This window comes from Sinohyriopsis cumingii, chromosome 6 (assembly GCF_028554795.1).
Source record: "Sinohyriopsis cumingii isolate HCF-2022 chromosome 6, ASM2855479v2, whole genome shotgun sequence".
Lineage (NCBI taxonomy): Eukaryota > Metazoa > Mollusca > Bivalvia > Unionida > Unionidae > Sinohyriopsis > Sinohyriopsis cumingii.
In genome coordinates, this window is record NC_142966.1 from 70,912,779 (window position 1) to 71,056,957 (window position 144,179).

The 144,179-nt window shown below is 33.4% G+C and overlaps 1 protein-coding gene across 1 annotated transcript; it reads left to right on the plus strand.

Moving 5' to 3' along the window:
* Positions 1-1,834: 1,834 nt before the first annotated feature.
* Positions 1,835-112,023, plus strand: LOC149797170 (uncharacterized). Its single transcript, XM_089960726.1, has 17 exons — positions 1,835-2,031; positions 11,994-12,167; positions 16,430-17,073; positions 22,920-23,144; positions 28,089-28,139; positions 38,261-38,346; positions 40,368-40,449; positions 41,349-41,615; positions 49,785-50,420; positions 53,289-53,395; positions 56,345-56,599; positions 65,417-65,538; positions 72,644-72,807; positions 79,219-79,340; positions 88,620-89,192; positions 108,472-108,493; positions 111,863-112,023. The coding sequence occupies exons 3-17, from the start codon at positions 16,455-16,457 to the stop codon at positions 112,021-112,023; spliced, it is 3,492 nt and encodes a 1,163-aa protein (XP_089816852.1). The 5' UTR covers positions 1,835-2,031; positions 11,994-12,167; positions 16,430-16,454.
* Positions 112,024-144,179: the final 32,156 nt, after the last annotated feature.

The following is a 144,179-nucleotide window of genomic DNA, read 5'->3' on the forward strand; positions in this document are numbered from 1 at the left end:
AGCAGTACCTGCTGTCACGACTGCATTGTCTTGAACCATGTAACAGAAAAGTGAGACCAACAGTTTGAGTAAAATTCAATAAATAATTTATTTCTGTAAATTGCAAAGTAACAATGTAAGAGAAACCCAGAGTATTGCGAATTAAATCCAAATAATCTTCAATGACACAAGTCCAAAAGTATAGAATGAATGAATTCTAAAAATCTTGAATGTCCAGATATACCACAATGATATAATTTGGAATGTGTTTGAATGAGCCCTCAGTAATCCAAAAGAAGTGTTTTAGTTCAAAAAGTCAATGAACACTTTGTAATTCCAGTGAATAATTTATATTATTGTTCTTAAATTATATATGAACACAACTTTAAACTTGGATCATATATATTCCCAAAGACAGATATGAAAGAGGATTCAAGTAATAACTGTGTACCAAATTCCTTATTTGTACAGATTGTCATCTGACCTATGATGCCTCAGATATTTATGGAAAACTAATTATTTCTAATGGAAAAACTCAATAACTTGTTGTCAAGGTAAGGCCTTGAACTTAAATTTCATTAAACATCTTGTTTACTTCTTAGAATCATTACAAATTAGGTAGGCACAACCTTCAATGATGACAAAAATTAGCAAGCAACATAAAGTAAATATACATAACATTAAAACATTTATTCACACAGATTTAGTAAAGAATTCAATGTAGATCTTTAGAATTTAGATTTTTAGATTTCTCATACAAGTGTTTGTTATCAAAAGTTCTTCAATGCAAATAAAATAATATTGCTCTTTGTATATAAACAGATTCAGAATATATTCTGTAATGGATTTAAGAAATGTAAATACAGCACCCTTTGGTTCTGGCTTGCTCATCATACTGCTTTTTGTCATATTAAAGATCATAAAAGGGTTTTTAAAACATTTCAGAAATATTGCACCTAAGGATTCTGACTTTAAGTATAATGTACAGCTCTTTGTCATAATAAAGTCGTTTACTTTGAATTTGTTTTCCTTTAGTATCCTAGAATCATTACCTATCATACAAGAGAGAGAGAGAGAGAGGCATAGAGAGAGAGAGACAGAGAATAACATTATAGTGCCAAGATTAGGTATCTATCATACCAGTTGATAAAGATGAAAAGGGTATCCTTTGAAGAGAAAGGCATTGTGTAATATTTCATTTCAATTCAGTAGGAGGCTCCATTTGTTGTAAAAATGCTACATTTAGAAAATAACAGTATGTATACATTTTAGATGTTTACAGACTGATAAACCTAGAATTTATGAAGGAACATCTTAATGACACCTCAGTTCACTCAGCTGTATGTGAGGGAACCCAGGACATATAATATAGTGTTAGTCATGTGACCTTGCAATTTCTGACAGTCATAATTGGTGACTAGTGAGCATTTTATAGTGTTTTATAGTATATTTGCCATAGCTGCATTACACAATTTAAATTGAACACTGCCAGGCAGGCACATCTCTCTTTCTCTCTCTCTCTCTCTCTCTCTCTCTCTCTCTCTCTCTATATATATATATATATATATATATATATATATATATATAGATGTGTAATATTTACAGAAAGACATGAACAGAGATTACTAAAAGATTCCAAACTGTTGAGCTTGGGGACCATCACTGACATTATTATTATTATTATTATTATTATTATTATCAGTAAACATGTACAGTTGTGTCAGATTGTGATACTCATAAAATGCTCAGACTAGCATGCTTATGGCCACTACAGGCCTTCATACCTTTTGTTAGAATCCAGTCTTTACAGTTTTCATGACTGCCTAAAATGTCTTTTATTTGTTAACAGGATGTATCTCAAAGTTTAAACAAAACTGACTTCTTGGGTCACTCAGAGGATGATTAATCAGTGTCTGTGACATTTTTGTTGCTGCTATAACACAGCTACTTATTCCCACCATCCAGCAAGAATTACTATAAGGATGAAAACTGCCTCACTTTCAAACCATCATATTAACATCTTTAAGTTGGGCTGAGTGTGACTGGATTTAGGTGAGTACAAGCTAGATATGAAATGCATAGACATCTATTCATATGATATGCCTTTCTCTAAACAATGCTTTGCTTATCAAATTTGCACATGACTAGGGTGGTTATACTGATATGCTCTAGTGACCATTTAAGGCAGAGAGAAACCAGTGTTGATTAGGAAACATCTGACTGTTAAATGTAGAAGGTATATAACCGTTACAGAAAGGACATTTATACAGGAAATTTGCTGGGAGAAATTAGATTGGCCCTTGTGATTGGGTGGCTGCTATGAACAAGTGACCATTAGGACAGGTTTGACTGTGTTGATTACACCTAAATCAGTTTGCTTTACTTTGCATTGTACATGTGTATACATGTCTTGGAAATCAGGCTTAGAGAGGTATAGAGTTCCAGTACAGTGTTACCCCACTATAACACGGTAGTTGGGAGCCATAGAACCTGACCGCGTTATAGACCGAACCGTGTTATAAACAACCAGTCAGATAGTTGAAGAAAATGATGCATGTACCCCCAAAAAATTGCGAGGTGTGTGTGTGTAGATAATAAATGTGGGCGGTAAAATACATGCTTCATTGGCACGGTTACCATCTTAAATTGATGCATATTAAATTAGAAATACACCTTTAGTGAAAACAGAGAAGACATATATAATAGTTTACTTTATTTAGAGAACCACGAATTGGTACATATACGTGAATACTGTTTATATATACATGTCTAATGTATAGCATGAATAGAGTATTAACACCATGTACTCACCCACGAACCTCATCATATACATTGAATCCACAATACTAGTGATTCCATCGAAAATATGCACACTGAGACAGCTTTAGAATATTCAATAATTTTGTCACAGGTCATATTGGTCTGAATTCAGTGAAAAAACATAGCACAATCACATAATGAATAATGAAGTACATTTACTTTTCAGTACATCCCAAGTCGGTAAAAGTTAGTTTGCATTTTAAGCCACCACTGGTAGCATTCATAAGCATAAACTTTTCCCTACAAAAAGGAAACTTTCACAGCACAGTTAACGTGTTCCAGACATGTTGGAAAATGCAAAAATCATCATATTCCATCACTTTTTTCAAAGTTTGGTACTGACTTCCTTTGAAGAAAAGTTCTTGTTTTTATTGAAAGATTGTAGTCGGCTTTCTTTGATGAAGGGTGCATGCGTTATTGAAGTCACCGCTAAAGGACAGCTTAGGAGAACCAAACAAATGCCCATTTCACATTGTGGCGGCAACATCAAATAATTGTATTGCATGATTGAGACTGATTTTTTTTCTCCATTTGCTGAGTACATTTTCATTACAATCGGTGCTTCAAAGGTATTCTGTTTCCTTTGAAATTTCAGCAAACAATTTTATCTGGGTACATTTTAAGAACGGAATAGGCCATCGTTTGGACTATTCTAGGTACTGTCCCTCCATGCCTATTGAATAAACCAGTAAGTAAAATGTATTTTTTTTGTTTTTTACATTTGTGGCAGCAGCATAATGCTGCCATCCATGCATGCATCTGAAAATTAACAAAGGGTCAATGGACGATAGAAATGCAGGTATTCTGGTCTGATGACAGGGATTATTACAGAAAAGTGTTTTGAAGGTTTAATTCTGAGTGAAAAGAATAGGAATTTTATTTACTATCCACATACAAATGTCAGTCTTTGCAAATATATTAATTACTAGTGAGCGGCCGAAATTCCGATGAAAGATAGATTACGAGGTAATGCCCATTCCAGTTGATCTCCATTATCAGAAATGTCAACAACAAAAAAGCGGATATTTCACAACATACAGTACTCATGCTGGATGTCAAGATAAGCAGATTATGATATAACAATGCACAGTTTAGATGGTTTGTCAATATGGACAAAGAATTTGTTTATGTAACAATAGATAATTTTCAGCGCATTTATATCCAGTTTGTGGCTTCCTTTCTTGGAGCCTCTTAATTTCTGCACTCCAAACCAATGGTTGTATATAAAAGTTCAAACAGCCAAAAATTGCCACATGGTATATTTTGCTGCCAATAAGGAAAAACAATCCAAATTTGTGACATTGGCGAAGACCTATGCAATCCCAGAATAAACTTTGTATGTGTTATTTTTTGTGCTTTTTAGAAGAAAAAACTACTTTTTTGTGTACGAGAAAAATACATATAAAATTCAAGGAGCCATGCCACGATCGTCTTGTATTATTCATACGCGATCTCTTCCCCAAAATGATAATAAACTTATGTTTTTTTCTTCGTACTTTTAAGAAAGAATTTTTTTTTTTGTGTGTACAAGAAAAATACATGTATGTAAAATTTCGGGAGCCACACCATGACCGTGCTATATCCAAATTCATGTTATAACGGAGCGCGCTATAGTGGGGTCAAACTGTATATGGTGCATATGGAGATTTTACCTCTATCATGCCTCATGTACCTAAACCTGAATTGACTCTGAAAGAAAGAATAATGCTTAAAATGGTATTTCCATTATCTCCAATAACGTCATTGTATCAAGAGTATAATATTTTGACATTGTTCAGTAGGGCCTAAGAGATGTGCATAAGGTTCAGTTTACCTGAGAGAAGTATATTTGTAGTTTGTGTTTATCTTGTCTTGAATTTTAGCCACTTGTATATAGCCTTTTCTTCTCACTATTATAGGATAGCTTAGGATATTCATTTAAATAATAATAATAATGAGGACTTTGTGTAGTGCCTAATCTTTAGAAGCTCTATGCACTTTACAACATTAGACGACACCTATAACATAAAAAACCCATATATAATGATAATATTAAAAAAAAAAAATACCGTGAAATTAGAAATCATAAAAAACATGCTGAGAATATTTAAGGTAGGAAACATTATTAGGTCTTTAAGTTTGTTCTTGCAGTCGAAATAAGTGAGTTTTAAGAGCACTCTTGAATGGGATCATTGTGTCTTTGTGTCTAAGTTCAGTGGGTAATTCATTCCATGTTGCTGGGCCCTGTTATGCAAAAGAATGTTGTCCATATGACTTCGTTTTAGTAGTGGGAATAATGAGTATATGACTGTCAGAAGAGGAGCATAAGTATCTTGCTGGTGTGTACACATGGGTCAGGTCAGATAGGTATGTTGGACTGGAATCCATCAGTGAAACGTAGCACAGAGAACAAATTTTGTGTTTGGTTCTGGATTGAATGGATAGCCAGTGTAGGGTACAGAGCAGCGGAGAGGTGTGCTCTGATCATGGTACTCTAAGTATGATCGGCGCAGCTGTGTTTTGGACTTTCTGAAGTTTCTGAAGTAGATATTGAGATGAACTAGACAGAATTGAGTTACATTAGTCCAGTCTTGAAAGTACTAATGAACATACAGGTGTTTTAGTGGCATCAACTGAAAGATATTTGCGAATGGAGCTGATGCGTCTCACCTCAAGATATGCAGCCTTGCATATGCTGATGACATGTTGGTGCAACGTGAGAGTACTGTCCAGAGTGACACTTAGGTTTCACACTGACTGTGTGAATTTAATGTTGGTGTTACTGATATTTATTGTTTGAGGTAAAGGATGTGACTGAGAAAGTCTTTGTATTGTGATCAGAATGGTCTCAGTTTTGTCATCATTCATCTGCAGCTTGTTACATGTCATCCATGATGTCATCAGAAGTGCACCTCTCTACACCTTGGATGTAGTATCAACTTCAGTTGGGTGGCTAGATTTGTATATTTGGATGTCATCAACATACAATTGGTGAGACACTGGATGATGATCTATGACACTTGAAAGTGGCTGATTGTATAGAATGAAGAGAACAGGTCCAAGAACAGACCCCTGTGGAACACCACAACATAGATCAACTGGCCTGGGGTGTATTCCCTTTGCAGATACAATTTGTGTCCTGTTGACCAAGTAGGACTTGAACCATAGTAAGGCTGTATCATGAATGCCAAATACATGCTGGAGACCATGAAGTAATATATCATGGTCTATTGTGTCAAATGCTGCAGACAAATCAAGGAGGGTGAGGACTGTAATCTTTCCACTATCCAAAGTAGAGAGAATGTCATTAACTACTTTTAGAAGCGTAGTTCAGTACTGTGGCAAGGGCGATATGCAGATTGTACATCGCTAAAAAGACTGTTTGAATTCAGATGAGATACAAGCTGGGATAGAACAACCTTTTCTAAGATTTTTGATATGAATGGGAGATTAGAAACTGGGCGGTAGTTCTTTAAATCGTTATGGTCGAGTGTTAGTTTCTTCAGCAGAGGCTTTACAATGGCAGTTTTGACAAATGATGGGAATTCCCTGGATGAGAGAGAAGTATTAATAACATCAGTTAGTGAAGGCAATACTAGATCTAAGCACTCAGGCAGCAGTGATGTTGGAATTGGATCAAGTTCACATGACTTTGGTGCACTCTTCTTCACAGTTGTATGTACTAAATCCATAGAGACAGGTTCAAATACTGCTAATGGTTGCTGGTGAAATTCTGTATCCCAAATGTAGGGTGACGATGAGTCAATTGAAATTGTGTTGTCAAGCTTATCTCTAATGGTTTGTACTTTGTTACAGAAGAAATTTGCAAACAGGTCTGGAAGGTCAACTAGGTAGTTGGAAGTGGTGTACATTTGTTCTTTGACATTAGCTTGTTAGTAACACCACATTCACAGCCATTTGATCTCAGTATTATATCATGGCTTAGGTTATCTCATTTTAAATATCACAGTGACAACCATTTGATTTCACTATTATATCATGGCCTAGGTTATCACATTTTAAATACCACACTGACATCCATTTGATCTCCCTATTATATCATGGCCTAGGTTATCACATTTTAAATATCACACTGACTGCCATTTGATCTCACTATCATATCATGGTCTAGGTTATCACGTTTTAAATACCAGACTGAATATCAATTGCTTGTCTTTTTAATCTTTCAAACTGGTTTCTATTTCACTCCATTCCTGACTAACATTGGTTTTGCCTATAATGCACGGTATTATTAATAATAGTTCCTTTTCAAAGAAAACACAACTTTAATATAAGAGAACTCCTAATTTGTATTGCTTTATTTTATGTACCAGCATCAGATATAAACTTGAAATGTGCAGGCTTGATTTGTGCCAGTATTGCTTAAGTCATGAAAATATGGGTGCTAATGTGTTGTGCAAATAGTAATATCAATCACCACAATGGAAACATGATTTTAAAATATATCTAGAGAACTTCATTACACATTGTAATAGGGGAGATAACCTCTGCACTCGGATTCAAGCAGTTTTTCTCTTTGTGTTTGCAAAGGTGGCGCTGTACAGTTTTGTATTTTGCATGGGTTAGAATTTTAAATAAAAAGAATTTCCTCAGCCTTCCTCACTGGTTATACTGGCTATTTAAAAATAATATTGTATATGTTAGGTATAATTGAAAGAACCTTTAATTCCCTTAATTTTGGTGTATGATTGATGTGTGTAATAAATATGGGTTATAGAGTATAAAGCTTGGCCTTACTCGTGATGTGCACCTTTCAAAAAAGTGCTAGCTCCACTTGGTCATTTTCACTTCCTGAACTTTAGAGGTAAATTGTATAAGAAAGAGCCAATAACTTTTGTTACATTTTATATATTTGGTAAGTCATTCATTGCACTTTCAGAAACTAGTATTGTCTAGTCTGGCAAAATTCATTTTCCCTATTTTAACAGCTGCTATGGATAGTGTACTTTAGACTATTTCAGGCTGATTTTTCAGTACAAGGGAGCAGTCATTTTAGTTAGTAGTGTGCTTAGATCATGTACAATTTCCAAAAGTACAATATCCAAAGAAATATCATCCACATTACATTAATGTAGCATAGAGGTATGCCAACATTCTCTCCATTGGGCATGTTGTAAATGCAAACAACTTCACCTTACTTATGTCACTCTCTCAAAAGTACATATTAACTGGTGAGCGCCCCCTAAGAAAGAACCCAACACATTTGGGGGGTTTAAAAAGTTAAAGGTCAAGGTCACTGAGACTAAATGAAGAAAAATGGTTCCTGCACAAAAAGTGTTTTCCACCATTTGTGGTTATGAAACTTTGTTGCTGGTTTGCACAGTGGGTAAGGAAAAAGCCTGTCATTGCCAGAGTGAAATTGAAAAATGTCAAGCTTACAGTAATGGTTTCCATACAATACCATTGGTTCTAAAATATATACTTATTAAACTTTGTGAATGGCAATGCACTCGGGTTAGGGAGGAATTGTTCCCATTATGGGGTTAAAAATTCAAAGGCCAAGGTCACTGTGACTCAAAGGGGACAACTGGTTTCTGCAAAATCACATTAATTAGAAATTACAGACTTGTACCCAGCTTTATGGATGACTTTCACTTGGAGTAAGGGTGATGGATATTTATTCTGGACAGTCAAAAGTTATGGTCATTGTGACTAAAGAAGAAAAGTTTTCTATGCAGAAATTTAAGTTCTCTACATAGAGAACAACTCTAAGATAGCAATAAGAATGAAGACCACTCACCCAAAAGCTACGTAGAACCATATAATCAAGTCCAAACTCAGATTTAGGACAAAATTAAAGTAAGTAAAAGATTTAATTTTGAGTGAAAATTGCAATATAATGCAAATAGCAATATTTAGATGTTATTTAATACATTATAGGACATAAACAGAGAATAATTAATTTGATATTAGACATAATTAACCATAACATAATTAGTTTGGCCCATAGTTGGAACAAATCAAGATTTAAACAAAGAAATTTAATAAATAAGATGTTGAGTTAAATCCAATTTTTGTTGTTTTAATGAAATTCAATGAATATAAGAATAAATTTAGATTTTTATTTATTAGCATGATATATAAATAGTTTATAATGATATATATTAAAGTAATTAAACCGCAAGATTGAGACAATCACTTCAATTAAGTTAAAACATTGACTTGGGGACTGGTAACCAGGGCATAGCGTGTTGGTAAGTTCGACAAACTCCTCATGTTCCATACCTTAGAAGACAGTGTTGCTGGCATAAATGAAGCAGGCTATTTCATGCTGGCTGGTGTCTGCATCAAAAAGTTGTCAGTGCCAGGACCATGCATAAGCAACTACTATGATGTTGACTGAATTGGAGAAGCCTTACACTTTCTTGATATTATGTAAGTAACAGAAGTGACTGGTTTCTCAGTAACATGGATGGATTCCATGTCACTGCTGCTCTGTGTCTGGTTACAGACATGATAGTGCTCTTTATACACAGATATTCCCAGTAATTCTTTATCAGATGTCCTACATATCACATGACACCCATTTGTTCCAGGAGTCAGACATAATCTTGTTTTCTTCCAATCATTGCATAGACAATAATATAGAGATTTACAGATTCCGGGATCTAAAAATCAGTCAAGGCTTTTTTCTTAATGGTACCTGATGAAATGAACCTGCTGCTCATATATGCTGCATCTGCGGCTGCACGTATATTGCATGCATGCGGCGCCAGCCCTATAGTTAATACTGGAATTGTTATTTTAAAACCTAACTTTGAAGAAAAATGAAGTGACAAACTGAAATCCACAACTATCTTGTAGTTGGAATTGAAAAAAGCCTCTCATACTATACTTAGTCTTTTGAAGCCAACAACATATATAGAACTAAATGTTATTGTCTCAAATACACAGTTAACTATTAAAATTAACTGAACACAGTCTATCATCATACATGTGTTTATTTAGATACTGGATATACATTTTAGAATGTTTTAATAATTTAATGTTCAAGTATGCTGTTACAATTAGTTGATCAGATCCAACATGTATTTGTATTGACTCTCATTTTAAATATGAGACATTCTGATGCTAATTACATACAAGGTATACTGGTGTGCAAATCTGTGTAGTTTATCATCATATACAGAAAAAAGTAATTAAAAAAGAAAAAACTCATTTGGAAGACTTTTTTGATTATCTTTTCCAAATGATTTATATTATGACTTAAATCAGTGATTTAAATCATCCGGTTTTTAATCAAACAACCATTTTTGTCCTGATTTCCTAAGTTTCCAAAACATCAGTTCGGACTGTTGTGCACTCGAAAGAAACTTTATTGACCATGTGTCAGATTTATATTTTGAGGGGCTTTGGAAATCTTTAAATACATTTTACTCAGCAATTTTTTTTGTGAGGATTGTTTGCAGCAGTGATTATTCATAACAGTAATGAATGCTAGACAAGATGTAACAAAATACAAAATGCTATAAAATCTTTTGAGATCATGTTACTTCCACCCCTTACAACCAAGAAAAGAAAATCATATGTATGGGTTTAACTACATGGAAATACATGTTTCCCAAAGGGACTATGTTTTTTGCAAGGTTTTATCTAGTATCATTGTTTTACAATTCTTTATACTTTAATTATTAAAGCTTTACTTTTAATTGACACCACATATCCATTATTGTGTAGATGTGCTGTTAACCCTTTTTCTTTTAATACTAATACTACTTCTACAACACTAAGTAGGAATCCATAAATGGCCTTGAGAAAAATTTCCAAAATGAAATCATGGAGATAAAGTTGAAATTTTATGGTGGCCTTGTGATTTTTTAAAAATATTGTAACAGAAAAATTATGCAGTTACCATTAAAATTTATTAATGTCTGGTCTGTAACACTTTGTAGATTTCCTGTAAAGAAATACATGTAAAGGAATCATAAAGCTTTATTCATAACTTTTTATTAGCTGCACTGGTCTTGGAACAGAAGAGCTTATGAGATGGTCTGTCTTCTCTCGTCCATTGTCAGTCATTCATCTGTTAGCTGTTCCATATGGGATGGTCATATCAATATTGGGCTTTTTACTGAGAGGCTTATAATGGTGTCTAGTTTGGCTCAGACCGCAATTATTTTCCTTCTTTATTGAGTATATCCATTCATTATCATACATTTGTTACTGTAACTGATAGGTCATTGTAACTTCCTGTACATACTAACTCATCTTAGTACATGAAATTCTGAATTCTTCTCTGGTTAAGTGACTCATGTTTGTGTATTTTTAAAATAGTAAGCAGACTGAATCAAGGGAAGTAACCAGAAGATGCTTGACTGACATGAAAATAAATTACATTTTATATCATCACAATCTTCTTTGCAGAGCAGGCAGATTTAACAGTCTATACAGTTTCATAAACTTTGAAATCCACTCTTCTATTATTAATATAACCTGGATCATTTCACAAGTCATATGTGAAACACATTTGAACTTGGTACTCAGGTTTTTGATTTGGTCAACCATGAGGAGAGCTAATTGTTGTCTGAGGCCAGTTAGACAAATGAAAATGGTACCAATCTGATGTCTAATATAGCTGCTACAGCAGGCATCTTGAAAATCTTGTTATTGCCACACCTGAGTTGAATATTAATTTGACAGAGGGGTTTCAACAGAATACTTTCTTATGATGTCTTGTGGGCCGTAATTGAAAATGGTGATCATCCACATTCAGTATGGCCACCATAGCAACCATTTTGACAGTTTCACTACGATGTCTGCAGTGTGGCAGTTTATAGTGATGTCTAGCACTGGGGCATCATGTTGCAGATATGTAGCATGATGTCCCTCCCAGTCACATTATCCTGACACCAGTCCGACCAGTCCTAACACTAACTTCCTAATGCTGAGCGCCATGCAAGGCAACTGTTAGTCCCATTTTATAAGTCTTTGGTATGACTTGGCTGGGTTTGAACCTGCAACCTCCCACATCTAAGGCAGATGCTCTGACCACGAACCACTAGGTCACCAGTGAGGTCGGTCATTACTTAAATGTATTTGTGTAGAGTAAAACATATACCAGTTTACTGAATGATTATATTTTTGTTTTACTGAAAATTATATTTTGTTTGAAATATTTGGCTTTACCTTATGAGTAATGAATGTAAAGCATGACATCTATTTTTAATAATGGCTACTATTTATTCTTGTGCAAGACATGGCAGTTGATGTCAGCAAAACTTCTCCATGATGACAGTTCCAGAATGCAGCCATGGCCCAGTTTGCTGATGGGCTAATGTCATTGAAGATGTGGCAGCATGGAAAAAGATGTAATGGAATTAGGGAGTAAATCAAGCATTCCTCCGTTACCTCTCACAGGAGATTCACTGGTCAGTACATCCACAGTAGGTCATTAAAATGATATGCATTTGTGATTGATAAGCATGTGTATTTAAAATTTTATTTTCAAATATCTAGAATTAATTTATATTGCTCAGTAGTTAGATAAACACAATACTATTTCAAATACATATTTTATTTTCATTAATATTGTTCTAAACCAGAGAGAGTTTATTTCTGTTTCCTTTGCAAATTTATTTTTATTTCTTTTGTTGGTACGATATACTGGTATTCTGTAACCCAAGTCAGTTTTCTTATCAATCATGTCAAAAAGTTATTCATGAAGTATTCAGCCTTCATTATTGACAACTGATTCTGTGCATAGCAGTAAAGCTAGACCATTAAAATAATGTTCATTTGTAATTAATAAGCATGTGTATTTAAAGTTATTTTGTTTAGCACTGAGATAAATACAACTACATGTACTATTTCAAATATAAGTTTTTTTTATATTTGCTTTGATCTATACTATATAGAGAATCATTCAGTTTTCTAAGCATAAGTGAAATTCTTTTTGACTTTTATTGCGCATATGACATATTCAGTAATGCTAGTCGGTTACCACTTCCAGATTATCTTTCACTCTGAGGCCAACACATTATAAACTTTGCATTTGGAAGAATCAAGTTAAAGCCAGTTTCCATTTAGGTTATTTTAGACTGATTGGTAAACATGCTTTTCATTTCTTTCATCAACTTTAATTTTGGACAAAAGATTAAATACCCAAATGAGTCTAGTACTTTTGTTCAGTTTGGGGTTTCAGCTGTACTGGTAAAAAGACCACAAGAGTTTGTGAAATAATTTTTGGTTATCATAATCTGTTGCTCATGTGTCAGTTAGAACAAGTTTGTTATCATAAATCCTCCTAACCTGCTAGGAGGATATCTATGAAACTTTAGACACACATTCATCACATAATTTAGTATGTCCTAAATGAAAATCATGCTTGTTGGACATCCATTATGGCTGCAGCATCAGTCTTCTTGAAAATCTTTTTATTGCTACTTTTGAATGGATGGTCATATCAATATGAGTTGTTGATGAAAAGATTTATGATGAAGTATAGTTTGTCTTACATAAAAGTGGTGCAAATCTGACCTTGACTATGGCCACCATGGCAGCTATCTTGAAAATGTTGGTATTACTACTTATGAACAGAAAGTCATGCTGACATGGAGTTTTCACCAGAAGACTTCTTATAAAGTCTAGTGGTTCTAAATCAAAATGGTGCCAATCTGGTGTCTGATGGGGTCTTCACAGTGGCTGTCTTACAGTTTGTTCACAGGAGCTATCTTCAGATTTTTGTTATAGTTCTCCTCCTGAATAAAACGTCCTGTTCACATGGGCTTTCACTAGAAGACTTTTTATAATTTCTAGTTTGTTGTACATAAAAATGGTTTTCTCAGACATCTAGTATGACTCTTCTTCCACCATGAAAATCTTTTGTATTTGTTATGAGTGTCAGTGTTCTACAAATATGTAACAGAAAAGAGTGAAAAGCAACAACCTTTGTAAAATTCAACAAATAATTTATTTTCCCTAGAATACAAAGTGAAAATGAAAAATATGAACTTATGGTACTGCAAATTAAATCTCAAATTAATTATAGAATTACAGACACAAGTCCTAATAATTTAAAGTTCTGAATAAACTTTAGTAGAAATCCAAATTAAGTACAGTGCTGAAGATGCTGATATGCCTCTGTTGGCCTATTATGTGTTGTCTTAACAGTCTTTTGTTGAAACACAGTAAAATAATTCCTGGTTTGAATTCGCTATAAATCCCAGTGAATGTCTCTGAGAATGTTATTTTTGTATGAGTACTCTGAAAAAATAATCACGGAATTAAACAATTTGAAGAAGCAAATTCCAGCCCAAAAGAACTTCTGGACACAATAATAATATAAATTGATTCTGATAGATCTTGAACAGTGACAAGATTATATAGTCCTCTGCTTGACGTCAGGTCACAATTAACATTTTCTATAATGAACCCAGTGCCTAATGGAAAATAACTTTCTAGAAAGTTCAGGAAATTCTTGGATAAAAAATTAGTGAAGAATATTTGGCTTTAGAGTCATTATAACGAACCTTTTAAGTCTTGTTTGTGATATGTGTTATAAAATGCTGTGAGAATATAGAAATTATATTGCAAACGTATTTCAGAACATACTCTTATACTATAATTGGTTATAAGTCTGTGTTTGGGTGTAATTGGGTAAAAAGATGCACCAGAAGATTTAACTTGCACTGAATGAAATACATCTTTTGCATTTAATGGAATCATTCACATGTGACTGCACTAACATTCAGTAATGTCTCTAAAATGCAAATACAAAGTCTCAGAAATGATGTTTTGAAGATAATTACAATAATAACATGGTGGTAGTTTGCTTTGATGTGAGCAACATTAAATAAGAACATGTTTTGTAGATGCAGAACAGAGGGGTACTGGCACAATTTTTGGACTAAATTACTCCTTTACAAAAAGCCAGTTTCAAGGGTTTATTCAGTTATATTGTCCAGATTTATGTGATGGATCAATGATATACTCAGTCTATATTCAGAATTTTGACACATTATTTCTTTAATGAACATATGACAATTACATGAATGTATGCTGGTTATGGGCCTGATATATTTATAAATATTAATCTAATTAGTTTCTTTTTAAATAGATTACAGCACTTTCTAGAATTACTTATATCACTGAAAAATGGTAAATCTAAACTAGTTCATGAAACAAAGTCAATAAAGCAGCGATGGACATATAGCTAAAATGTGATCTGAAGAATAAGATTTGGTAAAGGTGACCAATAATGCAAAATATGAATTTAATATATTTAGCGATAAACAAGAATATAAGTGATGCTAAGTGCAATATGCACTTTGCAAGTACTGCACACTGTAGTACACGCCTTCCTTTAAGCTCAAAGTTACCAGTGAATTATGAAGTCTTTATTTCCCATTACTTTAGTTCATATTGGAGAAATCAGAAAATGTGTGTGTGCAAAATAGCAACATAAAACAATCATAAGTAGTTCATAACTGTTTATAGACATGGTAATTGAATAAGAGATGGTGACTACTGTGTGATGTCTCGTGATCTTGCCTATTGTATCTGTTTATATGGATAAGGTATGGGACACTGAAGGTGTTGTAATTAGGACATTCATATAAGTCTTGGCATATGAAAAATACCAATATCTGTCCCAAATCTTACTGTCATTAAGGTACTCGTCCAAAACAGAAAGTCATATCAAGGTGGTATTTTCAGTGAAGATCTCTTATAATGTCTTGTTGGTCTCTAAATTAGAATGGTGCTGCTGATCTAACCTTCAGTATGGCGGCCATAGTGGCCATTAAAAAATATCTTGTTATCACTACTCCTTTTTAATGGAGTAATTTTCAGATGGCATTTTCAACAGAAGAGTTCTTATAGGGTCTAGTTGGTCATAAATGAAGCTTATGCACATTGAACCGCATTATGACTGTCTCTACATTGCCTACTAGATGGATGGTCATATCAACATGTGGTTTACACGGCTGTGCTTCTTATAATACCTAGTTGGTCCTAAATAGAAATGGTGCTAATCCAGTATAACTGCCGTAATGGCTTTCTTAAAATTATGCAGTTGCTACTTCCCCTGAATGAATGATTATATTCAGGAATGGGGATCTCACCAAAAGATTGCTAAAAATGCCAACTTGGTCCCAAATGAAAATGGTACCAGTTTGTCATCCATTATGTTCACCACAGCAGCTAATTTGAAATTCTTGTTATTACTGAGGGATATCAGATGGTTTCAACATTCAGCAGTTAAAAGGAAGAAACTCTTTTCAACATGTAGTACATCAGCCCCGTTGAGGAACTCTTTCTTGTACCTCAGATATGATATATTTTCTGCATAACTTCTACATGATACAAACATGTCCATCAATACTTATTCAGTTTATATTTGAGCTACTTCATCTTTCTTCACTGTTTTCACTTGATCGACATAAAAATTTCATTTTTCTGAACTCACTGCACATATTATGTGCAGAACACTTGCAGCATGCTGAAAATGATTTCACACTATGAAAAGGAATACATATATTTATTTTTTGTCATAATAATTTTTTGTGAAGAATCCATTTACAATACATACGTTAGATGACAGCTTCATCCATACAGGTTTCTACATACTATATACAATGCATATGGAGGTGGTTAATCGTAAATTGCAATATTTCTTTGTTTCATATGACAGGTAGGACAATACCAGTAAATGAACCATGGCAAGTTTTTGTGGTAGCCCTTATCCATCCTGCCAGGAGACAACAAACTTTGCACGCATTTGTCGAATAGTGGTTGATGTGTTAAGAGACATTCTCTGGCAGGTGCTAACACATGAAATTCCTCCAGCTGATCTGCCGAAAAAAGTTCACACAAATCAAAACCAATTGGGAAATCTTGATGTGAAGATAAAGACATGGTTGTGTGGCATATTGCCTTCTTCTCATGAGATTCCCAAATCTGAAAAGTTTGATGTCTCCTCACTGTACACACTAATAAGGAACCTTTGTAGTAAGGTCCCAGCTCCCAGCAATAAATGGGGAAAACCCCCACCACCTGGTGGAACAACACTGGGTGATGACATAGAGAGAGTAAGAGAGTTCAGGAACACTCTTTATGGCCATGCTACCAAAGCTAAAATAAACACTAAAGATTTTAACAAGGAATGGATAAGTATTAGGAATGTTGTCAAGAGATTTGATGTGTACTTCAGTTCCAGTTGTAAAGGCATGAAATGTGACTTTGACAGGGAGATTGTTCACATTCTTACATGCAGTATGGACAAAAGCCTCCAGGATGCTTACATGGAGAAAGTAAAAGAAATCACAATGTTATCAGGTAAGTGCATACTTTAAAGCCTGATTAAATGGAGCTTTTCAGGCAACAAGATGTGAAAACTTTGCAAACATCCTATATACATGTATTCATATGTTTTAAAAGAGGAAGCCCAGGATGGAAATATAAAGTTTTAAGTTTCTTGAGATGTACAGAGTTTGATTTTAAATGTTTGGGTATGAAACCATCCAATTCTTCTTAACAAATTTAATCCAGTATTTACATTTGTTATAAGCGTATGGCAAAATATAAAATTGCTTAAAAATAATCCTTAATGTCAAATACATAATAAAAATGTGATGCTCTAATTCTGAAAATGTTGATCCATAATTATATTGCCATGACATCAGTTTCAGAGTGTCATGAGTTTTGGTATGGACATTTGATTTTGTTGATATCACATGATAACATGTAACCGATGATGTAGCTGTAAGACGTTTTCTTGACAGTAATGTCACTTATCTCTGCCTACATTGGATTTTGTTTTCTCTATAGAAGCTTATTAATAAAATAATTATCAATTTTGCTTGTGAATTTAATGACCTTTCCTTTTTCTTTCTTTCCTTGTTTCCAGTTTTGAATTTAAAAAAAAGTAATCTAAGATATTAAAATCAAAATATTTTTTTAAACAGATAAATATTTATATTTTGGTACATTAACAATAACGTAATTTTAGAAACAAAACAATATTAAACTTTTATAACTGTGTCATAATACATTACATGCAGTTTGCATGATTTTCAGAATGAAAACTACATTGTTTTTATGACCAAGAAACATTAACAAAAACATAGTACATAGATTTTAAAGCAAAGAAAATATTGATTCATATTAAGATTATTTATTGTTATTTTCTGCCATTGTTGCTATTTCTTGTGATAGTACATTTCTTTTCTCATCTCCACAATGGCTGTGAGTTGTGCAGTGATCAACTGCTCTGAAACAGATGACGTTATAAACAAGGAAAGCAAAACGTGGTACTTATAAATAAACTGTCATGGAACAAATGTCTGCTTCCATGAAAAGTTTTAAGTTTTTAATTTTAGTACAGGTGTAATGATGATTCAGAGTGTATGTGAACTTTTAATAAAACTTACATTGTTTACGAATTATTCTGTAATTTCTTCTTAAGGACTCCAAAACCAATACCATGAGGATTATTATAGAGTTATTGTGAGGATTTTTAAGTGTTCAGAGTTCAAGTCTGCACTCAAAAAATTGGGAACTATTTTTTTATTCATATATCATTTAATTAGTTATTTTGCTTTGATTCTTAGAACCAAATCAGATTACTTTTTAAAGGATCATAGGGTGGGTTTTAGTTATTGTAACTGGAAGAAGTAGTAGAAGTGAAAGCAAAACAGAACCTTCAAGAAAGTGAAAGAATGGAATTGCAATTTGTCACAATTGATTCAGCTTTCTTTTCTGTTTGATATTTTGTGAACCTTTTATCTTGCCAAAATCATAAACGTAGATAAAATTTGTAAATACCTTATGTAATTTTTAAACGCAAGCATCAGTATCAAGGTATATATGAAAAGGTTCAACAGTATATTAATTGCCTGCCATTTTAAGGGAGATAATGTATTTGAAACAAAACTTCTTTACACTTATCAGATTGATGGGTTCTAAAATTTCTTGTGGCAAATATTGGTCCACTTGTAAGGCAATATAATTGATTGACTGAGTTATACAAAAAGTATTCCAAAGACTTTATTGTAGGTTTATCAAAACTATTTAAATAAACAAATCATATTATAACTCTCTACTTTGAAAAAAATGCAAACTTTTATTTATGCATCATTTACTGAACTACAGTCATTTTACTCCATATTTTCATAGAACAGAATTTGACAACTTTACAAAGGGTCTGTGGTAGGTTTTAGTTGTATTTAAGAAAAAAGTAGTAGTAAAAGCAAAATAAAATCTATAAAGATACATACTAGGAAAGAATGAAATTGCAGTGTGAGTTCGTTCATTCAGCATTTTTCCATTTAATACTTTGCTGATATTTCTCTTGCTGAAATCTTGTAGAAAATATTTAAGAAAACAAATTTAAACGAAATCTGAGAAAATCACAAAAGGATGCTGTTAGCTCACAACATTAGTAGCTGAAAATTGTGAGACAAAGATACAAGAAAGAAAGGTAACTTTAAGCAAACAGCAAATACATATAGGGCCAAACCTGTGGTAATGGTCACCTTTACTCAGCAGTCATCTGTTTGCAATGGCTATTCTAATTCCCCTCTCCCCACCCCAGCAAAGTCCCTATACAGATGTCCTGTATGTAACAGTCACCTGCCTTCTATTGTTTTGAGTTAGATGTTTCCTAATGAAGCACTGGTTTCAACATACCTTAAACAGGCACTAGTACACATCTGCAGTGATCACTCAGTCTATACAGACAATATTTGCTTGATGAGGAAGTATTGTTGATAAAAGAATATCTTGTGAATTGATGAGCAAACATTTTTAATCTCACTTTTCTATGTCCTCCAGTCATGTTGACAGTGTATCTCAAATGTTTCAGTATGTTAGATTCAAAAGCAATGCAGTTTTATCATCAGGGTAGAGGGCGGAAGGAATTTGTTTGTTGAATGTTAGGAAACGTAGTTCTGTTATTGCAGCAGAAATAAGGTCCCATAGTCATGAAACTCCTCAAGTCCACACTCACATTCAAATCTGAGTTGTTCACTAATCTAAGATGAGGAAACCACTCAACTCAACCTGAGTATTTCACTCAAATATATGAGATAGTGTCTTACCTAACTTAAGGAATAAACTTAAAAATGGCATACACACATCGCCTTCGTAGACACTGGAGATTGGGTCTAAAAAGAATGATGGAAAGTCTAACATTAGGTTATGTGGATGATTTAGAATGCTTCCAAAGATTTAGATTTAGAAAGCACACAATTTAATTTTGGTATCAATTTTGGAATGTTCTTTTCATCATTAACTAACCATTCCAAATCAGTTATACTGCAAGGTCAGGTGCTCAGCGCCCTTAGACACTTTGTAAGTGGAGAACATAATTATGTGGCTAATCAGGGACAGCATGGGGTTAGCTGACAATGAGCTGTGTTGTAATCAGTGTTGCAAGGGCCATAGCATCTCTGGCTTGACAGTACATACAGTTTCCAAGTGATGATGAACTGGCAGTAGAAAAGTGGCAAAAGCATCCCTGGAGAAACAGGACCAATGTTAAGTGTGAGATGAGTGGTAACAGTACTTCATTGGAAGTCAGATGAACCAGATCAGAATACTTCAGAGGCATTTACAACAATAGAACTTGAAATGGTGCTATGCAGCATCAAATCAGGCAAAGCAGCTTTTATGACAACATCCTGCCTGAGTTCCTGAAGCATCATGGCCCAAAGGAAAATAATGGCTTGCTGCTTTTTACATATGGGTTGTTAGGGAAAAGTGCATGTCGGCTTTGTGGCACCAGGCAGAGATTATTGTGATACCAAAGCCTGGCAAAGATCCCAACAGTGCGGCGAGTTATCGGCCGATCTCCTTGCTTTCAGTCTGTTTTCAGGTACTGGAGTGCCTGATTCTCCAAAGAATTGGTCCTGACTTGGAGAATATCATAACTATTGAGCAGGCAGGCTTCAGGCATGGCCATAGCACTTGCGATCAAGTCCTTGTCCTGACTACATTTGTTGAAAATGGATTTCAGAGGAACCTTAAAAATGGAGTTGTTTTTCTGGATCTAACAGCAGCATATGACACTGGATAGTTGAAACTATTAAACTGATCCTTCGCAACAGGTGCTTCAGATGCATGTCAGAGAGAGGTGCAGCTTGTGGAGGCGTCAGACTAATGGACTCCTACAAGGATATGTTCTTTTGCCAAGTTCATTTGATGTCTATATCAATGACTTACCTGTAACGCCATTGTGCAAGTTCCTGTATGCAGATGACATTGCTCTTGGGACCCAAAGTCGCTTGAGGGGGTATTGAACATGGACCTGGAGGATATGATGGATTTCTTTAAGAAATGGCATCTACAGCCATGCGTAACAAAGACATTCTCCAGCGTCTTCCACCTTAACAATGCAAATGCAAACTGTAAGCTTTGCATCCTCCTCAGTGGGCAGCAAATAAAACACAACCTGACACTAACATACCTTGGTGTGACTCTGGAAAGATCACTGACATTCTACAACCACCTGAAGAAAACTGCAGCAAAACTTAGCACTAAAAACAACCTATTCTGCAAACTGGCAGGCTCAACCTGGGGTGCTAGTACTCAGACACTCAAGACATCACTGGCCCTCTGTTATTTCAAGATGCCCAATCTGGTTAGGTCCTTTGCTGGAGCATATGACAGCTATTTCAGCATGGAATGTTTAGTGGTCTTCACCAGATGTTGTAAACCACTCTCTCATAATTGGGCCATCTGTCTGCCCTCCTGGTTTCAACTTTCCATGTCATCTGTTGATCACACTGAACTGCTTTTGGACAGGACAGGACATGGTTGATGTGCAGTCAATCTTGTCAGATGGGACCAGGCCACCAACTCTTCCTGATGTTGTGGAGCTATTCAGATCATGTCACACATTGTGAACAACTGTCCACTGACAAAGTTCCCCATTGGACTGCAGGCTGTGCACGCTGCAGATGATGATGTTGTTAAATGGCTGAGCATGCAATGCACAAGATAATAATAATAATGGTAAAACAACAATTCTACAAAATAGCTTGTGAGTACACATCCTTAGAAATTGCTTTGCTACATTTATGTTAGTGACCTCTCCTACTCTAAAATAAACAATTACATTATGATATGCAAGACAATAACTCTGTAAACAGAATGGTGGAATGAATTTACTGTGTGAGTGTGACCAGTACAGTTTGATATTTTCATCTATTTGCCTGTGAATTAAAGGAAATTCTCTGAAGAAAATGTTCATATTTGAGAAGGGATAGAATTGCATCCTTGTTCATAAGGGTTAGGAGTCATTCAGTATTTAAAACATTTCTGTAAGGCAGGCAAAGTCTAGGTTCATTGGTAAACAAAAAATACCCATCTGTGTCTTCTTTTGATTTCCTATTCATTACAGACTTCTCACATAAACTGACTGTCTTTTGATCTCAATGAGTTTAACAACTGGCTAATCCAGATATTATTGGCTGTTCCAAGCCCTACATGTAAAAGTTGACCAACAAAAGAGTCAGTCCTTTGCTATGCAGTCATGTAATTTGTTAATCAGTAATGAAATTATTGTTTTGCCATTGTGTACAAAACAAAGATCAGTGATTATTTTAAGTTAGTGATGATGTCATTTATAAGATGGATTAAAGTGAGCAGGATGCAATAATCATGTGTGGATCATAAATTTAGGAGAGAACAACATATATTACACATATTTTGTAATTTTGTTGAATTGTGCATAATAATAATAATAATAGTGATAATGATATTCAGCGCATGGTATTTATTAAGAAGCCAAGTTTAAAAATGAATCTGCATATAAAGGTCACCCTTGCCTTTTTCCATGTGTGGTTGCTATTGACAGGTTTCTTTGTTATGTATATGCATACATACATTTAGACAAATGTCATTATGGATGGATGGAATGATAAATAAATGTAGTTTTAATTCTTATTCATATCCTTCCATCAGTGTATCTAAATGTTAGTCTAGCTGCCTGGATGCTTTCCATAACCATAATGCTTAAACCATGTATTGGGCATTCTGAATTGTCATTTAATTTGTTTCTGCAGATAGATAAAATGTGGCTTTCTAAAATTCCTTATTTGATGGCACAACACCTTAAAATTAAAGGTTGCAACTATTCAAGTCATTGAGAAGTCTGTAAATAATACTTTTGTTTTCCTCAGATGATTTGGGAAAGGTAAAACAGCAAGTTGGCAATGTAAAACAGCAAGTCGATGATGCACAACACCAGGTTGGAGTTTTAGAAAAGGAAGTTGACAAAGTAAAACAGGAAGTTGGTGATGCAAAAAAGGAAGTTGGCAGTCTAAGACAGGAAATTGGCAGTGTGAAGCAGCATGTTGGCAATGTAACACAAAGTCTTCAAAATGAAGTTGATGTTGTTAAAAAAGGTAAGAGTTTTATATTAGCTACTCAGCATTTTAATGAGCAATATAATATTTATGCATACACCCATGACAAATATACCTTCTTAAAGTTAGCAAGCTTAACTGGCATTTAAAATTTTTTGGTTGGTTTTGTTGATGGATGCATCATTACATGAATTAAGCTTTTTTAAATGACACACCTAATTTGAAGTCCATTTATCTGATTATATTACATATGTTCTTTCTTCAGTCATGACTCTGTCCGCCTCGATGCGGGAGGTTGTGGATTCGATCTTCGGCCGAGTCATACCAAAGACTTACAAAAATGGTACTAACAGCTGCCTCACTTGGCGCTCAGCATTAAGAGGTTGGTGTTAGGACTGGTCGGCCCGGTGTCAGGATAATGTGACTGGGTGGGACATCATGCTACATGTCTGCGGCATGATGCCCCAGACATCACTATAAACTGCCACATTGCAGACATCGTAGTGATATGACTTAAAGCTACGTTAAAAATCCAAATCACATCACATCAGTCATGACTCATCCAAAAATCTGTCCAGAGATGTCCTTTTCTAGATTAAGTTTTTCTGACTGTTTGTTCATTCATCTGTCTAACTGTATGTCCCTTCCTACCTGTCAGCTTTATTTCACATCAGATCTTATTCAAAGTTTCATTGGATTGTTTTGAAATTTTCTAGAATGAAGTCATGCAAATTATGTATGCCTGTGCTTTACATGGTAACATAGTTACTTATTCCAATATACCAGGTACTGAATAAGCTGTTACCCTTGTCATTTTTTCCCATGCAACCAATAGCATGGCACAGGCTTACATAATTGACTTCCATCCTTTTTATCTGATAGGCTTCAGATTTTGCAGATATCTTTCATAATGATTCTTATTGTTTGATAAAAATACACACATTTTTAACTTTGTTTATTACTAAACATATGGCTCACTTCTGTAACAGATTTACAAGCATTACACACATAATGAAGCATGTTGTGGCAAGAGGGAAAAACTGCATCCCTTTTTTAAGACACACACACACACACACATATATATATATATATATATATATATATATATATATATATATATATATATATATATATATATATATACCTTCAATAGAACACAATGAAATATTTAAAATCTTGAAATAAATGCATCTCTTTTGTTAGAGATGCTGCATCCCTTTTTGAAGGGATATTATAAAATTCCTCAATAGAAATTCTTTCTTAATGTATAAAATCATTAAAGCAAATAAATGCATCTCTTTTGTGATTAGTTACAACCACACTGCCACAAACTTACAACTGATCATTTGAATGCATCAGAATCTTTTGAGCATCTCAAAGGCATATTTCAAGAAGTTTCTGTGGTTGCCTACAGAAAAATTCAAACTTTGAGGACCATCAGTGCATGTAAGGGCGTTTGGAGACAGTGGATGCTGGCACATTTAGATATAAAGACTAGCACTTCCTAATACAACCATATGCCTGAGACCAAATTGTTCCAATGTTTGCCCTGTATGAGTTATCTTTACTGTCATCAAGGTAGAATGCTGAACTAAAAATCTAATTTATCTGCTGACGTGCATTGTCTGTGCCATGCAATATATTGACTTCAGAGATTAATGAATAACCACAAGAGTCACTTTCACGGTAAAATCAATGCAAGACTCGCTAACCACTATAACTCCAATGGACATTCAGCATAGTCCCGCGTGATATTACCAGCTGAGTTTAATCTGGAAGGACTGATATGGAATGTACACTTACAAATCAGTAACTCATATTGCAACTGAAGGGTTGGTCACAATGAATGTATAACCTTCCAAATATAGTGTAGTAAATATTTGAGTCAGGCATCAATTTGTGACCTGTATTTATAACATTTTGACAAATTTTACACATTTAAAAAGATCCTTGTCATTTTCCATGTTTTTAGAAATAGTAATAATAATAATATTATTATTATTATTATTATTATTATTATTATTATTATTATTATTATTATTTATTTTCAGTATTGATGCAACAGTCATTTGGTACATGTAGTAGTTTCTGTCTTAGATGGCATTGTTTCTCAGTGTGCATGGTTTCTGTCCTTTGTCACTTGACCAGGAATTCTGAAAAATCAATTAGGTTCTCCATATGGAAAACTCTAATTTATGCAGATTATTTTTTATAATGATTTGATGTATCTGTGCTAATACCGATGATACACATGTACACATTATTTTTTAAGATGGAACATAGATTCAAACTTTGCAATGGTTAGTGTTTAATATGAATGCACTTACCAATTCTGCATATCTGTTTTCATTGTATTCATATGAGAGCTTGTAAAATTGTGTCATGTGTGGCTGGAATATAGGTCTTGATTTGAAACATGAACAACATCTTGTATCAAAATTTATTTCTTTGTGAAAAATTTGAATTATGGTATTTAAAAAAAAAAACAATTTGGGCATAAATCCATGCTAAAATACCCACCATGCATGACAAACAATTTTTCATTTGTTTGTCCTGCATACTGGAAAATAACCCAAGAAAAATCCCCCAGAATAGCATTCACCCTTCTACAGTTATAAAATAATAAACCTGTTTCATTTTCCCACTTCTTTTATCAGGCCATGAGGCCAAGTGAAGTTACGAAATTCCCCTGTCAGTATTGTCCATCAACAACTGTTTGTTACCTATCAGGAATTCGTATTTCTCATCTGATTTCGGTAAAACTTGGAACAGAGGTTATTATCTTAAAAATCTCAGAAATGTTTGATAAGGAACGAGTTCAGTGCATATTAATGAGGCTGTCTTGCTATCTTACACTGGATTAGTTAATCATATTATGGTGGGAAGGTGGTAATATTTTTGATACAATATCATTCAAGCATAAGATCTTGAATGAGCTCTTCAGTGGGTGAAATCCACATATACTAATAAGGTGATCTTCCATATAATTGGTAGAGCTTGTTACCCCTGTCATGGTCATATTTTAGATTTGATTTTGATCAAGCTTGAATAATATTGGTGAGTATCTTAAAGGTCTTGGGTGTTATTGATAATAACTGAGATCCTTATATATTAATGATGTAATCTTGCATCTGATTGGCTGAGCTTGTTAATTTTATGGGAGTTGCAATATGGGTTTATATCATCGGGATCTTAAGTGATTATGAAAGGAATTGGGATCAATGCACAATAATGAGTTGATCTTGCATCTGATTGATTGAGCTTGCTGCCTCTTCCTGAAACCATATTTTTGACCTGTTGGGTTTATTATCATTGAACTTGTGGATGACTTCAGTTATAAGCAAGAGAACAGTACATATTATTTATGTCTATATTTAATGAGACTTTTAGTAGGATATAGAAAAATAGGTCAGTTCTCCATTAGATAAAGTTTGGAAGATGGTGCTCTTACAATACTACTTCAGGCTGATTCTCAGCTGTAGCAGGTGAGTTATATTAAGTCAACTTGGGTCAAATAATTTTAACATTGTCTATAGTTATAAGTTGTATAATCATGTACTCAACTGTAAATTATTGTAAATGCTCTGTTATTCAACTTGTGAGCAGATTTATTGACTGAGTTACACCCAAGTTTTAGTTTTGCAGCAAGTATCTTAGGAAATGACTTATTAAAACAAAGAAAGTCATAAAAGGAGACCATTAAACTTGAAACATTAGAATATGTACCTGGAAATGTTGAGATCTAGCAACATCAAAGTTAGGTCAGCTCAAACAAAAGCATATAATATAAATACACCTCAAGCAAAAGGCAGATACATGTATATGCTTATGTACATTTAGATGAAAGGACTGTTTGATTCATGCATAACTTTACCATGCTATAATTTTTGGTGCATATAGCAGTTTCTTGTCATTGATGGCATATTTCTCTAAATGCACATGGCTTTAAATGTGTCCTGTATCTTGAGCCTTAAAAAGGGCCAAAAAACAGTTTAGTTCTCCATGGAACACATTTTGTGTGGTTGATCCCATCTTTGATTATTGTTGCTAAACATTTGTCATTGGGATATCAACACAAAATAAAAATGTTGTTTACATATTTTGACCTTGTTTTTCATCTTAATTTTTCATTATTCAATTTTGTGTTGATTACCCCTTTCATTTAGTAATGCAGATGGTCAAAATGTTGGGAATCATACATTTTACTTTGCTGATATGATCTTTTTTTTAAACACACACATATGTATGTGTACATATAAATGTAGAGATGGTATATTGGAATATTAGGTAGTTTTCTTTGCAGACATTCCTTTTTTTCTTCATTGTCATTGAAGAAACACAAATTCAAACTTTGGAAATTAGGCATATAAGTAAGGAAGCATTTACAAGCTTAAATAATTTTCTTCTGTGTCTTTCTCATGCCCTTGTCATCATATTGTCATAAAAATTTGTAAATGAAGGCATTTATTGTTGGGATATAGGCATTTAATGAAAAGGAAGGTGGATATATTAGAAATCTGCATTTACTCATCTGCACATATTTGTTCCATTTTTTCTCAAAATTGTTTTATTTATTATTTTCGATTTTACTTTTTTAATATGATGGTGCACTTTTTCTTGTGGTGCATAATCATACAAGTCAAATCCAATGGCATTTTCCATTGGGTTACCTTTATTTTTTACAGTGTTACTTTCTCTGTGGAATGAGGAAGAGCTGGTGGGCCATCTGTTGCAGAGAACACCATACATTTCAAACCAGTCTTTCATGTGAATAACCAGAGATACAATATCAGACTTGTTTAGGACACCTTATTCCCTTTGCATATGACTAGTTAGGTATAGATCTTTTGCACTCATATTACAGTCAGACAGACAGTAAGATTTTAAATAAATTTTTGTAGACTTTCTTGGTGTTTTTCTTTCTTTAAGGAAATCCATGTGGAAAATGTCACAGATTTTGAGGAATGAATCTTTCTATTCCAGATATTGCTCAAATTAAAGAAACTCTTCAGAAGCCTGATGTCCAAGAGAAAGGTAACATTTATAGACAAGGTATTCAATGATTAATAAATCAATAAAATATAATTGTATGATTTGTTTCCATCACTCATTTGAGGAGAGCAGTTCCAGTGCTATAAAGCTCATTGCTAGTGAAATTGATACATAAATTTTGATTTGTAGACTTTTTTATTTGATGATGTTAACCCTTTTCATACTAAAACCCACTCAGACAGGCAGTTTAATAGAACTAAAAATTTGTTCAGTCATTAGTATATGAGAACGAGAGAATGCAGTGACATAGGTGATTTTGGCTATTAGTTATTAAAATAATTTTTCAAAGTTATATAGTATTTTAAAGCATATAATTTTTTTTAAAGTCATATATTTTTTCCTTGAAAAATTTAAGATGTAAAAAGTTTAGTTGAAAGTTAAGTGAATCAAAAGGCATGCTTTACACTTGTTTTATTATTCAGGTTTTCTGACTCTGCAATATTTATTTTTCCACTTCCATATAAGTGTATGAAATGGGGTGGGGGTGGGAAGATATAGTGAATTTAAAAACAAAATACATCAAGAGTGTTGATGTTTATTACAATTTTATTAAATTTACTTACATAAGAATTGGAAGTAAGCAGAACAGATCCTTACTGGAAATTCAACAAGGCTGTTTATTTCTTTCACTATTTTTATTGTATAATAAATTCTAATGTAAAAACATTATGGTTTATTTCCAGGAATGTAGTAAAATTGCATATCATGCATACTTGGTTGGAATGGATTCAACATATTAAATTCCTGGTAGACACAATTCACAACAAATGTAATGGTTACATGATAGTTTTGAAAGATATCCTGAAAGATCATTTTAATGAGTACCATATTTGCCAGACTATAAATTGATACAGAGTTTAAGTCGAATCAGCAAATTTTTTGTCAAATTTTCCATCTTTCATCCATATATAGGTTGATGCGAGTATAAGACAAGGCAAGATCAATACCTCATATTATCTTTGTTCCACACAGCATCGCAAATTGTATCCTATCTGTAACTCATTAATCTTTCTGGTCAGGATCATTAAATGTAACTGAAAGTACATGTACCTAATTGGTTTCACACAAAGTATTTTAAATGTATTGTGTACTTTTAGCTACCTATAATGATGCAGACCTGAAAATTTGGTGAGTTACAGATAGGATTTAAAAAAACTTGCGATGCTGTGTGGAATTAAACAATAATAACTTCCAGTTTCATAAATCTTAAAAGTATCACTTTATGCAATTTTAGATTACCATCAATAAGGAAATGGCATCATTAATGTTAAAATGCTTTTTCCACAGTTTTTTGGGGAAGAGAGAAACAGAAAGATGGATGCATATGTATTCCATAACATTTTTCCTCTTGCATTTCATGATCAAAATTAAATATGGTCCGATATATGAGAGAGAGAGATTTCAACTTTTTGTCGGTTTTTTTTTTGGGGGGGGGGTATTTTGTTTTTTAAGTTATTGCCCCCATTTACTGAAGCTTTTGTCAAAAATGGAAAACATTGATAAATGATACAGTAAATGTAAACTATGAAAATACATACCATATTCCTTCAGGGTTTAAATATTCACAATAGTTACATCCATATAGACTCCATTTAGGTTGAATCCCAATAATGATCATTTTGCATGTTGTCTATGCTATTCTTTGCAAGCATAATGACCTCTCCATTCCCAACAAATAAGATTCTTTAGAAAGTGCATATACACTTCCTGTACTTAGGTAGCAATTGATTTTTGATCTTTGCTCATGCTATATGATACTCTAAATTGCTGTCATTTCCATCGGGAAGTTTTAAAGATGTCACTGGCTGAGAAATTCACATGGGTAAGCACACCTGGCATTTCCTTTCATTATATGGTTAGGTATTCATAGTACCCATGGGTAGCCTCATGTCCCTATTGGTAGCCTCGCTTATCTGATCTGGTCTGCTAAATCTTGACCTAAAACAGGTGTTAGCTTGGAATGACTGAAAGCAGCTTTATCATATAATTAGCATGTAAATACCCCTATGAAGCCATGTGATTCTTGTATAATCGAAGTGACAACAAAACACTAGATGGAATTGCTTAGTAAACCTAGTGGTACTAATTGGTAATGGAATATGGCAGTGCACTTGTATATGAGTAAGATCCGTCATCAGGTAAGTGAAAAATACAATACAGATTTACAATCATGAAGACATATCTCTTTCTCTGTCAGTCTGTTTGTCTGTCTGTCTGTCTCTCTCAGTGGGGCATAAGTTTTCTTTGATCATTAGGTGCAAGAAGAAAATTGTGATGGAATATGTCTTTGTCATGGTTATTCATCTTCTAATTTGTAAATTCTAATGCACATATATGTAATCAAATTTAAACAACGTATATTATAAACAATGTACATTAATGGTGCATGATGCTTTAGCACAATTAATCTGATGTATGTTAATTGTTAATACTAATGATTATGTAATTGTTTAAAATATTTAATGTGGGATCCTATATTTTTACACACACGATCTCTATCCCAATATGAAATATTTTTTACACATTATTTTTCATACTTTTAGAGAATTATTTTCCATATGAAAATTACAATAAAGTGATTCGGATGACATACTCCATATATAAGTTGATTTGGAGTATAAGACGAAGATAAGATTTTCTGATAAAAAAGTATCATCTTATATGCCGGAAAATATGGTACATTGTATTCTAGTATAGAGAAAGATATTCAAAAAGATCATTTTAAGCTTATTTAGATGATTGCAGTGCCCTTGTCTCTTGAGGTTCAAAATTTCCTTGTCAGCAAGTGACTTAGAGGCCCAGGTTAACTGAGTGGTTAAAAGCACTTGCATTTAGCGATCGCTGCCATCTCACTACTGTGTTTGAGTATCGGGCTCTAAGTCAGTGTATGTATGTGAGAAAGTTTGCCATTATCTTCCTTTGGCTGTTTTTTTCTTAAGTTTTCTAAGGTTCACCCTCCTCCATGTAAATTTACCACCATTTATAGCCTATCAGGTGCTGAAAAATGGTGTTAAACCCAAAGCAACAAGAAAACAACAGATAAGTGACTTGTGTAGAAGTTAGTTCAACTTTGTTTTCTTCATTATTACATTTACATAAATATTGCTTCCGGGTTCTGAATGTTAAAGTGATCACTGCTACAAAATAAGTTGCTTGCTGAGAAACCGTTATTTCATTATTGCTAAACCCATTATTGTAATGTACACAAGACCTAAATCAAGATCTGTAAGAAAGAAAAGTACATTATGTAATTGAAGCATATTAGATAACATTTAAATTGTAATGACACAATGTTGATGATTATAATTATATGTAACCAGCATACTGAATATAAATTTTTTAATAAGACCATGTGTTTGGAGATTTTGATTCATGATGATAACACAGATACTTGGAGTGGTTATTTGACGAGTCATTCTTCCAAATTAGTTTCAGCTTGAAAATGGTTTAAACTGTATTCTGTAATATTAAAGACCTTTGTGAATTTTTTTATACTTAGCAAATAACCCAATACAGTGTTTCCTTCCTTATTTGATGTAATATTGGAAAAGTGCTAGCAGACTTAATTACATTACATCTAATTGAAGACAACTGTATCTAGTGAAACATGAAAAAGACTGGAAAATATATAAATTATGAATAAAAACTGGGCATTCCAGTAAGAATTATTCACGGTGGCCCAGAAGTATATAGAAAATCATATAAAGTTTAACAATATGAAGAATAAAAAAACTGATGTCCTTAGAAAAATAAATATTTTTTGGCTTCATCTACAGACCTGCCAACTCTTACGATTTTTTTGTAAGTCATACGAAAATTACACTTAACATACAGACTTACTGCATAAAAGCAAAAATTATGGAAAAATGATCATTGCCGAAAAATCTGGAAAGTTTGTTTGGATATAGGTTTCATATTAGAAGTAGTGAAATTGGTTAGGGAACCAGATTAACTTTACAGCAGCACTTCAGATGCTTTAAACTGCACCTATTTGTTCATGCAAAGCATCTGCATGATCAAATTGTTGATCATAGAAATTTTTAAAAACTGGAATCCAGCAAGTGATGCATGTTTAAGGGGGCAGGCACCAGTTTTTATGTACAAATTTAATGCTGCAATCAACGACCTAGTATTAATAATCATATAAAATCAAATTCACAAGTGAGGTAAAAAAAGTCCATATTTTTGAATACCTATAGTAAAACAAAGCATAAGAATATTATCTACCTGACCAAAGAAGTCAGTGGCAGTTCATAGCAGAAAAAGTTACGCAAACCAATCCCAAATTTCTACCTGCATTTTCATGTCTGAAGGTCATTTTTGACACCATGTGATTCTCTCAGTGCAAACACAAGCCCTTTTCCAGTATGACAATTCTGCAAAACAGTGTGTACTAAACAGGCTGATGCAACTGAAAGTAGTTGTCATCCAAACCGTTTTTGAGATATTCTACTTGCCCCAAATCCATGTGTTTTCTGCTGTGGGAGGCTAGCTTTTCTTCCTAGCTGATTGTGGTATTTCACTATCAACATACTGCAGTTCAATTTCAAGAACAACACAAGCCTGAAACATCTAGTTCACAAATATATCCATGTCTTTAAATAGTAAACAATAATAACTGAAAAGGTCACACCATTGCCTTACGTTAAGAAATTTGCCGGTGGCCAATTTACGAAACTGGACCCTGCCAACAAGAGAAAAGCGTTAATAATCAACACAGAAAAATAAAAAGGAAGATTCAGATTTTTTTGAATAAAATCTGAAAGGGACACAACTATGGTTATGGGACATCACTTGCCAATTTGAGTATGACTCATGGCAGGAAATATGATTGCCGTCGTCTTGTGAAATGGAAAAAGAATTTCAAAGAATTACGTCAAATTGAGAGACAGCAACAAGCCATTGAGCTGCATAGGGCTTGGAACTAAAATTTGTGCAACTGAATTAGTGGTAAATAAAGTCTACGCGTATTTTAAGAACCTTTCAGTTGAACATAATGTTTATTGTTGCTGCACATTCTGAATACTGAACTTTTAATTACATATTCCAGCTTTACAATAGCAGTTTATGAAATTTTATTACACCTTACTGAAAATTGGTCAAACTTACGGAAAAAAAATAAACTGCCTTACTGAGACAGACTAGTCAGGGTTGGCAGGTCTGCATCTAATGCGTCTGGAGATAGATTATGACATAGGTCCCAGCTTTTGAATTAAGAAAATATGAATGAAAATATTTGTGCATCTCAGTGGCCTTTGTTTTCAGATGAAAGAAAATACGTTACATTACAATAAAAGTAATTTTTCCACCTTTGTTTTAGTTAAAACACTGTGCAGACATTAAATTATTGAACACACTCAGAATTTTATTAATGTATGGTGTCTTGTTCTTTTTAGAGACTTTAGTGCAGTCACTAAATGTAATGTTTTATTAGTTAACAACCTCAGAACAAAAAGTGATTGTGAGAAGCAAATAAAGTTCATTTATATGATATCATTTAATTTGCATCAGGATGTAAAACAACAGAAACAATAAAACTTGCACTCAGAGTAAGGGAAGTAACTCATGCCTGTCTTCTGCTACAATGAAAATGGTCCTTTACCAGTTTTCATAGCATGCTAAAACCTTCACCATGGAAATACATAACTTAGAAGGGTTGAACTGTCCATATAGTTCACAAAAACTAAGTGTAAATTATAAAATCTAGCACTTTTAAGCATACAGTTACATAATTTACACAGTACAACTTTTCAAAATAAAGTTTTTAACTAGCAAAATCTCATTGTTTTTAAATGGGTTCATTTAATTGGTGTGGAAAATATCTTTGAAGCAGTATTTATATTTTCTTAAGACAGCATAAATCAAAAGATAGATTACCATGTTTACTTTGGTTATGTGTAGTGTTTTGCTTCTATCATGTTGTTGAAAATAAAGTTTTAATATATAGTGCCTCCAATCTGTCAGTAATAACAAGATGTTCACAATATGTATTTCAGATGCAGTCATAGATCAAAATTATTCATATATCTGATTGTATTCCATCCTTTGTTTGTTCATAATATTATGAGAATAAATTATACATTTCTTAATACAAAACTGCCATTTGATGACATGAGACTATCACCTCTCCATATAAATGAATGTTTGGTTCTCTGAATGGAGATTGTTTTCAATTAAAGAATTTTCAGTTTTAAAGTGACAGCTAACTTCACCATATTATTCAGTTGTGGCTTTCTCTGGCACCACTAGTATAAAACAAAAATCAATTTAGTTAGACTCAAAATTATGAAAAAACTGTTTTATCTTATTTTAAAGATAACATTTAAATACAACATGCATATTTGCTAGTTACAGTACAGCTCATGTGATTTTTTAAAACCCCATGCATTGTGGTGGGGGACTTAATCCCCTCTACTTTTGCTCCATGATAATGCTCCATGATGGAGTGATAAATACTTACAACTCCATGGAGGGGCTGGTCAGCATTACTGACCGACATTTGAACAGCCAGTGAATGAAGACCATCCATGGAAAGAGAGATGTCATGAGTGATTTACAATCATATACCATTTAAGAATCAAGTGATCTTTTTTTTATGATCATGTATTTGGACAATACAAAATAATCTGAAAGGTCTTGTATATTCAGTACATTTAGCAATGGTTATATGTTTATGATTTTACTTTATTCAAAGAAATCTGACATTATGCACAGACTTGATAGGACACCTTGATGTGCTTTTTAACAGTGTAAATTTATCATAATGTTTAAGCATGAAAATAATTGAGGTGTAAACAATTAATTTCCAGATGACAGCTAATTATACAAGAAAAAAGACCTTCCCAGAATAAACTGAATTTATACAGATGTGAGAAACATAATGACCCAGTCACGAGGCTGAATATAAATGTACACAACTTTGAACTAGTTCAATTCTGACTACTTGTGTACTGTAAAGTTCTGTTTAATTTTGTGGGGCTTTATTATTCTTACTGACCAGGTTACTTTTTGTTGTTTCATTCTTCACAAGATACTTTTGTTTCAAGTAAGGAAAATAATGGCATGGTGTATTGTTTTTGCTGCAAATCAGTGCAAGATTAATGATTGCAAGCATTTATCACTGCTCCCCCCCATTTAGAAAAAATTAAATTGCCTCTCTCTAATAAAGACTTGACTTCAGCAGATGTTCTGCAGGAAACAAACTGTTAGCATCAGCAGATGTGTGATGTCAGTATCAGCTTGGGGAAGATACATTTAAATCATGTAAAGCCATCTGACTTGGTGTGTTGTGTGTATTTAACAGCTAAAATTATGGTCCTGTCATTAAAATGGAAGTTTGATAATTATTCGTAATTTGCCTGACCTCAACATATTGTTGAAATAAATAATAATGTGGGCAATTTAGGGCATTCTGCATGGATGTCTCCACATGTATCCTATTATTTGCTTGTTTTTCTAAGAGGAAAATATAAAACAAACTTTTTATCAGAAATAGAAAATATAATCATATTGAAAATGATGCGTCATTTGCCTACTTATACAAAGATCTGATTCCTATAATTATTTTGATGCAGATATTTCTTATGTTACTTGTTTAGTCTCGCATAAACAGTAACACAAGAAAGAGCGAAAACAACAAGCTTTGAAAAAATAATTTATTTCCCTGGAAAAATTCTGTAAAAATGAAAAAATATGAACTTACGGGTTTTAAGAATCAAATCCAAAAATGATCCAAGAATAATCCATGAATAAAATTTTAGTAGTCCTAATAACAAAATGTTCTAATGATTTCAAGTCCCGATGAAGAATCCAAGATGGAAGACGATGACATATGCTGTAATCTGTAGTGCTGAAGTCTACAGTTCCTTGTAGAAACAAGAAATATCACCCTGGTTTTGGAAATCTGAATAAAGATTTTATAAGAGCTGTCGTTGTTCAAGAATTTCACATGAGCACATATTTTCCAGGAAAAAAAGAATTAATCCTTTTTGAATCCAAGTAATTTGAAATAACTTTAAACAGCACAACATTCAACTTCCAGTGTAAGAGCCCAACTACTACTGAAAATATCTCTCCAAAACAAAGGTTAAATCGTATTCTAAAGTGCAAAAAGGGCGTCACATGATTATGTTCCAAAACCTCGTCAAAATTATGTACTTGTTAAAGATCACGTACACCCAGTGTGGCCCTGATGAAAACCAATCATTTTACTGTAAGAAATAAAAAATTTTAAAAATTGTTTACATCTTAAACATGTAGTCCCATCATGTCCTTGACAACAACCAATCTTTTTAAAATAAAAATAGAACTTATTTACATGGTTGCTACTAATTTTGAATCAAGATCAGGATCTAGATCAACACCAGGTGTTTGCAAAATGAACAGTCAAGGTCAAACTATTTTCTGAAAAAGGTATCATCTCTAGCAAATAAATTTACATTACAATAGCTTGTAATGAAAAATAAAAAAAATTAAAACTGACAAACAAACAATTAAATTGAAATAAATATATATTAGATTAGATATAATTAAATCAAATATACATAACATATTGAAGCCTGTGGTTTCATGTTTATGAAGGTTGTAGCATTTAGCTATTGAGAAGAAGAAAAAAAACAAACAAAAAAAATGTGCAATCTTAGTTGTTTGAATAGTATTTAATATATTTTTGTATTTGGTTTAATCCTTTGCAGCTAGTTACTGTGGTTGAGTGTTTAAAGTGTGTGACACACACATACACACATGCACGTGACTTTGGAACATGAGGTCATTAATTTGTGCCCACTGGCAGGAATATTCATTCTTTCTTTTCCCTCCATGACAGTATGTCTTGAGTATGATATTTTCTTACAATTTTTGAACTTTTCCAAATTTAAATTTTGCAGATTTATAATTGGTCCAGTTTTGTTATTTTAATTCTGAAATTGCCTAAAAATATCAGCATGTCATGCATCAAAAATTTTAAATTTAGTTGACATTAATAAACAGTTTTGCTTTATTTTTAAACTAACATTGGTTAAATATTCTTCTAAACATCAGAATCATGTAAAACTTTCCCAACACAAACATCTTTTTGGCTTGGTGTGATGTGTTTGCTAACTACAGAAAACATGGCAGACTCATCCACGACCTCCATCATCTGAGGTGGATGCTCTAACCACTTAGGCCACTGAAGAGGTCACCTTAGGAAGAGTTTTTGTTTTTGTATGTTCATGCAGCATCTGTGAGAGTTATGGTTTCTAGTTTTAATTACCACTCTATGCAAATTGCTACCACAAGAGATAATGATGCAGAGAAATTGGTGCTTTTCGCTCTCTTCATGAACCTCTTAAGAGTATGCTTGCATGGGTCATACAACATAAACCACACCCAATATATAGAGACCATGTCCTCTCTACTGTGGTCATCCATGATGACTCCATGAGAAAGCATGGTGTACAGTGATTATTCTCAGGAAGCCACCACAGCAACTCCATCTGGATAAGTGGAGAGATGATGGAGTTTTTTTTCTTTCTTAATCCTCTTCACTCTGTCTTCACAGCAACCATGAAGTGTTGGGGTTTGAAAAATTGTGTGAGCTGTACTGTTCATTTATTATTGTCACCCTAAAGTATTTTAATGCTAAGTATAAAAGAAATGAGAACAGGCAAATGGACAATAGTTCTCTACCTTCTTAGCATGAATTTAAATTCTGTTTTGTGAAAACAGTTGTTGTTGTTGTAGGGTTTAACACCATTTTTCAGCACAAGATAGGCCACGCATGGTGGCAAGTATAAATGGTGGAGAAAGAACCTGGGAAAACCCCAGAAAGAACCATTGACCCACGAGAAGCTACTGGCAAGCTTTCTCACTTACCCACATTGGTCAAACCCAAGACTCGAACCCATGCAGATGGAGGTGAGATGGTAGTGATCTGTAAGTGAGCATAACATTGGGGTTGGGTGGAGTGTGATGGGGTGGGTGGGGTCAGTGATAAACTTGAAGACAATAATGATTTTAATATAGGGTTGGAATATTCATTGCAATATATTCTATTATTATATTGTGTTTGGTTCTCTGAATGAAGATTGTTTGTATAGAGGATCTTATTTTCTTTGTAAAAGATTTGCAGACTGAAGGATTAATATCAGCAAGTGGTGGAGGCAATCAACCTGTCAGTCAGAATGAGAGTTCTTTGCAGTCATTTCAGGTAATTGTCAGTTATTATTTTGCCAGGCAGACATGCTTTTTCTTTCTCAAATAACCAAGTAATCATCTTGATATCTAGTCAAGATAAAATTATGAATTTATTTATTTTTAAATATCACAGATTCTTGATTGGAAGGGAATGTAATCCATTGGTATTTTAATATTTTTAAATCAGCCAAGATTAGCTACTGTGATGTGTCATTATTGAAGTCCTCTACTTGCATGGACACGATATAGCCTTCATAATCCTTCTAATTCACAAAACACAAAAAAAACATCTTAAGGAAGGTTACATATTGAAATGTCATGTATGTTTACAGACTGGGGTTTTAATTTTCAAAGCAGTCACCAAATTTGCCCCAATACGCTTTTGTCTACAAGACTGCAGATATTTAGATTAGAGGAACATATTAGTGTTTGGGAGTGACATTACTTTGTAACTAGCAGAACTGAAAACCTTGAAATTTTGGATAACTTATTTTCATTTTAATTGTACTAAATTTCCATGTGCACTGTTGTCTGTGGCAAATTTACTATCCCTAGTGTTGATATTGCAGTTGCAATGACCATTTTCTAAAGCAGATTCCTTATTGTATGTCTTAATTAGAAGTAAAGTGCATAGATCGTTTCCTTTAAATGGAAATATATGATAAGTTTGGATATTTTTTTCAGTAATGATACTGTACAGAATGAGAATTGTGAAGTAGATAAAAAGGGCTTCCCAATGATAAACATTTGAGAATTGCACTATTACATTTTTATTAGAGATATTAGAACAAATTGTATTGGGAAGATGTATCATGGTATTATATCTGGATGAAAAACGTATCCCCTTATGCAGTCTTTTCTTCCTTTATCTATAAAAGAAAAATTCTTGCTACATATGAGAAACTCTTTCTTAAAGATTTGGATTAATGTCCACTATTTCAGCAGAATTGCACAGATATGCAGACGTAGATTGGATGAACACTATCTGAGTAGATTTTGCTCATCATCAAGAGAGTTTATGCATCTCTCACAGAAAGGGACTTAACCTTTCATTAGGATTAAAACTCATGAAGTCAGGGCTATTGCTACTTATTGGACATGTTTTGATCACCCATCTTTAGTCAATATCATGAAGACTGCAGTTTTTGAAGGTACACAACCATCTCTTTTTAACTTGAGTAATTTACAAACCAGAGCCAAGGTCCTGGTCCTATAGTCACTGCTCAATTATGGACCCTGACTACTGCAGCTGCAATATAAGCAGCTGAGTCACTGGGCTACAATGTGAGTAATTTGTCCACATTTTACTCCTTTACAATTCATTAGCCAGCCTCCTTGCTAACAAATTCAGCTTAATAATAGTGACATGTAATGCAGTATTGACATTAAAATATAGTTTTCTCATGGAGTATTTATATGTAATACCTACCTATCACTTTGCCCTCGTCCAACCCTCATTTGATGTCCTTCACTAGCTAAATGTCCAAAGAATGAGGATATGCTATAGTGTACCTCAGCCTGAAGACATAGGTCACACAGGGTCTGTGCACATGTTCTAGGAAATTTCTAGGATTCTGGGGTTGGTGTATCCAGTATGGATGAGATAATTTCACTGTGGAAAGGTAAAGCTTAATAATGACAGGTAAGTGCTACATCATTAAAAATATATTTAAAATTTGTTTTACTCACCCCAAAAAGTACATAATGCTGTACAGTTTTAGTTTTTGTTATATACAGATCTTCTCCTCTAATTACCATAGTGGTACATATGTCATGCATGAATGTTTAAATCCAATTTTATTTGAATAATGCATCCCACTTGTCTTACAAGTGTTAGGGAGCAGTTTATAATTTTCAGTGCAGTTAAGGCTTAGAACCTGGCATATTTGAGTGAGAAACATAATATGCCCAACATGTCTCACTGCATAACCCACAGATTAGTAAATATGTAGCCTGACAGTTTCTGATGTTGATAGGTAGCAGTCTATACTTTCAAGGTCCGAAATTCAGTGCAGTCTTTTGCATTTTGTTTAGATGGGACAACATAAATCACCTGTCAAGACAGAAGAATCTCCAGCTCCAGAGGCCTATAATGATCCTGAAGCTGACAAACAAGGTAAGTTTAGTCACCTTAGAAACAGATGCAAACTATTCTTTATTTTTCTACAAGTCAGAGTTGTGTATATTTATTCCATATTTTCTTTCTTTTCATATATTTTCATTAAATATCAAATGACAGTGTAATGTTTTGTAAGTATGTTCGTAATTATTTACCAAAAACAAATATTACATAAAATATAGATTCTGTAAGTTTTAGAAATTTGTATTAACAGTAGTTTAAGTATGTCAGAGAGAAAAAGCTATCTAAGCAATGCCAAGTTCATTAGTCCTGTGATCCATTTTAGTAGGATTACAAAAATGATATAAAATACCCGATGTTTGAGCATTTGTAACCATTGCAAACTGTGGACTATTAATAACACACTTTTACCAGATAATACCTGTTTTATGTGCATATACCATTTATAAAAAATTGTTTTATTTATCCTAGTAAGTGAAATTATTTATTAATTGAATTGCTGATATAATAATCAACTTAATTTGGGCTTGAGTGGTTTGGGTTTTGAGTGCAACCTAGTGAGTTTTACTCGTTATATAATTTATCAAAGGTTTATCTCTAACAAAAGATTGGACATTAGAGCTAGTAGCTTAAAGCTCAAGAGTTTATTCAAGTACTCATTACTCTCTTTCAATAATGTGCCACATTTCATGGTATTGTTTGGATTAATATAATAGTTGACATTTGTTGAGTTCAAGTGCTCTGCTTTTTCAGTGTAACCTAATAATAACCTAATAAACAAAGTGACATGGGGGGGTTGCAGTTTGTTGAGCTTTATATTCTTGTTGAAAATTCTCAAAAATAATTTTAATGAGGTAGAATTAGCTAGGAGCCACAATACCTACAGGTGTATTATGTACAGTGTATATATGTTGTCAATCAAGATTTTATTTCAGAACCAGTTATTCCAGTGGAGATCCTGCGAATGGATGAAGGATCCATTCAAATGTTCAAAGAAGCTTTGAAAGATCGAACAGTGAAGGTCTACAATATCAGGGTCATGATTATAGGGAAATATGGAGTCGGAAAAACAACTTTGTGTAAGCGACTTTTGGGGGATGATGTAAACATTTCCGAGAGAAAAAGCACCGAAGGTATTGATGTGCACATCCATCGTTGCAGAGTTTCCCTGGCAAATTATGAATGGTTAAAACAAGATAAAGGTTGGTCTAAATTTTTAACAGCAGCTAACTTTAGATACCATAACAATGGTCAGTATAGTTTTTACCTGGCAGTTTGTGCACTCACTAACATAGATGTTATTAGTTGACCATTTGCACTCAGTCTTCTGATGACACTATTATATAGTTCTTTTATAATATAGATTTGTTTCGTTCTTTTTTCATTTCAGTTTATTTGTAGACTACCACCATGATCAAATATTCTTTCAAATACTTCAGGACAATAAAAAACACAACAAAGTAAAAAATATATACTTGTTTTTTTATAGTTCCTGTGTCACAAATCATAAAGCATTTACAAATGATGTAACAAAAACACCTACCTGATTAATGCCTCTTACAGACATGATTTTGTCAGCAGTAGGACAAAAATTCCTACCATTTTGAAAGGTCATCTGCCACATATACTTTTTACATGAAATCTACCACTTTTGAAAAATAAAAGAATTTTTAAAAATTAAAAAAAAAACAAGCAACAGAATTTATATGCATTCTATCTGCACATTACAGAAACCATTGGAAACCAGTCTACTGGGTAACTGGAAATAGTATACTAGTGCAGTGATGAATGGTTTATTAACAGACTTCAGAAGGCTAACATGTGTACACAACAAGCTGTTAATTGATTACCTAATTGTTGTAAATTGGAGAGTTTAAGGTCAAATGAAGAATGTTTTATGAAGTGCTATTTGCAGTAGATATATCCAAGTTGATCCATGCTGGTTTGCAAATATTCGAATAAAACTCAGCTGACCTTTGAAAGAGCTGAGATAAAATAAGAGATACTAGTCAAAATATGATTTTGGCAGAAACACTTGAATTAGTATTTCAAGGTTTTGCATTGATTAATTGTTATTATATTGTTCAGAATGTTTTAAAAGAATATTTAAGGGCAACTTCTATTTATTTTGTTTAGTAGTTCATTTCAGAATGCCAAAACACGTGCTTTATCTCTAAAAAAAACCAAACATTATCTCAGAAATATTAGATTCAAGAATGCATATGAAGTTCAACTCAGGAACTTCCTCTTCAGGGTGAACTTAGCTTGCAGCATTATTGGAAAGCAGTGAGCAACCTTCAAAATTCAGCCATATTAAAGCAAAATTCTTTGTAGAGTTTGGTTGTTTGTCATTAACACTTCCCATGCTGATACAGAAAGTACATTCTCTGTTCTTCACAAGGGGCACAGTGATTGAAAGGGAAATCTGGACCAGAGAACTATTAACACATTAACCCCTGGAGGTTTTTGTCATTTTCACCTGAAAATCAAGTACTAATAATGCTTTTTGAAAGCTATTTCTGAATAGATCCAAAAACACCCAATCCTATGTGATCTTTCAATAACATACTGTCTGGTTGTGTTAGAAACATCATTTTTCATTGGCTATTTGGCTCTTGCATGAGCAGAAGGGTAAAAGTTACAGTTCTTTTTTTTTTGTTGCTAAACAGAGCCATTATTTTTGTATCGAGACGACTCTTTATTCCAAATTCCCATCTTATCAAACTTTTTGCAAAGGTTAATCTGTCTGTTTGCAGTTCATATTGGTTTGCCTTAGAGTTGAGACCAAAAAGCCTAAAATCCAGACACAAAATCGGATTCTGACTAGGGGCAAATTTTGGGTAGAAAAAAATCGGGTCCCAAAAGTGAGGTTTTTCCCTCTGTATTTTGTAGTGCAACTAGATATTCCAGATTATTTGGTATCATTGTAGAGCTACATCTGTCTACCTTTCTACAATACCACCCATTTTAGTGTATCATGCATGACCATGACTTTACAGAGCTCAGCAGTAGGCTACTACCTCCTGCCATGTTAACTTGTTGCTAGGGGTTAATGTGTTAAGAAGGATTTTAATTTTTTTTTACAAATCATCATGGAATGGCTAAATTTGTAATTTATGTGCATTGTTGATCTAAAATGATTAAATACGCAAGGAATATTCAAATTTGGTGACATCATCAAAATGCACCGTTTAACACATTGACCCCTGTCATTTTCGCCTGAAAATCAAGTAGGAAACACATTTTGAAAGCTATTTCTGAATAGATCCAAAAACACCAAATCCTAGGCGATCTTTTATTGACATACTGCCTAGTTGTGTTAGAAACATCGTTTTTCATTGGCTATTTGGCTCGTGCATGAGCAGAAGGGTAAAAGTTTTTTTTTTTCTTCTCTTTTTTTTGTTGCTAAACGGAGCCATTATTTTTGTACCAAGACCACTCTTTATTCCAAATGCACATCTTATCCAACTTTTTGCAAAGTTTCGTCTGTCTGTTTGCAGTTCATCCCGGTTTGCCTTAGATCTGAGACCCAAAAGTCTAAAATCCAGACACAAAATCGGATTCCAACCACAGGCGAATTTTGGGTAGAAAAAAATCAGGTCCCAAAAATGAGGTTTTTTCCCTCTGTATTTTGTAGTGCAACTAGATATTCCAGATTATTTGGTATCATTGTAGAGCTACATCTGTCTACCTTTCTATAATACCACCGACTTTTTGGTATATCATGCATGACCATGACGTTACAGAGCTTGGCAGTAGGCTACTACCTCCCGCCACGTTAACTTGTCGCTAGGAGTTAATGTGTTAAGAGCCAGTTAGGTGTGAAGCTTAAGAATCACAGTGAAAGTCATTAGTGATTACTAGTCAGTACTTTGTGAAGGAAACTAAAAGTGCTTGTAGATTTTGTTGTTTTAAATCTTTGCTGTGAACTATGAGATACACATCTCTTTCATTTATATTTAATTGACAGTACACTGACTGGTATTCATTCATTATTGTTGTAACATTTTCTAATAGAATCTGATTCTTGTTTAAATGTTGCTGTTTTATTATAGAATGAAGAGAATTCTTATTATGTTCCAAAAACCACTTCTTTTTTTCAGTCTCTTTAAAATGCAAAGAAAAACCTACTGATTTAGAATCTAATCTGCCTGGTTCTGTCAAAAGTATGCTGTCATATTCATGATTAATTCAAGATACTGATAGTTTTGTCAGCCACTCCTTTTTACCTTTATGCTAGAACCGATATGTATCATGTTTATCCATCATCTAGACAGTAACTTTTGCTGATTAATATTCATGTTTCTCCAAATTTGATTTTCTTATGAAATATGGATAATCACCTTCATACATTATGTAATCACAACCTGTTTGACAAAAGTAGAAATATATATGTTTGTATGCGATTGAAAATTAATTCAATAGAGGTTTACTTATTTGGGCTTTAATGAAAAGTGATTATGGTTGCAAATGTTAATGTGTTAAACTGTGAAGTTTAATACATTAAATCTGAATTATTGTGTGGTATTAAATAACACATCTTGTGAAAGTGAATGCATTAAATATGGTATGTTAATTTTCAACTTATATATATACTGCAGTCACAAAATTTGTATGCAGGACAAACATATACCCCAACTAATAACAGGAATCGGATATGTATGAGGACAATAATATTAACATTCCTGATGCCTATGACGATTTTTTTTTTTTATGATTTACCATAATGTTTACACTTATCAGCGTGCCATTGCCCAGTGTGACTACAAAACTAGAGTCAGCTGGTATTTTTTGAACATGGTTGTTCTTCAGCTGTTAATACGAAGAAGAAAAACAAACACATCTGACATATGCAATTCTGTTACTTACCCCACCAATTTTGCCCACACAAACTTGCCTTGTTTCTCCAGTTGCAAAGACAGTCAACATATAACAGATGGATATTGATAAGTATTTCTATCCCAGACAGATGATACATGGAAAAGAACTATGTAACAGTTTTAATTCTAAGCGAGGGTGTTCTTAAACACATAGCTGCAAAAAGTGCAGGGCCAAAACACATGGGGTGGCGATTTGTCCAAAGAACGCATTCCAAAACATTTCCAGCAGCAGTACTTGCAATGTCAATACCACACATACGCTTGTACCTGGGAAGACTAAAATAGTCTGGCATGCTTTGAGAGAACTATGGCTTCACTGATGAATTTCATCAGATTAAAGGTTCCCACAGCTCCAAGCAAGACCCTTGGTCTTTGTATAGTTTTAAAATATTTGTGAATCATACTGGACTCAGATCATATATAATCATGTTTACCACAGGATAAAGTGGCTCACATTGCAGACTACATTAAACACTTTTTTGACTATGCATCGTCTGCAAGCAAAAACTGCTCTAGTCGCTAGACCACCTAAATCTCCCTACCTGTGTTATTTTGGCAGGCCATGCATTTATGTCTTACCTAATCCAACTACAACATACAGTCAAGGAGTGCCATCAATACATACACTTAGATGCAATCTGCAGAGAGGAACTACATATATGGCACAAGTTTGTGGATACATGGAATAGATTTCTACCTTCCATGATAAACAGTCAACAGCATTGGATGACATGAATTTATTCATGGATGCTTCATGCACAGTAGGTTTTGGAGTTTATTTCAAAACTGATTTGCAGCCACTTGGTCCACAGATCCAAAAATGCTTTTCGTGTTGAAGAATGACTTCTCTATGGCATTCTGGTAGTGTATCCAATCATGGTTGCAGCTATTTTTTTGGTGTAATACGGATGGGTAAACGCAGAGTGTTCATATGTGATAGCATGACCATCATAAATAAACTTGTGAAGGGGAGACAGAAGTACATGCATATAATGGAGTTAGTGCATAGACTGACATGTTGTGCAGTATCTTGCAAGTTTAACTTTTCTGCCAGACACATTACTGGAGCTAAAAACAATGCAGACGATGCTTTAACCCACTGTCAATTTAAGACCTTTCATGTGTTGGCTATGGATGCAGATCTACTAGCCTGTACATACCCCACACCATTGGAAGTCTTACAGATTTGGACCAATAAGTAGAAACTTAATGAAATCAGTCTTTGAGTCCTTCTATACATGCTGCATACAATTACACTGGATTCAGTATTTTTAGGACCTTCATGCTTATGTGTGGCTTCGCTTCAAATATGCAATTTCTACTGTCTATTGCAGAAGACACATTATTTTACTTAGTTACACACTACATTAGAATCCTCATCTTGAATCATTAGGTTGTGCTGTGTCTTTCTCAGCATTGAAGGATTTGATGCATTGGATGAGGTGCTCATCTTGCCAACCATATGCCCCCCCCCCACTTCATTACTGTAAGAGGTGAAGCATTATCAGTAGTTGTTTTTCTTAAGCACATGCAACTTATCTTCCATACGATGGGACTTGACATATCCCAGTATGGTGGCTATTCATTCCATTAGGTGCTGCACCATCAGCAACTAGTGGTTGGCTGGAATATCTTATGAACAAAGGACTGGGTTGATATTCATCATATTGTTAGACCAGATACATTGAAACACCTCTGAATGCCATCTGGATGCTGTATTGAGCTATAATTTTGGAGTTTAAATTCATATCTCTCTCAGTGGAATGGTTCATTTCTTATTCCCTGTCACAATGTCCATCCTATTCCGTGTATAAAGTAGGAATTCTGTGATCTTCCTCTACTTGTTCTTGGATGTTACCATTTCACTCATTGTCATGTGTGCTGCAATTACCCAATTCAGCATGAATTGGCTTGATTAATGAAATTACAAGGTTCAATAATAAAGTTCACTGATATTCACCAGTAATATTTCCTTTTCTGTTATGGCCTGCATGACCTGTTCAGCATACCAGTTGTGGAAATAAAATGGTGATTCCACTGTCTTTCAGTTTGGTTAGCAGGGAGAGCGAAACCGGTTCTTTATTTTACTATGCATGATCATAGGTGTAAGTTCTCCATCTTGTGGCAGAAATTCCATCTTTAGAATATCCCTACACCATGCAGATCCATTGAGTGCTTTGGAGGGTAGGGGGTTAAAGTGGTTGGAAAGTGTTTAGTAGGAAAAATATAAATGCTTAGGGGTACTAAATTTTAAACTTTTGATTTACTGTAACTTTGTGCAAGCAAATGAAAGATTTCCTGTGGTGTTCTGTTCACTTAGTATTTCTAGAATATGTTCTGCTGAATCACAAAGTTAATACTTTATGCCATAATTCAGTGATCACATCGGAAACACAATAACTCAATCATTATATTCCATTTTTTTTCAATTCGTACATTTGCCTAATAAGAATGATAACTGATGGAGGGCACTCAATTATTTGAATGAGACAGCTTGGCTGATTCTACACCTCCATGTATATCAATCTTCCATAGTTTTCTCTATCTGACCCTTTTTGCTTCACAGACATTTTAAAAAAAATAATTTTTTGCATTATCTTGGCTGAGATTGAAACTTTGCCCATGCTACATTTGCAGACAATAACTGCATTCATTTTTTTCTTTCTATCCAATTCAGTAAAGTCAAAGGAAAGGTTTTATTCTAAGCACTAAGCTAGGTGTGACACACTTTGTTACACTTGGCTACTCTTCCATTCAAACTATCAGTTCTAGCAACTTTAGCTTTCTTCTGAATCTCATTACAGTCTTCGTCAATTTACCGTTTAACCACAAAAAACAGCATTTTCTTTAAGTCTCAATGTATTTTGATTTTGAAATTACATTGCACTACTTATCCAGCTACATTTTTCAATGGAAATGAACACAAGAATGAACGATCAAGTTGTACTTTGACGTGCTCTTATAACGACCACATGTACATCACTGGGCCTTTCTGCCTCTGAATTCAGTCATTGTAAATATCAGCACATTTTCCCACCACTCGGCAGCTAGTCAGAGTATTTGAACTTTCCACCCAGGTATTGCGCTATGCTGTTTTGATGTACTCTTATAAATATAACATGCACATATAGGGATCTTTCAGGCACTGAATACTGTCATTGTAAATATCAGCACAGCTAAAATGATCAATTGATCAACATAATTTCCCACTCAGCAGGTAGCTGAAGCAGGACTGGCAAGCCTTTGAATTTGCCATTCAGCTATTGCATGGATACAGAGGACTCCTTTGTACGTGCTTTTCTTTGTCCCAGATAAAACAGTTGCATTCAAATATACATGATTAAAGAGACCTCTGTATAAACTGTGAGTGTTCTGGAAGCAAACTTGTGACAGAAATCATGATCATTTTATTGTGTCTTAGCTGTTTGTATAAGGTGTGGTAAACAAAATTATTAATTCCCATTTTCAGTTTAGTCTATGGAATCATTAACTGATGTATTCAAATATAATTTGAGAGGAATCATTTATTTAATAATTACTCATTTGAATTTTGGACAAACACACTACTTTGGGATTGTTGTGAATTCATTCAAAGACATTCTGGGTTATATCATTGTGATACATCTAGACTATTAGTACATCAGCTCATTCAAGATTATCAGTATAACAACACATCCAAGACTATTGGGATTCATCCCAAGTGTTTCATAATTTTGGACTTGTGATAGAACATTTAGGATTATTTGTGATCTAATTCACAATACTGCAAGTTCCTTCTAAATTTTCACTTTGCATCATTTATTGATTTTAATACACTTGTTGGTTTTGCTTCTTTCTGTTACTTACTTTAAGATGATATAGTCATACATGTGTTCAGGTTTCATCAGTGAGCAAACTGCATGTAACATGTTTTGTAAAATGTTGAAATAATGTTATATTTCAGTTGTGTTATTCATGTAACATAACAGAATGATTAATATGCTTGTTACAAAGCACATTGTAAAAAGGTTATTGTCTGAGTATTACAAAATATGGGACCCTTGTTCATGTGACATAAAATGCTTTGAAAATTCATGCATCCTCTGTCACAGTATATTTCAGTACATGGTTTAACTTCATAACCTGTACATAGTCAACTTTTAATAAATTAAATACACATGTTCTTCCACATACTTCCACTTGCTTAGATTGCAACATTACAAGAATAACAGGAATCTCCATGTGAATGGTGTGTGTATATATATATATATATATATATATATATATATATATATATATATATATATATAACAATGTAATCAAAATTATTTGCAAATTGTTTTACTAATGTTAGAAAGTTTTTTAGTGACTTTCTGAAGGTTTATGTTGATTGGTTTCTTCTTGTATGAAAATACTGAATAAGTTTTTCTAGTCACATTTAAGGCAATGAGATTATTTCTTAAATGCCACATTGCTCAAAATCCACTTTACCATTCATTTTCCATTTTCCAGATGCAGAAGTAACTGATAAACTGCAACTCTATTGCAAGCTTCTAAATGATCAAAGCCAGGGACCTGAAATTGGTGATGAGCAGGCAGGAAATAGCAAGGTCATGGATCAAATGGAGCCAGCTCTTAACATAAAGGAAAATGTCACTCACCATATAGAGTCATCAAATTTAGGAAAAGATCGAAAGATAGTCGCATCTTCTGCATCCAAACCATCACAGCTATCTCATGTGGCCCAGAGTAACAATGAGGATAATGAAGGTTTAAAGGCAAGCAGTAATGTCGTGCCAGGGGATAAAAAAAATAGCTTCAGTAACATGTCAAAGGAAGATTTCCTTCAAATGCTGGAAGAAAGTGTAAGAAATGCTGATAAGAGTGACAGTAAGGATACAGTCAAGAATATACTTCAGTTTCTAAATGAAAATTCTGACAAACTAGTAAGAAGTAGAGAAGAATATTCACCATTGGCAATGTGGGATTTTGCCGGTCAGTATGTGTACTACACTACACACCAAACTTTTCTGACACAACGGGCAATTTACTTGTTGGTTTTAGACCTCACTCAACAAGTCACAGATCAGGTGAAGGATGATGACTGTTTCTTTGATATTGAGGGGAAAAAGGAGTGTCAAGTTCATGGTAAGTTTAACTCTAATCTTCATAGCTGTGTTGCTCATCTCCATAACAAAAGGATGGAACAGCATCTATAGTAATTGCCTACCAACATACTAGTTTCTCCTCCCCCATGTGATAAACATAAAATATATAAAAACTGCACAAACCTTAGTCATTTCATTCATTAATTTATAATTTCTTACCTGAATGTCACCAAGGGTCCCTAACACTGGCATCTTTTTTGCATTTCAAACCAAATGGAAGTTTTCAGGGTAAACAATGAGCCTCCTTGATGTCCTTTCCTCTTTTCTAGAGAAAGTACATTCTCAGGGACAAATAGAAGGTAAAATCTGTCATCTGCATCCAATATTTGCAATGTTCAGTTTTGATATTTCTCAAAACTCAAAGAACAAAATTAAAAGGTTAAGAGGCGTGGCTCTTATATACATGGGTTCCACAGGATGTAATGCCCCAACTTATGGCAATTTGTTTAATTATTCAGCACTTATTGAAAACAATGAACAAAATAGGTCCTGTTGTCTGAAAAAAGTATAAAACTCGTCTTGCAAATATTTTGGCCATTTTAGTAAAACTCCCATTTACTGTAAAATGAATACAAGTTAACATTGTTAGGGACCTTCTGTTTGAAGTTATAAATTGATGAATGAAATCAAGTTTTCTGCATTTTCTTTTCATTTCTAACATCAGTTGAAGAGTACTAGGTAAATCCTATAGACAGTGTATTTGAGAGACATGGGAACCAACTCAATAGCAAAGCGGAAGCTAACACTAAGTTTCACATATGCCTCATGGATGTATATATACACATATACATACATTATATTCCTCATGTCACAGTTTAAATAGCTAAGGGAACGTACAAGCAACTTTCATTAGGTTAGTGTAGTAGGCAGTACAAAGCAAAAGAGAACTACTATTGTCCTGAGTTGGTAACTACTAAAGCTGGGAATTTAATATTAATAATAATAATAATACCAAGAGAATATGATTTTATTGTATGTGATGTTAGTAGTTTGTTTAAATTAATACTTGGTCCAATATTTCATCACCCATTGTAGTTTATTTTACAATGTAAATTGTATCTGATAAATTCATAGAATTGGCAGGCAATTCAGTAACTTATTTCACGTAAGGAAGAGTGTAAGGGATACATATTATTCCTATTGAAAATTAAGTAGACACTAGTTTACCTTTTCAAACTCCACCGACCTTTTATAATTAACCTTTTTTCATTACTTAGGTGAAGCATTTACATGGAAAGAAACCCACAGCTTTGACTGTATTTATGTTCTCAGCTTTTATAATCAGTCATACAGGATGAAACAGCTGTGACTGTTATGCCTATATATTATCAATCAGTTTTAATGCATTGAGGTTAATATGGTACTTTTTTATTCAGTCAATAATTGTTAAATACAAATGCAGTGAAAAATGACTTGACTGAACATGTGTTAACAGTGTAGATTTGTTTTTGAAATTGTAAATATTGAATAAAGTTTGATAAAAGGAACAAGGTAGATATCTGTAATGTTTCTTATCAGGGGACTCTGATATTAAACTAAATTTTGTGCCAGGGACTGCTACTGTCCTTTGCCACAGAATGGCCAGGTATTGCAGTACCTCAGCCATCAACCCACTTCTCATCTCATGTCAAGTAATTTAAACATAAATATTAAAAATATAAATACAAATGTATGGGAGAGCAATTACCATCTTCTCTGAGCTAGGCAAATTTAACTTGGTTGACTGTGATTGTCCAGTAGTTGATGAGACGTCATATTTTTTAATCAGCTCATCAGAGTGAATTACCATATTGATTGACAGTGAAGGATGAAATTGATATATACACTTAAATTTGGTTTCCGAGTTGAATACACTCATCAGTCTTTACATATTAGAATCAAAGATTTCAGTGAGCTCTGGGTTGCCAAGTGGTTTAAAGAGCTTGCATTTACAGATCACTGACATCTCACCTCAGATCACTTGGGTTCAAGTCATGGACTTGGCCTATGTGGGTTATCAAGAAAGATTGCCAGTAGCTTCCCATGGTTTGGTGTTCTTCACTGTTTTTTTCCAGCTTCCTTCACCAGTTATTCTTGCTTCCTTGTATAGCCTATCATTTGCTGCAGAATAGCATTAAACCCAAAACAATAACCAACATCAAACATTTCAATTGTTTTATATTTTGTTCATCTAGTTTGAACATATTTTATCTACGTAAAGTAATATATTTGCAAAATTATAGAAAACAAGTTCACAAGATGTCATACAAATTCCCTTCCATTAAACACAAGAATATCACACGGTGAGTAGAATACAGTAATTTAAATGGAAGATTCCATTTGAATAGATGGTAAAGGATAAAGGAAAGTTGTGATAAAACGACTCAGGGGATAATTGTGGCAAAGGTTGCAATTTAAACTGACAGACACAAAAACTTGGACATCTTGACATGACTTAAAATGCTAAAATGCTGACACAAAAGCATTAGGATAATTAAAGGAAAATTGCTGAAATAAATAATTAGAGGCTAAGATATGTAAAAAGTCTGATAGATGAAATGTTACAAGGAGCAACCCTAGTTTGCTGTAATTCATTTTCTTTTGGGTGACTTTGAGAAATTTATGGTGAAAAAAATGCACTGAGGTTGATTTTCTTGTATTTTGATTGTAGGCACTAAGCAATTTGCTCAATACAGTCTACAATACTAGTAGCTCGATTTTATGTAGAGACCTGGTTTTTGACTTTGCACATGCATATTTCATTTGCAGTTAATAAAATATGTGAATATAAGCATGGTCATCTCTTTGGATTGGTACGACTTATATTGCTCAAACCATGGTGTCACCTGAAGCTTTCTTTTCCTTTCAGATCTAGTGGAGATTTGGTTGAACTCTGTACATTCCTGTGCATCAACCCTTGAATCATGCAGTCCTCCTGTGATTCTAGTGGGAACACACAAGGATAAGATTGAGCAGGTAAATTTAAGTGGGATTCGTCACTGTTTCATTGTTTCAAAGTGAATGTGTCTGGTCTGAGAAAATATTATTCTTTCTGAATAGTAGGTTGGAATAAAAATTCACAGTGAACATATCATATGAGTATGAATCCTTGTATCTCAAAGACATTGTAATTGATAAAAATAGGGGAGTGAACCAGTGGACAACAAAACCTGTATAAAAAATAAAAGTATACATAAGTCATCAATCAATGGCACACTGTTGAAAACATGCACTTTGGTAAATATGCTTTTAATATTATAAATAATACCTAGACCTGGTGACCAGTGCTTTGCATCTCTCCATTATTTTGATGACTGGTAAAAGGTGCTTGGCATCTGGTGCCAGGTATCCTGTATTTGCTGACATGTGGGTTGACCATATGCCTCATATCTGATGACTGGTGACTGATGATTAGTCAAGCAACAATGATCATAGAGGAGTCCCAATCCACTCAGCTGGACACTATCAGCAATATTCACCTTGGATGAGCTAGGAAAAGAAATCTGCCTTTCCCTACTCTAGAAAAGTGGCCTTGCACTTGGATGTTGGCAACTAGCATGAACTGGGAAGTGTAAAAATCCCTTCTGGTAATAGCATTCTGGTCTTTAGTTTATTGGAAGGTACCTCTGTTTCCTGAAGTGGAATTGATTTTTTTTTTCTTGGGTTTCATTCAATCTTTGGATGCATTTACTTAGTGGCCTGATCATTGTAGATTGATGTAGTGTGTGTATCTAAGACAGCTATGTGCATCACTGCATTCCTTTCATTATCATTGGTCGCTTAATGAAAATCTTCAATACACTGGATCAGTTTTTAGGTATTTTAGAGCAGACATGAAAATAAAAATAGAAGTAATTATGGAAAGCAAGCATGATGAATTTTTAGAGCTGCCAATTAACTAATGCTCTGTGGATCATTTGTCACAGTTTGTAAAGACCATGATTGAACTTAAGTTTTAAGTTTTAATAGCAGTTCTATTGACCATGATTTTTCATTACCAATATATATTTTAACAGTTGTATTTGAACTACAGGCATATACAACTAATAATTTCCTGATATGTATGGAATTGACCAATGAGGTAGAGTTTGTTTGTGGTCACTACAATAATTGCCTTTTTATTTCGAGTTATATTTTATAAATGAATGTAACAATACTGAGTTGACTAAATTTACTGCATTATTGTATGTTTCATTACATTAATAATAATAAAAATAATAATAATGACCTTATTTAAAGAGGGTAACTCAATTAGCTAAGAACTAACCTACCCTTGAGGCCCTCAATTTAAATAACATGTTCAGAATCACCTTGCAACAGTTCATGTTTTTATCCCCCTGTAGTAATGGGGTTGTACAATAGTCCTGATTATTCATCACTGCTTATGGTATGTGGTGACTGTGGAGTCAACCTGCAAGCCATGGGTTGTGTCACGTATCATTGGAGGAGAGAATCCTGGTAGATGAGTAGAAGAGTGGTCAAAAGTTGCCCCTCTGATGCAGCAGATTAGTTCGGCCTTAACTTCAGCTAGATGGGTGGTCACAACGGCCTGGTCTGATCAATTGGCTAGTCGTGTCAAATATTGTGGACTATGTTAATATTCATATAAAGCATCAAGTGACCTTTGTGATTAGTCATCATTATTTTCTTGACCAAACCTTACATAGAACATAGATCCAGAGGGCAGTGGCAAGGGTCAACTCAATAAAATTTATAGTTTGCTGTGCAGCCTCAACATGAAAAAAGCATTAAACAGATGTAAATCTCTTTCCCTTTGTTGTGCTATGAGGTGTGTAGGGAGTACAGTTGATGAATTATTTATTATACCAGTATGGGAAAACCAACTAGAGCAATCAGTAGAATGAGATTAATTTAAAAAAAAAAACCTGGATTAATTTAACTAGTGATTTAGTTGAGGAAATGTTTCAGTGTAATGCACAATAGCCATGATTCTCATCATTGAAACCAATGAGATGGTTTGACTATGAGGTGTATTATTATCCAGTGATGAGAAACAAACTTACTAAACTGGCAGCATTTGTGATAGCCAGAATGCTTGAGAGCTTGAGTGGACAACCAAAACACATTAAATTAAACCTAGTTTGGGCCAACTAATTGTAGAGTGTGTAGGTGCAAAGCCCACTTGGATAATCTACTTCACACAAATGTTTTTTTCCATCATCATAATTAATAATACTCCTCACTGTCAAATTGATCTCATTACCTCGAGTGTCTTGGCCACCAATGTTTGAATTCTGATGTGTGTTTAACCGTTCTTGAAATTTGAGACTAAATTTTTCAGTGTAAACCTTCTGGAGTCAGGCAAAGGCAGATTTCTTTTCCTATGATTTTGTTATTCTTGCAATATCAAATGGTTACAAATTTTTCTCATAAAATGGTACTTGCTATTACAGTGTATTTGTTATGCTTGTTAATGTATAGGGCAGAACTTATTTGAGATGCTTTAATGATATCGAATTATCACTTTATTTAAATGACACATACAATATATTTAATTGTTTGCTGTAAAATAATACACTTTTTGTACCAGCTAAACCAACCAAATAATAAAAATAATCATCAATTTCTTTTACAGCCATAACGGTCATGGATTTGTGATTCTGAAGAGAGAGATTAATAGATTTGCTTGTCCACACTCTGATCTTTTTATGCCATGTAACTTTTGTTTTTCTTGATCTTCTGAATTGAATAGATCATTCACTTTTATCAAGTGGAATGATGTTGCTGTATGAATAATCTATGTATGTTCAAGTTGTTTGAGTAAAAATCATGTCGAAATTTCACCATGAGACCATTACATGTTAATCAGTAAGTGTATCTATTTTTTCTAAGTCCCTGAATCAGTCCATGTTATTCACACAATTTTGTAAGTCTGGGGATTTTATTTAATGTTTAATTTTAAAGGACATTGGCCAGGAGAGGAGTGAAAATGTTTTCCACCAGATTAGATTCCGCTATCTTACGGGAAGGCCGGCAAGACTTCACCTAGCTGATATGGATTTTTCCATAGACAACACTATTGAAGACCCTGTGATTAAGGATTTACAGAGGAAGATTGTGGAGCTTGCATCCCAGCAGCCGCATTGGGGAGAAAGTATTCCAGGAAGATGGCTTCCTTTGGAAGAACGGCTGATGAGCCTCAAGGCCAAAGGTGTCAAGGTAATTTACACAAATCCACTATTAACCTAGTTTGTGATTTACTTATTGTAAGAAATAAATATACACAAAGGATAACTTTCATAAATTTTTAAAAGCCTTTTATAGAAGTATAGTGCAGCTTAGATCATGCAAAAACTGATTGTCCAACTTCCCGTTTTTCAAAATAAAAATACATCCTTGCAGCTATTTTACTGTTTTTTTTTAACACATGTCAGGTTAATGGATCTCTTTAAAGACAAAAGTGTTTTCCTATATGTCTAAACACAGTCATGCCATTGGCATTGTATATTCAAATTTATATCAATGTACTTAGGATGCGGTATGACTTAGTTTGGTTTTTAAAGAATGTGAAAGGTTTTGTCATGCAGAAGCATTTGGTTGTATATAATGGGACTTGGAGACTACTCAAAATTGAAAGGTGCTATGTAGTACAAAGACCCATATTTTCATTCATCCATTTATGCATTCTATGAAGAATTCTAAAATATAGCAATTTTAATTTAGTATCATCATTAAATGTCTGTATTTCCAGTAGATGTCTGTATATCCAGTTAAAATTTTCATCTTAATTAAAATCTTTTTCTTGATGAGCATATACATTGAGAACCTATATATTCTCACAATGCATTAAATATTTTATTTTTTCAGCAAGACCTTTTACCCCTTTAAGAGATGTTATCCACATATAAATATGAATTTTTCAGTGTAGTAGATAGAATGTTAAAACACAATAACAATCAAGAACAAGGAAAGAAATGCATAATGAAAATCACATGTGCAAAAATGTACTACCTGGTTTTCTGTAAGTTTTCAGGCAGGAGATCTAGTAAAGATTTAAGGTGGTGAAATATATGGCTTTAAAAAAGAGAAAGAAAGAGAAAATTTAATAAAAGATTGGATGCATATAATGAATATCAGGATAAAATGAAATATTGTCAACTTTTAATGCAAGATATCAGTAAAATAAGATCATATGTGATAGATAACAAATATACCCATGGAATATCTTTTCCTCGTAGGCATCATTGATTGATTAAAATGGTGTGCTCTCTTGGGAGCATTAAAGTTGAATAAAATTGTATGTCTTCATTATACATTTTGGCAGGTTTTTATGTAAACTGTTTCATGTCCATGAGACTAGTAATGACTAGCAATGATTATACACTAAGTAGTATCCAATATATATATATTGAATGCCTGCATAATGGGTCAATTAAAAGGCAAGTAAAAATTGCAGGAAGTATTATCAGAACATTGCACAAGCCAATATAAACAAGCATTCTTCCACAAAAAAATACACATACAAAATATTCAGGGTTTAAATTTTGTAATTATTACTAAAATCTATATTAATACAGAGTAATCCATACATGACACTTTCCGTAAGAAAATTCCAAAAGGTACCATCATTTTTATGTTATGTTATACAGAAAATTTCTTCTTTATATACAGATTCATAATATTTAGGAGAACTACAACTACCTCACAAATCCATATCTTCCAGATAAAACATTTAGCTAAAGAAAGATAAAAGTTATCTGCCCACCATGGTGGCAATCAGTCAGTGATCTCTCCTTGGCAAAGGGATTGGCAGCAGATCCCATGAATATCTCAGTTATTACTTCTGCTTGTACCAAGATGCACGCTCTTATCATGAGAGACCTTGCAAAATCCTTAACCTAGTTTCTAGAAGTTGTACACTTAGAAGTTGGAGGAGTCTTCACTTCAAAAGGAAAGCATACTCCATCATCCGATGAGAAGAAAGTTCTGCCTTTACAATTTTTAAATACTTTGCCATCATCACAGACTTAATAGTATTTACATAGCAAGGGTGGCCTGTATGCAACTTCACATTAGTTATGGCTTTGGTTATAATTTGTATGTGTGTGTAAGTCTGCAGTGGGCTGTTGAAAACTCTTAACATATATATATTTTCCACTCTGACTGGGTACATAAAGGTAAGTTTTCTATACTGCAATCTAAGCATCCATTCACCAAGCTTCAATGAATTTACCTTTACAGACTATTCTAACAGCCAGTTCTTTCCCCCCTGCTGAAAGTTTTCCTGGGGAAAGAATCAGCTAGCTGGTTTTTTCCCCAGGGAAAGAATTGGCTAGCTGATTCTTTCCCCCTCTAGTTATTTCTTCCCGCCCCCAAACGACTAATTAGTTTCTTTTAATTAATGGACTCCTTGGTAATAAGCTCAGTGCCCACATGCATGTAATGCCAGTCACTTAACAAATGGTGGGGGGGGGAACAGAATCATCTAGCTGATTCTTTTGCCCTTACAACCAAATAATTTATTTTTTGTTGATGGGCTCTTTGATAATACACTTAAGGCCTGCAAGTGAAATATCATACATATAATGGGTCAATTAACAGATGGAGGGGGTGCAGAATCAGCTAGCTGATTCTTTCCTCACTACATCCAATTGGTTTCTTTTCATTAATGGACTCTTTCCTAATCTGCCTAAGGCCCACATGTGAAATACATGTAATGGTTCACTTAACAAACTCACACATAGGGTTTATTTCAAATGAGCTTTTACATTAGTACAGATAATACAGATTACAGTTTCAGATTAATAGCCTTTAAAAAAATCACTTACACAGAATATGACACAACTTGTAATTAATTTCATGCTTCTTCTTAGCAACCTAACATTACATTAAATGGTCATCTGCAACATTTTGTAAATAAACTCCAGACTGAAAGTGTCAAAGGAAAAGGATGCTGGCAACCTCATTCATTCTGCTTAACTCCTTTAGAATTGAATCCACTAGCACTATGCACATAAATGTCAGTGGATAACAGTGTTGCTGCACCCATAAACTAACACATTATTTGACTCCATATTACTGTCCTGTAAATAGTTGTTTACACTGTTGTTGAGGTACTTGCTAAGCTTTTAATAACGAATATGGAGCGCATATGCCTGACAGTACTATTTTCCAAATGTTGTTCCTATCTTCGCTTCCTGAATTGCAAAGCTTATTGCTTTAAACATACAGTTACCATCACTTCGTACAATTTACAGTTTTGTCAGGGCTGATGATGTCTATTGTAAATTATACTTTGGTCACTTCATAAATTAAGGTGATTTTTATTTTCTTTCAACTCTCTTTGCATTGTTTCTATGTAGGTAAATTCAAGATATTATGATCGTTTTTGTTTTCCTTATGTACATGGGGCCTCCTTGGGAGTCTTGTTGGCAATCTTTTCAATTGTTGACTCGTTTGTCTTTTAAGAACTTTAGGTTGATTACCATTACTTCTGTTACTCATTGTTGAAGGAGTAATGTAGACTTTTGTTGTGTCTTTTCAGTAGTTCTTTCATTTGCTTTCTTCGAATTTGTGGCATATTTGGTGGTAGTGGCTTTTGTTATAGGTGGTCTCCTAGTATAAAATTTAAAATGGCTACAGTGATAAACGTTAGAGAACAGCTTGCCACTATGTTCATTCTGCAGTGTTACCCTGCTGTTTGTAAGAACATCTTTTACTACATAAAGGCCCACCCATCGTGGTGCCAGTTTGCAGCCAAATCTCCTTGTTTTATTGCCATTCTTCACATGTACAATAGCTCACTTTTGAAAGGGTTTAAAGAATTTCTTTTGTCAAAATTTTGCTGCTGGCAGGTCTGTGCATTTTTAATGTTTTCTGTTACACTTTGAACTATATAAACTCCCTGTGTTTGTTAATGTTTGCCAACATTTGAATACTTGTGAAACATTGTTTGCAAATTTCCTATTGTTTTCTGTTTAATTAGCAATTTCAATAAAATACTAAATTATATTATACAGGCTAATAAAACTGACTAATTGGGACAATCATATTTCTTCCTAGTGAGACCTTAAAATAGTTACATTTCCTCATTTTATATTCTAATTATATATAAAATCCAAACAAAACAATAAAAACATATAAACCCCCTCAATGAAGAAAGGACATTAAAATACATATTTTGTTAATATGGTTGGCTATAACTTAAATATTTATTTTAATATGGTTGTTGTTAAAAACAAATATATTCATTTTTTTGGAGTGGGATTTGTTCTTGTAAAATTCCTAAAATAAGTTAGTATATGTTTTTATAAATTTAGTTTTGCTAATTAATTTTTCTAATGTATAAAAGGTGTAATTGGAGGGTGGGAAGAATCACCAACCAATTCCTTCAACGGGGGGGAAGCTTTCAGCTGGAGGGGGAAAGAATTGTCTAGCCACTTGTTATCCCCAGGGGAAAGAATTGGCTAGCTGATTATTTCCCTGGGGAAAAAAATTGTCTAGCTAATTCTTTCCCTGAGTAATCTTTCAGAGGGGGGTAAATCTGACAACTACACCATCATTGAGTCGTCCTACATGTAGCATTGTAAATTGTTATTAGATATTTATGCTTCATTGCCTTCATTAGGTTGCCTGCTATAAATAAATTCCAGGTAACACATTATAAGGTACAATTCTGCACCAACATTGTTTTAATAAAAGAAAATCAGGTACAGGGCTACAGATGTTTATATATTCTTCTTGATTTGTCTTACAGACTGGACCATGGGCAAGGCTAGACCTAAACTGTGCAAATGCTAGAAGAAAGCTACCAACAATCACCCCACTTGTGTAGTGTCTTCCGGCTGGGAATCTGTTAAACACATGCAAATTCTATTCAGTACGGACTCCAGATAAATGGAGTACTGTGATTGGGGCATGAAAGGGGAAAGTGCAGAGACACACATCAAAGGGCAAATACATCATGAGTATACTGATGTCCTCATTGCAGGAACTTCTTCCAGACAAGGGATGTAAGTCTATAAATGTGCATCAGTAATAAAATGCTGAAAATCTACATGTTCAGAGACAGTTCTGGCACCCTGTTTACTGCCACAGGACTAGTCCTTACAGGTGATACCAATAGGCCTCCCCACTTTAGTGTTCAGCTCCATATCTGTTGCTGAACAGCGAGACAAAGAGTAAACTAAACAGCAAAAATTAGTCTTGCACAGCAGATGCACAGACTGGTTACATGGATCAAACATTCCATACCCCATCCGAACATGATGAACTGGACGATGTTCTTCCCACAAAGATGGCCCACTTTTGTTATGACCAGACTGGGCCATGTACAAGGGATCATAATGGCCCATGACTGCAATAGATAATACATTATAAACCACTAGAAGAATACCCATTGTTCAATATGTTGAACCTGGTCTGTATAGGCACTTACATAATTCAGTCTAACCCAGATTGTGCCTCATGACACTCACTACATACGATGCTGAGATTAGTACCTAAGATTTTAACAGATATCACTTTGCAGTATTCTCAGACCTTTGCCACACGAAGGGATCTTTTAATCAGCGACTGCTTGGAAGTTGCAGTATCAATTTCAGGGCACTTCACAAGATTTAGTGAGTGACAAACCTTTAAACTTTACCAGCTAATTCTCGGGTAGCACAAGAAATGTCAGACTCACTAACTACAATAAAAAATGATGATGCTTTGTCCTTCACTACCTGGATCAGGGCTCCCACATCAGTTGATATTCTGACTAAACAGAAAGAATCCAACTTCAGATTACTTCCCCAGTCTGGCAGAGTTACCAACATTTTTGACTGTGAACATTGTTGGTTACAAGACCCAAGCATCAACCAACTATTTTTCTCACAAAAGCACCTGCCATAAAATTTTCTGGTGGTTCTACAACTCCATACCCCAGTATTTCAAATGGACACCCCATCAGTCGACTGTGATATTACAGCTTTGGGGATGACAAAGCCATACTCCATACATATGGATTGGATGTCTTTTCATGACACTCAGCAGATGGTACACAATATTGTATCTGTGGGTTCTGTGTTTTACTCGGTATATATGCCAATCTTCCAATGGGTGGAACACAGCTTATCTTCTCCCACTTTGAATTCCACAGGACATGCATGGGAGTCAGATTCTAGTATTAAACAGAACTGCACAACACACCATTGCCTATGTCATTAGCAGATGCAAATGTAAAGCTGGCAGAATGAGATGCAGTGTACTCTGCCTCCATCTTCCTTAATGATTACCATAAGGCCAAGCAATGATTGCAACCATTATCTTCTAATCTCCTAATTAATGGACAGGTGGATGAAATCTACAAACAAGCTACCCAGTAGACCAATTTTCCTCCCTCACAACTTCAGAATCAGTACTGGGACATTCAGGGAAATCAACAAATAAAACATTGGGATTCACCTTGGACACAGACCTCTGAGAAGCAGTCCTACCAAAGTTACAGCTGTTGAAAACCACAGTTCATGTGAACAAAAGTGGATAAGACAAAGAGAGGGAGAAATTATTTTCACCAGTGTTTCTCGTCATTACAGTTTGGGGCCCCAAGTGGCTGAGTGGTCAAAAGCGCTCACTGTTACGATCACTGCCATCTCACTTCTGTCTGCGTGGGTTTGAGTCTCGGGTTTGGCCAATGTGGGTATGTGAGAAAGCTTGCCAGTAGCTTCTTGTTGGTTGGTGGTTCTTTCGGGGGTTTTCCCAGGTTCTTCCTCCACCATATATACTGGCTGCCATGTATAGCCTATCTTGTGCTGAAAAATGGTGTCAAACACTACAACAACAACAACCATTACAGTCTCCATTTCTCAAAATATGACATCTTCACGCCGCCTTTACCACAGATCCTGGTAGAAGAAAAGCTAATTTTTTTATGTCGAATGGGACAAGATTTGCTACAGTGATCAATGGATTCAACAAGTGGTTTCCAAGGGACTCTGCATCACTTGAGCACACCTCCTTTCCCCAGAGTCCAATCAGCTACAAACTTCCTCACTGATGCATTCAAAGCCACCACCTTGTAGCAAGAATTAAATGACCTTCTCTATAAAATGGCAGTAGAAATCATTCAAAATATAAATTCTCCAGGTTTTTATTCAAGACTATTTTTGGTCCCAAAGGCAAACAGCACTCTTTTCCCTGTCATCGACCTAAGCACCCATCAATCAGTTCATTCACTGCCCTTAGTTCACGATGCAATCACCATAGCATATTTTGAATGCCATCCATAAGGGAGACTTTGTAATCAGAGTGGACGCAGACCTTCACATCCCTATTTGCACAGCTTCCAGGAAGTTGCTGTGATTTGCCTGCAAAGACATGTTCCAATTCAGAGCACTCCCATTTGGACTCAACATACACTAATCTGATGAACCTTAGTCTTAGACAAGTAATGAATCATGTCCAGATCATCTCTATGATGGCAACATCAAGCTAGCTGGACAACATTCTGCAAAAGCATCAGGTGAGCTATATCATAGATCATGACATGAAATCCAACCTAATACCGTCTCAACAATTTGTTCATCTAGTTATGGAGTTCAACACAAATGTAAACAGAGAGTCTCCTTCCGAGATGAGAATTCAAAATAGTATCATGGTGGATTCTTCACTTTTGAGGCAAACTATCCACTTGAGAATTATGTCACCTACTAGGCCTGTTCACTGTGGCAGTGGACCTCATCATTCTGGGTCACCTTTTTCTGCGACCAGTACTATTAATTCTTTTATTCCAATGGAGGCCAAATGTTTGCCCACTGGACCAGCCATTTACTATCTGCACAAATATGTGGAACCATCTCCAAAAATGGAGCAACCAAACTTGACTCAAAGCAGGTATACCTCTGCAAGTACAACCACCAGAAATCACTGTATGGATTACAGAGGGCTGGGAGGGTTGACATTCCTACTACTGTCTTTTCAGGAAGCCAATGGAGTGATGGTTCAGTTTCGTTCATGACGGTACCATCCTTCATCACCAAGAACAGGCTTCTCCTTGGTTAACCAGATTTTTGTAATGAAATCAATGTCTACTCTGGACACTTCATCTCAAGGCCACATACAAGTCCCAGTGTGAGCCCTGAAGTGTTATCTAAAATGAAAAGAGGCATTACATTGAGGGAGATAATGTCTCCTCTTACTTCACAAAAAAGAACAGGAAGACATATCAGCACAGACACTGTTCAGATGAATTTGTAATGTATTTTTGCTCATGAGTTTTGAGTAGTCACCACAAGCATAAAATTTAAGGAAACTGTTTTCTAACTGCCATGGGATGGATATTGGGGTCCACATTCTCCAGCTTTTATCTTAGAACTCTTTCATCCCAAAGGGCTCAAGTCAATCTGGTGGGACCTATAACCATGGCACAACAGGCCACCTTACCAGGTCATTCAACAGCTTCATATATATGTGGCTTCATGACTTCCACTGGATTTGCTTGAGGGAAATTTTTTCCCTATTTGAAGCCACTCCCTGTCAGATGAAATCTATTCCAGCCGGTTATCAAAATATGTATCACATACCTTATGGATATGGAGATGACCTCTGCTAGGTAAAGGGATGCATCTTCCTCCACCTCTCACCTATTCTCCTAAGATATTTGGATTGGATAATGTATTTGAAGAAGAAACCAATTTTGTTTAGTAAAATATGTTTCTCCAATAATACTTACCCAATATTGTACACATATACCTTCCGAGTTACATCCATATAGAGAACATGTCTTATACTCCATTAGTGACTGAGATATTCATGCGATTAGCTGCCAATCCCTGTGCCAAATGGAGATCACTCTGACCAACCACCACCTAGGTGTGAAAATAACTTTTAGCTTTTTTAACTAAAAGTTTTATCTGGGAGGGCTGGATTTGCAAGGTAGTAGTAGTTGTATTAGTTCTCCTAAGGAATTATGATTGGGTAAGTATTATCAAAGAAACATATTTTACTAAAAAAATTGGGATCTTATTAATAAACTGTTTTTCTTGTCTTGTATAGGTGATTCCATACCGTTTTCTGGAAATGATGAACCAAGAGGGAGATGTCAGAATTGAGTCAAAGGAGGAATTGGATCTCTTTCTGAAATATCAGCATGATGTTGGAAACATCCTCTACTTTAGGTAAAAATAGATTAATATCATTTGTAAAATTTCCTAAGAGAAAGATACATTAAACTAGATTGGTAGCAAAAAATGGTTGATGAATGCATTACATCACTTTAATGTAATTATAACAGTAATAGAAGATTATGGAATGAAGATTTTAATTGTCAGAAACCAGAACACTTTCAATATGCAGTGATTAGTTTTAGTGTCTCTTGTATTAGGTGTAACAAAGCTTGATCATTTAATTTAATTTTAGAAAATAGTGAGCACAGATTCTTTGACAGCTGACCATGGGCAAGGATTTTTGGTTGATAGTAACAGGCAGAAATTATAATTTTAAATGCAATAACACTGCCGGAGGCCTGGTTACCTTCATAAAGAGAAAATAACTTAAGAGATCAAGCATGCCTGATGAAAATTTCAGCTATTGAAAAATAGAGCTATCTCTGCAAGCTTCAGATTTGAATGGAACATGGTTCTTTGAGACATATAAAGACAGTCAGCTAGCATACAGTCAACCTTCTCAGACTTCTGTCTGCATAATCTAGATTAACAAAGACAAAAACTGAATCTGGTAGGTCCAGCTGTCTAGCCCAGTGCATCACCAGGCCAGTCTAAAGTCAGCACAGTCATATCACAGGTGTAAAAAAACATACTTTTGCTGGGTTCACCCAATGATTTACTCAGCAAGAAAGAGGATCCTTGCTTCCCTTTTTCTCTTAAAATATGGGCACAGACATGACAGTTTTGGTCACAATCAGCAGAACTTTTCTCTTATTATAAGTGTGGTTTACCATCATACAGGGAAGAATCCTTATTCCCTCCAGGTAACTATGGTAGAAGTAGGATCCTCAACAATTGCCTCCTGTCACCTCTTCTCCTAATGTTAATGTGACTTGGAGAATTTATTCAAAGGAGAATGCAATTTTTTTTTGTCAAAGTAAGTTTCTTTGACAATACCTACTCAGTCACTTCACTAAAAATGAACCGACATCTCACTGCAACTGCTAGTATCATTGAAATTTCACTGAAGAGCATCTGGTCAATAACTTTCCACCAAGCAGTGGTGCAAGGGGTTGGATAAGAGGAAGGGTTGGAATATAGAACAAAAAAAAGGAATTTCTTCTTTCCGTGGTTGCTGGATTCAAGCAGTAGCAGAGCACCATCTGCGCATTAATATGATTTAGTAAGTGTTAATGGAGCAACATAATTTTAAATTTAAAATAATTTCTTTTAAACAAAATACAGGAAAGATATATTGAAAAAGTAACAGAACTATTTACGTGATTTACAGAAAACTATGACACATTGTGCATCTTTATGTCTTTGTAGAATGAACTGTATCAATTGTATAGGCTATATTTTGATAATGATTCAATAAGATGTACAGAGATCAATGATACACCTCATATTCAAGGAGCTACATTTACTTAAAAGAAAGCCACTCTCAGATGAACGTTATTGCCAGGTGTCATTTTGCCTTGAGAAAGTGAATTCATATTAAATAATATAAGAATTAAAAATGGATTTAGAGTTAATTTTTATTGTATTATATATGATATTTATTAAAATGTAATAATAGTAGGTGATGTTGTGTTATTGTGTTAAAACATAAAGATGAGATGCTGTGTTCTAACTATCAATAACTTTAATATATACAAGTGACTACTGTGAGGTCTTAACAGAGTGGTATCAATGAGGCAGGCGCACTTATATTACATTGCGGGGGAGTCATTAGTTTTCATGAACTGACGTCTATTGCGATAATAAATAGTATTATCTTTGGTGCAAACTGAGTATGACCTTTCGTTGTGTTTTCTTGTTGCAACGACAGCTTCCCAGATTTGACCTTTTAATTGAACTCTGATTCCCCTTCCTTAAGTAGTTTTAGGATTTTCATTTTTATCATAATAGTTCTTTGTTTTCTTCTTGTGAAGTGTAATTTAATTTTGTTTTTGACCTCAGTGGTGATGGGTGTTTTGGGAATTCATTTTCCAAGAGTTGTTGGGATAAGTGATCTGAGTTGTCTCCCCATCAGCATATGTGCTGGTGAGAACCTGATATCAAGAGCAGTGGCTCAATACTCTAATATGCCTATAAGCGTAGAGGTCTTAGAAACGCTTAAGTACGCATATTTGGATGCCAATTTTTGATCTGGGACACAGAAAAAAACTGAGGCGGGAGACCTCCATATGCATGTAATATGTGTGCAGCAAAATTCAAAGACAGTGCCAGTCCTGCTTCAGCCAACTGCTTTGTGGGAAAATGTGTTGATCAGTTAGCTGTGCTGATATTTACAATGACAGAATTCAGTGACTGAAAGACCCCTTGATGTACATACATGGTGCCATTATAAGAGTACATCAGAAAGAACATGATGCAATAGCTGGGCAGCAAGTTCAAAGGATTTGACTGGTGGCCGGTGGGAAAATGTACTGATATTTACAGTGATTGAATTCAGGGGCAGAAAGACCCAGAGATGTGCACGTGGTCATTAAAGTACATCAAATAAATAACTTTAGCTTTCGTTATTGTGTTCATTTCCAAATGTATTGGAATAAGTAGTGCACATGACCTCAGAATCAAGACATGTTGAGACTTAGACAAAATGCCATTCGTAAATTTGGATAAGTGTTTTGGGGTTAAATGGCAAACTTATGAAGATTGTAACGAGATTCAGAAGAGTGCTAAAGCTGCTAGAATTGCTAGTTCTGATAGGACAGTAGCTAAGTGTAAGAAAGTGTGTGATGCATAGCTTAGTGTTTGGAATAAGTCCTTACTTGGATTGACAAAATTCAGTCTCACTCTGATGGATGAACAAGAGCTATATAAGAGGTATATTGACTGACCATACTTTTTTAAAAATGCGCCTCACCTTAGCCCAGTTAGTTCTAGTCTTGTAGCGAAATGTATTCATCAATACATCAGTAGCTAGGCCTAGTTTTGATATCAGTTGCATTGACAAACAAACTCTTGCCCATTCACAAGCATATGTTTTGATAGTTGATTGACCATTAACCCTTTTCCGAGTAAGGTAGCAACTATCAATTTCTGCATGCTATCCTTTGATGATAAAACATACAAACATGTGTTTTAAGATCAGAATTGGTGATCTGGATATATATTAACTGCCTCTTGTACACTATTTCATCATAAAATTAGTTTTAAACTGTAAGTGAACCAGTAGGCCTAACGGGAAATAATGGCAGACTTTTGCTAAGTCTGGGATGTACTAGTATATTAGATTGTCTGTTTTTTTTGTAAATTATTGGGCAAATATATTCAGAAAATATACAAATCATTGAAACCAATGCCTAGGTATTATTTTATTAAAGATTTAACGTTAAGATGCAAATTATGTAGGTCAGAAACATATGGGACAATGCTATGTTGTGGAATTCACGAGATGCGCTTTAAGGTCTATGCTGTTTTCTGACTTAACACGTATTTGCAAAAATATGGGAAAAAAACAGCAAATCAGATACTATTTAACCATTGCCTAAGTTTGCAATCCTGTCAATGGACTGTTGTAATGAAGCTGTATTAAGGTGAGTGATTACATTATGAAAATCTCTCCATCTAAAAATAGATGCACTCACACCTGTGTTGATTCTATAGAAAAGAAGGGACTGCAACTTTTGATGGTTGGACTCCTACTTTTACCAAAATGGGAGTCCTGGACTATTATTTTTAAAATCCTAGCGAGACCTCTGAAGTGGTTCTCTGCCATCGGCTTTTGCTTTTGAGAGAATTCTCTTTACAGTTTGAACTGTTTTCTCTGCTAGGATTGTGAACTCGCAGGAAGAATAGCATGTTTGATTGTTGTTCAAACTTTCAACCTGGTATTTGAAAGCGCGTGAATATGCTTGTCATGTTATTGATAACAGTGCAACGTTTTGAGCTTGCAAGTGCTTGAATTTCCAAGTAGTGACTTAAATAATCTACTACAGCAATGTACTCTTTATTATCCCATGTAATTAGGTCTGTGGTGACATTTTGCCATGGGTATTCTGGGACGTCATTGGGGATGAGATGTTCCTTTTGGTTAGAACTTATGCGCTCTAAGCAGATAAAGCATTTTCAAACTAATTTGGAAATTTCATTTTCGAGCATTTTCTGCCCGAGGGCTTGTGGTATGACTATTTTTTTACCTTTCAAGATTAACCCATTTACAATTGATAGTGTATCTTTGTACATGTAATTCCAATAGTCAATATATTATTATCTCTGATTGACAGCTTGACCTCTTTTCAGGCCAACCTTCAATTATGACCTGTCTCAGTATGACCAGCTGGGGGTCACATCTATGTCATAATGTTGCAGTTGCAAAAACAAGCATTGTAGTCATGGTGGGGCTGCATAGAGATGTTTCTTAATTATAGAGACATGTGGAAGGTGGTCAGTTTGAATGTGTACCTTTCTCATGTAGACATACTGATGGAACTGTTTGCATCTGAACATTATATATTTCTTTCCCTATCTAATTAATTTCAGTTATGGTCAAAGATTTTGATACATAAGCCATGGCCTAAGTATCATCTAATTGCATTAGAATGGCACCAAGCCCATATTTTGAAGCATTAACTTGCAAAGTCAGTGGTTTCTTAGGGTCAAAACAAGGACAGAACAGTTCCCGGGCTTATAGTAATTATGTCTTTGACCTTTTGAAATGCATCTATTTGTGGAGAGTCTCATGAAAATGCTACGTCTTTTGCTAACAGTTGTCTTAATGGACTGGTAACCACTGTCAAATTTACTCATTCTTTTAGCGATTTAACTGGGGCAATGATATTTTCATTTTTCATGTGATCAAGTTCAATTTAGAGTCTGTCTTGAAGTGCAACAGGTACTTGCCATGGAGGGTGTACTACAGGTATAGCCTTGGGGTTGATGTGTATGATACATTCCCCTGGGAAAAGACCTATGCTGTTGAAGACATGGGCATATTCCTTGAGAACAACTGCCTTTGTGAAGGGCGTACTCTTGTTACATTATAATTTGACATCTGTGTCTGAACAGAGTATGTGAATTTGACCAAACCTGACTCCAAACAAGATTAATTAATTTATCCTATAGACACACTGCATCTATAATGAGTGTGTTTTGCTGATAGTCACTCTCTTGCTGCTTTGGTACCATGACTGACAGACCTGGCATGCGTTAAATCCACCCTTCTCACACCCAACCATCCATCACATGTTTACCAGGAATAGTAAAAATGTTTCCACTACAAGACTTTGCAAGACATCATGTGTTTTGGCCTTAGTTCTGCTTAAACAGAGAAAACCATATATTTAATTTATGCTATGAAAATCAGTATTAAATACAGATGTTGACAGGTCAAGTAGTTGTGATTTAACCAGACATATTCATTAGTGTGATTAATTTCGATGATAGTTGTGCATCTGATAATGATAAGATGATCAAGGACAAAAAAGATAAATTATAATTAAAACCAATTAGACTGACTTGTCATATTGAAATGTTATTTTACTTGTTGGAAATGAGAACTGAAATATAATCAGTTTTCACCATATGCATCAACAGTTTGCTTAGATTGAAATCATTGTAATAGTTACTCAATGATCAAATGTGTTTTTGCAAGAAAAGTTTGTATTAGTTTAAGACCTGTGAGGCATGTTTGAGGCACCACAAATTATGTTATAGTGGTGGTAGTGCAGTTGATACTGTACCAAAAAATGAAGTACATGTAATTAGGTCCTACAATGAACAATGTGAGGAAATATTAACAAGTGTTGTTCATGCAGAATATGAACTATTATTGTGCTGTCATTGCTCAGTGACAAGGTTTTCCCCAAATGACTATTTCATATATTGCTGTGAAGGAACACCTCACCTCATGTGATGATGTTTCAAGGGAACACCTTATCTATGGTAATGATGCTCAGTGTGAGAACTGTGCTATTGACAATTTCAAAATCGTAACATTTTCTGTTTGGTTTTATTGTGCACAAAGAAAATGATTGCAACTTGCTTCTTGCTGTTTCAACGAAAATTACTGGCATACAAACATAATGGTTTGATTTCTACTTTTTTAACTAAACTATTGCACAGAATTAACTTTGTATGTGATAGCAATGCAGAAAAAAGGGGAAAGTACATTTTTCATTCTAGTATTTTTTCACAATCAGTCAAGGTAAAATAGCTACCTGCTAAATGATCCTTACAGTTTTTAGAATTGTTTGTTCATTGAAAGAAACTCAAAATTCTATGGCAGTGCCAGAGGCAACATGCACAAGAGGTGCAGTTGTTCTAGATGTGTACTTTAGTAACATTAGATTTCTTGTTATTTGTACATTTCTACAGGCCCTTCATTAAATTAACCTAAATATGAATTGTTTATTTTATCATATTTATATTGTTTCAGACAATATTTACATACATGCCAGCAAAGATCATAAAATAAATGGTGTAGATTTTGTTGTTTTTGTTTTGCGTTGCATGCCATTTTTCTGCACACAATATGCTATACATGGTGGCCAGTATAACTAATAGAGGGAGAACCCAGGAAAACCCATGTGTGAATCAGCAACCCATGGGAAGCTACTGGCAAACTTTCTCACATTCCCACATTGGCCAAGCCTGAGACTTGAACCCTTGCAGACAGAGATCAGATAGCAGTTATTTGTAAAAGTGAGCACTTTAGACCACTTGGCCACCAGATACCTAGGTTTAGATATTGTATATAATATAAATCAGATGTAAAGTGTAGAATGCAACCACATCTAAACATATTACAAATACAGACATTGCAGTTTTAGTTTGAGTAGATGATTGCAGTTTGTTTTTGATGCTCTGGATAGCAATGCAAAGTATTTAATGCAAATTAACAAGATAATGAGAAGCTACACTCCTACACTTTAATTCAAAGTAATACAATCTAATATAATAATATACTTTGAAATTATAAGGACATTTTTTAAAGATAAGGTATTTTTGATGATATTCTGTGTGGATGTAAACTGTTACAAATTTGTTAATTGACTCTGTAACACAGAATTTTAAATTATGGTTTAGGAGAAAGCAGGATAATTTCTTCAAAAATGCAGAGAATATAATATGCAATTATTAGTTTGTAATATGCCATTATTAATTCTAGCACTGAAGAACTGAGGGAATGGATTGTGCTTGAACCACAATGGCTGATCAAGGCCATGAAGTCTCTCATCACTGCTGACATGTTCATTCTGAGAAAGTATCCCCAAGCTGAAAAAGTGTGGCACCAATTTAAAGACGAGGGAAAGCTAACACAAGAGCTTTTAGGTTTGTTGATTTCTAAAATGACAAGATAATTTGTCTCATCACAGCTGCAGTTTTCTCTCATCATAGCTGCAATTCTCTCTCGAGTCTTCATTACAAGCTAATTGTTTGATAATTTTGGGCAATTATGATAATTTTAAAATTAGTGTTGAGCAAATTATGTTTAAGAACATAAATATATTCCATCAATATCAGCTGTTGGAAATCTCAAATAGTGTTTTTTTAGTTTTATAGGTATCGTTTCAAATGGTTGAATTGATGTGATCTGGATTTGATGGTCCTGATATGTCATCTGTATATTATTGTTATAACATTCATAGGTGTATACCAAATTGCTTTATTTACCAACATTGCAAGGTGAGCCACCAGTAGGGTGTAATAGCAGTATCATGTAGTGTGTACAAATGACAATGGAAAGTTCATTTTGCATTTTATTTATTACATATTTATGTAGTGGTCTCATTTTATATATTCTCAACACCAGAATGGAAAACATATTACATTTACACAAATAATTTGCATGAAAGTATCATATTATCACTGCAACTGCAGGCTTCTATTCTAAGAGACCACTCGTGATGTAACTGTAATGTATCTTTACTTTATATTGTGTATCTGATTTTTGCCATGATTGTGATTGAGGGTTGCAAATGGAGTTTTGACTATCTAACTTTTGTCATGAGTTTAAGTAGTAAACTAAATGTTTACTAGAATTTCAGTTCAAAAGTTAATGGAATTTTCCATTGGACATTTTTTTTCCAAGTACATTTTATTGCATCATGGATCAAGTGGGTATTTGTATATATAGGGGACTTGATCAAGCAATTATTAATTCCCATTTCATTTCAGTCTTTGGGAATCTATGATCAGAGTTTGCAGTCATGTTCAGACATAATTCTAGAAGAATTATTTATTTAAATTATTCATTGGAATTGCAAAGTGCTCATTGTCCTTTTGGATTAAAACACTAGTTTGGCATTATTGAGAACTCTATCAAAGACATTCTGGAGTGTATCATCATGGTACATGGTACATCAGGACAGTCAAGAATTCAGAATATTCTTTCCTTTTAAGACATTTAGGATTATTTCAAATTTAATTCACAATACTCTATTGTCTCTTAAGTTTCCACCTTTTAAGATAGATAAATAAATTATTTGTTAATTTTACCAAACTTGGTTTTGCTTCTTTCTGTTACATAGTTTAAGACCTTGAGTCCTAACATAACAAAGTTGGTTTATGTTTACAAAATCTACATGTACTACTCATTGGAAACATGTGATGACAGTACTGCAGTGCTGAACATTGCAAACAGTTTACTTATATAGACCTTCCTCAAGATGGCATTGAAATTGGAAAAGGTGCTTTAATGTTTGACCCAGATAATAACGTGATTGATCTGTTTGCAAGTGATATAGTTCCATAAATTGCAGCATTATGTTTTACTTTTGATGTGTTTGGAAATTGTCTTAAATTAAAACCTTTGTTGGCAAAAGTAAGACAGTTAATTTATAACAAACGTAAGTTGGAGGCTAATTCTTTTGGTTTGTTGTAAATATTTACTTAGAACATTATTCTGTAGGGTATATTTAAGATTTCAGTAAACACAAACCAACCTGTTGATGCGTTGAATTAGGAGATCCTTGGATGTTGTGATATCCTACATGCTTTTTACATGAGCAAAATGGCAGTGCTCGATACATTGTAGATACATTAGATATGAACTGAAGTATTTTCTTAAGCAAACTTTTGTCTGAAGTTCATTGCATGTATATTGTTTGTATTTATCAAGACTTTTATTATGCCTTCTACCAAGAGTAACTGATTGCCATCCACTGCATCCAGACCAGTCTCCAGATGAATCAACACAGTCGTGCAACTGGACTGAGACAAGCCTGGATGAGGAAGTTTGGGCTACTGTGCATTATTTTACTTAAATCCAAGCACTATGCAAGTCGTGGCACCATTGCCTGCCCTCTGGCCATCAGATGTTTTCTGCAAGTCTTGTGGCAGTTACCAAGTGGCAAAGCAGCAGGTTTAGAGCTGTAGCTGCAAACAAGCACACAGGCAGCTCAAGGCATTTGGGTTGCTTTTCACTGGATTGAAGCAGCAATGAAGGTAGGCAACTCCATGAGTGACTGAGAAGCCCTTTTTAGGATCACACTGATTATCTGTAAATGCATGAGGAAGGGGATAGAAAAGGTGCCTTGACATTTGCCTGCATCACCTTAATCTGGCTCAGCATACCATGGCTGATGAGAATCTCAGCTTAGCGGTCAAAAACCTTGCATGAAGATAGTTACAAAACTGACACAACTGAAAATTGGTGCTTAGAATGTATGTATACTAATGGACAGTAATCCACATATAGATCAGATAGAACAACAGCTCTAGTTGGCAGAGAACTGGCCAGATACAACATCAGGGAGCAGCACTGAGTGAAATTCACCTAGCTGAGGAAGGACAACTCAGTGAAGTAGGAGCCAGCTATATCTTCTGGAGTGGTTGAAGTAAAGAAGAGCGACTTGAAGCTGGTGTTGTGTTTGCCATAAAATCACAGCTAGTTTGGAAGTTTATAAAGCTCCCAAAGGTTTGTCTGACAGTCTAATGCAAATGAAACTCTCACTGTCAGGAAATAGATATGCAGCTATCATCAGCACCTATGCACCTATGCAACCTCTATGAACAAACCAGATGAGATCAGGGACATGTTTTATGAAGTTTGCTCCTTCATCTAAGGTTGTCCTTAACTGCAGAAGTATGAAAGATGGACAAGCTCGTCATCCATTATGATTTTGAATACAAGAGTTGGCACGTATCATCGGACATGGCCTGGTGTTACTGGGAAGAAAAAAAAACGGCATTGACAAATGCAACAACAATGGGCTGCTTCTACTGAGAAAATGAGCTGAACATGATGTCCTAATCACCAACATAGTCTTCCACCTGCTAACCATAACAAGACATTTTGGATGCACCCACACTCCAAGCACTGGCATCTTACTGACTACTTCATTGTCAGGAGATCATACATTCAGGATGTACCCACACTCCAAGCACTGGCATATTAGTGACTACGTCATTGTCAGGAGACAATACATGCAAGATGTACCCACATTCCAAGCACTGGCTTCTTATTCAATACTTCATTGTCAGAAGACAAGACATGTGGGATGTACCCACACTCCAAGCACTGGCATCTTACTGGCTAATTCATTGTCAGGAGACAATACATTCAGGATGTACCCACACTCCAAGCACTGGCATCTTATTGACTGCTTCATTGTCAGGAAACAAGACATGCAGCATGTACCCACATTCCAAGCACTGGCTTCTTATTCAGTACTTCATTGTCAGGAGACAAGACATGTGGGATGTACCCACACTCCAAGCACTGGCATCTTACTGACTACTTTATTGTCATACCGCTCTGGTGGCCTAGTGGTTAGAGCATCCGCCTCGGATGCAGGAGGTCGTGGGTTCGATCCCCGGCTGAGTCATACCAAAGGCTTACAAAAACGGTACTAACAGTTGCCTCGCTTGGCGCTTAGCAGTAAGAGGTTAGTGTTAGGACTGGTCGGCCCGGTGTCAGGATAATGTGACTGGGTGGGACATCATGCTACATGTCTGCGGCATGATGCCCCAGTGCTAGACATCACTATAAAGTGCCACATAGCAGACATTGTAGTGATATGACTGTAAAATTGTTAAAGCTACGTTAAAAATCCAAATCACACACACACACTTTATTGTCAGGAGACAAGACATGCAGGATGTACCCACACTCCAAGCTGCTTCACTGTCGGGAGACAAGACATATAGGATGTACCCACATTCCAAGCACTGGCTTCTTATTCAATACTTCATTGTCAGGAGACAAGCATGTGGGATGTATCCACACTCCAAGCACTGGCATCTTACTGACTACTTCATTGTCGGGAGACGAGACCTGCAGGATGTACCCACACTTCAAGCTGCTTCATTGTCAGAAGACAAGACATGCAGGAAATACCCACACTCCAAGCACTGGCATCTTATTGACTGCTTTATTGTCAGGAGGCAAAACATTGTCAGGAGGCAAAACATGCAGGATGTACCCACACTCCAAGCACTGGCATCTTATTGACTACTTCATTGTCAGGAGACAAGACATGCAGGATGTACAAATATTGAATAGAGGACTGACCAGAGTCTCATAATCTTGAAGCTCAGTATCCATATTCATCCTGGTAGGCAACCACAGGGCAAAAAAATGCTCAGAAGTATTGATGTTGCCAAAATGAAACAGGATAATTTGAAACAAGCATTTGTTGAAGAACTGTGCCGGCCAACTTAATACAACGAAAACAAACTCCAAGAATGTTGAGAAAAACTGGGTGTCTTCTAGAGACTCAGTGTACACAACTACATCAAAAATCCTCAATCCCATGACATGTAAACATCAAGATTGGTTCCATGAAAATGATGCTAATAAACAGAGACATCTGAATGAAAAACATCAACTGCAGAAGGTCTACTTACAAGAAAGCAGTTCATCACCTGAGAAGGCTGCCTTCAAAAACATAAAGAGGAGTGCCCAATGCAAACTCACAGAGTTGCAAGACTTTTGGCTGAGGAAAAGATCAGATGAAATCCAGTTGTACATAGACATGAATGACATGAAGAACTATGGTGTTTGAAGACAATCAATTGGCCACAGTCATCAGGAACATTTCCAGTATTGCGTGCTAAGTGCCATACTGCTCACTGACAAAAAGTTACCTCAAAGATGGGCAAACACTTCGACAGCATTTTCAATCAGCAGTCCTCAGTCAGTGGGGAGGCATTTGATTGACTACCCTAAGTGGAAATTAATATAGTACACGCTGATCCACCAATGCTGACTGAAACTGCAAGCAATTAGCCTGCTGTCAGAAGGGTAAAGAACCTGGAGCAGATGTTATACCAGCAGAAACTTACAAAGACAGAGGTTCACGCATAGCAGAGCAACTTACTTAACTCCTCCAGTCAATGTGGACTCAGGGAACTATACCCCAGGAGTACAAGGAGACATCCATCATCAACTTGTACATACAGAAAGGAAACACAATTCTGTGACAATCATCTGGGAATCTCCTTGCTGTCAATAGCTGAAAAATACTTGCCAAACATTCTGCTGAATCGTCTTGTGGATCACATTGATCATGGGCCCCAGCCAGGGTCAGTGTGGCTTCAGGAAAAGACACAGGGCCAAAGACATGGTGTTTGGAGCTCATCAACTTCAGGAGAAATGTCAGGAACAGAACTCCTGCATGTACACAACATTCATTGAACTAACAAAAATCCTTGACACAGTCAGGCATGGAAACCTTTGGAAGATGAAGGCAAAATTTGGTTGCCCAGGAAAATTCATCATGATGGTTTGGCATTTCATAATGATATTGTTGTTGACAGCTGTGAGTCATCAGAATCATTCCCAGTTATCAATGAAGTCTGTGTAAGGCAGTTTGTTGGCCTCAACCCTCTTCATTGTGATCTCTGCCATGTTTATTGGTACATTTGATACTGGACTGATGGCAAGTTCTTTATTCTGAGGAGAAGACAAAGTTACAGGAGGTGAGTGCTTGTGAGCTTATATTTGCTGAGAACTGTTCTCTGAATGGCAAATCTTAGTCTGACATGCAACACAGTATGGACCATTTCTCTTCAGCTTGTGACATTTTTGGTGTTATAATCAATATAAAAGAGACAGGTGATGCACCAACCTGCACCAGTAGCCTTATGTAGAGTCTACCATCATAGTAAATGTCCAAACTCTCATGGCAGTGGACATGTCCACATATCTTTGTAGCACAATTTCACATGCAATCCACACTGATCATGAAACCAATGCATGTGTGGCTTTTGGCAGACTGTGCAAATGTGTAGGAGTGCAGAGGGATCAGTGTACAAACAAAAGTTAAGGTCTACAAAGCCATTGTTTTGTAAAATCTCTTGTATACTGGCAAATCCTGTACAGTTTACAGATGACATGCCATGAAGCTGTATCATTTTTACATGGGCTAGTGGAGGAAACTGATGAGAATAAGATGGCAGGACAGGGTCTCAAGCACTGAGTTTCTCACATAAGCAAGCGTTCTAAGCATCAACACACAGCTGAATAAATCACAATTGAGATGAAAAATTTCATGAACTTAAAATGCATTGTTATTAGTATATAAATTGTGCAACTATTTATAACTAAATCTAATAAAGAATGATATTGTTTTAAAAAAATGAGACAAATCCTTTCCAGCCTTTCTGGACAAGTTTACTGAATATATTTTATTTCTTAAAATGTATTCTTAATTGCATTAGCTATTTTCATTTGACATTTAGATGAATAAAATATTGAATAAACTATTTCCTAATAGGAATGGCAATTTGTTTTTACAGACATAATTTGGAGTAAAGAGCATGAGCCAGACCTACATAAACACAAGGAGCTCATTTTGCTGTTAATGGAGCAGTTGAACATTATTGCCCGACCCATGTTATCCACAGAGGATGGAGATAAGGTTAAGAGTAATTTTTCAGTAATTGTAGTTCTTTATTGAGGCTTCATGTTTACAAAATGCAAAAAGTTTCTATGAAGTAATCTTTGAAAAGATTGTCATCAATAATTCATCTAGTCATTAACTGATTTGGCCCTGATCCCGTCTGTAGTCGTGATGAGGATGTACCCTACTTCTGAGCTCTGCAGCATCAAGGTAATTTAAGATGCACCAACGTGGGTGGTATTAAAAAGAAGCAGACAGATATAGCTCTAAAATGATACCAAATAATCTGGAAGTTCTAGTTGCACTACAAAATACAGAGGGAAAAACCTCATTGTTTGGACCTGTTTTTTTTTCTCACCCAAAATTTGCTCGAGGTTGGAATGCGATTTTGTGTCCGGATTTTAGACCTTTTGGCCTCAGATCTAAGGCATACTGGTTTTAACTGCACACAGACAGTTGATTCTTTGCAAAAACTAGAATAAGGTGGGCATTTGGAATAAATTGTGGTCTCCATATGAAAATGATGGGTCCATTAAGTAAAAAATAAAGAAAAATAAATTACTCAAACTTTTACCTTTCTGCTCATACGCAAGCAAAATAATCAATGAAAAATGTTGTTTCTAATACAGCTAGGCATTAGTCTTATAGAAAATCTGTTGACAGCTGATGTATTTTGATGTATGCAGAAATAGCCCCCCAAATGTCTTTCCTACGCACATTTCAGGCAAAAACGATAAAAACCTCTGGGGCCGAATGAGTTATGGGTGGAACAATTGATATATTGAATTACCTTTTCCTTTTTCCGTATTGATACAAGAGCTGGTGAATTGATATTAAACAATTCTCACCCTATACACGTTACATTTTTCTTCAACAGTATTAAATAATTAATATTTGTTTGCCTTTTTATTCTTGAAATTTAGAATTTATATGAGACTGAGGTTGACATATTCACCAACTTATGTGAGATTAAATATAAAACAAGAATTATTGGCAACATTAACTTGTCTTCTACAGATTAGCACAAGATGACTAATGCACATGGTTCCCAAGCCAATTACATACTAATTATTTTATCCCGTCAGTATGTTGAACCACTGATAACATTTATGAATGTGAAAGAGACATTTCAGACTTGTTTCTTCTGTGTGATTGAAATAATTTACTGATCATTTAATAACCACTTTTATGCAAAGTTTTTATGTTGCTTCATATCTTGTCTACTTGAATGGAACTTAAAAGCTACACTTCTGGCATGTCATGCAGTGAAATATGTTGTATTCAGTTTTGATTGGTGGTCATTGTTTGTTCAACAGATAACCTTCACACAAAAGTGGCTATTAAATAATCTGCGTTTACTTAAGAATAATTACCAATCAACACATGCTTTCAGCGTTCATATAACTTTTACTTAAGATTTTGTGAATATCTAAAGAAATGTGAAAACTAGTATACTAATCATTGCACAAAGTGCAGGGAGTGACTTGCATTTGTGAACTTGCTTTTCTATAATGGTAAAATATTTTTTTTAAAAATAGGAAGTTAATAACTTTTTTTAACGAGTTCATAAACAAACACCATACCAGTGTAAAACCTGAGGCCTGCAGTGGTCATGAGTCAATTTTATAAAAAAAAATTTTAAGCTGAATTCATGTACAATTTCATACCATTTCAATTTCCAGCTAATAAAGTGGACATTATTTACTGGTCAATTGATTGTGTTTAATAACACCACCAAGCCCAACAAACATGTTGGCGGCTTTTGTTTTTTGATGTTTATTAAATTGTGAGAATCTTTTATGAACCACCACATTGTCTGCTGCTTGGTTGTGTATGCAGTTAAAGAAGAAACACATGCCGGCTATTGTTTGAGCAACGATTGTATACATAATTTATTGAAGACAATCACAAGGACGACTTACTGGCTTTACTCATGGATCAGTAATAAGTAACATTTCCAATAATGATTATTTTGGCATAACACTTCAAGAACCTGGTGATATTGTTAAATTTCAGAAGCTATGCCACGAATGTATTATATTAAAATTCATACACAAACTCTTCCCCAAAATGAGAATAAATGTTTTACACACTTTTTCTCTTGCTTAAAAAAAAATCCTGGTACAAGAAAAATGCATATGTATTTACAATTTCAGGAACCACGCCACAATCATATTAAATTTGAATTCATACATGATCTCTTCCCCATAATGATACTAAATTTTTTTTACACTATTTCATGTCCTTTGAACAAAAAGTACTTTTTCATGTGTGAATGAATATGTGAAATTTCGGGAGCCACACCATGACCGCGTTATATCGAAATTCACGTTATAGCGGGGATGTACTGTACATCAGTGGAAGAAATAAAAACTCAATACATAATGGACTTTAAAAAAAGATAAAAGTACACATCAAAAGATTTTGGAGAGCCTACAACTAATGATATGCTTAAATCTTGCCATGACATTATAGATATAGATAGGGTGTAGTTAAATACTTGATACAAACATTGTGAGGTGACAAAATTTACTTCATGATGACAAGTGATGGAAATTGGTTGGACTTAAATCTTTCTGCAAGACATATCTAAGACAATAAAATAAGCTAGATTGCAATAAATTACAGTATCAATGTTTATTTGATATGTACTCTAAGTATTTTTCAGTATTCAGATTCAAAATAGAACCTTTATTGCACAGTCTGTTTTACTACACAAGACCTCGCTTACAATGTTTCTCAAATATTATTTGAGTGAACCAACTGTGTTTCATGTGAAAGCTTTTCAAAAAGATTTCTTCAAATTAATGTATTTCAAATGCAAAAGTAAATTTGATTTATACTGTTTATGTTGATGGTATATTGTTTTTTCATTGTGTGATACAATGGTAAGATAATAAAATCATCTGACAGCTTCAAACTAGGACCAAACACTGCTGTAAATCCCAACAATGTAAAATTATGATTAAAACAACTGAAAACAATTTATAACAATTCATCAACATATAGACACTAAACTAAAAAAAAACAGAATGTGCATAAGAACCGTATAATCAAGAAGGACTGTAGTCATGTCCATCTTGTAATCATGACTGCCCATGATTTTAATGACATTGGTCATGAAACAAATAAACATCAATGATAATGGCAGTAGTTGTAGAGCTTGCTTAATTTATTTTGTACATTTATCCTCTTTGTTACAGTGTCAGTTCCTCTGATTAAAGCTGCAAAAATAGCTACTGCTAGTATATAAGAATAATAATAATAATAATGAGGACTTTGTATAGCGCCTAATCTTTAGAAGCTGTAAGTGCTTTACAACATTAGACAACACCTACAAGATAAAAAAACATATAATGATATGATTACAAAAACAAACACCATGAAATTAGAAAACATTAAAAAACATGCTGAGAATATTAAAGGTAGGAAACATTATTAGGTCTTTAAGTTTGTTCTGGCAGTCAAAATAAGTGAGTTTTGAGAGCCCTTTTGAATGTGATCACTGTGTCTTTGTGTCTAAGTTCAGTGGGCAATTCATTCCACATTGCTGGGCCCTGGTATGCAAAAGAACACTGTCTATATGACTTTGTTTTCATACTTGGAATAATTAGTATATGATTGTCAGAAGAGGAGTGTAAGTATCTTGCTGGTGTGTACACATGGGTGACGTCGGATAGGTATGTTGTACTAGAGTCCAACAGTGAAATATAGCACAGAGAACAAATTTTGTGTTTGATTCTGGATCGAATGGATAGCCAGTGTAGGGTACAGAGCAGTGGGGAGGTGTGCTCTGATCGTGGTAATCTAAGTATGATCCGAGCAGCTGTGTTTTGAACTTTTTGAACTTTCTGGAGCAGATATTGAGATAGAAATGAAACAATCAGCCAAGAAAGAAACATGTCTAGCTGTTTCCAAAAGACAGCCTATTATACTGCAAATGATGCCAGCCAATACTGCTACTGTCTTTTTGGACAGATTGAGCATATATGTTTCACACACCATTTGTTACCTTTTCTAGCAATTTGTTCATCTAAGTAGGAGATTTTCAGGATCCTTCGATAACATCTGTTCTCTAAATAATGGATTCTTTCTAGTTCTGATGTCTCACATACATGAATATTTACATGATGAGAGAGCACACAAGCTTAATCTTGGATCCAAGCATGATGTTGATGTCCTTCCAAATAGCCAATAGGCAGAGCAGTTATTGTCTATTCAATCCAGGAAAGTACAATTTTGAGCTTTCGTCAGAGATGGTAGCACCAATTTACTTAAAGCTTTTCATTCTGCCAGCTTCTTTTTCTTTATCATATTTCCTTAACGATGCCACTTGGGATGTTTGTTGATAGCTTGGTCTTTTCAGCACTGATCTCCATCCCATACTTTAGTGATGCATGGTTGAGGCAGTTCACTAAGGTTTCCAGTTCTGGTTCTTCTCCGGCTGAGCCATCTATATCAATGAAGTACAGTTGATGATTGTTCTACCTCCAAAACTGACTCTGTCCTCATGGTCTTCCAAGGCATCCAGCATTATCTTTCCAGTTAGATGTTGAAGAGAGTGGGTGAGGGAAGGAATCCCTGTCTTACTTTGACTGTAGTTCTGAACCAGTCTCCTGTGTTGCCATTAATGAGAACGGCGCAAGTTGCCTTGTCATACAGCTTGTTTTTGGTGTTGATTAGTTCTGCATTTATATTGTATATCTGCACGGCGGCCCACAAGCTGCATGCCATACCTTGTCAAAGGCCTTCTTTAAGTCAGTGAGGAAATGACAGCTCCAGGCCTGTTTATACTGAAGTTTTATTGTACTTAGGATTCTAAGATTGAAGATGTATTTTGTAGTGCTATGTCCTGCTCTGATACTTGCCTGTTCAGCAGGAATGATGTGCTCTTCTTGAGGTTTCAGTCTGTTGAGGATGATCTTATGAATAACCATGCTTAGGTGACTGAAGATGCTGATTGTTCGGTAGTTCTGGCACAGCTGTAGATTCCTTTTCTTAGGAAATGTGATGATCAGAGACTGGGTCCATGAGGTGGATCATTCTCCTGCTTGCCAGATTTTGTTGCAGATTGTTTTAAGGACATCTATCATGGAGATTCCTTGCTTGAACAAGTTCTGCTGGTATATTATGTACACTAGCTGACTTTCCTTTCTTCAGTGCCTTTACTGCAGCCTCTACCTTTTCCATGATGATCAGGTGATCAATCTGTGTTGTGGTCAGTCAGAATTTTAGTATACCTTTGTGGTCAGTCGGAATTTTAGTATAGCTTTGTCTCAAGAAGTCTTCTTACAACCAGGATGCTTCTGCAGACTTCAACAAGGTGTACTACATTTTAAACTGATGATTATTGTGTTTTAAGCAGCAATGTTTCAATCAATCAATCAATCAATCCTATCTGCGCCATCTGGTGCTTGAGGCGACAGCAAGGGAGCATCATTTTGGTCTGTCGGCTGCTGTTATGGTGGCAGTTTGCAGGGTGAGGCCTCTGGTCTTGAGTTTTCGCTCCACGGCTTGGGGCCAGGTCTCTTTGGGTCTGCCATGGTTCCTTTTCCCCTGTGGAGTCTATCTCAGTGCCACCCTTGGTAGTGAGTCAAGGGGCATTCTGCAGACATGGCCGAGCCATCTCCATCGACGAGTTGCAATGGTCTCAGCAATGGTGCTTGTGCCCCCTCTGTGCTGGAGTTCCTCGTTCGAGATCATGTTTGGCCAGAACATCCTCATGATCTGTCGCAGGCACTTGGTCTGGAAGACTTTGAGCTTGCGTTCTATGTTAGCAGTGGTCTTCCAACACTCTGACCCATACAAATGGACGCTCAGCACGTTGCTCTTGAAGATACGGATCTTCGTGTGGGCACTGAGGTTTGTTGTTCTCCAGATGGGTTTCAGCATTGTGAAGGCCTGGTTGGCCTTGCTGATTCTTGTGATTACTTCCCTTGTGCAATCTCCATCCATGGCGACCTTGCTGCCCAGGTACATGAATTCGTCTACTTCTTGCAGAGGCTGGTTGTTGATGGTGATTGGGTCACCCACTCTAGTGTTCTTCTCAAGGCTTGTGTCTTCCCTATGTTGACTCGAAGACCTATGGTGCATGCTGTCTGTACCAACTGTTGTGTCTTCTGTTGGATATCCTGGTGTCTGCTTGCCAGCAACCTGATGTCGTCGGCATAATCCAGGTCATCCAGCATTGAGGTCAGCATCCACTGTATTCCTTGCTTCCTGCCCTCTGTGGTGCGGCGCATGATCCAGTCAATGGCCAGTGAGAAGAGGGTCGGCGAGAGAATGCATCCTTTCTTCACTCGGTTTTCCACCTTGAATGGTTCAGTGAGTAGTTTGTTGTGGATGACTCTGCACTCAAAGTTCACATACAGGGACCTGATGACGTTAACAAGTTTCTGGGGGATGCCGTAGTGTCGTAGGATCTTCCACAGAGAGGCTCGGTGCAGGCTGTCGAAGGCCTTCTCAAAGTCCACAAAGACCACATAAAGGGATCCATTCCACTCATGGGTCTGCTCAAGGATCTGTCTCAGAATGAAGATATGGTCAATGCAGGATTTGCCCTTCCTAAAACCTGCCTGTTCCTGGCATAGGATGCTGTCCACAGCTGTTGTGATGCGTTGGAGAATGATACAACTGAAAATCTTACTGGAGATGGATAGTAAGGTGATTCCTCGCCAGTTGTTGCAGTTCCCCAGATCTCCTTTCTTGGGAAGTTTGACGATGATTCATGTTTTCCAGTCATTCGGTGCTTCTTCACTATCCCAGATCTTTTGGAGACTCTGGCAAAGAAGCTGCGGTGTCTTTGTGTCTTCTGCCTTCAGCATCTCAGGACATACTCCATCATCGCCAGGTGCCTTCCCATTCTTCAGCTTGTGGATGGCCTGCTTGACGTCTTCAACAGTGATGTCGCAGTTGATGTCAAGGTCCTCCTCTGCTTCAGGAATGTCAGCGAGTACTGGTGGGTCTGGGCGATTCAGTATGGACTCAAAGTGTTGCTTCCATCTCTTCAGCTTCTCCTCCTTCACTGTGACATGAGTTCTGTCTTCGTCTCTCACTGGAAGGTCGTGGTGCTGGCCATAGTCGCCCTTCAGCTTCTTGGTGTTCTGGTACACCATCTTCATGTCTTTCTGCTCTGCTGCTGCCTCCGCATCCTTTGCCAGTCTCTCTGTGTATTTTTTCCTGTCTCTCCTTGCTGATTTCTTCACGTCCTTTTCTTTTCCTCTATACTCCTTTGAAATTCTCTCTTTCAGTCTTGGTGACTTGGAGTCCAAAAGTCTCTTCTTAATCTGTCTTCTCTCTTCTATGCGAGTCCACGTCTCTCCTGATATCCAGTCTGTCTTCTTACTATTCCTATAACCTAAAACTACTTCTCCTGCTTCCTTCATTACTCTGTTGAAATTGTCGATGGTCAGCGCTGTCTCGTCTTCTAGAACACTAAACCTATTCCTTAGGGCCAGCATAAACTCTTCCTTCACTTTTGGATCTTTCAGCTTGGCCACATCGAAGCGCTGATTCCTGGAGACCCCTGTCCTAACTTTCCTAAGCTTCAAAGTCACCTTGGCCACCAGAAGACTATGGTCACTGCCGATGTCAGAGTGCCGCATCACTCGCATGTCCTGCAGGGAGTGTTTCCATCGGCCATTAATGATGATGTGGTCGATCCGGTTCTGAGTTCTGCCGTCTGGTGACATCCATGTGAGCTTGTGGATGTCCTTGTGCTCGAACAGGGTTCCTCCTATGACCAAGTCATTCTCTTCACAAAAGTTGACCAGTCTTTCCCCATTGTCGGTCATCACACCTACTCCATGGTTCCACATGGTCCTCTCTCTGTCTTTATTGTTGCAGCCGACCCTAGCGTTGAAGTCTCCAATTAGCAACAGCACGTCATGTCGAGGGACGTCCTCTAAAACGGCTTGAAGAGCATCGTAAAAGGTGTCTTTGTCCTCTTCTTCCATGTCGTCTGTTGGTGCATAGGCCACAACAACAGACAGCTTGGCATACTTGGAGTTCATCCTGACATACAGCAGGTGCTCGTTCACTGGCTTCCACTGTAGAACGGTATTGGTCTTGTTCTTGCTGATAATGATGGCGATCCCCTCCCGGTGGTCATTGTCCTTCCTTCCGGACCAGATGATGACTTCTCTGGAGTTCAACTTCTGCTTGCCGGCACCAGTCCATCGTGCTTCTGTTACACCCATGAGGGTCAAGTTGTAGTGATTCAGCTCGCTCACTGCTTGTGCTAGTTTTCCGTTCTGGTTGAGTGTTCGCACGTTCCAGCATCCAACTCTGATCCATGCTTTTGGCATCAGGAGTTCCGCTATCGGGATGGGGACATCAGTGTATATTGTGTATAAAATAAAAAATTATGACCTTCATAATGTAATTAGTTTTACAATATCATTATTAGATCCTTTCACTTATGGGTTCATTTTCAAATCCAAGTAAAACTCACCCCAAAATTTCTTCCACCTATTGTTAATCCAGCAGCAAGTGGTATCTGCAAAGTACATGTATGTAGATATGAACAGTACATGTAGTCATCTGGTGTTGTATGCCACAGCAACACAAGTATACTATTTAGTGCTGAGGCAGTTTGAATAAACTGCCTTGTCTTGCCCAAGGAAACACAATGGTAGGTGATCCACGCTGGTCCAATGGCAAAATGTGAAACAGCTAATTTTTTTGATTAACTATCATCAGGTAAGTAGGTACTGTATTATGAGGCTCAATAGATGTAAATTATTTACTAAGCAAATGGTAATAGCATGCAACATTGTACTTGTATAGGCATATGTATAAAACATTTCATATTTTAATCAGATTACAAACTGTATCACACTCACTCTTAGGTACATCTGCTATGTTTGGGCAAGTCATCTCTACTCTCTTTCTCCATTTGACGTACATTATTCATTTATATGATTCTCAGTTTCATTTTCTATGTTGTCTGAGTCTTTTACATATATGTTCTATTTTTGTTTTGAATGTGAATAAATTGTTGTATATTTAAAAATGCATTTAAATATATCATTTTCATTTTCTGTTACTATATCGTAGAATTATATTGAGAATCAGTGATCAGATCTTAGTTGTTATGAGTTTTCTTGACTGTGTGTAAGCTTTATTACCATTGGACTCCAGTGTGCTGACAATGCCTAGTTTATCTAGTATGTAGACCTCATGAATCTCTACATTATATTAATGACAATTCAAATCAAATTACATAGTAAAGATTCTATATCTTCGCAAAACATCTTGAAAACTTTTTTTTTAAAATGAATTCATTTGTATTTTCAGGAAGATGATTTCTTTCTTGCCCCATGTATGCTTTGCCAAACAGCACCACCAGAAGTTATTTCCCCTGATGTTAAACCTGAGATGGACAGATCATCAGTACTTTGTTTTGTCTTCACGGGGAGATTTTTACCTTCCCCAATTTTCCACAGGCTTCTTGCTGTCTGTGTTGCAAGATGGCCAATACTCAAGAGGAGGGGAACAAATCAGATCTTCTGTGGCTGCGGCATGTTTGAAATCGACCGCCATTACAGACTGACTCTTTATTTCAAGAGTTATGTTATTTTTGCAAGGATCACACTAGTGGCAGCAAAGCACCAGACATTGGATGCAAAAGTTTGCATCCCTGTCAGAAAATTCATAAATGACAGTCTTTCCAAAATTCTTGGAAACCTGAGCCAGAACTTGAAGTATGAATTCTTCATACAGTGCCAGTGCCCTCAGTCTGTTGGTGACAGTTTGGACAGTCTCTTTTCTGTAGAAGATCTACACAAGGTTGCCAGCTTGACTTGCCGTTATCATGACGATCAAAATGTCGAGTCCCAATCCCTTCTGAAATACTGGTTTCAGAACGAGGTAATTTCTAAAAATATTTCTCCATGCAGTCCAAGTATAATCAGAGAACTTTTGTAATGCAAACAATAAGAGGAAAAGGTTTATATATATATATATATATATATATATATATATATATATATATATATATATATATATATATATAAGGGGTGTACAACTATACTAATATATTGTCACACTTGTATCCATATTGGAACTCCTATCAGTTCAGATTCCTTTATCGATATCTTAATTCTAACTATATGGAAATGTTTTTATTTACTGCAAATATTACTTGGTGTTATGAAAGAAAACTAGTGCTGACCACTGACCCCCTCCCTATATATATATATATATATATATATATATATATATATATATATATATATATATATATATATACATATATATACATGTATATATGGCTTTCCTACCCAATTTTCTCTGCAATCAACAATGTTTATCCTGGCCAACTATGTATTTGGGTGAATGACTTTGCAGTTTGTCTTTTTATAAAATGGTTGTGGGTAGGTAATGAAGAACTAGTATTATGACAGTCAAAAGTTCTGATTTAGCCATGCATAAAGTACTGTTTGAAAAATATATTTTACTTGCTGTGTCGCTCACCAGATCACACTGTAATATAAAAAAATACATATACATATGTATGGTCCAAGGAACTCATGTGATACCATTTCATTATACAAACTTCATTTTTAATAACAATACATTGAATATTGTGATAAATTAGTTTCATATAGTAAATTGTGTATTGTGTGTTTGAATAAGGAAAATAGCTGACTTTCAGCCCTATTGGTCAACGACCAAAAGAGCTTATGAGATGGTCTGTCATGCATTCATCTATTAGCACAAGTTTGTTATTGCCACTCTTCCTGAACTGCTTGCAAGATAATTAATGTTTACAGTGGTAGCAAGGGATTAGCTGAGGCAAGCTGTGAAACGTTTGATTCTAGTTACATTAGGTAAGATCTATATTGTTAAATTGTAAGTGCCAGGAATTCAAATGTTGATTAACACTCAATAATATTGCAGTGAATTAAGTTTGCCAGTAAGTTATTTAAGGTTGGAGGCAGTTTTTAAACTAGACTTTGTAGCAATTTAAAATATTGGTTCAGTAAAAAATAAATATGCATGTGTTAAGAAGTTTTTGAACTTGAATAGTCCTATACAAAGAGAGACAAAAGATTTGTGCCTCTTACTGGTCATACGTGGGTGATGGATGAACAATAGTAGACATTAAATATGAGCTGTATATCATTGGTGAACCTGAACAAAAGCTGTTTTAAAAATGGAGAGTTGAATATTGCTTGTTGAAGATATTACTAATTATTACAGAAACACATGATGATCAATCATTGTACTCATATTCAGATTCTGGTACATCATAGAAAATATGGTGAACTGAGTATACTTTGAGAATTAGTTATACTTAATGCTGTCAAAATTTCCAACATATAGAACCTAGAGAGGGTGAACAGACCACTTGCTGGAAGGTTCATTTTTGAAAAACTAAAGCTTCCTACAAAAAATGAAAATTAAAGGCCAATAACGTCAAACCGAAGCCTCTAACTAAAACCAAGAGTTTCTCTTATTGGGTTAATTTTTGTTGTTGTTACTTTATCCTTGTCGTTCATGTTTTTCAAAATTTGTATATGTTTTGTTTACCCTTTGTGACATTCATTTGTGGTTGCACCCTCTCTGCTGCTGCAGATGTATTGTGTAAGTAATTAAATCATTAATATATCAATCTCTCAACCAAATATTTTATCAAGACCTGTATGATATCATGACCAAGGATCATGTAAATTTATCTTATAAATCCGTATGCAGTAGATTTGAAAAGAAGTTTTTGAACTTAATCAAGTTCACATCTCCACTACACCAAGTCTGATGAATATTTCACAGAGTATGTTTATTGACTCCATTAAACACAACTAAAATATTACAGTTATCTCTGATCACTTTAGGTATTTGTGTATATCACTGAGTGACATCTATAACATTGGTGTTTTTATGTCTTCCTCGAGAATATATTTGAGCTGGACTTGATTGCTTATCCGGCATTACATCCTTTTATACTATGAGATTATTAATAAATCCAAATCGCTCAAAATAGAGTAGTACACTCTCCCATACCAAGAAAACTGCCCTGATAACATGCAACCATATAACCAAAATAACAACCCAACAATCGTATTTAGTATTCAATAATCCACTGTGTCCATATTCGACACAGCTGCATCGTATTTGTTCAATAAAATCCAATCGTAGGAAAATGAGCAGCAACTGATGGAACAGTAAAACAGTTACTCAGTAATTGTTAAGCATTGTCAGTGGTATATTTCAACGCAAGATTTTTCATTTCTTCATGGAGAGATTCTGTTCAATAAATATCTGTTGGGCCGTACAAACTGATCATAGTTTCCATTATATGAACTTTGAAATAACCACACGGATACAGGATCATTCTTACTTATTTCATTAATAAAATCAAATATATTTCCTTGGTAAAATTTAACAATTCGATTTTGTGGAAATATTGTTAGTGCATTAATCCACACATGCGCATTATGTTCAATAATTTCAATCGAAGCTCCTTTCGATTTATACTTTGATTCATATATAATCTCTCCAGTTAGCGTTCTTTCTTCTATTGGGAATTTTATTTTCTTTCCTAATTCAGCAGCATCATTTATTGTAGCTCCTTTATTCTTGACTGATTCAGCCCATTTGTTTTTTTTTTACGTCGCTGATCCGTTAAACTATTTCCATGTATCACGTTTGTAAAATGTTCTGTTACTCGTTCGGCTACACAATTTAGTCTTGACAATGTCAAGGACAAAAATTTCATTGGTTTTAGATCATGAACACTGGGTTTATTATTCAGCGGATAAATTCCATAAATAACTGTTGTTACAGGATACGCTCTTTCATAATAAGGTTTGTCAATACCAGTCAACATTCCTGGTTTGGAATGTTTACTTAATATGGTAATTTTTTCATTATGAAGGACAGGGTCACGTTTGTCACTGATAATCCAAGTATCATCGACTTCCTTAATAAAGTTTACTCTGAAAAAATAACTTTGATTATCGAGATAATTAATAATCGTCGCTGCTCTTTGGTCATTCATTGCAGAGTTGTGTTGTATGAAATTCTTTTTTAGCATTACGAATACTTTTAATCAGAGTTTCCGTTGGATCAACCAGAGCTCGTCATCATCAATCATTTGTTCTTCTATCAAAATTGAATATAGATTCATTCTTAATTTTAATTGCAGATAATATTTTAACCATATTATAATTAAAAAAATATATATTTAAATTGAAATATTATTTATATATATATATATATATATATATATATATATATATATATATATATATATATATATATATATAGTGACTCAAACAAAGAATAAGTGCAAATGGCTTATGATAGGATCTACAACTCCTTGTAACAAAAGCTTGCGTAAATAAATTCTGCAGATATCATTTAAAAAGTGTACGGAGAAGGAGTTTGTGACCTAATCCGTGCTTGAAATGTGTTGTTGGGGCTAGAGGAAAAACTCAGTTGTGTGTGCAGTGTGGTTGTAAAAAATACAGATATCTCAAAAGATATATGATAAAAAAATAACACTGATAATAATGACAAAGTTATATAAAATGCAAAAGATTGTTTAGCAGATTTTCAAAATAATGATTTAGAGAAATCATTGTTTAAACAAATGATATTATTATATAAATGGAGCAAAAAGAATTCGTTAAACATCCTATCATCAAGGCTTACAAGCCATCTCGTTAGGGTGTGATCAGGAACTGTCGACTGAAAAAACCAGCTGGTAATGTCACTAATGCTGGTTATCTCATGTTCACTACTTTGGGGAATAAAATCATTATTCCTGTCATAAATTCATATACGAGTGTTTCATCGGATTATTCGAGAAGGGTCTTGTGATCAGTCATATTGATTCAGATAAGAAAAACAACTCTTTAAATAATTTACAAGCTATTGCACAAAGTCGGAACAGCAAATTTGGAAAAACCGGAAACATACAAAAATTGCACAAATTATTAAGTCTGTAAATACAGAAACTGGTGAAGAAATAATATTTCAATCAATGAAAACAGCTGGAAAATATTTTGATATTAACTTGTATTCATTAAAACATGTCGCAGATAATATTTCCAGATTTGCTTTCTCTAAAAAATATAAACAAAAGTTAATTTTTCATTATTGTTGAAGGGAGATAATTCTGTCAAGCTAAACTCTATCCAGCAGAGTAATTAAGTAGTTACTTCACTTATTACTGCATAATATTTATACAACTAATTAAGATTTTTATTCTTTTGTGTTATCAAAAACTAATTATACATATATGCAATAATTTAACTATGCATGATAATTAACACAACACAGTTAAAAAAAAATATTTCACTTAACTCTGTTCGCTTCAGAATGCGCTTCCAGACTGACTGGGAGAGAGCGATATAACTTCAACAGTATAAAATATATCCTTGTAGAGCTTGATCTGATTTTTCAAGATCTATTTGATAGCTGCCATCAGTTACATCACATACAAGATTGACTGCAATTGTTGAAGTTATATTTACAATTCCTGGTGAAATATGTTTACCTCCATCATATGGATCATTGTTATGTTTGAGAATATTTGCTAGTGGGGCTATTTTTCTCCATGACTCAATAATTTTAGCAAAATTTTCATTGATAATTTGTTTAGTTCTCTTTATTAAATTTTGGTACCACAAATGTAAAATCACCTGGTCCTTTATACTCTTCTTCTATTATTTTATAATGATTGATAAATTGTTTTCTAGGGCAGAGAGAAGAAATAACTTCTTCAATAAAAGTTTTGTTAATATAATCATGATCTGATTCTGTTTGATTTAGATGTATTGTTTCAATGATCTGTTGTTCTATATCATCATTATATTCTTGTTATGGTACGAAAACAGATTTTGTATTTTATTGATTGATTGATCTCAGAATTAATGGGATCGGAATACATTTTATAAACGACAATGTATCTTAACTCATCACTAAAAGCATAAATTTTATAAATATCATCACTTACATTCCACGGATAAATATTTTGATATTTTGGAACTGTTATAAAAAATTCTCATCTGTTGTAAAATCAGCGATTTTTGGTTCTGGCGGTCCTTTATACTGTGGTGTTCAGGCCATCCTAACACACTTCTGGTCGATGATTGATAAATATCTACAACATAATCTTGTGAATATATTTCTATTGCACCTGATAAAGTTGGTTTATGAACGGTGATAGCTTTTTAAAAATTCTTTTCCTGTTACAGATTTGTTTCTGTGCTGGAATTCGTCATTGATTTGTTCAGTTTGATAACTATCTGTTGGAATTCTGACAACTTGATAACTTGCTAGTCAAGAATTCCATCTGGTTTATATTTATTTGCAAATACCAGTGAATTATTTGCTGGTAATCCACCGAATGATTTTGATCTGATATTTGGCCAGCTGTAATATACTTGTAATTGTGCTAGCACTATTCTTTCGCTGGAATTGCAGTTGGAAAGTTAGCACTAAATTCGGGGCCCCAAGTGGCCAAGTGGTCTAAAGCGCTTTCCGTTACGGATCACTGCCATCTCACCTCTGTCTGCATGGGTTCGAGTCCAGGATTCTGCCAATGTGGGTATGTGAGAAAGCTTGTCAGTAGCTTCTCGTGGGTCGGTGGTTCTTTCTCAGGGTTTTCCCGGGTTCTTCCTCCACCATTAATACTGGCTGCCATGCATAGCCTCTCATGTGCTGAAAAATGGCGTTAAACCCCACAACAACAACAACACTAAATTCAGGATTGGTTGAGTTTACCGATATCATCGTTGTTTTTGATGGACTTTTGTTAACAACATTCTGTTGTAGTAATTCGTTTGGCATTGACATTATTATTAGTATTATTATTTAAATCAGGCATAAGTTATATCACAGTCATTGCTTCTTTGTATATTTTAATCATCTCCGTGAACTCAAAATCTGATATTTTTCCATCACTAAGGCTTGTTGATAATAACTAGGATAATTTGGAGTATGCTAGTGTTGCTGCGTGTAATTTTATTATATAATCATGCAATTTTGCATTTGTGCATGTTCATATTTTGTTTTGCAGTGATATTGAGAAGGCCAGCAATTGTTGTTGCAGCTGAAACACAAGTTGTTACAACTGCTGGTGCCATCACTAGCGATGGTGTTATTGTTGATAGTAATACATCAATTCCAGCAATAACAGCACAAGCCAAATATACAATTATGTCAACAACTACACATCTGCCATATTTTTTTACTTTTACTGTGTACTCGTCAACGATATTTTTGAGCTTTGATTGCCATTCACGTGCTTGATTGTATCTAAAATGTTGAACGTTGATCGGAATGCTCATTATATGTTAAGTAGGTAAATTTAGCTACTAATTCAAGACACCAACAATAAATCAAGCCAAGTTTTTTTCTTCTTCGGGTTCCACAGTAAATGTTTCCCCGACATCACTAACATAGATCCAGAAGATCCAGTTAGTGGATAACTTCATGAAATTGTGGTAGAAATTAAAATGTTTTAATACCAAGTACTGAGAGCCTGTATATACTGGTAACCTCAGCACGATGTTTAATGGTTTTATTGACTGGTGACCATAATGCTTGATAAGATGCTACTGTATACACTGAACTGTAACTTTTGTTATGTCAGAGAGTTTAATATCAACGACTGGTGGACTTCCAAAAAATTCATTAATGGATCTGTGTATGTTTCTATGAAAATTTATAGACAATTGTACATGATTATAATGATCAGTTTTAAATGTGGTCATTTCATTATTAACTGAAACTAACAAGTTCATCATTGTAACGTTTTTATTATCAATATATTTCTTCGTTACAGCATCATTGTCTGATTCAGGTTCTCCAAGACCAGTAATTTTATTATTAGACATATTGAGAGAACCAGTCATTGTATCACTGTATTTTTGTACTCGACCACGAATATTATCCAGTTTCATTGACATATTAACACCGGGTTTAATTTTTCCATTATTATCAAACACTGCTACGCTATTTTTGGTTACTCCATTAATTCTAATAATATCTTGCAATGAAAGATCGTTTGTTTTTAATTTTCCTTGATTATCTTGAAATGCAACCACTTCGTTTGGACCTACATTTGCAGGATTTAATAATTCAGATATTTCATCATTAATCTGTTTACTCACATTTTCATGAGTTATTCTGTCGGTTTTTTGCTTTTGTTTAGTTGAAGATCTTCCGTAAATATCAACCATTATATTTTAAGGTCTGTTTATAATGATTAGCGGCTACTTGTATACTTGTGTACAGCTTTATGAGGCGGTAATGTTAATGAAGATATAGCATTGAGTACAGCAGTTGCTTCATGCCCACGGATTGGTTATTGTTTTTGTTGTTAATGTTTAATACCAGACTGGCGTTTTTATTGTGTTTACGTAATTTATAAATTCTTTTGGTGGCGCCAACCCATACAAATCAAAATAAATAATTCCACTTGGATCAATTGTGTATGCCACCCAATGTGTACCAGGACCAGAACTGTTATTGAGAGTAATGATACTGGTTTCAGTATTGTTTGTTTGGTTGTTTTGGTAATTGATCACGCATAAAAGCACTTCTAAAAAATTTTATATTTAATTTTTTAGCAGCATCAGTTAAATCAAAATTTGACATTGGACGGATTAACGAAGTGTTCCTGGAAGTCTCAGACCTTTTCCGTATCAATAAGGGGTTCCTAGTAATCTTAGACCCCTTCCCCTTTTTTAAAATCCTTATCCTGTTGCGTTCTTTAATGCCATCCCAGCAGCAGTTCCAACAACACCAAGTGCAGCTGCTTTTGTAACAGCTGGTGGTGCAGCAGCTATTAACGCAGGTATAGTTGCAAGAAGTGGAAATATACTGCCTGTTTTAATTGAGTTTTTAACTGCACCATCAGAAAGATTGAGTTTAACGCCTGTTTTTGATTGTTTGGCGCTATTGAAATGCCTGAGTTTACATTCTGACAGTGATAGTTTATTTACTACCTGTAGTCTGATCTTTTCTTAGTGATATTTTTATTCTGCAGTTCTTTGCTGAATTTGATTGAAGCTTTTTAATATGACCAGGTGTCAGAGTAACGCTAACATGATGATATGACATTATATATATCGTGAGTAATTTAATTAAATGTTTTCTACTGGAGCATCAATAACTCTCATTCATCCACCAACACCTTCAAGTAGCGTTTCTTTGTCTGAGAGTATAACGGCAATTGCTTTGTAACCACCAGCAGGCAGTTAAGCTACTCGAGCTCGAAAATGTATATCAATGACAGAATGCCTGAATAAATGTTCCAATGAAAAGTAATAGATTGTATATAATGTTGTGAAATCCTGCTGAAATATCTGCAAAGCAGTGTCAACATTTTGATCATGCCCCATAAATGTCATCAACCGATGATAAGCACGTGCAACATGATTTTGATCAAAATTTAACAAAACTTCAAGATTCTGATGTTCATTTATCCTCAAAGCAACTTCAGAAACTCCAAGTGTGTCAAATAGCTTTGGATTTCATTCCTGTGAATCTCCTCTAGCATTTTCCTGAAAAGCAATAAATATATGTCTTGGTGCAGAAACTCCTTGCTGTGATGCTATCTGTTATGTGAATAACCCAGCTGCATTACTTTGAATGCTGTCTGTAGTCATTGTAAACCATGATAACAATGATTTACCACCTGAGTTCATAAAAGCAAGTAGTTTTTCTTCTTCAGCAAGCGATGGAGTCATTGCCGGCATCTACAGTGACATTTTTGTTAGTATTTCTTTACCAGCATCAACAGCGTTGGGTCGCCAGATTGCATCATTGTCAGTGGCTTTTCTTACAAGTACCACAGTGTTTTTAGCTCCAAATATAACTTTTCTAACATTTCTGCAAAATCCAAAAATATGTGATAATGGAATCACAAATGACAAATTTTCTCCATTTAACACTGATCTACGTGTGGCAAGTCCTAAGTGGAAATTTTTCGTTCATTAATGCAACTGCATCCCCAGATGCATTTAGTCTCACATTGCTTCACTCGGGGTGATTAGTGGTATCCTTTGCAAACATCATTGACAGACCAGCTGACCTCGAGTAATCATCACTATATCTTGCCAGACCCAATATCGTCGTAGCAATATCAACATTTTCAAGACAAGATTCAATATTTTTTCCTTCCATCATGTATACAGCACTGTTAAATAATGCCATGACAGCATTATTTACAAAACCAGGTTGATCTAAAAGTTCATATGCTGTATCACCTGCTTTCAAAAGTCTAGCTTCTACTTCGATAAATCCTTCGGCAGGTAAAAAAATATCTGCTTGTATCTTAAACTTGTAATTCGTTTTGATCACGCTGATTCGGCAGATGTGGGTCATAATAATAATACTGATAATCGCGTATAGATTCATCTTTAAGAATCGGTGAGTCTATATCAAATGCTTGATTGGATACACTTTTGAACATTTTTATTATAATTATTATCGTCTAACATGAAGATCACTTCCTGCTATTAAACATGATGTTATATTCTTTTCTTTTTCTGACTGGGAAATATTTGCCAACACTGTTAGTTTTCGATTTGCAGCTTTATTTATTATTTTACCAATATTTGCAGGCATAATTTCAGTACTGGATAATTTTACTGGCTGTGATTTTCTTCGTACTAATTGAGCTAATCTTTCTTTTGATTGCTGAAAATGCTTTACCAGCAACATTACCAACAGCACTGATACCTTTATCATGAATAGCCTCAATAGCTTTCATTTCTAATTGTTTTGCAATTGGTATTCCTTTTGGAGCTGTTCTCTCTTAAATAAACCCTGAGTAACATCACCAAGTCCATCTCTGTAAATCGCTTTGTGTGTTGACAATCTTGAGTTTACAACCCTAACTATTACAGGCCCACATTGAACATGATGTATAATTTTTAAATTACATGTTGATTAATTAATTGTTTTCGGTCCCTATAATAATCATCAACAATTTCATTAATGAGAGAGCGATAAACATCACGATCAATACCACCGCCTATAAAAACATCCATGACAAATATCAGATATTTCATTAATAATTTCTGGAGAATTATTTCCTGTGCGTTTTCCTCTGCATTTTCCTCCAATCAAAACTTATAATCAGTTAACATCTGTAATTACACTGTCAGATCAAATTCCTAATCCACTTCCGGTTTTTGGTACAGGAGGTTGTCCAAACAGTTGATTAATAATATCTTCCTCTGCTTCACCTTTCAGTTATTCTTTTCTTACTTTTACATCACTTATATATTTTGTAACTAAATTTACATCACTGTATTTTGTAAGATCATAATTAACCAATAATATATCTTTAACACAATTTCAGATCCAGGTTTTAAATAATATTTTTTTTTCCATTATATTCTGCACCAATATCTATTAACTCAGGATAATCTGCATTCCTGGTAGTTTGTAAGTCATCAGATGTAAATCTATAATAAAAGAGTCAAAATGATCCTCAGATTGTTCTTGTTGAGCTGCAGGCTTCTTTTTTGTTCCTGTTTTAGTTCTTCTCAAGGAAGTTGTTGTGGTTGAACTTCAGTTATAATTTGTACTTGATTAGGTTGTTCTCTTTTTCTTATTTCTTTAAATTTTTGAAAATCAGGATCATCAGATTTGATAGAATCTTGTTTAGTAGAGACAAGATATACATCTCTAACCCAATCATCATTTGTCCAAGATTCAGCTTGTTGCGTTCTTACATATTTACCTATACTTTTATAATTTGCAGCAATATCATAAACTTGTTCTGCTCTTGCATTTGCGATAACATTAAAACCTTTTTTGTCAATTTTTCTTGAAGAGTTACTTCAGATTTAGGTTGTCTTTTAAGTTGTTGCCCTATCACTAGATAATTATTTATTTCACTCATAAATGTAATATGATCAAAATCACCTGTCCTAGCTTGCTTATATCCATTTTTGTTTGAAATATCCAATTGTACCAAGTGTTTTTTGAAACCAGCTCATTAGCATCAATTTCAGGTTTTAAAAATCTTTCTCTATTACTATAACTCTCAGCAGCAAATGCAGCTAAATCTGATGGTGTTTGCTTGTTTCCAATTGTTTTAATTGCATTTTCATTAAATTTAGCAAGCATTTCAACTTTTTCTTTTTCTGTTATTGGTTTTGGTTCTTCACCAACAGCACATTCAAGTTTAGCCTTTTGAGCAGCAGCTATTTCAGCTGGAAGATTTCTTAAAATCTTTCTTTTTCTGTTTTGGTTCTTCTTGCTGTCTTTTCAGTTTGCTCAGTAGTTTGTTTTAATGCCTGAAGAAGACTCTCAGTAACTTCTGCAACTTTCTCAGTAGCCTTTGCAACAAGTTTTTAAAAAATTATTTTTCTTCTGCATATTCAACTTGTGCTTCTTGATGTTCTTGCAGTTTTTGTTTGAGAGCATCACAAACAGTGAGATATTTTCTAATTGATTCTAATCTTTCTTGAGCTAATCTACTAATGTAAAATTCCATTATTGATATATTAATGATTTAATTATAGCAGCAGAGAGGGTGCAACCACAAATGAGTGTCACGATGGCTAAACAAGACATATACAAATTTTGAAAAACACAAACGACAAAGATAAAGTAATGAAAAAACTAACCCAATTAGAGAAACTCTCGGTTTTATTTAGAGGTTTCGGTTTGACGTTATTTACCTTTTATTTTCATTTTTTGTAGGAAGCTTTTATTTTTCAAAAATGGACCTTCTAACAAGTGGTCTGTTAAACTTCTCTGCTGCTAACATGTTTTGATTTCTGTAAACATGATACATTGTCTTGCTGCAGAAGTGCTAATTACTGTTGCAAAATAATAGTCTGTTATGTTGCACTTGATCTGTGAAATTATTTCCACCATCATCTTGGCCATTAATTAGACTTCTAAGATCATTTTCTGTATGATCGTGGCATTTGAAAAATTAGACCCATAAGAAATGGTGTGGGGGAAAATATATGTACAAATATGAAACAAGAAATTAATCAAAGAAACACAATAATAATAACAATAATAATAATAATAATAATGTCATTATTATAAACCAGTAATAATAAAAAAGTTAAAAAAATCACAACGATAAAATAATATGGATATGTGATTCTAATATTTTTAACCTATGTGAGAAAGAAAGGCATATTCATGGACATTGGATGCTTTTGTTTTCGTTGGAAGATTTCCTATGAATGATGAGACAGTTCACTGGAGAACAGGGATATCCACATGAAATTTCTATAATTATTACTAAAGTTTCCAGGTGTTTGTAGCATGTTACTTAATGGAAACACTTCTCTCTCAAACATTCTCCTAAGTGTAGTTGAAGACTGCAAGATTTGAGCACTTGCAATTTGTTTGGGTATTTGTAATTTAACATTGTGTTGCTTCAGCTGCATGATGCTGATCATGTCTTATCACAAAATTCTGTTATTTGGGCCACTGGAATTAAAGTTCTAAATGTATATGACTCCATAATTTAAAATCTTGTCACAAAGACTACTGTGTGTGACACTGTTTTTACTGCTCCATTGACTGTGCAAACAAATAGTGGAGAATAAGATTAAATGCATTCACCCTGTAAAGAAAGTTTAGAATTTTCTATTGCATAAAACCCTATAAAGGACATGGTTTTGAATGAGGTGATACCATATTAAGTTGTTCAGTCAGCAAATAATACATATGCTTAGAATTATACATAGTATTTCAAAGTAGAAATAGTTCAGAATGAATTGTGTGATGTAGAGATCCTGATATTTGCCTGATTTGATCTCAGTGCAACAAGGTTCTTTGACTGCAGAACTCTATATCAAGTGCACTTGCATATATATCTATAATCATCTATATCTATGTCTTCAGGGCTACAAACATTAAAATATTTGCGATTTGTCAATCACACACACACACACACACACACACACATACATATATATATATACACACACACACACACACACACATAACAATTCTCCTATAAGTGTTTAAGTGTTATTATTACAATACCCCTATTTTGAATGCGTGTTGTAAATTTCAGAGTGCCTTCATTAGGTCAATATTTTAAGGCTTCAGTTTCATGGAACAAACTATGTGTGATTTGTATCAAAAATGTTAGGCACAGCGAACATGTTTCTGTGTAATAAACAAAATGATGGTATATACCCTTAACACATTAACCCCTGAGCCAAACAGCTAGGCAGTCCCCTGAAGCATACTTGCAGAGATCACCTAGAGCAGTGTTAGCCTTTCCAGTGCCTGTATCCCTGAGACTAGCTGACAGCAATTGGATTGCAGATTTTTATAAGAGGGGGCTACTTACAATAAAATTGTTATTATTTTATTTGCATTCATTTAATTCAGCTGAAATTTGGCACGGCAGTTCTCAATAAACTTACATACATAATGGTATAAATTTCATGCTACATGCAGAAATAAAATTAATGCATGATGGTGAAAACAAATGATGTACTTGCCAATTTGCTTCTCTTGCCGTGAATAATCGATAAAATCCATTATGAATTCACAAAGAATTATTAACACCATCAACACATGAAATAATTATATTTTATGTACACAAAAATTCCACTTGCCGTCTCTTGTAAACTAAACATCCTGTGAATACTGTACACAAATGGGCATACTTTACTTGCTCTTTACTTACCTTTCTTCCTAAGAATTCTCACTGAAATTTTTAAAACTAATAAAACACTTAACAAACCTTGAACTATGAACACTCATGTTAACAACGTATATTTCCCAAACATTTATTTAACGATTATTCAAAAGAAAAAGAAGCTCCACGAAATCAAATGCATTTGCATCAGGGTCTAAATCCGTTGCTGGTCCTTGGTAAGTTGGTATAGCCTCTTGTCAATGTGTGTTTTATCATTTACGATCATCGATCAGCTCTACTTTCATTTTCTTCTTCTTCTTCAACATTCTCATTTTCCTCACTACCGCTGTTATTTTCAGTAGCTTTTTCGATGTCACTATCAATCTCGTCTAATTAAAATCCAGAAAATTGTCCATCAGAATCCGTCAAGAAAAAGTCTGCTCCTAGAGGCTGATTCTCATCAATTTGCATCATTTTAAAATCGAAATATTTTCACTAAATCAACTGATATCGAAGTGAAAAAAATTTCCCGCTGTTCAGCAATGTGCGTTCTATCTATGTAAGCTAAAATTTGATTGGTTAAACTGCCTGTATTAGTAGGAAATGGCTTTAAATCAACCAATGGTTTACGCCGAGTTAACTCGTCGTGCGGGAGAAAGGCCTTGCTAAATACTGCCTCTTAAACTCGGCGCTCGGGAGACAAGCTATGCAAACTCAGCCACTTTAGCGAGGCTCGCGGGAGATCAGGGGTGTAAAGTACGACGAGTATACTCGTCGCCAGGGGTTAATGTGTTAACAAACATAACTGGTTAATTAGCCAGTTTTCCTGTAGTTAATCTCCATTTTCCAGTTAAAAGTGTAGTTAGATAGCAGTCTTTTTAAAAGTTACTTCACCTATAATCAGGAAAACAGTTTTTAGAAACCAGTTAAAAACTAGTATTTTGTTAAATATTACAGAAATCTTTGACATGAAAGAAGAAAAAGAAACAGTTATTTTCAGTAATTCACCAGTTTTTATTTACTGGTTTTAAAATGTCATTACACTGACATGTATAAATGTATGTTGCTTTAACTGAAGAAAATGAAATGAATAGGACTTATATATATATATATATATATATATATATATATATATATATATATATATATATATAGTATTCAATATTTAGGTTTTTGTCACTTTATTTTACATGTACATGCTTATTCAGCACAGACAAATCTCACAAATTCTCACCTTCTCATAAACTGCACATGAGAACCTTGTTTGAAATGTATGGAGATGGGTAGAATTTGCAAGCTCATGACTGTGCAGTTTGTTAGATTTTGTGAGCCATGACAAAATTAACCTAACTTTAACTTGAAGATTTTGTTCATGTGAAAATTTGAATGCTCAGATGAGAAAGTACAATTTAGAAAACATTCTTTTCCATTAGATCTGACTATGCTGAAAATAAAGTAGAGATCTAATTTCACATGTTGGTCTATGTGCTTGTTCAGCTTGTCCATGTCTTGCATGTGGTATCTGAGTAAAATTGTTTAATCAGCTTTGCCAACGATGCAGATAAGTATTATCACATGGACAGGCAAAGACTCACCGATCATATGATTGTAGAAACACCTGGCAGGTGCTGAGGAGAAAGAGAAGACATTAAAATGATAGCCAGTTTTGAAGCAATTGTGGTTCTTGATCCTCATTAAAGTAATAAACAATTATACAATAATTTTCTAATCCTGGTAGAGTAAAATGAAAACTACAATCAATTAGACAATGGTCTTTCATTGAATACCAGTATGATGACTGTGAACTAGCTCAAGCAACTCGTACAAGAGTGTGGGAATACAATACCAAGTGGTATGATAAAAACCAACATACATGTGGCCACTCCAGTGGATTAAGTGGTTAGAGCATCCACCTACAATGCGGGAGGTCACGGGTTCAAACCTAGGGCAAGTCATACCAAAGATTTATAAAACTGGTACTAGCAGCTGCATTGCTTGGCTCTCAGCATAGGGAAGTTAGTGTTAGGACTGGTCAGCCTGGTGTCTGGATAATGTGACCGGGTGGGACATGCATGGTGCCACATATCTGCGGCATGACACCTCAAGCTAGTCATACCTATAAACTGTCATAATGCAGACATTGTAGAGATATAACTGAAAGTGTTTGTGGTTTTGGAATTTTAACATAGCTTTAACAATTTGTATTCCATGTGTAAGAAGTGTATGGGACTCACCAAATACAGTGACGATTATGCAAAGTATGCTGTCACCCGTTTATGTCGTTTCATAAATACTCATTCAGTCATAGATCCTAAACCATATACCATTGTATGACCTCAAAATCTTGCAACAATGTTCACACGTATGTACAAACCAGCAAAAAATTTAATTTTGGAGTTTTCCAGCATTAACAGCTTAATGGATGCACATGAATGTGTTTGCATGTGATTCCTCTAAGTCATATATTTGTGTTTTGCATAGATGTTCACCAGGTGTTTTTTTTATAGCCAAACACACATTTATGTTAACGAATAAGGGACCACTGATGATGCAGTTTGGCTTAATATAGGTGCCGCTGCTGGTAAAGTTTATTTCTTAATATGGACTTTATAGATTCCTGTGCTAATATCTTCACTGACAACAGAATATAGTTTGTTCTTATATTTTAATTTCAATCCACTCTGTCATTTCCCACTCATACCAACTACTTGAAGCAAAGCAATGTCCAGGGGCAGTTTCCATGGCAAAAATAACTATACAATATACCCTTTTGTGCACAAAACAAGTGTTCATGGCATTTGAAGATGTAACACAGGCAGAAGTTTGAGCCGGTAGTGCAGTGTTGTTACAATACCTTTCACATATGTAAAATGATAATACCATTAGTCATCAGAGATGTAATCAGTTCAAATAAATCAACATTTGTTTGGATACCGTTACTGATTTTTGTGGTTTAGATTTATCTTTGCAAATAAGTGATAACTTCATTTGTGAGTTTCAGGATTCGCAACCATAGTTATCACTCTTATATTTTAGAATTGTGTGATTGAAAGTAATAGGATGATGATAGTGGTTTTTCTGGGTTACTGATCTTGGTTGAAGTCTTGACTATCCTCTGGCATGGGCATTTCATTGACATTAGTCCTGAAATCTCATTTGAAAAACCGTGCTTTACTCAAAGCAAATGGAAACACACTGGCTTTTGAATAAATGGTCAACATTTTGTGAGTGACCTTGTGCAACATAGTGTCTGATGTCAGTAATAATAATAATAATAAAGCAATGCTTTATTCAATCTTACAGTACATACACATTTTACATGTAACACTAAATTTGTAACCCATCATATTCGATGATACAATTGTGTATTAATTACAGACTCTTTCCTAAAGATTATAACTTTTCCATGTAAAAAGGTTGAAATGTGTGTAAATCACTGGCTTTGATTTTAAAAGAGATTATATGTGGTATTGAAACCACCATTAGCTTTTCCTAAATAATATATATATATATATATATATATATATATATATATATATATATATATATATATATATTTGTCTTTAGGGGAACTGCCAAATTGAAATAATACGTGAGATAATTAGGTGATGACTTAAATTATCTTATATTGCATTTTATAAATATTAACTGAATCATTAAGAAAATATATCTAGGAACAAAGTACTATGCTAGTGTCACTTGAAATGTTTTCAAGATGGTTTCAATAATCAGTAGTAAACAAATAAAGAAAGAAGCAAGCTGACTTCTTAAAGGTTCCTACATGTTCACTTTTGATGGTAGGTTGTGAGTCCCTTCCATTTCTAAGGAATTTTGTGTTATTGTTTAAAGTCCATGAAGAAAATGTTCAGTGAATAAACTATGCATATTTTTCAGCTCTACTGGTCATTAACAAGAACAGCTTATGAGATGGTCTTTCATCCATTTGTCAGTTAGCACAAGTTTGTTATTTGCTGCTACTGCTAACATACATGGAGGATTTTCATGAAACTTTTTTACACACACATTCATCTCATGGTCTTGTTGTCCCAATTAAAAATGGTGCAGCTTGAACAGCAGCTGTCTTGAAAGTCTTGTCACTTCTTCTCCTTAATAGGTGGCCAGAACAACACAGGGTTCTCGCAAAAAGACCATATGTCATCTATCTGGCTTTAGATCAAAATAGTGCTGATCTGAGATCCAATATAACCACCACAGCAGCCATATTGAAAATCTTGTTATTGTTACTCAGTCTGATGAAAAGTCATATTGAAATAATGTTTTTGCCAGAAGATGTCTTAAAAGGTCTAGTTGATCCTAAATTAAAATAGTGATTATCCTGATGTCCAACATGGCTATTACGGTGGCTGTCTTGAAAATGCTGTTATCACTTTTCCTACTGAATGAAGAGTCATATATTAGTATGTGGTTTTCACTAAAAGACATGTTGTGTTGTGGATCCTAGTTGTAGCGTTGATCCTAGTTTCAATCTTGAAAATATTTTCTTTGCTACTCCTCCAGAATGAAAACTAACATTTAAATGAGGTTTGCACCAGAAGACTTAAGATATGTTGTGTTGGTCCTGAATTAAAATGGTGCTGACTGGGAATCTGAAATGGCCACCACAGCATCAATTTGGAAAATGTTGTTCGTACTTCACCTGAATGGATAGTCCTATCAACATGGGGTTTTCACTTAAAGAGTTATAGGGATATCAACAGAGGCGTAGCTGGGGGGGCGGGGCGGGGGGGTACATATGTCCCCGGGTGCCAAGGTACAGGGGCACCAAAATGAGGCTTACAACGTTACATTATAATAAGTAAACAAGGGTAATATTCAAAAATGTGATTAAACGGGGAGGGGGCTGGGGCGCCAATTTTATAGTTCGTCCCCAGGCGCAAAATATCATAGCTACGCCTCTGGATATCAACTTGGTATTGTACCCACTAGTCTCAGTGCCAGTCCCTTAGCGGTATTCTTGTTAAAGCATGATATGATAATCAACATACTAGTTTCTGATAGAACTGAATCCCAAAGAATGTTGCAAAATTACCAGTACTGCTCAACTATAATGTAGTTAGTGATATATTATTAATTGCTAATAAATCTCATATATGAAAAACAATACTGGGTAGATCTTTTTTATTCAGACATTGAATTATAGTACTTATAGTTTTAAACATTAAAAGTCATGGTATGCTAGTCATGAATTCATTTCTACCCAATGGGTATCTCCAACAGATTCAGATTGAATTTGTCTAGGTTGCATAATTGTTAATCAGCAGTGTAATGAGAGATTCTACTTGTAGTGAGACATTTTGTAAAATTTTAATCTTCCAATGCCTGCCCATTTTCCTCTTTCACATAATATATAAATATCACTGGTATCCTTTTCAATTGAAAATATTGCCCATTCCTTGCAACATGAATACTAGCTTAGCACGTTCATTCTTTGGGGTTTATTTAGGTTTAAACAGAATCATGTTATCAGATGTAAATAATTCAAAGTAATAAGAAGAATGAATGATGAACTTTAATTTTGTATAATCCTTTCAGGAACTCTATTTGAGGGATACATGTAAGTATATGAATTTATATGCCTTAAACAGTGGTTTTGCTAAACTCATCCTCCTCTTTCTACAAGTATCATCAGATTGTATTGTTATTTTTTCTTTCCTTTTCAACTCAAATGATGCAGTTTAGCTGCTAGTATGACCCTGCTTTTATCATGCACTTTAATCGCCCATTTTTCCTTAACATTTGATATTTTCAACTTTATGAAAACAATGGACTGTGATTTAAATCATGTTTGAAGAGAAACATCTTTGTGTCAGGCTCGTTTGTTCAAATATGGCTGTGATAGTAGTAAGGAAAACTTATATAATGCCTTCTTCTTAAAATCTACTTAAGTCCATATGATTTTATCAAACATCAACAGAAAGCATTTTGGGCATAATGTCCATATCAATCATTCTCTTCACTGCCATGTTTGTTTCGGCACAATAATTTAAGTTGCCTACAATCTACAGCAAAAAATCTTTGTGGATGATTTTAATTTTCAGAAAAGAAGAATCATATCCATTATCACAAAAATTATAAAAAAAGGTCATTGTTAATAAAATAAGTAGATTTCAACATTAATCACCAGACTTGTGGATGGCTTGTTCTCAGGTTAGGGAAGAATTGGTTAAGTCTAATAATACAACAGTTTTGATTTTATCATAAAGCATCTTGTACTATGGTTAAAACTGTGAGAACATGCTGAAAGAACTCAGCTGAAAATGCAAAACAAAAACAGACTTACCTATTCTTTGGAAAAGATAAGCTTCAGTCATTGTCGCAGGTGAGATAGAAAGCTATTTATAGATAACTTTGATAACAACATTCATAAAATTATTTGACTTTTTCTTCGTAGGTAGTAATGTTGAAATGCTTAGTATATCTTTATATTTGATGTAGCTAAGTACTCTGTATAGCTTTCATTTAATTTTAATGTCAGTTTGTGATTATATCCAGTAGACATGATCTGAATCAGTCAGTTGAATCACGTCAGGATTGAATCGTTTTAATTTTTATCTTGCTTGGATTTGTTTCATTTTATTCCATATCATTAAGATCTACCCATCATAAAGTCCATGTCCTCATTGTCTATGTCAATTTACTCATTTATTTTTCAAATTTAATTTTGAATATTTTTTAAAAATAATTGAGTAATATCGAGAGTTATTTAAAATGAATGTGGAAACATATCGATTCATTGAATAATTGAATTTTTATTTGTTTAGATATTGTTGTAAGTGCACACATAACAATTTATTGCATAATTCATTTACTTATCTTTTTTGCAGAATAGTATTTGTCATAATTTGCTAAACTTGAGAGCTGTGCAACAGTATATAAAGACTTTGTGAAAATGTCTTGTTTCCTTTCTGCAACATAACATGCATTTGTATCATAAATTAGTAAATAATGAGTAATAAGCAGGAATTCATACCAAAATACATGTCTTCATCGATATATGCATGTAAGCAAAGTCATCAGGATTGACAAATATATTCATACAACTATCAGGCATATCCTAGTCAAAGGGATCAAGTTTGTTATAATGCATAAACATTCAAATCAATACAATTTCAACTTTTTTATATAGACAGTTATATTAGCCACACAAAAAAACCCAGAAAATAATTGTTCCCTTCCATTTCTCATGCTTTTCTGCATAAAACAAACTCTGAGAGAAGAAGGAAACTTAATATTTAAAATGAATGTGACAGAAATAGGCAAAAATTGAAGATTTGAGTCAGATCACAAAGTATTTAGAGACAATATTTTCAATTTCTTTATATAAAGTCATCATAGAAACAGAACAAAAGATTAGAAAATGATCTGTTCCTTCCATTGACCATACTTGCATGTGTAAATCAATCTCTGAGACATGATGGAAGAAGCAAAATTTGTAAGAAGATGAATGGATCTTATTCTACCATAGTGAATGTAAGAATGTAAGCTAAAATAGATCTGATTCATATCACCAAGTAATTAATGACATGTTTGTAATTTTGCCAAGTTGAATCTTCTTTCTTTCTGTAAGAACACTATTCTATTTTGATGATTTTTTAAAAATAATACAGGAATATATTCTTGGTAATTTTTATTGAATTTGATCACATTTTGTGATCACGTCTAGTAAATATCATCCTAATAAGGCACTGGACTTTCATCAACATTGAATAATTGTTCTTATGATACTTCAGATTCCTTTTGAATTTGAAGCCTGTGTGCAAACATAACAATTTAATATATAGTTATTTTCTTTTCTTACAATGCTCTATAGCCAAAATGCTTCTGAAACAAAAACTAGTCAAACTTTACTAATTCTGGATCACTGAGAATGAAAATGATATTAAATTTGTTAATTGGCTTTGGTTTTAAAGATATGATACTGGGTCAGTATATATGACCCTTGACTTGGGAATGGCAGAGGATAAGTGAGTTATTATATGAAGAAATCTCAGTTTAAACCAGAAATGATTGAAATACATCTTTGACTGGATCTATGAATAAATCTATGACTGTGATTCGACAGTACTTGCTTTTTAGGCAAAACAATGAATGATGCAATCTGAAGCTGGTATTGCATCATACATGATATGAATTGCATCATGTTATTCCTAGCAGTCATGCATGATGCATTCATAACTTAGCTTACATCACTCTTCTGGACAAATTACCTATAGCAGCTCGAGAAATCATATGGGTCGTGCTTACTTATTTGTCAGTGTTTGATTTAGCAAAGGGAAAAATTTATGTTTAGCCAAAGTGAGCAGAGATGCTTCGCACTTGTGTGAACAATGCAGATAACTTTGTGGTGAAGTGACTTTTCTATCACAAAAGCACAGTATAACCACTATGGCTAAGCAAGCTATCACATTTATTTTTGCTGCAAAAATGGAGATTAGGACAAGATGTGGGCCCCACACATTCTGCAACACTTATGCAACAAATCTTCACCAGTGCTTGAACAGGAAAAGGAAATGTATGCCTTTTGCAGTGCCAATGATTTGGGGAGAGCCAACAGATCATATTAGCAATTGTTACTTATGTATGGTGCCTCCAGTTAGGAAAGGTGTGTCAAAGAAGAAAAAGTGGACTGTGCATTATCCGAAGATTCCCTCAGCTATACGCCCAGTACCCTACGGAGAAGGACTGCCTGTTCCTGATGCGGCAGCATCATTCTCACTTGAGTCTGATGAGGAAGAGGATGAAAATTCTAGTCCTGAACCATCAGTGTCACATAACCCATATTTTCTCTCATCGCCATCCTTTGAACCACACCACATCACACAAGATAAACTGAATGACCTTGTCAGGGATTTGGAACTACTGGTATCCAAAAGAAAGGCAGAGCTGTTGGGCTCCAAACTACAGTAGTAGAATCTCCTGGCAGGTGATGTTAGGGTTTCCATGTTCCGTGACCGTCTAAAGGATATTGTCCCATTCTTCATCATGAAAGATGATCTTGTAGCCTGTAACAACATCAATGGTGCGATGGCAGCCCTCAGCATCATTAATGATACAAAGGAGTGGACACTATTTGTTGATTCATAGAAGAGGAGTCTTAAATCAGTTTTGCTGCAAAATGACAATGTGTTGCCATCAATTCCAGTTGATCGTGCAGTCCATATGAAGGAAACCTATAAAAACTTAAAACATCTTTCGAGGTACATAAACTATGACCAACATCAGTGACAGCTTTGTGGTGATTTAAAGGTTCCTGCTCTCTTGCTTGGTATGCATAATGGATACACAAAGTACTGCTGTTTTCTCTGTGAATGGGATAGTCATGTGATTCTAATTACATCAAGAGAGATTGGCCACTGTGACAGTCATTGGAGCCTGGGAGGAAAAGTGTTCAGCATCCACCACTTGTTGAATCAAGGAAGATTTTGTCAAGGCCATGGACAAAACACAAGCAGCTTTCAAGTACCTTCATGGGAAATTTATACGGTTAAGTGAAGCTAAGATAAAGGAAGGTGTCTTTGTTGGTCCTCAGATTCATGAACTTCTTGAAGATAATGCATTTGACTGTGCACTTCAAGGCAAGAAGAAGATGGCATGGAAAGCCTTCCAGTTAATGGCATTAAATTTTCTTGGAAACAACAAGGCAGACAACTACAGGGAGTTGGTAGAAAACCTCAGCAAGGCACACAAAAAAGCCTTGGTTGCAACATGTCACTAAAGGTACGTATTTTGCACTCTCATCTATATTTGTTTCCACCGCACTGCGGAGCAGTGAGTGATGAGCATGGTGAGCGATTTCACCAGGAAAATCCAACAATGGAGAAATGCTATCAGGGCAAATGGAACCCATCAATACTTGCAGACTATTGCTGGACAGTGATGCTTCATTTAATGAATACGAGACAAGCCAAGAAGCACCGAGTAGACAAGCAATAAGGACTAACTTATGTACTTATATATATATACAAGTTTTTTGCCTTTTGTTTCATAATACATTTTAATTATTTAACCCTTTTGTTGTTTTTCAAAGTGTTACATAAACAGGACAAGTGAAAAGTTATCATGTAAAGCAGCCATAAACACACGAAAAGACCTAGATGTTTTAATTGTCATATTTGAAATCAGCACATCAAAATCTATAATAAATAGAAAATTTTATCTTTGAAGCAGACGACTTCTAAAAAATTGTAGACCAGTGTTATTTGTCTATGTGTATATGTCATCATATCCAAACTTAGGTACTATGCAACAGTGCATGAAGACTTTACAGAAATATCTTGACTCATTTATACAAAATAACTTGCATTTTCATCAAAAACTAGTTGAGTGAATGCATGGACGCAAACACAAACAAAAATACATCCTTTTATACATGCATCCAAATATCACCATATCCTGGTCTCTGCTAGCTTGTTTGTTATAAGACATGCACAAAAATAGTGAACGAAATATGAAAATAAATACCGTGTTCATTGTTAGGATGGAATTCAATTATATCATTATACATGATACACTTATGAATTAAAGTTGATGCAAGTAATCTATCACACCACCTTGTATCACTTTGTTCCCATCTATACTAAGTATGATCACTATTATCATATTATTAATTTTATTATTTTTCTTCTTTTTCATCATATTCTTCACAAAACAGACAGTAAATATTATATTAATACATTTTCAACTTCTTTATATACATTCATCATAGAAACAGAACAAAAGAGTAGAAAATCAGAAGATGAATGGATTTTATTCTGCTGTAAGGAGCATCAGTAAAAATCATACATTTGAGTCCGATCACAACGTAATTATTGATGTGTTTGTTAGTGATCTACTTTTATTGTATCTTTCCTCTTTGTGTAAAGAAATTGCTCATAGATTCAGGGATGCTAACACAAACGTTGATTCATATTTTCTTTCATGCATCCAAATGGCAGCATTTAGTAGCCTATTATAATATGTCTGTTATAAGACATAAAAACAAATATAGTCAAACAAATATCATGCATTCTTTGTTGTTAGAATAGGTTTCACCAATAGTACTATACAGGATACACTTCTTGATTAAGTTGATGCAAGTTATGCATTACAGTATATTATATCATCATGTTTATATCGATACTAATAATGATCACTAATATCATATTATTGATTGTTTTAAATTCTTTTTCATCCTATTCACAAAACAGTGGGTAAGTATGATATAAATTCTATTCTAAATTCCTTATATGAAGTGATCAAAGAAACAGCATAAAAGGGTATCAGATTATTTTTTCTTTCCATTGACCATCAGTTCGCATGGAAGCAAAATTCTGAGAGATAATTGAAGAAGCAAGCTGTCCAAAATTTCTCACAAGATGAATGGATCTTATTCCGCTGTAGGGAACATCAGTAAAAATCATAGATATGAGTCAGATCACAAAGTAATTATTGATGCCTTTGATAGTGATTTTGTTTCTTTCAATCTTTCCTCTCTGTGTACTGAAATTGCACTATTTTGTTAATGCACTGTTATAAAATAGCTATATTAACTTGGTAATTGTCATTGAATTTGACATAAAAATTTCTGATAATGCGCAATACATATGATGCTAATAAGGCAATGAAATTTCATCAACGTTGAATAATTGCTTTCGTAATACGGCAGATTGCTTTTTAATTTGAAGCTGAGGTGCACACATAAAGATTTACTGTTTAAATCATTGCCTTATCTTATTTCTTTGTATCTGTTTGTGATGATTTCCAAACTTTCAGTGCTATGCAACAGTATAGGAAGACTTTGTAGAAATCTATTGACTCATTTCTGTAACATAACATGCCTTTTTATCAAAACCTAGTTGAGAATGAATAATAATTAATTCATGGTAAAATACATATCTTCAAAGATAGATATATGGACTCAAACACAAACATTGATACATACTTTTATTCATGTATACAAAATATCAGCATAACCTAGTCTATGATAAAATATCAGTTGTAAGATATACAAAAAAATAAAGTAAAAAAATTATAATCATGCATTGTTCATTGTAAGGACAGGTATAGCTATCTTATACAGGATACCCTTAGGGATTAAAGTTGATGCAAGTTAAGCATTACAAAATATTATCTAATGATGTTCATATCGATACCAAAAATGATAACTTTTATCATATTATTGATTTATTTTATTTCTTCTTTTTCATCATATTCTTCACAAAACAGAATGTAACTGTTATATGAATACATTTCTAAATTCCGTATATAAAGTCATCATATAAACTGAAGAAAAGAGTAGAAGATCATTTTTTCCTTCCATTGACCATCAATTTGCATGTAAACAAGGTTCTGTGAGATAAGCAAAGAAGGAAACTGTCCGAAATTTGTTAGAAGATGAATAAATATTCTTCTTTTTTAGAGAATGTTCTGTAAAAATCATAGATTTGAGTCAGATTACAAAGTAATTATTGACGTCTTTGATGTTGATTTTGTTTTGTTGAATTTTTATGCTCTGTAATGAAATTGCTCTGTTTTGTTAATGTTCTGTTATAATACAGTAATATAACCTTGGTAATTGTCATTGAATTTAACATCATTTTGTTACAATTTGCTATAAGTTTGATGCTAATAAGGCATTGTAGCTTCATTGACATTGAATAATTGCTTTTGTAATGCTAAAGATTCCTTCTGAATTTGAAGTTTAGGTGCACAAATAACAGTTACTCTACAATTCATTTTCTTATCTTGTTTGTGTCAGTCTGTTTGTCATGATTTCCAAAACTTCAGTGCTATGAAACAGTATAGAAAGACTTTGTAAAAATATCTTGAATCTTTTCTGCAATGTAACATGCAGTTTCATCAAAAATTACTCGAAGGGGAGTAATGAAGAATTCATAGTAAATACATATCTTCATGAAGACATACCTAAATGCAAACACAAACATCAATACATACTTTAATAAATGCATCAAAATATCAGCATATCCTAGTCTGTGTTAACATGTCTTTTATAAAAGATTCAAACAAATACAGTCAAATAAATATATCCATGCATAGCTTGTTCATTGTTAGGATGGGTTTCAGCTATAATATTGTACAGGATACACTCCTGAATTAAAGTTTAATGAGTATTTTCCATTTTCAACACATTGTATCATCATCTTTCTATCTATACTAATAATGATCACTATTATCATATTATTGATTTTATTTTATTTCTTTTTCATCATATTGTTCAAAAAAGAGTCCTTTAGTATTATATGAATTCATTTCTAAATTCTTTATATAAAGGCATCAAAGAAACAGAAAAAAGTAGAAAAACTTTTTTTCTTCCACTAACCATAACTTTACATGTTAACAAATCTCTTAGAGATAATGGAAGAAGGAAGCTGTCCAAAATTAGTAAGAAGATGAATGGATCTTATTCTGCTGTAGGGAACATCAGTAAAAATCATACATTTGAGTCAAATCACAATGTAATTATTGATGTGTTTGGTAGTGATCTAGTTTTATTACATCTTTCCTCTCTTTAAAGAAATTGCTCATAGATCAAGGAATGCAAACACAAACATTGATTCATATTTTCTTTCATGCATCCAAATAGCAGCATTTCCTAGCCTATTATAATATGTCTGTTATAAGACACAAAAACAAATATAGTCAAACAAATATCATGCATTGTTCATTGTTGGGATAGGTTTCACCTATAGTATTATACAGGATATATTTCTTGATTAAGTTGATGGAAGTTATGCATTACAGCGTATTATATCGTCATGTTTATATCGATACTAATAATGATCACTATTATCATATTATTTATATTTTTTTTATTCTTTTTCATATTATTCACAAAACAGTGCGTAAGTATTATATCAATTCTATTCTAAGTTCCTTATATACAGTCATCAAAGAAACAGAATAAAAAGTTATGAGATCATTTTTCTTTCCATTGACCGTAATTTTGCATGGAAGCAAAAATCTGAGAGATAATTGAAGAAGTAAGCTGTCCAAAATTTCTCACAAGATGAATGGATCTTTTTCTGCTGTAGGGAACATCAGTAAAAATCATAGATATGAGTCAGATCACAAAGTAATTATTGACGCCTTTGATAGTGATTTTGTTGTTTTCAAACTTTCCTCTCTGTGTACTGAAATTGCACTATTTTGTTAATGCACTGTTCTAATAAAGCAATATTAACTTGGTAACTGTCATTGAATTTGACACCAATTTTTGATAATGCGCAATACATATGATGCTAATAAGGCAATGAAATTTCATCAATATTGAATAATTGCTTTTATAATACTGCAGATTCCTTTTGAATTTGATGCTGAGGTGCAGACATAAAGATTTACTGTATAATTCATTTTCTTATCTTATTTGTCTGTAACTGTCAGGATTTCCAAATCTTCAGTGCTATCCAACAGTATAGGAAGACTTTGTAGAAATCTATTGACTCATTTCTGTAACATAACATGCCTTTTCATCAAAACCTAGTTGAGAATGAATAATAATTAATTCATGGTAAAATACATATCTTCAAAGATCGATATATGGACTCAAACACAAACATTGATACATACCTTTATTCATATATCCAAAATATCAGCATATCCTAGTCTATGATAAAATATCTGCTGTAAGATATACAAAAAAATAAAGTAAAAAATTATAATCGTGCATTGTTCATTGTCAGGACAGGTATAACTATATTATTATACAAGATACCCTTAGGGATTAAACTTGATGGAAGTTATACATTAAAACCTATTATCTAATCATGTTCATATCCATACCAAAAATGATCACTTTTATCATATTATTGATTTATTTGAGAATGAATAATAATTAATTCATGGTAAAATACATATCTTCAAAGATCGATATATGGACTCAAACACAAACATTGATACATACCTTTATTCATATATCCAAAATATCAGGATATCCTAGTCTATGATAAAATATCTGCTGTAAGATATACAAAAAAATAAAGTAAAAAAATTATAATCGTGCATTGTTCATTGTCAGGACAGGTATAACTATATTATTATACAAGATACCCTTAGGGATTAAACTTGATGGAAGTTATACATTAAAACATATTATCTAATCATGTTCATATCGATACCAAAAATGATCACTTTTATCATATTATTCATTTATTTTATTTCTTTTTCATCATATTGTTCAAAAAAGAGTCCTTTAGTATTATATGAATTCATTTCTAAATTCTTTATATAAAGGTATCAAAGAAACAGAAAAATGTAGCAAAATATTTTTTCTTCCACTAACCATAACTTTACATGTTAACAAATCTCTTGGTGATAATGGAAGAAGGAAACTGTCCAAAATTAGTAAGATGAATGGATCTTATTCTACTGAAGGGAACATCAGTAAAAATCATACATTTGAGCCAGATCACAACATAATTATTGATGTGTTTGGTAGTGATCTAGTTTTATTATATCTTTCCTCTGTTTGTAAAGAAATTGCTCATAAATGCAGGGATGCAAACACAAACATTGATTCATATTTTCTTTTATGCATCCAAATAGCAGCATTTCCTAGCCTATTATAATATGTCTGTTATAAGACATAAGAACAAATATAGTCAAACAAATATCATGCATTCTTTGTTGTTAGAATAGGTTTCACCAATAGTACTATACAGGATACACTTCTTGATTAAGTTGATGCAAGTTATGCATTACAGCATATTATATCATCATGTTTATATCGATACTAATAATGATCACTATTGTCATATTATTTACATTTTTTTAAATTCTTTTTCATATTGTTCACAAAACAGGGCATAAGTATTATATCAATTCTATTCTGAGTTCCTTATATACAGTCATCAGAGAAACAGAATAAAAAGTTATAAGATCATTTTTCTTTCCATTGACCTTAATTTAAATTGCATGGAAGCAAAAATCTGAGAGATAATTGAAGAAGTAAGCTGTCCAAAATTTCTCACAAGATGAATGGATATTATTCTGCTGTAGGGAACATCAGTAAAAATCATAGATATGAGTCAGATCACAAAGTAATTATTGACGCCTTTGATAGTGATTTTGTTTTTTTCAAACTTTCCTCTCTGTTTACTGAAATTGCGCTATTTTGTTAATGCACTGTTATAATAAAGCAATATTAACTTGGTAATTGTCATTGAATTTGATATCAATTTTTGATAATGTGCAATACATATGATGCTAATAAGGCAATGCAATCAACATTGAATAATTGCTTTTGTAATACTGCAGATTCCTTTTGAATTTGACGCTTAGGTGCTCACATAAAGATTTACTCTTTAATTCATTTTCTTATCTTATTTATCTATATCTGTTTGTCATGATTTTCAAACCTTCATTGCTATGCAACAGTATAGGAAGGCTTTTTAGAAATATCTTGACTCATTTCTGTAACATAACGTGACTTTTCATTAAAAACTAGTTGAAAATGAGTAATAATTAATTCATGGTAAAATATATATCTTCATAGATAGACGTATGGGCTCAAACACAAACATTGATACATACTTTCATTCATGCATCCAAGCTATCAGCATATCCTAGTCTATGATAAAATATCTGTTATAAGATATGCAAATAAATATAGTAAAAAAATTATAATCGTGCATTGTTCATTGTTAGGACAGGTATAACTATATTATTATACAGGATACCCTTAGGGATTAAAGTTGATGGAAGTTATACATTACAACATATTATCTAATCATGTTCATATCGATACCAAAAATGATCACTTTTATCATATTATTGATTTATTTTATTTCTTTTTCATCATATTGTTCAAAAAAGAGTCCTTTAGTATTATATGAATTCATTTCTAAATTCTTTATATAAAGGCATCAGAGAAACAGAAAAATGTAGAAAAACTTTCTTTCTTCCACTAACTATAACTTTACATGTTATCTAATCTGTTAGAGATAATGGAAGATGGAAACTGTCCAAAATTAGTAAGAAGATGAATGGATCTTATTCTACTGTAGGGAACATCAGTAACAATCATACATTTGAGTGAGATCACAACGTAATTATTGATGTGTTTGTAATTGATCTAGCTTTATTGCAACTTTCCTCTTTGTGTAAAGAAATTACTCATAGATTCAGGGATGCAAACACAAACATTGATTCATATTTTCTTTCATGCGTCCAAGTAGCAGCATATATATCCTAGCCTATGAGAAAATGTCTGCTAAAGGACATAAAAACAAATATAGTCAAACAAATATCATGCATTGTTCATTGTTGGGATAGGTTTCACCTATAGTATTATACAGGCTACACTTCTTGATTAAGTTGATGCAAGTTATGCATTACAGCATATTATATCATCATGTTTATATCGATACTAATAATGATCGCTATTATCATATTATTGATATTTTTTATATTCTTTTTCATCCTATTCACAAAACAGCCAGTAAGTATTATATAAATTCTATTCTAAATTCCTGATATACAGTCATCAATGAAACGGAATAAAAAGTTATAAGATCTTTTTCCTTTCTATTGACCTTAATTTTGCATGGAAGCAAAAATCTGAGAGATAATTGAAGAAGTAAGTTGTCCAAAATTTCTCACAAGATGAATGGATCTTTTTCTGCTGTAGGGAACATCAGTAAAAATCATAGATATGAGTCAGATCACAAAGTTATTATTGATGCCTTTGATAGTGATTTTGTTTTTTTTTCAAACTTTCCTCTCTGTGTACTGAAATTGCGCTATTTTGTTAATGCACTGTTATAATAAAGCAATATTAACTTGGTAATTGTCATTGAATTTGACATCAATTTTTGATAATAAGCAATACATATGATGCTAATAAGGTAATGAAATTTCATCAATATTGAATAATTGCTTTTGTAATACTGCAGATTCCTTTTGAATTTGACGCTTAGGTGCACACATAAAGATTTACTGTATAATTCATTTTCTTATCTTATTTGTCTGTTACTGTTTGTCAGGATTTCCAAACCTTCAGTGCTATCCAACAGTATAGGAAGACTTTGTAGAAATCTATTGACTCATTTCTGTAACATAACATGCCTTTTCATCAAAATTTATTGAATTTGATCACATTTTGTGATCACGTCTAGTAAATATCATCCTAATAAGGCACTGGACTTTCATCAACACTGAATAATTGTTCTTATGATACTTCAGATTCATTTTGAATTTGAAGCCTATGTGCAAACATAACAATTTAATATATAGTTATTTTCTTTTCTTACAATGCTCTATAGCCAAAATGCTTCTGAAAAAAAACTAGTCAAACTTTACTAATTCTGGATCACTGAGAATGAAAATGATATTAAATTTGTTAATTGGCTTTGGTTTTAAAGATATGATACTGGGTCAGTATATATGACCCTTGACTTGGGAATGGCAGAGGATAAGTGAGTTATAAAGGGAAGGGATCTCAGTTTAAACCAGAAATGATTGAAATACATCTTTGACTGGATCTATGAATAAATCTATGACTGTGATTCGACAGTACTTGCTTTTTAGGCAAAACAATGAATGATGCAATCTGAAGCTGGTATTGCATCATACATGATATGAATTGCATCATGTTATTCCTAGCAGTCATGCATGATGCATTCATAACTTAGCTTACATCACTCTTCTGGACAAATTACCTATAGCAGTTTGAGAAATCATACGGGTCGTGCTTACTTATTTGTCAGTGTTTGATTTAGCAAAGGGAAAAATTTATGTTTAGCCAAAGTGAGCAGAGATGCTTCACACTTGTGTGAACAATGCAGATAACTTTGTGGTGAAGTGACTTTTCTATCACAAAAGCACAGTATAACCACTATGGCTAAGCAAGCTATCACATTTATTTTTGCTGCAAAAATGGAGATTAGGACAAGATGTGGGCCCCACACATTCTGCAACACTTATGCAACAAATCTTCACCAGTGCTTGAACAGGAAAAGGAAATGTATGCCTTTTGCAGTGCCAATGATTTGGGGAGAGCCAACAGATCATATTAGCAATTGTTACTTATGTATGGTGCCTCCAGTTAGGAAAGGTGTGTCAAAGAAGAAAAAGTGGACTGTGCATTATCCGAAGATTCCCTCAGCTATACGCCCAGTACCCTACGGAGAAGGACTGCCTGTTCCTGATGCGGCAGCATCATTCTCACTTGAGTCTGATGAGGAAGAGGATGAAAATTCTAGTCCTGAACCATCAGTGTCACATAACCCATATTTTCTCTCATCGCCATCCTTTGAACCACACCACATCACACAAGATAAACTGAATGACCTTGTCAGGGATTTGGAACTACTGGTATCCAAAAGAAAGGCAGAGCTGTTGGGCTCCAAACTACAGTAGTAGAATCTCCTGGCAGGTGTTGTTAGGGTTTCCATGTTCCCTGACTGTCTAAAGGATATTGTCCCATTCTTCATCATGAAAGATGATCTTGTAACCTGTAACAACATCGATGGTGCGATGGCAGCCCTCAGCATCATTAATGATACAAAGGAGTGGACACTATTTGTTGATTCATAGAAGAGGAGTCTTAAATCAGTTTTGCTGCAAAATGACAATGTGTTGCCATCAATTCCAGTTGATCGTGCAGTCCATATGAAGGAAACCTATAAAAACTTAAAACATCTTTCGAGGTACATAAACTATGACCAACATCAGTGACAGCTTTGTGGTGATTTAAAGGTTCCTGCTCTCTTGCTTGGTATGCATAATGGATACACTAAGTACTGCTGTTTTCTCTGTGAATGGGATAGTCATGTGAGTGATTCTAATTACATCAAGAGAGATTGGCCACTGTGACAGTCATTGGAGCCTGGGAGGAAAAGTGTTCAGCATCGACCACTTGTTGAATCAAGGAAGATTTTGTCAAGGCCATGGACAATACACAAGCAGCTTTCAAGTACCTTCATGGGAAATTTATACGGTTAAGTGAAGCTAAGATAAAGGAAGGTGTCTTTGTTGGTCCTCAGATTCATGAACTTCTTGAAGATGATGCATTTGACTGTGCACTGCAAGGCAAGAAGAAGATGGCATGGAAAGCCTTCCAGTTAATGGCATTAAATTTTCTTGGAAACAACAAGGCAGACAACTACAGGGAGTTGGTAGAAAACCTCAGCAAGGCACACAAAAAAGCCTTGGTTGCAACATGTCACTAAAGGTACGTATTTTGCACTCTCATCTATATTTGTTTCCACTGCACTGCAGAGCAGTGAGTGATGAGCATGGTGAGCGATTTCACCAGGAAAATCCAACAATGGAGAAATGCTATCAGGGCAAATGGAACCCATCAATACTTGCAGACTATTGCTGGACAGTGATGCTTCATTTAATGAATACAAGAGACAAGCCAAGAAGCACCGAGTAGACAAGCAATAAGGACTAACTTATGTACTTATATATATATACAAGTTTTTTGCCTTTTGTTTCATAATACATTTTAATTATTTAACCCTTTTGTTGTTTTTCAAAGTGTTACATAAACAGGACAAGTGAAAAGTTATCATGTAAAGCAGCCATAAACACACGAAAAGACCTAGATGTTTTAATTGTCATATTTGAAATCAGCACATCAAAATCTATAATAAATAGAAAATTTTATCTTTGAAGCAGACGACTTCTAAAAAATTGTAGACCAGTGTTATTTGTCTATGTGTATATGTCATCATATCCAAACTTAGGTACTATGCAACAGTACATGAAGACTTTACAGAAATATCTTGACTCATTTGTACAAAATAACTTGCATTTTCATCAAAAACTAGTTGAGTGAATGCATGGACGCAAACACAAACAAAAATACATCCTTTTATACATGCATCCAAATATCACCATATCCTGGTCTCTGCTAGCTTGTTTGTTATAAGACATGCACAAAAATAGTGAACGAAATATGAAAATAAAGACCGTGTTCATTGTTAGGATGGAATTCAATTATATCATTATACATGATACACTTATGAATTAAAGTTGATGCAAGTAATCTATCACACCACCTTGTATCACTTTGTTCCCATCTATACTAAGTATGATCACTATTATCATATTATTAATTTTATTATTTTTCTTCTTTTTCATCATATTCTTCACAAAACAGACAGTAAATATTATATTAATACATTTTCAACTTCTTTATATACATTCATCATAGAAACAGAACAAAAGAGTAGAAAATCAGAAGATGAATGGATTTTATTCTGCTGTAAGGAGCATCAGTAAAAATCATACATTTGAGTCCGATCACAACGTAATTATTGATGTGTTTGTTAGTGATCTACTTTTATTGCATCTTTCCTCTTTGTGTAAAGAAATTGCTCATAGATTCAGGGATGCTAACACAAACATTGATTCATATTTTCTTTCATGCATCCAAATGGCAGCATTTAGTAGCCTATTATAATATGTCTGTTATAAGACATAAAAACAAATATAGTCAAACAAATATCATGCATTCTTTGTTGTTAGAATAGGTTTCACCAATAGTACTATACAGGATACACTTCTTGATTAAGTTGATGTAAGTTATACATTACAGCATATTATATCATCATGTTTATATCGATACTAATAATGATCACTATTATCATATTATTGATTGTTTTAAATTCTTTTTCATCCTATTCACAAAACAGTGGGTAAGTATGATATAAATTCTATTCTAAATTCCTTATATGAAGTGATCAAAGAAACAGCATAAAAGTGTATCAGATCATTTTTTCTTTCCATTGACCATCAGTTCGCATGGAAGCAAAATTCTGAGAGATAATTGAAGAAGCAAGCTGTCCAAAATTTCTCACAAGATGAATGGATCTTATTCTGCTGTAGGGAACATCAGTAAAAATCATAGATATGAGTCAGATCACAAAGTAATTATTGATGCCTTTGATAGTGATTTTGTTTCTTTCAATCTTTCCTCTCTGTGTACTGAAATTGCACTATTTTGTTAATGCACTGTTATAAAATAGCTATATTAACTTGGTAATTGTCATTGAATTTGACATAAAAATTTCTGATAATGCGCAATACATATGATGCTAATAAGGCAATGAAATTTCATCAACGTTGAATAATTGCTTTCGTAATACGGCAGATTGCTTTTTAATTTGAAGCTGAGGTGCACACATAAAGATTTACTGTTTAAATCATTGCCTTATCTTATTTCTTTGTATCTGTTTGTGATGATTTCCAAACTTTCAGTGCTATGCAACAGTATAGGAAGACTTTGTAGAAATCTATTGACTCATTTCTGTAACATAACATGCCTTTTTATCAAAACCTAGTTGAGAATGAATAATAATTAATTCATGGTAAAATACATATCTTCAAAGATAGATATATGGACTCAAACACAAACATTGATACATACTTTTATTCATGTATACAAAATATCAGCATAACCTAGTCTATGATAAAATATCAGTTGTAAGATATACAAAAAAATAAAGTAAAAAAATTATAATCATGCATTGTTCATTGTAAGGACAGGTATAGCTATCTTATACAGGATACCCTTAGGGATTAAAGTTGATGCAAGTTAAGCATTACAAAATATTATCTAATGATGTTCATATCGATACCAAAAATGATAACTTTTATCATATTATTGATTTATTTTATTTCTTCTTTTTCATCATATTCTTCACAAAACAGAATGTAACTGTTATATGAATACATTTCTAAATTCCGTATATAAAGTCATCATATAAACTGAAGAAAAGAGTAGAAGATCATTTTTTCCTTCCATTGACCATCAATTTGCATGTAAACAAGGTTCTGTGAGATAAGCAAAGAAGGAAACTGTCCGAAATTTGTTAGAAGATGAATAAATATTCTTCTTTTTTAGAGAATGTTCTGTAAAAATCATAGATTTGAGTCAGATTACAAAGTAATTATTGACGTCTTTGATGTTGATTTTGTTTTGTTGAATTTTTATGCTCTGTAATGAAATTGCTCTGTTTTGTTAATGTTCTGTTATAATACAGTAATATAACCTTGGTAATTGTCATTGAATTTAACATCATTTTGTTACAATTTGCTATAAGTTTGATGCTAATAAGGCATTGTAGCTTCATTGACATTGAATAATTGCTTTTGTAATGCTAAAGATTCCTTCTGAATTTGAAGTTTAGGTGCACAAATAACAGTTACTCTACAATTCATTTTCTTATTTTGTTTGTGTCAGTCTGTTTGTCATGATTTCCAAAACTTCAGTGCTATGAAACAGTATAGAAAGACTTTGTAAAAATATCTTGAATCTTTTCTGCAATGTAACATGCAGTTTCATCAAAAATTACTCGAAGGGGAGTAATGAAGAATTCATAGTAAATACATATCTTCATGAAGACATACCTAAATGCAAACACAAACATCAATACATACTTTAATAAATGCATCAAAATATCAGCATATCCTAGTCTGTGTTAACATGTCTTTTATAAAAGATTCAAACAAATACAGTCAAATAAATATATCCATGCATAGCTTGTTCATTGTTAGGATGGGTTTCAGCTATAATATTGTACAGGATACACTCCTGAATTAAAGTTTAATGAGTATTTTCCATTTTCAACACATTGTATCATCATCTTTCTATCTATACTAATAATGATCACTATTATCATATTATTGATTTTATTTTATTTCTTTTTCATCATATTGTTCAAAAAAGAGTCCTTTAGTATTATATGAATTCATTTCTAAATTCTTTATATAAAGGCATCAAAGAAACAGAAAAAAGTAGAAAAACTTTTTTTCTTCCACTAACCATAACTTTACATGTTAACAAATCTCTTAGAGATAATGGAAGAAGGAAGCTGTCCAAAATTAGTAAGAAGATGAATGGATCTTATTCTGCTGTAGGGAACATCAGTAAAAATCATACATTTGAGTCAAATCACAATGTAATTATTGATGTGTTTGGTAGTGATCTAGTTTTATTACATCTTTCCTCTCTTTAAAGAAATTGCTCATAGATCAAGGAATGCAAACACAAACATTGATTCATATTTTCTTTCATGCATCCAAATAGCAGCATTTCCTAGCCTATTATAATATGTCTGTTATAAGACACAAAAACAAATATAGTCAAACAAATATCATGCATTGTTCATTGTTGGGATAGGTTTCACCTATAGTATTATACAGGATATATTTCTTGATTAAGTTGATGGAAGTTATGCATTACAGCGTATTATATCGTCATGTTTATATCGATACTAATAATGATCACTATTATCATATTATTTATATTTTTTTTATTCTTTTTCATATTATTCACAAAACAGTGCGTAAGTATTATATCAATTCTATTCTAAGTTCCTTATATACAGTCATCAAAGAAACAGAATAAAAAGTTATGAGATCATTTTTCTTTCCATTGACCGTAATTTTGCATGGAAGCAAAAATCTGAGAGATAATTGAAGAAGTAAGCTGTCCAAAATTTCTCACAAGATGAATGGATCTTTTTCTGCTGTAGGGAACATCAGTAAAAATCATAGATATGAGTCAGATCACAAAGTAATTATTGACGCCTTTGATAGTGATTTTGTTGTTTTCAAACTTTCCTCTCTGTGTACTGAAATTGCACTATTTTGTTAATGCACTGTTCTAATAAAGCAATATTAACTTGGTAACTGTCATTGAATTTGACACCAATTTTTGATAATGCGCAATACATATGATGCTAATAAGGCAATGAAATTTCATCAATATTGAATAATTGCTTTTATAATACTGCAGATTCCTTTTGAATTTGATGCTGAGGTGCAGACATAAAGATTTACTGTATAATTCATTTTCTTATCTTATTTGTCTGTAACTGTCAGGATTTCCAAATCTTCAGTGCTATCCAACAGTATAGGAAGACTTTGTAGAAATCTATTGACTCATTTCTGTAACATAACATGCCTTTTCATCAAAACCTAGTTGAGAATGAATAATAATTAATTCATGGTAAAATACATATCTTCAAAGATCGATATATGGACTCAAACACAAACATTGATACATACCTTTATTCATATATCCAAAATATCAGGATATCCTAGTCTATGATAAAATATCTGCTGTAAGATATACAAAAAAATAAAGTAAAAAAATTATAATCGTGCATTGTTCATTGTCAGGACAGGTATAACTATATTATTATACAAGATACCCTTAGGGATTAAACTTGATGGAAGTTATACATTAAAACATATTATCTAATCATGTTCATATCGATACCAAAAATGATCACTTTTATCATATTATTCATTTATTTTATTTCTTTTTCATCATATTGTTCAAAAAAGAGTCCTTTAGTATTATATGAATTCATTTCTAAATTCTTTATATAAAGGTATCAAAGAAACAGAAAAATGTAGCAAAATATTTTTTCTTCCACTAACCATAACTTTACATGTTAACAAATCTCTTGGTGATAATGGAAGAAGGAAACTGTCCAAAATTAGTAAGATGAATGGATCTTATTCTACTGAAGGGAACATCAGTAAAAATCATACATTTGAGCCAGATCACAACATAATTATTGATGTGTTTGGTAGTGATCTAGTTTTATTATATCTTTCCTCTGTTTGTAAAGAAATTGCTCATAAATGCAGGGATGCAAACACAAACATTGATTCATATTTTCTTTTATGCATCCAAATAGCAGCATTTCCTAGCCTATTATAATATGTCTGTTATAAGACATAAGAACAAATATAGTCAAACAAATATCATGCATTCTTTGTTGTTAGAATAGGTTTCACCAATAGTACTATACAGGATACACTTCTTGATTAAGTTGATGCAAGTTATGCATTACAGCATATTATATCATCATGTTTATATCGATACTAATAATGATCACTATTGTCATATTATTTACATTTTTTTAAATTCTTTTTCATATTGTTCACAAAACAGGGCGTAAGTATTATATCAATTCTATTCTGAGTTCCTTATATACAGTCATCAGAGAAACAGAATAAAAAGTTATAAGATCATTTTTCTTTCCATTGACCTTAATTTAAATTGCATGGAAGCAAAAATCTGAGAGATAATTGAAGAAGTAAGCTGTCCAAAATTTCTCACAAGATGAATGGATATTATTCTGCTGTAGGGAACATCAGTAAAAATCATAGATATGAGTCAGATCACAAAGTAATTATTGACGCCTTTGATAGTGATTTTGTTTTTTTCAAACTTTCCTCTCTGTTTACTGAAATTGCGCTATTTTGTTAATGCACTGTTATAATAAAGCAATATTAACTTGGTAATTGTCATTGAATTTGATATCAATTTTTGATAATGTGCAATACATATGATGCTAATAAGGCAATGCAATCAACATTGAATAATTGCTTTTGTAATACTGCAGATTCCTTTTGAATTTGACGCTTAGGTGCTCACATAAAGATTTACTCTTTAATTCATTTTCTTATCTTATTTATCTATATCTGTTTGTCATGATTTTCAAACCTTCATTGCTATGCAACAGTATAGGAAGGCTTTTTAGAAATATCTTGACTCATTTCTGTAACATAACGTGACTTTTCATTAAAAACTAGTTGAAAATGAGTAATAATTAATTCATGGTAAAATATATATCTTCATAGATAGACGTATGGGCTCAAACACAAACATTGATACATACTTTCATTCATGCATCCAAGCTATCAGCATATCCTAGTCTATGATAAAATATCTGTTATAAGATATGCAAATAAATATAGTAAAAAAATTATAATCGTGCATTGTTCATTGTTAGGACAGATATAACTATATTATTATACACGATACCCTTAGGGATTAAAGTTGATGGAAGTTATACATTACAACATATTATATAATCATGTTCATATCGATACCAAAAATGATCACTTTTATCATATTATTGATTTATTTTATTTCTTTTTCATCATATTGTTCAAAAAAGAGTCCTTTAGTATTATATGAATTCATTTCTAAATTCTTTATATAAAGGCATCAGAGAAACAGAAAAATGTAGAAAAACTTTCTTTCTTCCACTAACTATAACTTTACATGTTATCTAATCTGTTAGAGATAATGGAAGATGGAAACTGTCCAAAATTAGTAAGAAGATGAATGGATCTTATTCTACTGTAGGGAACATCAGTAACAATCATACATTTGAGTGAGATCACAACGTAATTATTGATGTGTTTGTAATTGATCTAGCTTTATTGCAACTTTCCTCTTTGTGTAAAGAAATTACTCATAGATTCAGGGATGCAAACACAAACATTGATTCATATTTTCTTTCATGCGTCCAAGTAGCAGCATATATATCCTAGCCTATGAGAAAATGTCTGCTAAAGGACATAAAAACAAATATAGTCAAACAAATATCATGCATTGTTCATTGTTGGGATAGGTTTCACCTATAGTATTATACAGGCTACACTTCTTGATTAAGTTGATGCAAGTTATGCATTACAGCATATTATATCATCATGTTTATATCGATACTAATAATGATCGCTATTATCATATTATTGATATTTTTTATATTCTTTTTCATCCTATTCACAAAACAGCCAGTAAGTATTATATAAATTCTATTCTAAATTCCTGATATACAGTCATCAATGAAACGGAATAAAAAGTTATAAGATCTTTTTCCTTTCTATTGACCTTAATTTTGCATGGAAGCAAAAATCTGAGAGATAATTGAAGAAGTAAGTTGTCCAAAATTTCTCACAAGATGAATGGATCTTTTTCTGCTGTAGGGAACATCAGTAAAAATCTTAGATATGAGTCAGATCACAAAGTAATTATTGATGCCTTTGATAGTGATTTTGTTTCTTTCAATCTTTCTTCTCTGTGTACTGAAATTGCACTATTTTGTTAATGCACTGTTATAAAATAGCTATATTAACTTGGTAATTGTCATTGAATTTGACATAAAAATTTCTTTTTTGTTAGAAGATGAATAAATATTCTTCTTTTTTAGAGAATGTTCTGTAAAAATCATAGGTTTGAGTCAGATTACAAAGTAATTATTGACGTCTTTGATGTTGATTTTGTTTTGTTCAATTTTTACTCTCTGTAATGAAATTGCTCTGTTTTGTTAATTTTCTTTTATAATACAGTAATATAAACTTGGTAATTGTCATTGAATTTAACATCATTTTGTGACAATTTGCAATAAATATGATGCTAATAAGGCATTGTAGTTTCATTGACATTGAATAATTGCTTTTGTAATGCTACAAATTCCTTCTTAATTTGAAGCTTAGGTGCACACATAAAGATTTACTGTATAATTCATTTTCTTATCTTGGTTGTGTAAGTCTATTTGTCATGATTTCCAAAACTTCAGTGCTATGCAACAGTATAGGAAGACTGTGTAGAACTATCTTGACTCATTTCTGTAACATAACATGCCTTTTCATTAAAACTAGTTGAGAATGAGTAATAATTCATGGCAAAGTACATATCTTCATTGATAAATGGACTCAAACACAAACATTGATACATACTTTTATGCCTGCATCCAAAATATTAGAATATCTTAGTGTATGATAAACTGTCTGTTGTAAGACATACAAATAAATATGGTGAAAAAAATATAATCATGCATTGTTCATTGTTAGGACGGGTATAACTATATTATTATACAGGATACCCTTATGGATTGCAGTTGATGAAAGTTATGCATTACAGCACATTATCTTATCATGGTCGAATCAATACCTAAAATGATCACTTTTAGCATATTATTGATTTTATTGTATTTCTTCTTTTTCAACATATTTTTCACAAAACAGACTGTAAGTATTATATTAATACATTTCTAAATTCTTTATATAACGTCATCATAGAAACAGTACAAAAGAGTACAAGATCATTTTTTCCTTCCATTGACCATAAGTTTGCATGTAAACAAAATATCTGTGACATAAGAAAAGAAATAAACTGTCCAAAATTTGTTAGAAGATGAATAAATATTCTTTTTTAGAGAATGTTCAGTAAAAATCATAGATTTGTGTCAGATCACAAAGTAATTATTGACGTGTTTGATATTGATTTTTTTTTTCAATCTTTACTCTCTATAATGAAATTGCTCTGTTTTGTTAATGTTCTGTTATAATACAGTAATATAACCTTGGTAATTGTCATTGAATTTAACATCATTTTGTTACAATTTGCAATAAGTTTGATGCTAATAAGGCATTGTAGCTTCATTGACATTGAATAATTGCTTTTGTAATGCTAAAGATTCCTTCTGAATTTGAAGTTTAGGTGCACAAATAACAGTTACTCTACAATTCATTTTCTTATCTTGTTTGTGTCAGTCTGTTTGTCATGATTTCCAAAACTTCAGTGCTATGCAACAGTATAGAAAGACTTTGTAAAAATATCTTGAATCTTTTCTGCAATGTAACATGCAGTTTCATCAAAAATTACTCGAAGGGGAGTAATGAAGAATTCATAGTAAATACATATCTTCATGAAGACATACCTAAATGCAAACACAAACATCAATACATACTTTAATAAATGCATCAAAATATCAGCATATCCTAGTCTGTGTTAACATGTCTTTTATAAAAGATTCAAACAAATACAGTCAAATAAATATATCCATGCATAGCTTGTTCATTGTCAAGATGGGTTTCAGCTATAATATTTTACAGGATACACTCGTGAATTATAGTTTAATGAGTGTTAGCCATTTTCAACACATTGTATCATCATCTTTCTATCTATACTAATAATGATCACTATTATCATATTATTGATTTTATTTTATTTCTTTTTCATCATATTGTTCAAAAAAGAGTCCTTTAGTATTACAGCATATTATATATATCAGCATAACCTAGTCTATGATAAAATATCTGCTGTAACATATACAAAAAAATAAAGTAAAAAAATTATAATCATGCATTGTTCATTGTCAGGACAGGTATAACTATATTATTATACAAGATACCCTTAGGGATTAAACTTGATGGAAGTTATACATTAAAACATATTATCTAATCATGTTCACATCGATACCAAAAATGATCACTTTTATCATATTATTGATTTATTTTATTTCTTTTTCATCATATTGTTCAAAAAAGAGTCCTTTAGTATTATATGAATTCATTTCTAAATTCTTTATATAAAGGCATCAGAGAAACAGAAAAAAGTAGAAAAACTTTCTTTCTTCCACTAACCATAACTTTACATGTTATCTAATCTGTTAGAGATAATGGAAGATGGAAACTGTCCAAAATTAGTAAGAAGATGAATGGATCTTATTCTGCTGTAGGGAACATCAGTAACAATCATACATTTGAGTCCGATCACAACGTAATTATTGATGTGTTTGTCATTGATCTAGCTTTATTGCAACTTTCCTCTTTGTGTAAAGAAATTACTTATAGATTCAGGGATGCAAACACAAACATTGATTCATATTTTCTTTCATGCGTCCAAGTAGCAGCATATATATCCTAGCCTATGAGAAAATGTCTGCTAAAGGACATAAAAACAAATATAGTCAAACAAATATCATGCATTGTTCATTGTTGGGATAGGTTTCACCTATAGTATTATACAGGCTACACTTCTTGATTAAGTTGATGCAAGTTATGCATTACAGCATATTATATCATCATGTTTATATCGATACTAATAATGATCGCTATTATCATATTATTGATATTTTTTTATTCTTTTTCATACTATTCACAAAACAGTGGGTAAGTATTATATAAATTCTATTCTAAATTCCTGATATACAGTCATCAATGAAACAGAATAAAAAGTTATAAGATCTTTTTCCTTTCTATTGACCTTAATTTTGCATGGAAGCAAAAATCTGAGAGATAATTGAAGAAGTAAGTTGTCCAAAATTTCTCACAAGATGAATGGATCTTTTTCTGCTGTTGGGAACATCAGTAAAAATCATAGATATGAGTCAGATCAAAAAGTTATTATTGATGCCTTTGATAGTGATTTTGTTTTTTTTCAAACTTTCCTCTCTGTGTACTGAAATTGCACTATTTTGTTAATGCACTGTTATAATAAAGTAATATTAACTTGGTAATTGTCATTGAATTTGACATCAATTTTTGATAATGTGCAATACATATGATGCTAATAAGGCAATGCAATCAACATTGAATAATTGCTTTTGTAATACTGCAGATTCCTTTTGAATTTGACGCTTAGTTGCACACATAAGGATTTACTCTTTAATTCATTTTCTTATCTTGTTTATCTATATCTGTTTGTCATGATTTTCAAACCTTCAGTGCTATGCAACAGTATAGGAAGGCTTTTTAGAAATATCTTGACTCATTTCTGTAACATAACATGATTTTTCATTAAAAACTAGTTGAAAATGAGTAACAATTAATTCATGGATCTTATTCTACTGTAGGGAACATCAGTAAAAATCATACATTTGAGCCAGGTCACAATGTAATTATTGATGTGTTTGGTAGTGATCTAGTTTTATTGCATCTTTCCTCTGTGTGTAAAGAAATTGCTCATAAATCCAGGGATGCAAACACAAACATTGATTCATATTTTCTTTTATGCATCCAAATAGCAGCATTTTCTAGCCTATTATAATATGTCTGGTATAAGACATAAAAACAAATATAGTCAAACAAATATCATGCATTCTTTTTTGTTAGAATAGGTTTCACCAATAGTACTATACAGGATACACTTCTTGATTAAGTTGATGCAAGTTATGCATTACAGCATATTATATCATCATGTTTATATCGATACTAATAATGATCGCTATTATCATATTATTGATATTTTTTTATTCTTTTTCATCCTATTCACAAAACAGCCAGTAAGTATTATATAAATTCTATTCTAAATTCCTGATATACAGTCATCAATGAAACAGAATAAAACGTTATAAGATCTTTTTCCTTTCTATTGACCTTAATTTTGCATGGAAGCAAAAATCTGAGAGATAATTGAAGAAGTAAGTTGTCCAAAATTTCTCACAAGATGAATGGATCTTTTTCTGCTGTAGGGAACATCAGTAAAAATGATAGATATGAGTCAGATCACAAAGTTATTATTGATGCCTTTGATAGTGATTTTGTTTTTTTTCAAACTTTCCTCTCTGTGTACTGAAATTGCGCTATTTTGTTAATGCACTGTTATAATAAAGCAATATTAACTTGGTAATTGTCATTGAATTTGACATCAATTTTTGATAATGTGCAATACATATGATGCTAATAAGGCAATGCAATCAACATTGAATAATTGCTTTTGTAATACTGCAGATTCCTTTTGAATTTGACGCTTAGGTGCACACATAAAGATTTACTCTTTAATTCATTTTCTTATCTTATTTATCTATATCTGTTTGTCATGATTTTCAAACCTTCATTGCTATGCAACAGTATAGGAAGGCTTTTTAGAAATATCTTGACTCATTTCTGTAACATAACATGACCTTTCATTAAAAACTAGTTGAAAATGAGTAATAATTAATTCATGGTAAAATACATATTTTCAAAGATATATGGAGTCAAACACAAACATTGATACATACTTTTATTCATGTATCCAAGCTATCAGCATATCCTAGTCTATGATAAAATATCTGTTATAAGATATACAAATAAATATAGTAAAAAAATTATAATCGTGCATTGTTCATTGTTAGGACAGGTATAACTATATTATTATACAGGATACCCTTAGGGATTAAAGTTGATGGAAGTTATACAGTACAACATATTATATAATCATGTTCATATCGATACCAAAAATGATCACTTTTATCATATTATTGATTTATTTTATTTCTTTTTCATCATATTGTTCAAAAAAGAGTCCTTTAATATTATATGAATTCATTTCTAAATTCTTTATATAAAGGCATAAGACATAAGAAATAAGCTGTCCAAAATTTGTTATAAGATAAATAAATGTTCTTCTTTTCTAGAGAATGTTCATTAAAAATCATAGATTTGTGTCAGATAAACTGTCTGTTGTAAGACATACAAATAAAAATAGTGAAGAAAATATAATCATGCATTGTTCATTGTTAGGACGGGTATAACTATATTATTATACAGGATACCCTTATGGATTGCAGTTGATGAAAGTTATGCATTACAGCACATTATCTTATCATGTTCATATCGATTCCTAAAATGATCACTTTTAGCATACTGATTTTATTGTGTTTCTTCTTTTTCATCATATTCTTCACAAAACAGACTGTAAGTATTATATTAATACATTTTTAAATTCTTTATATAACGTCATCATAGAAACAGTACAGAAGAGTACAAGATCATTTTTTCCTTCCATTGACCATAAGTTTGCATGTAAACAAAATATCTGTGACATAAGAAAAGAAATAAACTGTCCAAAATTTGTTAGAAGATGAATAAATATTCTTCTTTTTTAGAGAATGTTCAGTAAAAATCATAGATTTTTGTCAGATCACAAAGTAATTATTGACGTGTTTGATATTGATTTTTTTTTTTTCAATCTTTACTCTCTATAATGAAATTGCTCTGTTTTGTTAATGTTCTGTTATATATAACTCGTGAATTAAAGTTTAATGAGTTTTATCCATTTTCAACACACTGTATCATCATCTTTCTATCTATACTAATAATGATCACTATTATCATATTATTGATTTTATTTTATTTCTTTTTCATCATATTGTTCAAAAAAGAGTCCTTTAGTATTATATGAATTCATTTCTAAATTCTTTATATAAAGGCATCAAAGAAACAGAAAAAAGTAGAAAAACATTTTTTCTTCCACTAACCATAACTTTACATGTTAACAAATCTCTTAGAGATAATGGAAGAAGGAAGCTGTCCAAAATTAGTAAGAAGATGAATGGATCTTATTCTGCTGTAGGGAACATCAGTAAAAATCATACATTTGAGTCAGATCACAATGTAATTATTGATGTGTTTGGTAGTGATCTAGTTTTATTACATCTTTCCTCTCTTTAAAGAAATTGCTCATAGATCAAGGAATGCAAACACAAACATTGATTCATATTTTCTTTCATGCATCCAAATAGCAGCATTTCCTAGCCTATTATAATATGTCTGTTATAAGACACAAAAACAAATATAGTCAAACAAATATCATGCATTGTTCATTATTGGGATAGGTTTCACCTATAGTATTATACAGGATATATTTCTTGATTAAGTTGATGGAAGTTATGCATTACAGCGTATTATATCGTCATGTTTATATCGATACTAATAATGATCACTATTATCATATTATTTATATTTTTTTTATTCTTTTTCATATTATTCACAAAACAGTGCATAAGTAATATATCAATTCTGTTCTAAGTTCCTTATATACAGTCATCAAAGAAACAGAATAAAAAGTTATGAGATCATTTTTCTTTCCATTGACCGTAATTTTTCATGGAAGCAAAAATCTGAGAGATAATTGAAGAAGTAAGCTGTCCAAAATTTCTCACAAGATGAATGGATATTATTCTGCTGTAGGGAACATCAGTAAAAATCATAGATATGAGTCAGATCACAAAGTAATTATTGACGCCTTTGATAGTGATTTTGTTGTTTTCAAACTTTCCTCTCTGTGTACTGAAATTGCACTATTTTGTTAATGCACTGTTCTAATAAAGCAATATTAACTTGGTAATTGTCATTGAATTTGACACCAATTTTTGATAATGCGCAATACATATGATGCTAATAAGGCAATGAAATTTCATCAATATTGAATAATTGCTTTTGTAATACTGCAGATTCCTTTTGAATTTGATGCTTAGGTGCAGACATAAAGATTTACTGTATAATTCATTTTCTTATCTTATTTGTCTGTAACTGTTTGTCAGGATTTCCAAATCTTCAGTGCTATGCAACAGTATAGGAAGACTTTGTAGAAATCTATTGACTCATTTCTGTAACATAACATGCCTTTTCATCAAAACCTAGTTGAGACTGAATAATAATTAATTCATGGTAAAATACATATCTTCAAAGATAGATATATGGACTCAAACACAAACATTGATACATACCTTTATTCATATATCCAAAATATCAGCATAACCTAGTCTATGATAAAATATCTGTTGTAAGATATACAAAAAAATAAAGTAAAAAAATTATAATCATGCATTGTTCATTGTCATTCATGCATCCAAGCTATCAGCATATCCTAGTCTATGATAAAATATCTGTTCAAAGATATACAAATAAATTTAGTAAAAAAATTATAATCGTGCATTGTTCATTGTTAGGACAGATATAACTATATTATTATTCAGGATACCCTTAGGGATTAAAGTTGATGGAAGTTATACATTAAAACATATTATCTAATCATGTTCATATCGATAGCAAAAATGATCACTTTTATCATCTTATTGATTTATTTTATTTCTTTTTCATCATATTGTTCAAAAAAGAGTCCTTTAATATTGTATGAATTGATTTCTAAATTCTTTATATAAAGGCATAAGACATAAGAAAAGAAAAAAACTGTCCAAAATTTGTTAGAAGATGAATAAATATTCTTCTTTTCTAGAGAATGTTCATTAAAAATCATAGATTTGTGTGAGATCACAAAGTAATTATTGACGTGTTTGATATTGATTTTGTTTTGTTCAGTCTTTACTCTCTATAATGAAATTGCTCTGTTTTCTTAATGTTCTGTTATAATACAGTAATATAAACTTGGTAATTGTCATTGAATTTAATATCATTTTGTGACAATTTGTAATAAATATGATGCTAATATGACAATGTAGTTTCATTATCGTTGAATAATTGCTTTTGTAATGCTACAGATTTCTTATGAATTTGAAGTTTAGGTGCACAAATAACAGTTACTCTACAATTCATTTTCTTATCTTGTTTGTGTCAGTCTGTTTGTCATGATTTCCAAAACTTCAGTGCCATGGAACAGTATAGAAAGACTTTGTAAAAATATCTTGAATCTTTTCTGCAATGTAACATGCAGTTTCATCAAAAATTACTCGAAGGGGAGTAATGAAGAATTCATAGTAAATACATATCTTCATGAAGACATACCTAAATGCAAACACAAACATCAATACATACTTTAATAAATGCATCAAAATATCAGCATATCTTAGTCTGTGTTAACATGTCTTTTATAAAAGATTGAAACAAATACAGTCAAATAAATATATCCATGCATAGCTTGTTCATTGTCAAGATGGGTTTCAGCTATAATATTGTACAGGATACACTCGTGAATTAAAGTTTAATGAGTATTTTCCATTTTCAACACATTGTATCATCATCTTTCTATCTATACTAATAATGATCACTATTATCATATTATTGATTTATTTTATTTCTTTTTCATCATATTGTTCAAAAACGAGTCCTTTAGTATTATATGAATTCATTTCTAAATTCTTTATATAAAGGCATCAAAGAAACAGAAAAAAGTAGAAAAACTTTTTTTCTTCCACTAACCATAACTTTACATGTTAACAAATCTCTTAGAGATAATGGAAGAAGGAAACTGTCCAAAAAAAATTAGTAAGAAGATGAATGGATCTTATTCTGCTGTAGGGAACATCAGTAAAAAATCATACATTTGAGTCAAATCACAATGTAATTATTGATGTGTTTGGTAGTGATCTAGTTTTATTACATCTTTCCTCTCTTTAAAGAAATTGCTCATAGATCAAGGAATGCAAACACAAACATTGATTCATATTTTCTTTCATGCATCCATATAGCATCATTTCCTAGCCTATTATAATATGTCTGTTATAAGACACAAAAACAAATATAGTCAAACAAATATCATGCATTGTTCATTGTTGGGATAGGTTTCACCTATAGTATTATACAGGATATATTTCTTGATTAAGTTGATGCAAGTTATGCATTACAGCGTATTATGTCATCATGTTTATATCGATACTAATAATGATCACTATTATCATATTATTTATATTTTTTTTTTTATTCTTTTTCATATTATTCACAAAACAGTGCATAAGTATTATATCAATTCTATTCTAAGTTCCTTGTATACAGTCATCAAAGGAACAGAATAAAAAGTTATGAGATCATTTTTCTTTCCATTGACCGTAATTTTGCATGGAAGCAAAAATCTGAGAGATAATTGAAGAAGTAAGCTGTCCAAAATTTCTCACAAGATGAATGGACATTATTCTGCTGTAGGGAACATCAGTAAAAATCATAGATATGAGTCAGATCACAAAGTAATTATTGACGCCTTTGATAGTGATTTTGTTTTTTTCAAACTTTCCTCTCTGTGTACTGAAATTGCACTATTTTGTTAATGCACTGTCCTAATAAAGCAATATTAACTTGGTAATTGTCATTGAATTTGACACCAATTTTTGATAATGCGCAATACGTATGATGCTAATAAGGCAATGAAATTTCATCAATATTGAATAATTGCTTTTATAATACTGCAGATTCCTTTTGAATTTGATGCTGAGGTGCAGACATAAAGATTTACTGTATAATTCATTTTCTTATCTTATTTGTCTGTAACTGTTTGTCAGGATTTCCAAATCTTCAGTGCTATCCAACAGTATAGGAAGACTTTGTAGAAATCTATTGACTCATTTCTGTAACATAACATGCCTTTTCATCAAAACCTAGTTGAGAATGAATAATAATTAATTCATGGTAAAATACATATCTTCAAAGATCGATATATGGACTCAAACACAAACATTGATACATACTTTCATTCATGGATCCAAGCTATCAGCATATCCTAGTCTATGATAAAATATCTGTTATAAGATATACAAATAAATACAGTAAAAAAATTATAATCATGCATTGTTCATTGTCATTCATGCATCCAAGCTATCAGCATATCCTAGTCTATGATAAAATATCTGTTCAAAGATATACAAATAAATTTAGTAAAAAAAATATAATCGTGCATTGTTCATTGTTAGGACAGATATAACTATAGTATTATACAGGATACCCTTAGGGATTAAAGTTGATGGAAGTTATACATTAAAACATATTATCTAATCATGTTCATATCAATACCAAAAGTGATCACTTTTATCATATTATTGATTTATTTTATTTCTTTTTCATCATATTGTTCAAAAAAGAGTCCTTTACTATTATATGAATTCATTTCTAAATTCTTTATATAAAGGCATTAAAGAAACAGAAAAAAGTAGAAAAACATTTTTTCTTCCACTAACCATAATTTTACATGTTAACAAATCTCTTGGAGATAATGGAAGATGGAAACTGTCCAAAATTAGTAAGAAGATGAATGGATCTTACTCTGCTGTAGGGAACATCAGTAAAAATCATACATTTGAGTCAGATCACAATGTAATTATTGATGTGTTTGGTAGTGATCTGGTTTTATTACATCTTTCCTCTCTGTGTAAAGGAATTGCTCATAGATCCAGGGATGCAAACACAAACATTGATTCATATTTTCTTTCATGCATCCAAATAGCAGCATTTCCTAGCCTATTATAATATGTCTATTATAAGACATAAAAACAAATATAGTCAAACAAATATCATGCATTGTTCATTGTTGGGATAGGTTTCACCTATAGTATTATACAGGCTACACTTCTTGATTAAGTTGATGCATGTTATGCATTACAGCATATTATATCATCATGTTTATATCGATACTAATAATGATCGCTATTATCATATTATTGATATTTTTTTATTCTTTTTCATACTATTCACAAAACAGTCGGTAAGTATTATATAAATTCTATTCTAAATTCCTGATATACAGTCATCAATGAAACAGAATAAAAAGTTATAAGATCTTTTTCCTTTCTATTGACCTTAATTTTGCATGGAAGCAAAAATCTGAGAGATAATTGAAGAAGTAAGTTGTCCAAAATTTCTCACAAGATGAATGGATCTTTTTCTGCTGTAGGGAACATCAGTAAAAATCATAGATATGAGTCAGATCACAAAGTTATTATTGATGCCTTTGATAGTGATTTTGTTTTTTTTCAAACTTTCCTCTCTGTGTACTGAAATTGCGCTATTTTGTTAATGCACTGTTATAATAAAGCAATATTAACTTGGTAATTGTCATTGAATTTGACATCAATTTTTGATAATAAGCAATACATATGATGCTAATAAGGTAATGAAATTTCATCAATATTGAATAATTGCTTTTGTAATACTGCAGATTCCTTTTGAATTTGATGCTTAGGTGCAGACATAAAGATTTACTGTATAATTCATTTTCTTATCTTATTTGTCTGTAACTGTTTATCAGGATTTCCAAACCTTCAGTGCTATCCAACAGTATAGGAAGACTTTGTAGAAATCTATTGACTCATTTCTGTAACATAATATGCCTTTTCATCAAAACTTAGTTGAGAATGAGTACTAATTCATGGTAAAATACATATCTTCAAAGATAGATATATGGACTCAAACACAAACATTGATACACACTTTTATTTATGTATCCAAAATATCAGCATAACCTAGTGTATGATAAAATATCTGTTGTAAGATATACAAATAAATATGGTAACAAAAAGTATAATCGTGCATTGTTCATTGTTCGGACAGGTATTTGATATTGATTTTGTTTTGCTGAATCTTTACTCTCTGTAATGAAATTCCTCTGTTTTGTTAATGTTCTGTTATAATACACTAACATGAACTTGGTAATTGTCATTGAATCTAACATCATTTTGCGACAATTTGCAATAAATATGATGCTAATAAAGCAATGTAGTTTCATTATCATTGAATAATTGCTTTTGTAATGCTACAGATTTCTTCTGAATTTGAAGCTTAGATGCACACATAAAGATTTACTCTTTAATTCATTTTCTTATCTTATTTATCTATATCTGTTTGTAATGATTTCCAAGCCTTCAGTGCTATGCAACAGTATAGGAAGGCTTTTTAGAAATATCTTGACTCATTTCTGTAACATAACGTGACTTTTCATTAAAAACTAGTTGAAAATGAGTATTAATTAATTCATGGTAAAATACATATCTTCATAGATAGACGTATGGCCTCAAACACAAACATTGATACATACTTTCATTTATACATCCATGCTATCAGCATATCCTAGTCTATGATAAAATATCTGTTCAAAGATATACAAATAAATTTAGTTAAAAAAAATATAATCGTGCTTTGTTCATTGTTAGGACAGATATAACTATATTATTATTCAGGATACCCTTAGGGATTAAAGTTGATGGAAGTTATACATTAAAACATATTATCTAATCATGTTCATATCGAATCCAAAAATGATCACTTTTATCATCTTATTGATTTATTTTATTTCTTTTTCATCATATTGTTCAAAAAGGAGTCCTGTAGTATTATATGAATTCATTTCTAAATTCTTTATATAAAGGCATCAGAGAAACAGAAAAAAGTAGAAAAACTTTCTTTCTTCCACTGACCATAACTTTACATGTTATCTAATCTGTTAGAGATAATGGAAGATGGAAACTGTCCAAAATTAGTAAGAAGATGAATGGATCTTATTCTGCTGTAGGGAACATCAGTAACAATCATACATTTGAGTCCGATCACAACGTAATTATTGATGTGTTTGTAATTGATCTAGCTTTATTGCAACTTTCCTCTTTGTGTAAAGAAATTACTCATAGATTCAGGGATGCAAACACAAATATTGATTCATATTTTCTTTCATGCGTCCAAGTAGCAGCATATATATCCTAGCCTATGAGAAAATGTCTGCTAAAGGACATAAAAACAAATATAGTCAAACAAATATCATGCATTGTTCATTGTTGGGATAGGTTTCACCTATAGTATTATACAGGCTACACTTCTTGATTAAGTTGATGCATGTTATGCATTACAGCATATTATATCATCATGTTTATATCGATACTAATAATGATCGCTATTATCATATTATTGATATTTTTTTATTCTTTTTCATACTATTCACAAAACAGTCCGTAAGTATTATATAAATTCTATTCTAAATTCCTGATATACAGTCATCAATGAAACAGAATAAAAAGTTATAAGATCTTTTTCCTTTCTATTGACCTTAATTTTGCATGGAAGCAAAAATCTGAGAGATAATTGAAGAAGTAAGTTGTCCAAAATTTCTCACAAGATGAATGGATCTTTTTCTGCTGTAGGGAACATCAGTAAAAATCATAGATATGAGTCAGATCACAAAGTTATTATTGATGCCTTTGATAGTGATTTTGTTTTTTTTCAAA

Excerpts from the sequence above, each read along its gene's own strand:
- LOC149797170 (XM_089960726.1), top strand. The coding sequence starts at position 16,455 with ATGGCAAGTTTTTGTGGTAGCCCTTATCCATCCTGCCAGGAGACAACA. Across the intron at positions 23,145-28,088 it reads AGTTGATGTTGTTAAAAAAG|ATATTGCTCAAATTAAAGAA; the intron begins GTAAGAGTTTTA and ends TTTCTATTCCAG. Across the intron at positions 38,347-40,367 it reads GTTCTTTGCAGTCATTTCAG|ATGGGACAACATAAATCACC; the intron begins GTAATTGTCAGT and ends CATTTTGTTTAG.